Consider the following 144,179-nt stretch of genomic DNA (forward strand, 5'->3'; position numbering starts at 1 on the left):
GGACAAATACCATATGTTCTCCCTGATCGCTGACAACTGACTGAACACCAAAAAGGAAACCTGTTGAAGTGAAATGGACACTATGGGAAACGGTGACTTGATCAGCCAAAGATATTTTCTAATGTATGCTTTGAACTTCCTGTGATCTTTTGCTGTGAGGTTTTCTTCCTTTACCTTCTTTCATATTGATGACCGTGTTTCTGTGTTTCTGTGTGTAACACATCTTTAAGCATCTTTTACAGGGCTGGACGAGTGGCAACAAATTCTTTCAATTTCTGTTTGCTATGAAAAGTCTTTATTTCACCTTCATTCACAAATGATAGCTTTGCAGGATATAATATTCTGGGCTGGCAATTTTTCTCTCTTAGTACCTGGGCTATATCTCACCATTCCCTTCTAGCCTGTAGGATTTCTGATGAGAAGTCTGCTGTGAGTCTAATTGGAGATCCTTGAGAGTAACCTGACGTTTCTCTCTTGCAGATTTTAGAATCTTTTCTTTATGTTTCACTGTGGTGACTTTGATTACAACGTGTCGTGGAGAGGATCTCTTTTGGTCATGTTTACTAGGGGTTCTATGAGCTTCCTGTACTAGGATATCTCTGTCCTTCTCCAAACCTGGGAAGTTCTGTGCTAGTATCTCACTAAAAAGGCCTTCGAATCCTTTCTTCCTCTCCATGCCTTCAGGAACTCCTAGAACCCGAATGTTGTTTTTTTTTTTTTTTTTTTTTTTTTATAGTATGCTGTAGATTCCCAACACTATTTTTTTAGATTTCTAATTTCCTCTTCTTTTCTTTGGTTTGAGTGTATACTTTCCTGTGCTCTGTCTTCTAAGTCCAATATTCTCTCTTCTGTCTCACTGACTCTGTTTTTAAGGCTCTCTAATGTGTTTGTCATTTGATCTATTGAGTTCTTCATTTCATTTTGATGTCTCTTCACTATCACACTTTCCTGTTCTACTGATTCCTCCTTAAGATTTCATTTTCTTGAAGGAGATTTTCTATCCTGTCTAGTAAGGATTGCCATAGCTCGAACATTTGTTTTTGAAAACTTCTTTATGTTCTTATCCTAAATTTTCTGAAATACATATCTTGTATTTCTACTATCTCATCATCTTCATAATCTTGGCTTGGTGTGTCTTGTTCGTTTGGGGGTGTCATAATGTCTTCCTTGTTCTTGTTTCCTTGGTTTCTGCATTTGTTGCTTGGCATTGTGGAGATATTCTTTGGATTCTTCTTCCCTCACTGTGGTGTTTTTTTCTTGTTAAACTATGACTGTATTAAATGGACTGTCTGCTTTTGATTGAGCCTTGGAGGCTTGAGATAGGTGTGGCCTCAGAGCTCTGTTTGGTTCCTCAGGGTTAAGGGTGTGCCAAAGGTGATACTCCCAGGTTAGGCATGGTCAATCTCTCTCTTTCTCTCACTCTCTCTCTCTCTCTCTCTTTCTTTTTTTTTTTTTTTTTTGATTCAGAAGGGAAGTAATTCTGCACAGCTGAGCGGAATTAAAGGTAGTTAGCAGGTGAATGATATACCCACAGGAGCCAGAGAGCTGAAGCTCTTTCCCAAGGACCACACAGGGAATCTGTTCTGCCCTCAGTGTGGTCTCAAATTCTCCTGGAGTTGCTTATGGCACTTATGATGTATGTCCAAAATGGCGCCTGCTCTTTGTCTTGCTCACCTTTGAGAGGTGATCGGAGAGAAACTCATGTCCATACTGGTCACTTTTTTTTCCCCTCTATCTTCTTGTTAGGCTGGTGAACTTTTTCCCATGGGGTTTCATGGCTCGTTCCCTCTAGTCTCCTCTATCCACTTTCCCGCCAGTGTCTCGTGCTATTGAGGTTTGGCTCACCTCGTGTTCCAACGCTGGTGCATTGATTCTGCCGTTGGTGTTCCGAGCCATGGGCTCCCACACCCTCCAGGCAGGTCCACCGTGAATCACTAGTTCCAGAAGAGTTTCCTCTGCTGTTTCTTCCCCTACACTTCCTTGAACCTGCAGTATCTCCACTTTTATTAAGCTGTCTATTCCCAGACTATCAGTGTGCTCCCTTCCTATTCCTCCATCTTGCTTCTCTCCACTTAATTTACTTCTAAGTAAATACATGTAACAAATCTGATTTGAGAAAGGCTGTAACAACTACCACACAGAGGATTTAAGTGCAGAATAAAAAAGGTCATGCCTTCTACCTTTCAAAACAAAGCACTAAGCATGAATACAACTAGTAGAACAAACATCACAAATATTGTTGTCTAACTCTTACTTCCTAAGTATTGATTACTGAAATACTCACTAGTTTAGGAAGAGTTTCCTCTGCTGTTTCTTCCCCTACTCTTCCTTGAACCTACAGTATCTCCACTTTTATTAAACTGTCTCTTCCCGGAGTATCAGTGTGCTCCCTTCCTATTCCACCATCTTGCTCCACTTCTGATCTGGCTCCTCGCTGGTATGCCTGGGAGGGCAACAGAAAATGGCCCAAGTCCTTGGGCCCCTGCACCCATGTAGGGGACCTGGAGGAAGCTCCAGGTTCATGGATTTGGATTGGCCCAGTACCAGTAGCAGACATTTGGGGAGTGAACCAATGGTTAGAAGTTCTCTCTTTCTCTCTCTCTTTCTGTAACTCTGCCACTCAAATAAATAAATAAATCTTAAAAAATATTAATCTACTATAGTTTAAGTGATCTGCGATTACTTTAAAATTCACTGTACATGGGTGAAATGTTCATCTTTACTTTCAATTATTTTCTATAGCCACTGTCAATATCACCACTAAACTAAGGTCTTTTTGCATTTTACTTGTTAAACCTCTTATTCAGTAAACTGTTAAACTGTTTTACTGTTCTGTAAATTTAAAGTATGCTCTCTCAAAAACTAAAAAAAAAAGAAATGGAGAAGGAAAGAGGGTGGCAGAGAGAGAGAGAAAAAGGGAGGAAGCAAGGGAATATCATTATTTTATTAGAATTATACCTACAAAGCACATTGAATCTGTTAAAAATCAAAATTAAAAATTGATGCAGATATTAGAGTAGGAAAATAATAATTGTATATTTAAAGTATGTTTAAAGTATGCTGAGATAGTAGATATCATGTATATATTTTTTTTGACAGGCAGAGTGGACAGTGAGAGAGAGAAACAGAGAGAAAGGTCTTCCTTTTGCCATTGGTTCACCCTCCAATGGCCGCTGTGGCCATCGCGCTGATCTGAAGGCAGGAGCCAGGTGCTTCTCCTGGTTTCCCATGGTGTGCAGGGCCCAAGCACTTGGGCCATCCTCCACTGCACTCCTGGGCCACAGCAGAGAGCTGGCCTGGAAGAGGGGCAACCGGGACAGAATCTGGTGCCCTGACCGGGACTAGAACCCTGTGTGCCGGTGCCGCTGGGCGGAGGATTAGCCTATTGAGCTGCGGCGCTGGCCTCATGTATTCTTTTTTCTTTCAAAGATTTATTTATTTATTTGAAAGCCAGATTTACACAAAGATATGAGAGGCAGAGAGAGAGAGAGAGAGGTCTTCCATCCGATGGTTCACTCTCCAATTGGCTGCAATGGCCAGAGCTGCACCGATTTGAAGACAGGAGCCAGGAACTTCCTCCAGGTCTCCCATTTGGGTGTAGGGGCCCAATGACTTGGGCCATCTTCTACTACTTTCTCATGCCATAGCAGAGAGCTGGATCAGAAGTGGAGCAGCTGGGACTCAAACTGGGATGCTGGCACTGTAGGCGGCGGCTTTACCCACTACGCCACAGCGCCGTTCCCAATCTCATGTATTCTTAACCCCAAAGTCTAATTGTGTTAGTTGTTGGGTGATAATTATGTTGATTGTGCAAATCATTATACACATCATATTTATACCAAAAAAGACATTGCATATCCTAAATAAAACTTTTAATTTTTCAGTCATATCCAAATAAAACTAGATAAAATTTAAAAAGAATATGTTCAAGAAAATGGAAAAATGGATAGGAAGAGAGATAATTTCACCAGAGAATGGAATTCTATGGAGAACAAATGGGTGTTACAATGGAAAACTATACTATTTGAAACTGAGGCTTTAGCTATTTCTTTTTTAAAGATTTGTTTATTCATTTGAGAGGCAGAATTACAGAAAGAGACAGAGAGATAAAGAGGCCTTCTATCCATTGGTTCACTCCCAGATGTTCACAACTAGAGTTGGGCCAATCTGAAGCCAGGAGCCAGGAGCCTCCTCTGGGTCTCCCACCTGGGTGCAGGGGCCCAAGCACTTGGGCCATCTTTCACTGCTTTCTCAGGCCATCAGTAGGGAGCTGGATCAGAAGTGGAGCATCTGGGACTTGAAAAGGAGCCCGTATGGGATGCCAGCACTGCAGGTGGAGGCCTAACCTACTATGCCACAAAGCTGGCCCTGATAAATTGACTTTCAATATTTTTATATTTATGGATAAAATATCACATGATTTGTAAACTTCTAATAAATATTTCTGGAAGTCATGATCTGATGATAATAATGACGGGGTACTAATAGGGAACTTGAAAGGTCATCCTTAAAGTTGAGTTATGATTTTGTGATGTTATATTTTTATTATTGCTCCTCCTGCTTCATGAAGATCTCACACCCCTGTGAAAATCTGGCCAACTATAACTGTTTCAAGCTGCAGCCTCAGATAACACACAGAATATGTTCATAGAATCATGAAGTTAGGCTCTCTTCTTAGCTTTACAAATAACAATGCTAACATATGAATGAAAAATTTTTAAATGGTGAAATGTATTACAAAAAAGAAAGAGAAAAAGTAATTCCTAGCCACTCCCTTAAACATCTCCAGAATTCACTCCCTGTGCTTTCTGTTTACATGAGGGTGCTTACATTGTTGACTTCCTCAGTGACTTCTGTGATAGCGCCAAGGAGGCAACCAGCAAACCTTCTTTTGCAGCCTCTTTGGAGTGTGACATGCAGGTGGTAGAGGGGTCATCGCAGCTTGGCCCCATGGGACAGGGAGCAGAACAGCAGCCACCGGCCATGGTTGCTGCATCCCAAGGGGTGCACTGTGTTCCAATGTGTGCAGGGCTACGTGGTGCTCACAGACTGGGTGCACCTTGCTTGGGACCTATCGCAGTGCCTCGGGTTGGGGTCTTCCCCAGAGTCACAAATAACTTCGATTTGAAAGAGCCCTTCCTAGTTGACATGGACAGTTCTCTCAAATTCAGCTATCTCTTGAAAACACAAGCCATATGAAATTCATCTGAGATAGATACTCACTATGTTCCCTTACCAGAAAAGGCTGCAGAGAGGAAAAAGAAGAGAATGCTAATGAACAGTCACTTATATTCACTAAGAAAGATTCTGAAGGAAGTGGCACCTGACCAGTCCAAGCCAGAAAACTGATCCAAAACCAAGTCTTGAGAATCGGGTTCAGACCTCACTGCCACCTTCAACAACAGGTGCCATCTAGTCATTTCTTTGCAATGACTGGCTTCAAGAATGGGAGAGAATGTGTTTCCTGTTTATCTCTGTGCTGATTGTCCAAGTAACTTGTGAAGCTGCTTTTGGAAGATGAAAAACTAGATGCTTCATTCTATATTCCACAGCCATTTGCCTTAGGAATTTGGTTTAGCTTCCCACCAGTTTCACAATACCTATCTCTGAAAACATCTTTCTCTGTAAATTGAGGGATTAGGAAGCAATGTCCTATGTGTACTCTGATCCAAGAGTACATTGTTGGTCTGAAAACAGAGTCTGTTTCATGTTGACTATTAGTACTCCTGCACAGAGCAGGAGTTGTGAAAGCACTGATAAGGCACTGAACTTTTTAAGACACAGGGACATAACATTCAGTAATATTTAAGTTGACTGGATCATATACAGTTTGTCTCTGGTTGTAACCTGAGAATAACATAGTAATAAAAGTAATAAAACATCAGAAATAAAAGAAGAAAAAGATTTGAATTACAAACTCTATGTATTACATTAGAGAAATGCACATATGAAAACAGGACTTTAGAGAGAGGAAGAGTTCATGGAATAAGTGGTCTTTGATGTTTTGTGAGTGGGTGGAATAAGAAGAGTAAGGAGGAGAGGGATTCTGAAGTGAGAAAAATCACTTAGTCATTTATTCTAGAATGCAAAACAATTTTTTATTGAAAAAAATGAGATGGAGAGAAAGAGAGAGAGAAAGAGCCCACTCACTGGTGCATTCCCTAAGTGTCTTCAAAGACCAAGACTGGACCGCAGAAACAGGAGCTGGAAATTCCATCTGAATCTCCCTGGGTGACAGGAAGCCAATTGATTGAGCCATCACCTGCTGCATCCAGAGCTGTGCGTTAGTAGGAAGCTACAACTAGGAACAGAACACTTCAGTATGGGATATAAGCACTGCAAATGGTGTCTTTTACTCCAAGGAAAACACACTCACCACAAGTCAGTTCTTGACAATGTGATCCAATACACTGATGTTGGAATAAGAGATAGAGACCATTAATTTCTGCACAGGTGTTACCTGCAACGTCAACACAAATTCCCCAAAAGCTAATAAGTAACCACAGTCACCACTACGACTCTCAGAGCAACAGCGCACCGACAAGCAAATGCCAGTGTGTGTGAACGCTGATATGCCCCTGCTCCTGCACCATGTTGTGTTTTCATGTGACAAGAACAGCACCTTAGGATTTGAATTGACCACGGATATGCCTAAGACTGAGGATGGGGCATTTCTGAGAGCGACGGTGGGGAGCGAGGACATTTTTCAGTCACAACACCTTCCCATGCACTTCTTTAGGGCTTCCAACACTTCCTTGTTCCTCAGACTGTAGATGAGGGGGTTCAGCATGGGGGTCACAATGGTGCCAAGCACAGCTCCTATCTGGTCTTGCTTAGGTGTGTGGGAAGAATCTGGTGTCAGGTGGACGAACATGGCCTGACCAAAGAAGAGACTCACCACTGTCAGGTGGGAGCAGCAGGTAGTCAGAGCTTTGTGCCTCCCCTTGGGAGAGTTCATCTTGAGAACAGTGAGGAAGATGAGGATGTAGGAGGCCAGAATGAGGCTAAAGGGGATCAGGAGAAACGTGACCGTTGACACAAATTTCACCATCTCGTAGACTGATGTGTCTATACAAGACATTCTCAATATAGCCAGGATCTCACACAGGTAGTGATTAATCACCCTGGGGCCACAGATAGGAAAACTCATTGGGTACCAAGTGTTGACAAGGGCTCCAAGGGCACCTCCAACCCAGGCTAAGGCAGTCACCTGCAGACAGACCCTGGGCCGCATGAGGACTGCATATCTCAGGGGGCTGCAGACAGCCACGTAACGGTCGTAGGCCATGAAGGTCAGGAGCATGCACTCAGTAAGGCCAAGGGAGAGGAAGAAAAACATCTGAGCAGCACACGCAAAGAAGGAAATGCTCTTACTCCCTGTGCAGTAGTTGGCGACTGTCTTGGGGACTGTGCTGGAGATGAAAATCAAATCAATGACAGACATCTGGCTGAGCAGGAAGTACATGGGGGTGTGGAGGCGGGCGTCCAGGCCAATGAGCAGGATGAGGACAGAGTTTCCTGCCAAGGCAAGGATGTAGAAGACGAGGAGTAGGATGATGAGGAGGTCAGGGTACCTGAACTCAGGAAAGAATCCCAGAAGGATAAAATCAGCTGAGGTTTGATTGTCCTGGTCCATGGTTTCTCGGAAATTTTCTTATTTGACTGAAAATCTACAAAGAGAATAATATCATAGGGAATGTGGTGCTTCACTGAAGTAGCTTTTGTCTCCTGTCCAGCGTCCTCTTCTCCATCACCCATGGCCCATGGCAAGGCTGTGCAACTGAATATTCCAGTAAAGGAGACATTAATAACAACTTCATAACTAGTACTCAAACAGTATTTTTCACTTTATGTTTCTGTGTGGGAGCAAACTGTTGAAATCTTTACTTAATGTATGCTAAACTGATCTTCTGTATATAAAGAGAATAGAAAATGAATCTTGATGTGAATGGAAGGGGAGGGGGAGTGGGAAAGGGGAGGGTTGCGGGTGGGAGGGATGTTATGGGGTGGAAGCCATTGTAATCCATAAGCTGTACTTTGGAAATTTATATTCATTAAATAAAAGTTTTAAAAAGAAGAAATTCATGTCATTAAATTGGAGCACTGAATACACTTCACTGTTGCCAGCATGTGCATATCCTTCTGACATTAGGCCTTATTTCTCAATAATAAAAAAAAAAAGAACGACTCCATCAAATCAAAGTACCCTTATGAGAAATAACCAAAGGCACATCCTACAGTTGGTATGATCTTGGCGAATTGGTGTTGAGTTCCTTTGACTGACAATAACTTCTAAGTCAACAGTTCTTTCCCTTGAATTCTGGAATTTTCCATGTGCTAGACCCTGGTTCCCTCAAGTCTTGGGTGTTCCTGTTGTGAGGATCCTATTCTGCCTCTACTCCAGAGAGCCTCTGCTGAGAGTCCCTTGAGGCCCTTTCACAGAATGAATTGAAAAATTTTCATTATCAGCCAAATTATGGTAGCTGCTTATTCCATTTCACATACTAAGTCCATAATTTTTCGTATTCAGTTTCTCCATGTAGTCTTAAACTTTGTCTTTGCACTTGAAAAAGCTCCTTAATAACACAAAGCAGTGGTCTTGTCCCTTTGTAAATCTTTCAGTTATTTTTTTATTGCAAATACAGTACAATACAATTTTGTTAAAATATTTTCAGGCATCTAAATGACTTTAAGACTCTGGGTTGGCAGCAGTTCTATCCAAGGCCAATATTAGCACCGTATTCTTCCATACCCCAGGAAAGCCCTAAAATCCCTGCGTTGATTTCCCATGGGTATCTTGACAATGCCCTTCATTGTCTTAAGTCACAGCCATCAGGCACTGCTGTTGTTGACCTAAGGTACTAGAGACCCCTTATTATACCCATGAGCCTTCCTTGATTTGAGATAATGGAGCTGAGACATTGCCTTGTGTCTGACAGTCAGTGGGAAAGCAGAGCTCTCAGTGTCACTCTTGCAGCTGAGAGTCACAATGGACTTTGGGCAATGTGTTGTCCCAGGAGAATTTACTTCCTCAAGCAATTCAGAGTCCCTGGGTGCCTCTGATCCTGGGCTGCCTTCCTTGGTGGCCTCTCCCTCATGGTGCACCTCTGGCCTGGGCATTTAAATGCAACCCTTAGTAGAAACTTTTCCTGCTCCGGGGAATGAAATGATGGGTGAAATAGCTTTTTAAATAATGGTCCATGGTCTCAACTCTTCTGTGTAAACCAGACCTTGATGTTCACAGCTTACCATCTGGGAGGCTTAGTAACCACTGCAGAGGTGGTGAATTGTGGACAGACAGTGGGAAATAGAGACAAACACAGGGTAACTGAGTCCTCTGTGAGGGCACAGCATTGAGTACCACGTGTGGCATGCACTCGGTGATTAGCTGTTGACTTTCTGTGCCCACATACAAGCTCTTTGCAATGGTTAAATGATCATGCCATAGGAAATTAGGCACCCAAACGTAATACTTTATGTTCAAAATATTATAAAATTTTATGGGAATAGGTGGTAAACCGTGAGTCAGATGCTAATGTTAGAAACAGCACAGTTTTGTCAACATTTGTGAGCTTGTAGATCAATGATCAGACTCGAGTTTCTTATTTGATCTGTAAGATCGCTGTACATTCTTGCAAGTGTGATGGATCAATATTTACTGATAAACACCCTGTACACATAATTTACAAAATTGTGGTCCAGTAGCAAACTATGCAGTCATTCAGATAAGGACTCAGTTTTGACTAAATAGTGCACAGACAGTATAGTAACACAATTCTTACACAACAGTCACTGCCAAAATGTAAGTCTTTTTCCTCAAAAAATCTACACAAGAACCTCAGTTTTTTCTAGAAATAGAAGAAGAGGTAGTTTAACTCTGTGGGAGGGCTCAGCTAACGGTGGTTATCAACGCAGGGATTTTAGGGCTTTCCTGGGGTATGGAAGAATACGGTGCTAATATTGGCCTTGGATAGAACTGCTGCCAACCCAGAGTCTTAAAGTCATTTAGATGCCTGAAAATATTTTAACAAAATTGTATTGTACTGTATTTGCAATAAAAAAATAACTGAAAGATTTACAAAGGGACAAGACCACTGCTTTGTGTTATTAAGGAGCTTTTTCAAGTGCAAAGACAAAGTTTAAGACTACATGGAGAAACTGAATACGAAAAATTATGGACTTAGTATGTGAAATGGAATAAGCAGCTACCATAATTTGGCTGATAATGAAAATTTTTCAATTCATTCTGTGAAAGGGCCTCAAGGGACTCTCAGCAGAGGCTCTCTGGGGAAAGTCACATTTCCTGTCAATAACTCAGCACACTCCACTTTCTCCACTGCATGGGCTCTGCGATGAAGGGTTTCCAGTCCTGGCAGAAGCATTTCCATGTGATTGACAGGAGGCCCACCCTATAGTGAGTGTGCGCTATCACCCTATAGTGAGGGCCCCCACCCACAAGTCTACCCTCGCCATTTAGCCTTCAACACGTCTTCTGGAAGACAGTGTATAAGAAGAGAAGGCTCCTTTGCGTAGGGGTCAGGGCTGTTCTTCTCCTAAACAGGTACAGCCTAGGACAGCATTGCTGTCTCTGCAGTGCCAGATGGTGGAGAGCATGTTAATGAGAGTGATGGCTCCAGCAGCACTAATGACACTGAGAGAACAGACCAAGAGGCAGAGTGCTCTGCAGGCTTCATCCATGGATCCTGGCCTTGGCCTCTGTGAAATCTTGAGGACCCTGAACAGAGAGGGTCACAATGATGTGCCCTCCCCATGCTCCCTGACAGTGCTGAACAAATACAAATCCTGGGCATGGTCTTCAGAGCCAGCCTCTCTCAGGACCCCACTCTCCCTCCTGGTCTTGTGTGTATTTCTCTGCACCACTGCACATTTCCTTACACTGCCTACCTGTTCCACTTCTCAAAGCAAGGCCCCCTGCCACCATGGCCATCTTTGGGGAGTTCGCTGCCCTTTCATTGGTCCACACTTACCTGCTCCTTCTGTTCAATGAGTTCTGCCACAAGCCAGCAGTTAGAGAACTGGAAGAATGGACAAGGAACTTAAAGCCTGGCTAGGAATTGTTGTATGAAGCCGTCAGGCCCCCTGCTCCCTCTTCTCCCTGAAGGCCCTGTTTTTCTGCTACCTGGTAAGCAACAGGTTGTTGAAACTGTCTGCTCATGTCACATGGTGTTCTAGATTTCATTAGGCAATTTTTGTCTTGAGAAAACTGATTTTCGACATCTCACAGCCGATGCCAAGGATGAACTCCTTTCTGCTCTACTCCCAGTTCAGGTCTGATTTGAACATGGGAGGGCTCCGTGCCCAGTTCTGATCAGAACAGATCCTTCCATAGCCACCATGTGCACAGACCTTGGGAATACTGCAGGGGTGTCTCATGGGAATCCTTCCCCAGGCTTCAATTAGTGTAGACCCAGACATAGCACAGGGAGTTTAGAGACCTCCTCTGAAAAACAGTCACCGCCTAGGGTTATGTTTGCTTGCTGAGTAATTACAGCTACCTTTTAGTGTCTCTATGCATTTAATAGCTAAAGGGCATCAGGCCAGAGGTGCACCATAAGGGAGAGACCCCCAGGGAAGGCAGCCCAGGATCAGAGGCACCCAGGGGCTCTGAATTGCTTGAGGAAGTAAATTCTCCTGGGACAACACATTGCCCAAAGCCCATCGTGACTCTCAGCTGCAAGAGTGACAATCCTCTTGGGAGGCACAAAGCTCTGACTACCTGCTGCTCCCACCTGACAGTGGTGAGTCTCTTCTTTGGTCAGGCCATGTTCGTCCACCTGACACCAGATTCTTCCCACACACCTAAGCAAGACCAGATAGGAGCTGTGCTTGGCACCATTGTGACCCCCATGCTGAACCCCCTCATCTACAGTCTGAGGAACAAGGAAGTGTTGGAAGCCCTAAAGAAGTGCATGGGAAGGTGTTGTGACTGAAAAATGTCCTCGCTCCCCACCGTCGCTCTCAGAAATGCCCCATCCTCAGTCTTAGGCATATCCGTGGTCAATTCAAATCCTAAGGTGCTGTTCTTGTCACATGAAAACACAACATGGTGCAGGAGCAGGGGCATATCAGCGTTCACACACACTGGCATTTGCTTGTCGGTGCGCTGTTGCTCTGAGAGTCGTAGTGGTGACTGTGGTTACTTATTAGCTTTTGGGGAATTTGTGTTGACGTTGCAGGTAACACCTGTGCAGAAATTAATGGTCTCTATCTCTTATTCCAACATCAGTGTATTGGATCACATTGTCAAGAACTGACTTGTGGTGAGTGTGTTTTCCTTGGAGTAAAAGACACCATTTGCAGTGCTTATATCCCATACTGAAGTGTTCTGTTCCTAGTTGTAGCTTCCTACTAACACACAGCTCTGGATGCAGCAGGTGATGGCTCAATCAATTGGCTTCCTGTCACCCAGGGAGATTCAGATGGAATTTCCAGCTCCTGGTTCAGCCTGGCCCTGTCCTGGTCCTTTTGGCACTTTCAGTGGGCCAGTATTTAACCCATAGTATCCACCATTCATGAGCAGGTGGAAACCTCCCTTTTTTCTGTCCAAAGGAGTGGGGAGATGAAGAAAGTGGTGTCATAGGTCAGATACAGTGTCTCCTGTCTCTCTTTTTCCTACAGAAAGAAACCCAGTTAGAGGAAAGAGTGGTAGAAACTTCATGAAGTGAAAACAGACCCAGAGAATTTTGCAGCTAGCAACCCACACCTAGACACAGTTGAGTGTAGAGTGAGGAAACCAGGATTCAGTAGGTATAGAGTGAAGGATCAAGGGCACTGCAGGAGGAAAGTAAGGGATCCAGGATACTGCAGGTATAGAGAACAGGACCCAAGACTGAGCAGGTACAGTATGAAGCAGAAATGGTCCAGCTGGGTATAGAGTACAGGACCCAGGAGAGATCATATGCAGACTCAAGGAGCCATGATAACTGACAGAGGATAAAACTGGTGTAGAATGAAGGACCCAGGATAGAGTAGGTGTAGAGTGCAGGACCCAGGATATATCAGGTCCATACTGAAGGAGCCACGACACATCCAGTTCTGCAGAGTAAGAGACCCAGGAAACAGCTGGTTGTAGAGTGAAGCAAACAGGATACATCAAGTGTAGAGTGCAGGCTGCAGAACAGCAGGTAAAGAGTGAGTGATCCAGAGTACAGCAGGTGTACACGGAGAGACCCAGGAAGCAACTGGTGTAGAATCAAAGACCCATGATACTGCAGGTATAGAATGAGGGACTGAGGATACAGTATGTACAGAATAGTGCATAGACTGAAGGAGCCAGGATACAGCAGGTGTAGAGTTAGTAAGCAGGATGCATTCAGGTGTAGGGTAAGGGACCCAGGACATATCAGGTGTAAAGTGAGTGAACAGGATACAGTAGGTATAGTGTGAGGGGCCCAGGATACAGCAGGTGTAGAGTGAGGATTCAAGGACACAGCAGGTGTAGAGTGAGGGGCCCAGGATTCAGCAGGTGTAGAGTGAGGGGCTCTGGATACAGCAGGTGTAGAGTGAGGGGCCCAGGATACAGCAGGTGTAGAGTGAATGATCAGGATATAGTAGGTGTAAAGTGAGGGAACAGGATACATCATGTGTAGAGTTAGTGACCAGGATACATTCAGGTGTAGAGTGAGGGGCCCAGGTTACAGCAGGCATAGAGTGAGGGGCCCAGGACACAGCAGCTGTAGAGTGAGGGGCCCAGGACACAGCAGATATAGAATAAGGAGCACAGGATACAGCAGGAGTAGAGTGAGGGGCCCTGGACACAGCAGGTGTAGAGTGAGGGGCCCAGGACACAGCAGCTGTAGAGTGAGAGGCCTAGGACACAGCAGATGTAGAATAAGGAGCACAGGATACAGCAGGAGTAGAGTGAGGGACCCAGGATATAGCAGGTATAGAGTGAATGACCAGGATACAGCAGGTGTAGAGTGAATGACCAGGATACATAAGGTGTGGAGTGAGGGGCCCTGAACAAAACAAGTGTAGAGTTAGTGACAAGATACATTCAGGTGTAGGGTGAGGGGCCCAAAACTTAGCAGGTGTAGAGTGAGGGACCATGATACAGCAGGTTCAGAATGAGGGTTCAAGGACACAGCAGGTATAGGGTGAAAGATCCAGGATACAACAGGTCTAGGATGAGGGACCCAGAATATAGACAATGTAGAGAGAATGACCAGGATACAGTAGGTGTCATGAGAGGGGCCCAGGATACAGCAGGTGTAGAGTGAGGGGCTCAGGATACAGCAGGTATAGAGTGAGGGACCCAGGATACAGTAGGTGTAGAGTGAATGACCAGGGTACAGCAGGTGTAGAGTGAGGGGCCCAGGCTACAGCAAGTGTAAAATGAGGTGCCCAGGACACAGCAGGTGTAGAATGAGGGGCCCAGGATACAGCAGGTGTAGAGTGAGGGACCCAGGACACAGCTGGTGTAAAGTGAGGGGCTCAGGACACAGCAGGTGTAGAGGGAGGGACCCAGGATACAGCAGGTGCAGTGTGAGGGACCCAGGATACAGCAGGTGTAGAGTGAGAAGCCCAGGACACAGCAAGTGTAAAGTGAGAGACCCAGGATATAGACATGTCTAGTGAATGATCCAGATACGTCAGGTGTAGATTAAGGGGCTCATAATAGAATCTGTGTTGATTTAAGGATGCAGGACATAGCAGGCTTGAAGTAAGGGATCAAGGAGCTTGGTGTCCACTCTGGAACATGCTGTGTTCACCAGGGTGTTGCCTAGGACTGCTTCCAGGCGGGAGGTGGGCATCCCTGGGACAGATGGCTGGGATCTGTGGCAGCAGGTGAGTGCTCACAGATTTCCCGAGCATCAGAGGACACCAGTGAACTCCACCCAGAAGACTCATCACCAAGCAGTGGACTTGGCTGTGCAGGGTCTCTCTGAAATCCAGGGTCCCTGCTTACGTCAGAAACACCATGTCCCTCTGCACCAACATGAGGTCACTTAGTGTCCCCTAGGCAGCCAGGTGCCATCTGCTGGTGGAGCTCAAGAGAGGCAAGACTTCAGAAGGACACATCCTTTTCCAGAGATGCACAATCAGAGACCATGCTGTCCTGAAATGGAGCTCAGGGACCTTCTTCCTCCCATGGAAGAGTGGCTTGAGTCAGAATGGCCCTCAAGGTGAGCACACCTCTCACCAGTTTCCAGGCAACTGGAAACTATAGGCCGCTTCTGGCAAGAAACTTGCAAAGCCACACACTAGTGCAGTGTTCAGCTTTGAGGAGACACACTGAGCTCCTGGTGTCACATCCAGCACAACAAAGCCTAACAAGGGCACAGCAGGAAGGGGAGATTTTTTAATAATCTCCCTCATGACTGTACATAGAATAGACCTAAAAGATCAAATGTTTTTCATGTGGTGGAATAGGGTGGCTTATCATGCAAATGTAATCAATACTGTTTCTCCGGGGTCAGTGCTGTGGTGCAGCAGGTTAATCCTCTGCCTGCGGCACCTGCATCCCATATTGGTGCTGGTTTTAGTCCCGGCTGCTCCACTTCTGATCCAGCACTCTGCTGTGGCCTGGGAAAAGCAGAAGATGGCCCAGGTGCTTGGGCTCCTGTACCTGTGTGGGAGACCCGGAAGAAGCTCCTGGCTCCTGGCTTCAGATCCGCCCAGCTCCAGCCGTTGTGGCCATGTTTCTCCATGTACTTGCTATTAATTGGAGAGGAAAAATAGTAATGATAAAGTAGGGAAATGTGTATAACCTTAGCCAGGGAATCAGACTTACCACCCACAGGGAGGGAAATAAGATTCAGCTTCCTCCATCTATGATGCCACTGATGGTGCCTTCCGGTCCAACCACAGAGAGGTAATTTAACCAAGAGGAGAATCCATGAAAACTGAGGATTCCAGAAAGCTGTTGACCCCTATTCCTCAAAAATACCAATGTCATGAAAAGCAAACACTTCCAGCCATTTAATTAAAGGATACTGATCCATGAAGCTAAATGCGGTATAAGATCCTGGGCTGAAATCACTTAACGGGAATAAAACTTATATAAAGGGCAATGTTGAGAATTTAACAAAACTGGAATAGAAATTGCAGATTAGTAAAAGTAACATCACAATTTTTTAATTCTGCAAATTTGTTAGCTGTTACATTGTTATCCTCACGGGCTAGCCTTGCTTTTAGGAAATATAAGGATACTCCAAAAAGTTCACGGAAAAAAGAAATTAAAATGGAGGTTTTGGTGAAAACATTTTGAAATCCATGCATAATTTTTCATAATGCATAATTGTAGATTTGAACACACATAACTGTTCTCTCCAAGGGAAGGGTTGCAACTGTGGTGGAATCGATGGTTTAGTGTTAGCCTTCTGAGTGTCCTCTCCCATGCAAACACTATGTGCTTCAACGGGAGAGGGTTGATGAGGGTGGGTGGTTACAAAGGCAGCCAAGGGCTGGAGGCAAGGCTGGGACCTGGGATGGAGCAGTGCTGTCACCCAAGGAGCAGGATGGTTACCTGGAGCTACGTGAGGCCCTTCCTGCTGAGCTGGTGAACACTCTGCTCTCCTGGCTGCTGCCGCTCCACCTGCTCTGGTCACAGGTGGTGACCCAGTGACCCCGACACCTAGAACCAAACGTGCTGCGGAAGCTGCCTTCAGGCTGTGGTGGCTGCAGTCTTGAGCATTGCCTACCACTGCCACAGCTGCCAGACACCATCACCACAAGTGAAAAAAAGACACAATTCCTTTCTTCTTCCCACTGTCCAGTGTCCCTCAGAGCCCTGTGGGAGACCACGTGGCAAAGCAGTGAGGACAAGAGAGCGGTTGCTTCCGTCTGCCTTCCTGTCTGGTCCTAATTGCCTGGTACACTCTGTATGGTCAATAAATATTCGTATGTTGAAGGCACAATATGGTTTCTAGAACTTTTTTTTAACTAGGTGATTGCATTATGGTTTTTTCTTTTTTTCTAACTTCTGTTTTTTTTTTTAAATTTTATTTATTTATTTGAAAGGCAGAGTTGCAGAGAGGGAGAGGCAGAGAGAGAGAAAGGTCTTCCATCCACTGGCTTACTTCCCAGTTGGCCATAACAGCCAGAACTGAGCTGATCCAAAGCCAGGATCCTGGAGATTCTTCCAGGTCTCCCATGTGGGTGCAGGACCCCAAGGACTTGGACCATCTTCCACTGCTTTCCCAAGCCAAGGCAGAGAGATGGATAGAAAGTGGAACAGTTAGGCCTTGAGCCAGCATTCATATGGGATGCCTGCATTGCAGGTGGCAGCTTTACCTGCTACACCACAGCACCAGCCCCTGCATTATGGTTTAAAAATTTTCACTGGATAAGTTTGTACTTTCAAGATTTTTAAAAGTCATTTCATGTCAGTATTTAAAATAAAAACAAATACTTTAAATTTAAAATTAAAGTGACATAGATGGCAAACAAGTGACAGAGAGAAGCAGAGTATAATCGGCAACCTTAAGAGCAAAAAAATGATGGCATGGAGGAGAGGTCCTCAGGTTTCTACTTGACCACGGTACGGACGAGGTGTCTTTGACACATCAGTTGAATGCTGAGATTCAGATTTGGTACTTGTAAAGATAAGAAGTAAAATAACAGGATCTTGTAAAATCTTCTTGAAGATGAAATGAGGCTATTCACATGCACACGTGCATACACACATGCACATACACACATGCACACGGGGAGTATTTCTGTAAAGTACAGCAGGTGAAGGCCATGTGTTAAGGAACTTGCAGATTTCATCAGTCAGACCTTGTTGGTGATGGTGAGATTAGAGATTACTGCTACAATCAGTTAAGACTCTGAGAAAGTGAAGAAAGACAGGGATCTGTGAGCACCACTGGCTCTTCTAATTGCACTGCTCTCCAAAGACCCAGAGGTTGCTTATTAACAGAAAACCTTCATCCACTCCTGCAACGGGCACAAACAAGGTGATGTCACTTTCCCACTTCTGTTGTGCATTTAGTCCAGCCTGGCTCCATGAGGCTGCAGATGAGGCTCAAGACACCCTCTAAGTGAGCTCAACCAGATGGGCAGGCAGTGCTGCAGGAGCAAGGTGTTGCCACTCTTGACTTGCTCCGCATTCTGCTGGCTCTTGATGGTGCTTCCTCGTGTATTCCCTATCACCTGTTTTTGTGGAGTAAAAGCCCTTTCTCATCAACAGTTTATTTTTTGTTTGTTTGTTTTTTTAGGGTTTATTTATTTTTTTGAAAGTCAGAGCTACAAGGAGAGAGAAGGAGAAGCAGAGACACAGAGAGAATGGTCCTCCATCTGCTGGTTCACTCCCCAACAGGCAGCAATGGCCAGAACTGAGTCGACCTGAAGCCAAGAGCCAGGAGCATCCTCTGGGTCTCCCACACCTGTGCAGGGGCCCAAGGACTTTGGCCATCTCCTACTGCCCTCCCAGGCCACAGCAGATAGCCTGATTGGAAGTGGAGCAGCTGGATCTCCAACCATCACCCATATGGGATGTGGGCACCGCAGGTGGCGGATCCACTTGTTTGCTACAGCACTGGGCCCTCCTCAACAGTCTTATAGAGGAATCACTGCAGCACATACATGAGTGCCGGTGATGCCGTGAGTCTCAGATGTGCCAGAGTCCACGCCAAGGCATCAGATTCACTAACAGTGCTGTCTGTGTCACCAGCACTGCAGAACCTGGGGCTGCTATTGTGCTGAACGGAATAATTAGCCCCTGGAATTGGTTATTACAAGAGTTGTTTCTGAAATAAGCTGAATCATAATATGGCTGAGATCTTCCCAGAAAGAGGAGCTACTCAAATTTAACATATACTCTGTCAGAAATGAAAAACTTGAGAAGGTTTTCTCTCCTTAAGAGACACTGTGGAAGAAGTTATGATTGATTCTCTTCAGAACAGCCCAATGCATTATGTGTCCATTGCTATTTTTAAATTCATTTTGTATCTATTTAAAAATTCTACCTTTAATGAGTTTATATAATTTTTCCTGAATAGAATGATGGTGGCCTCCTTCAAAGATATGAGTTTCAGTTTGTCCCAGATCTGTCTTTAGCATCTAACATAGAGGCAGGCACGGGGAGGAGGAGCAGCAAGCCGGGGCTGGAGACGTCCCAGGGTGGTTTGGGTTTCCTCTCTGCATCTCTGCTCCCAGGAGTGATGGGCTGTGGCAGGGATGCGGCAGGTGGCATCTGCAGGCACAGAGTGGTGAGTAGCAGGGACCCTCTAAGTGCTGGCTCTTCCCCCAAGACTCAGTGCAAACGGTCACAGCTCCTGTGAAGAACAAGCACTTGGAAAATTCACTGGAAAATGGAATTTAAAGATGGCTTTATTTCGGTGCAAAGCAGTTTTCCAATGCGTGCTTAGTCTTTCACAACACGCATGTTCCAAGAACTTGTAGAGGACCCCTCATTTGGAAAGAAGAGATGCAATTTTCCATACAATTGGGCTTAGCCAGAGTTAAGCTAGTGATAACGTATTTATAAACAGTTGTATGTGTCCTGGAAACATGCATTTAAAATTTACATTTACATGGAGTAAGTAAATTCACATATATACATAGACACATATTAACAAACCCAAATTCTTTTTTCAAATGTGTTGTATGCTGTATTTATTTATTTGCAGATATTTTCCCATCTTATTTCTGAAAACAAAATCTTATGTGTCCAAGCAGATACTAAAACTGGAGGCTGCAGTGACGTGTCTCACAAGACAACACACTAACTGTCCTCTCAGGTAGGTTCTGTGGTGTAGACAGGCTGCCGTGTAAACAGATGGGGTGTGTGTTAATTACCCATAACCAGCATGATGCTAAGGACTCCCACCACTTAACCTCACTTAATCCTCAGTATACTGAGGTCAGGCATTATGTCTACACCCAGGCAGGGGGTTGGTGGGCTGAGGGCTACCCTGTCCAAGGCTGCCCCTTGTCCCTTGGGTCCTCAGAGTGATTCCAATGTGAGGACTGGCCCAGCTCCTGGTTCCATGAGCCTCACTAGCCACAGCTGCAGAAACTCCCGGGGCTGCCCAGTCCTTTGGACTGAGGAGGCTCCGATGTGGGATCAGGGTTTGCCCGAGATTGTCTCAGTGACTCTGTCAGTCCTTCTTATCTGGAATATATACCTGGGAGATTTTTAGATCCCAGTTCGATCTTTAAACCAGATAGGTTGAATCTTAGTTCAATGGCAAAAACCCTAGGAAAGGGAGTTTGGTTCTGTTTATTCTGTGTTTGTGACAGCACAGGCAGTGGCTCAGCCCACTTTCAGGACCTGCTGGTCACCGACACTGTCTTCTGTTAGCATGCCTGTGACCTAACACTGAGGCAACCTCAGCATAATTCAGGATGCTTCTGGCTCATCATTGTGAGTTGTTACTTTTCTAAAAAGAAACCGTTGAATTACAGGCAGTTTATGTTCTGCAGCTCTACAGGTGTGGAGGAAGTCATCTGGTTAAGTACACTTAGGTTGGTGCCTTCACACCCAGCCATACCCTATGCATTCACTGCAGGGGACTGCATCTCATCAACCCTGAAGCTTTCCCTGGGGTGAGACCTCATGGATAACACCACCTGGATGGCCGCCCACCCAGGGCAGCTGTATTTCATCTTTGTGGGACTCTTCCATCAATCCCAACACCCTGCTCTTCTCTGCATGGTCATTTTTGTGGTTTTCCTGATGGCCTTGTCTGGAAACACTGTGCTCATCCTGCTGATACACTCCAATGCCCACCTTCACACGGCCATGTACTTTTTCATCAGCCAGTTGTCCCTCATGGACACGGTGTACATCTGCGTCACTGTGCCCAGGTTGCTCACGGGCCAGGTCATGGGAATGAACAAGATCTCAGCCCCTGAATGTGGGGTACAGATGTTCCTCTACTTGACTGTAGGTGGTTCAGAATGGTTCCTTCTGGCTGCCATGGCCTACGACCGCTTTGTGGCCATCTGCCATCCTCTCCGGTACCCTGTCCTCATGAACCACAGGGTGTGTCTCCTCCTGGCTTCTGGCTGCTGGTTCCTGGGGTCGGTGGATGGCTTCATGCTCACTCCCATCACCATGACCTTCCCCTTCTGCAGGTCGCATGAGATCCATCACTACTTCTGTGAGGTCCCTGCCGTCATCAAGCTCTCCTGCTCGGACACTTCCCTGTACGAGAGCCTCATGTACCTGTGCTGTGTCCTCATGCTCCTCATCCCTGTGACAATTATTTCAAGCTCTTATTCCTTCATCCTCTTCACCGTCCACAGGATGAACTCAACAGAGGGCAGGAAGAAGGCCTTTGCCACCTGCTCCTCCCATATGACCGTGGTCGTTCTCTTGTACGGGACTGCCATCTATAACTACATGCTCCCCAGCTCCTACCACACCCCCGAGAAGGACATGGCAGTGTCTGTATTTTACACCATAATCACTCCTGTGTTGAACCCTTTAATCTACAGTTTTAGGAACAAAGATGTTACCAGGGCTCTGAGGAAAACGCTGAGTGAGTGCTGTCATGCAGGAAGTAGTTCAGTAGGGAATCGGCACACTAATGGCTTCTTTTCCTTCTCTCCACAAGTGGATGTGTAGCATCCTACTTCTGATGTTATTCCTCTGGATCTTATAGTATCAATTTTCATGTAATTATCACCCATTTTTGAAGAATTGTTTCACTGTTCTGGGCAGCTTTTTATTTATACTCCTTGTGCATTCAAAATTTTCGCATGACTGCATTGTACCAGTGTAGTATTTCCAATCCATTGGGAAGATATTCATATTGTTAGGAAACAAATAATGACCTCTTTAGAAGAGAGATGTCAAGAAATGTGCACCCGGAAAGCAAGACATTCTGGAAAAAAAAAATGAAAGATCTATGTGAGTGCGATCCCAGTGGAAAGAACGAGCCATCAAAGGAGGTACCTTTCTCTGAAGGGTGGAGGGAACTTCCACTTTAACTATTACCTTGTCTAAATAAGATCAGAGTTGGCAAACTCAAAATGCTTCCATAGCCTTGGAAACTCATGACAAGAGCCTAGGGTGATTACTGACGCCATAAACAAGGGTGTCAATTGTTAAGTCAACAACAGGAGTCACTGTGCACATACTTCTCATGTAAGATCTCTGTCCTTAATGTGTTGTACAATGTGAATTAATGCTATAACTAGTACTCAAACAGTACTTTATACTTTGTGTTTTTGTGTGGGTGCAAACTGTTGAAATTTTTACTTAGTATATACTAAATTGATCTTCTGTATATATCAAGATAATTGCAAATTGAATCTTGATGTGAATGGAATGGAAGAGGAAGCGGGAGATGGGAGGGTTACGGGTGGGAGGGAAGTTATGGGGGGGGAAGCTACTGTAATCCAAAAACTGTACTTTGGAAATTTATATTTATTAAATAACAGTTTTAAAAAAAGGCTGGTGCCACGGCTCACTAGGCTAATCCTCTGCCTGCTGCGCCATCACCCAGGGTTCTAGTCCCGGTCAGGGCGCCGGATTCTGTCCCGGTTGCCCCTCTTCCAGTCCAGCTCTCTGCTGTGGCCTGGGAATGCAGTGGAGAATGGCCCAGGTCCTTGGGCCCTGCACCCGCATGGGAGACCAATGTAAGCACCTGGTTCCTGGCTTCGGATTGGCACAGCCCACTGGCCACAATGCGCAGCTGCAGTGGCCACTTGGGGGGTGACATATCTTACTACATTTGCAGCCTTTTCTTTTTAATTTGTGTTCATGACACAGAGAGCGGAGCCTACCTGCATTTTGGGTATGCTCTTCCTCAGCTGGAGTTTTCAGAATATGAAACTTCCTTTGAGGTGCCTCAGAGGCACTTGAAACCTAACAAAGGGTGTAAGCACTCTTATTACTGAAGACCTGCAGCTTTCTACGTTTAATCCAAACTTAATGTCACCTCCGTGTGGTTAAAAATGTTAAAATATTTCTCAAATTTATCTTTCTATGTACACACCAGCAAGGCAATTTTCCTAAGAGAAAATATGTATAAAATATCTCACATAGATATAGGTGTTGATTATTATGTTTTGAAAATGTGGAATCAGAATATTGCCTATATCCAATTGAGTTTTCAAAAGGGACTTGGATATTGAATATCAACTTTTTTAAATTTATATAAGGTGAACAAATTTCATGTATTTCATATATACAGATATATGGGCATAGTGATATTTCCCACCCTACCCTTCCTCCCACCCATGACCCCACACTCCATCCTTCCTCTCTTATTCTTTCTATTTTTGCAATGACATACTTTCAGTTTATTTTATAATCATAAGATTAACCCTCTACTAAGTAAAAATTCAACAAATAGTAGGAAGAAAAAAACTCTGGTCTTCCACAGTAGAGACTATGGTTGTAAACAATAATCAATTCTCAAAATATCGATTTTGCTCATATACATTACATTTTTATGTACTCTATTAATTACCAAAGGTCAGGGAAAACTATGGTAATTGTCTTTTTTGGGAATGGCACATTACACTAAGTATAATGGTTTCTAGTTGCATCCATTTCATTGCAAAAGACAGGATTTCATTCCTTTTTATGGCTGAGTAGTATTCCATAGTGTATATATATATATATATCACATTTTCTTTGTTGAGTAGTTGGTGGATGGGCAACTGGATTGATTCCATATCTTAGCTATTGTAAATTGAGCTGCAATAAACATTGGGGAACAGATAACTCTTTCACATGCTGATTTCATTTCCTTTGGGTAAATTTCCAGGAGTGCAATGGCTGGGTCATATGGTAGGTCTATATTCAGATTTCTGAGGTGTCTCCATACTGTCTTCCACACTGGCTGTACCAGTTTACATTCCCACCAACAGTGGATTAGGGCACCTTTTCCCCCACATTCTTGCCAATGTTTACTGTTTTTTGATTTCTATATGAAAGCCATTTACATGGGGTTGAGGTGAAACCTCATGGTGGTGATGGCAAGTGATCCTGAGCATCTTTTCATGTATCTGTTGACCATTTGAATTTCATCTTTTGAAAAATGCCTGTCGATTTTCTTGGCCTATTTCTTGACTGGATTGTTTATTTTGGTTGTCGTTGAGTTTCCTGAGTTCTTGATATGTTCTGGATATTAACTCTTTATCAGTTGCATAGTTTGTAAACATTTTCTCCCATTCTGTCAGTTGTGTCAAAAGTCAAAGAAATATCTTCAGGAAAGGAATCTCTCAATCTATAAAAATTATCCTTTAAAAGATATAGAAGAGCTGGTGCTGTGGTATAGCGGATTAAGCCACCACCTGCAGTGCCCGCATCCCATATGGGTGCCAGGTTGAGACCCAGCTGCTCCACTTCCAATCCAGCTCTCTTCTATGGCCTGGGAAAGCAGAAGAAGATGGCTCAAGTCCTTGGGCCCCTGCACCTGCATTGGAGACCCAGAAGAAGTTCCTGGCTCCTTGCTTCAGATTGGCACAGCTCTAGCCATAGTGGCCAATTGGGGAGTGTACCAATGGATGTAAGACCTCTCTCTCTCTCTCTCTCTCTCTCTCTCTCTCTCTCTCTCATTCTTTCTGTGTGTAACTCTGACTTTCAATACATAAATAATTTTTTTAAAAAAGATATAGAAAAAACTGATCCCCTGGTTGCACAAAATTCAACAGAGTCACAAAGGAAAGGCAGAGCCATACAATGGCCTAAATAAACAAAATAATGCCTTAGTATCAGATTCTGAAGAAATGGAGACTGACAGAATGCTTGATAAAAAAATCAAAAGAATAATTCTGATGTCACTCAAAGAGATACAAGAGAATGCATACAGACTACTAAATGAAATTAGGAAACTGAGGCATGATAGGAATGAGATTGAGATATTGAAAAAGAACCTAACAGAAATATTAGATATGAAGAACTCCATCAGTCAAATAAAAAAATAGCAGGGTAAGTAAAGCAAAAGAAAAATATCTGAATTTGAAGATGGGTCTGTGAAAATGTCAGTCAGACAAGAAAAATAGGATAAAACAAATGAGAAAGAATGAAAATAGCATTCAATCTCTGGGACACCATTAAATGAGCCAGTATGAAAGTTTGGGAGTCCCTGATGAAACAGAAAAGAGAAGTGGCTTAGAAAATTTATTCAGTTAAATAATAGCTGAATATTTCCTTAATCTTCAGGAATATATGGAAATCTAAAATTAGGAAACCCATAGAATCCCCTCAAAGACAGAAAAGAACACTTCATACAACACATTCTGGTGAAACTTTCCAATTTATAACACACAAAAAAATCTTAAGTTTCCAAGAAGAAAACACCAGGCTACTTGTAAGGGAACTCCCATTGTATGACAGCAGACTTTTTCAACAGAAACCTCAAAGTTCAGGAAGGAATGAAAAAATACATTCCAAGTTTTGAACAACAATAGCAAAAAACTGTTAACCCAGAATACTTGACAAACCCATAGATGAAGTTTCTAAACAAAGCTATCAAGGGAGGGGAAATAAAGACTTCCCAAACAAGCAAAAACTTGTGGAGTTCATCACCATTTGACCAGCCTTACAGATAATACTTAAAGTGGGTTGGGTTCAACTTAAACTTGGAATGCCTGCATACCATGTCAGAGTGATTGGGAAAACCCAGCTTCCTGCTAATGAGCTTGGGAGGCAGCAATTCATGTCCAAAGCACTGGGTATCTGCCGCCCACTGGGAGATCCAGATGGAATTCCTCATTCCTACCTTAAGCCTGGCCCAGCCTCAGATTGTTGTGGGCATTTGGGAAGTGAACCAATAGATAAAAATCTCAATCTCTCTCTCTGTCTCTGTCTCTCTCTCCTTCCCTCCCTCCCTCTTTCCTTCTCTCTGTGTCACTCTACCTTTCAAATAAATAAATATAAGTAAATCTTTAGAAGCAATAAATCTTGGGGCTGGCACTGTGGTGCAGTGGGTTAAGCTACCATCTTCAGTGCCAGCATCACATATGGGTGCTAATTCAATTCCCAGTTGCTCTGCTTTCCAACCTGCTCCCTGCTAATGGAATTGGGAAAGCAACGGAGGCTGACCCAAGTGCTTGGCCCCTGCACCCATGTGAGTCCCGAAGAAGCTTCTGGCTCCTGGCTTCAGACCAACTGAGCTCTGGCCATTACAGCCACCTGGGGAGTGAACCAGTGAACGGAAAATCTCTGTCTCTTTTCTCTCTACATGTAACTCTGCCTTTCAAATAAATAAAGAAATCTTTTAAAAAAGGAATAAGAAACAATAAATCTTTAGAAACAAAGGAAGATAACTTCCATCATTAACATGAGTGAAAATATAAATTACTAGAAAGAATAATGGATATTTATTTTTTTCAACTTTTATTTAATAAATATAAATTTCCAAAGTAAAACTTCTGGATTATAGTGGCTTTTCCCCCCATAACCTCCTCCCAATCACAATCATCCCATCTCCTACTCCCTCTCCCTCTCCCATCTCATTCTTCATTAAGATTCATTTTTAATTATCTTTATATACAGAGGATCAACTCAGTATATATTATGTGACGATTTCAACAGACTGCATCCACAAAGACACACAAAGTATAGAGTACTGTTTGAGTAGTAGTTTTACCATTAATTCACATAGTACAACACATTAAGGACAGAAGTCCTACATGGGGAGCAGGTGCACAGTGACTCCTGTTGCTGATTTAACAACTGACACTCTTGTTTATGATGTCAGTAATCACCTGAGGCTCTTGTCATGAGCTGCTAAGGGTATGAGACCCTCTTGAGTTCACCAACTCTGATTTTACTTAAACAAGGCCATATTCATAGGGGAAGTTCTCTCCTCTGTTCAGAGAATGGTACCTCCTTCATTTATGGCCCGTTCTTTCTGCTGTTATCTCACTCACAGAGATCTTTCATTTAGGTCCTCTTTCTTTTTTTTTTTGCCACAGTGTCTTGGCTTTCCATGCCTGTGCAACTGTCATGGGCTTTTTAGCCAGATCCGAATGCCTTAAGGGTTGATTCTGAGGCCAGAGTGCTGTTTGGGACATCTGCCATTGCCATTCTATGAATCTGCTGTGCATCCTGCTTCCCATGTAGGATCATTCTCTCCTTTTTAATTCTATCAATTATTATTTGCAGACATTGGTCTTACTTATGTAATCCCTACCTTTCTGATCAATTATGAACTTAAACTGATCACTTACTTTAACAAGTAAAATGGCATTGGTACATGCCACCTTGATAGGATTGAATTGGAATCCCCTGGCACGTTTCTAGCTCTCATTAGAAGTAAGTCAGAGTGAGCATGTGCTGAACTGTACATCTATATCCTCTCTTATTCCCACTCTTTTATTTAACAGCGATCACTTTTCAGTTAAATTTAAATGACTGAGAATAATTGTGTGTTAAGTAAAGAGTTCAACCAATGCTATTAAGTAGAACAAAAAAATACTAAAAGGAATAAAATAGTAAGTTGTTCCTCAACAGTCAGGACAAGGGCTGATCAAGTCATTGTTTCTCATAGTGTCCATTTAACTTCTGCAGGTTTCCTTTTAGGTGTTCAGTAAGTTGTCACCGATCAGGGAGAACATATGATATTTGTCCCTTTGGGACTGGCTTGTTTCCCTCAGCATGATGTTTTTCAATTCCTCCATTTTTAAAAACTTTTATTTAATAAATATAAATTTTCAAAGTATAGCTTATGGATTAAAATGGCTTTTCCCACCCATAACTTCCCTCCCACCTGCAATCCTCCCATCTCCTGCTCCCTCTCCCATTCCATTCACATCAAGATTCATTTTCAATTATCTTTATATACAGAAGATCAATTTAGTATAAATTAAGTAAAGATTTCAACATTTTGCATCCACACAGAAACAGAAAGTGTAAAGTACTGTTTGAGTACTAGTTATAGCATTAATTCACATTGAACAACACATTAAGGACAGAGATCCTACATGAGGAATAAGTGCACACTGACTCCTGTTGTTGCCTTAACAAATTGACAATCTTGTTTATGGCGTCAGTATTCTCCCTAGGCTCTAGCCATGAGTTGCCAAGAATATGGAAGCCTCTTGAGTTCATCATCTTCCATTTTGTTTAGACAAGGTCATAGTCAAAATGGAAGTTCTCTCCTCCCTTCAGAGAAAGGTACCCCCTTCTTTGACGGCCCCGTTCTTTCTACTAGGACCTCACTCACAGAGATCTTTCATTTAGGTCCTCTTTTTTTTTTTTTGCCAGAGTGTCTTGGCTTTCCATGCCTAAAATACTCTCATGGGCTCTTCAGCCAGATCCGAGTGCCTTAAGGGCTGATTCTGAGGCCAGAGTGCTGTTTAGGACATTTGCCATTCTATGAGTCTGCTGTGTATCCAGTTCCCATCCCAACAATATTTTTTAGATTTCTAATTTCCTCTTCTTTTCTTTGGTTTGACTGTATACTTTCCTGTGCTCTGTCTTCTATGTCTGATATTCTCTCTTCTGCTTCACTGACTCTGTTTTTAAGTCTCTCTAATGTGTTTGTCATTTCATCTATTGAATTCTTCATTTCATTTTGATTTCACTATCACAATTTCATGTTCTACTACTTTCTGCATTTCATTTTGATTCCTCCTTAAGATTTTATTTTCTTGAAGGAGATTTTGTATCCTGTCTAGTAAGGATTTCCATAGCTCAAGCATTTGTTTTTGAAAACTTTTAAATGTTCTTATCATAAATTTTGTGAAATCCGTGTCTTGCATTTCTTCTATCTCCTCATATTCATAACCTTGGATTGGGGTATCTTGTTCATTTGGGGACATCATAATGTCTTCCTTGTTCTTGTTTCCTTGGTTCCTGCATTTGTTGCTTGGCATTGTGGAGATATTCTTTGGTTTCTTCTTCCCTTGCTGTGGTATTTTTTCTCATTATACTATAACTGTATTAAGTGGACTGTCTGCTTTTGATGGATCCTTAGAGGCTTGTGGTGGGTGTGGCCAGAGAGCTCTGCTTGGTTCTTCAGGGTTAAGGGTGTGCCAAAGTGACACACCCAGGTTAGGCATGGTAAATCTCTCTCTCTCTCTCTCTCTCTCTCTCTCTCTCTCTTAAATTCAGAAGTGAAGTAATTCTGCACAGCTGAGCGGAACTGAAGGCAGTCAGTGTCTGATCTCTGGCTCCTGTGGGTATAATATTCATCTGCTCTGTCCCAAGGACCACACAGGGAATCTGTTCTGTCCTCAGTGTGAGCTCAAATTCCCCTGCAGTCCCCACCAGGTTGCCAAGGTTACTGAGTTTGTAGCGTCTCCGGAGTGTACTAACGTGAACTCCATGAGTTCTCTCACACATCATTTTTTTTTCTATTTTTTTCACAGTCTCAGTTCATTAGCTCCACACCTTCACTAGGTCCTAACCTCCTGTTATTTCACCCCCCGCCCTCATAGTCAGGTTTCTCTGCTTGGCTGATGGTAGACACAACTTTTACATATGTCCAAAATGGCGCCTGCTCTTTGTCTTGCTCGCCTTTGTAAGGTGAGTGGAGAGAGAGACTCGTGTCCATACTGGTCCCTTTTATTTTATTTTCTTTATTTTTTTTCCTCTCTTCTCTAGTTAGTCTGGTGAACTTTCCCACACAGGTCTTCAAGCCTCGTTCGCTCTAGGCTCTTCTTGCTGCTTCCCCGCCAGTGTCTCAGGCTATTGAGGTTTCACCTCACCTCCCTTTCCAGGGCTGGTGCGTAGATTCCGTGGCTGGTGTCCAGAGCCTTGGGCGTCCATGCCCTTTACGTAGGTCCACCATGTCCCACTAGTTTTGGAAGTTTCCTCTGCTGTTTCTTCCCTAACTTTTCCCTGAACCTGCAGTCTCTCCACTTTTATTAAACTGTATTTTTCCGAACTATCAGTGTGCTCCCTCCATATTCCGCCACCTTGCCTCACCCCCAATTCCTCCATTTTGTTGCAAATGACCAGATTTCATTTTTTTTACTGCTGTATAGTATTAGATAGAGTACACATCCCATAATTTCTTTATCCAGTCTTCTGTTGATGGGCATTTGGGTTGATTCCATGTCTTAGCTATTGTGAATTGAGCTGCAATAAACATTGAGGTGCAGACAGCTCTTTTATTTGCCAATTTAATTTCCTTTGGGTAAATTTCAAAGAGTGAGATGGCTGGGTCATGTGGTAGGGCTATATTCAGGTTTCTGAGGAATCCCCAGACTGACTTCCATAGTGGCTTGACCAGTTTCCATTCCCACCAACAGTGGATTAATGTCCCTTTGTCCCTACATCCTCGCCAGCATCTGTTGTTGGTAGATTTCTGTATGTGAGCCATTCTAACCGGGGTTAGGTGAAACCTCATTGATGTGTTGATTTGAAATTCCCTGATGGCTAGGGATCCTGAGCATTTTTTCGTGTGTCTGTTGGCCATTTGGATTTCCTGCTTTGAAAAATGTCTATTGAGGTCCTTGGCCCATCTCTTAAGTGGGTTGTTTAGTTGTTTGAGAATTTCTTGATCTCTTTTTAAATTCTGGTTATTAACCCTTTATCTGTTGCATAGTTTGCAAATATTTTACCCATTCTGTCGGTTGCCTCTTCATTTTCCTGTTTCTTTTGCAGTACAGAAACTTCTCAATTTGATGTAATCCCAATTGTTAATTTTGGCTTTGACTGCCTGTGCCTCCGGGTATTTTCCAAGAAGTCTTTGCCTGTCCCTATATCTTGCAGGGTTTCTCCAATGTTCTCTAATGATTTGATGGTGTCAGGTCATAGATTTAGAGCTTTAATCCATGTTGAGTGGATTTTTGTGTAAGGTAGAGGTCTTGTTTCATGCTTCTGCATGTGGAAATCCAGTTTTCCCAGCGCCATTTGTTGAATAGACTGCCTTTGCTCCCGGAATTGTTTTTAGCTCCTTGATCAAATATAAGTTGGCTGTGGATGTTTGGATTGATTTCTGGTGTTTCTATTCTGTTCCACTGGTCTATCCATCTGTTTCTGTACTGGTACCATGCTGTTTTGATTATAACTGCCCTTTAGTATGTCCAGAAATCTGATATTGTGTTGCCTCCAGCTTTTTTTTTTTTTTTTTTTTTTGCACAAGATTGCTTTAGGTATTCTAAGTCTCCTGTGCCTCTATATAAATTCCAATAAAAACAAATAAACAACAACAATAAACCAATATGCTGCCCATAATAAACTCACTATATAATGATTAAGGGATCAATTTAAAAGAAAATAGGGTCATTGTAAATATTTAAGCATCTAATGCCAGTGCTACCAATTTTAGAACACTGATGTTATTATATCTAAGGGGAGAGAAAAGCTCCAATACATTAATACTGGGGACTTTGGCAGCCCACTTTTATGAATGGCAAAATTATCCAGGCAAAAAAATCAACAAAGAAAAAGCACAGTTAAAGTACACTACCAATGATTTGGTGTACACTACAGACCAAATGGACATAATAGATATTTACTGAACATTCCAGGCACAGAGGCAGAATGCACATTCTTTCTTATAGTGCATAGAACACTCTCTAGGATAGATTGTATACTAGCTCAAAAATCAAGTCTTAACAAGTTAAAAAAATTAAAGTCATAGCATGCATCTTTTCTGATCACAATGGAACAATGGAAATTAACAACAAGAAACTTATACAAATAAAATAAAGTTGTACAAATACATGGAGCTCAAACAACCGGCTCCTGAATGAACAATGAGTCATTGAAAAAAAAATCTGAATTAAATAATTCCTTGAGGGATTGGACTAAGATGGCAAAGTAGGAAAGGAGCTTACTACTCTAGTCTAGGAGGAGATAGTTTAAAAAAAGTGGAGAGAGTGCAGTCTCAGGGAAGTGTTAGGGAGAAAAGGGCAGAGGAAAGCCATGCTAATTAGAGGGACATTGTAGACCTACATGGAGAGTGTAGACATGCATAACTAGGACCCCAGCAGCTGAGAGCCTCCACACAAGCTTTGTAGAGTGAGGTGAGACCAGTCAGCAGCAGCCCAAGCCACTGACGATAGAGCTGCAGGAAGAGCTTGGAAGGAATCCTGCTTGGAGCCCTGTGGGGGATGGTGTGGCTGCCAAACTGGAGGAGAAAAAAGGCACAAGTTTCTCTCTTCCCAATCACCCTGCAATGGTGTCCTGTAACAAGCTAATAGAGAGTGGGCACCATTTTGGACATATGTAACAGCTGCACCAGCTCGTATCCACGTCCAGCAACCAGCAGAACAGAGACTCCTGAGTCTGGCAGGGAGAACTGACAGGGGCCTGGGTGTTTGTGACTGTGGGAGTGAAAACACTGAAGCTGCATGGGAGGGCTCAGGGTGTGGCTGGGACTTTGGGCAGTCACTGTGAGAGTCTCCATATGCACAGAGATCCCTGGTTCCTGGTGAGGGACATTGCTGTGGAATCTGTGCTTATATTGAGGACTACATAGATCTTGTGTGTGTTTCTTATGGCAGCAAAGATGAATATTATACCCACTGGGGCTAGTGCCCAGGCACTGGTCACCTTTGAGGAGAGGAGGTGAGCAGAGTCTACTCCAACAGAGCAGAACAAACCTCCCTTCTGATGAAAAAAAGGAGATTTACAACACCCAACCTAGGTGTCACCTTGGACACTCCCTTCACCCTGGAGCACTGAACAGAGCTCCCTGGCCACATCTGCCATGCCTCTAGGTATTCGCTGAAAGAAGTAGACATTCCACAAGTCCAAAGATAAAAGCTGCCACAGCAAAAAAAAAAAAAACACAAAGAAACCAACAAGTGTTTCCACAAATGCTGAATAATAAATGTACCAATTCAAGAAACAAGAGTAAGGAAGACAACATGATGCCAGCAAAAGGACTCAACACTTCAATCCTGGATTGTGAGGATAAAGAGATTGAAGAAATGCCAGAAATAGAATTCCAAAAATTGATCATAGAACTACTCAGAAATACTCAGAAGCAAATGCACAAACTAATGAAATCCCTACATGACATGAAAGAAAATTTCTCCATTGAAATTGAAGTATTAAAGAGAAACCAAAATGAAATATTGGAAATGAAGAATTAAATAGAACAAATAAAAAATGCAATGGAAAGCCTTAACAACATAATTGGTGAAGCAAAAGAAAGACTATCTGACTTAGAAGACAAATCACAGTAAAGTATACACTCAGACCAAAAACAACAAGAAGAAATTAAAAAACTCAAAAACACTGTTGGTAATCTACAGGATACTATCAAACAAAACAACATAGCGGTTCTAGGAGTTCCTGTAGGCATGGAAAGATAGAAAGGCTTGGCAGGCCTTTTTCATGAAATGATAACAGAACTTCCTTAATTTGGGGAAAGAAAGGAACATCCAAGTACAGGAAGCACATAGAACTCATAATAGACATGATCAGAAAAGATCTTCACCACAACACATTGTAGTCAAACTCTCCACAGTAAAACATAAAGAAAAGATTCTAAAATGTCCATGCGAGAAACACCAGATTACTTTCAGAGGGTCTCCATTAGACTCACAGCAGACTTCTCATCAGAAACCCTATAGGCTAGGAGAAAATGGCGAGATATATTCCAAGTCTTAATTGAAAAAAAAAAAAAAAACTGTCAACTCTGAATACCGTATCCTGCAAAGATCTCATTCATGAATAAAGGTACAATAAATATCTTCCATAACAAACAGAAATTGAAAGGGCTGTTTGTGAACTTTGTGAGACTTGCTTTATGGCCTACCATGTGGTCAGTCCTAGAGAAAATTCCATGCACTTGTAAGAAGAATGTGTATTCCACAAGTGTAGGATGAAAAGTTCTGTAGATATCTGTTAGGTCCACTTGGTTTATAGTGTTAATGAACTCTGCTATTTCCTTGCTGATTTTCTAGAAGTTTTGATGGGAGGAGTTGTCATTATTCATTTTCCCACATCCATCTCACCAACCTCTGCAACTTCTTTTTTATATCATTGTTTACATATTGCTGAGGTTTGTGGCATTTTCAGTATATTTTAAAATATATTTTCATTCTATTTTCCTATGAACTTAAAGAATATTTCTTTGAGAGGAAGAGAGACAACTGGCCCACTCCCCAAATGCCTCCAACAATTGTAACTGGGCCAGGCCAAAGTCAAAAGCTGGAAATGCAATCCAGATCTTCCACAAGGATGTCTGGAACCCAATGACTTGAGCCGCCACTGTTGCCTCCCAGGGTCTACATTACTAGGAGCCTCGGCAGGGTATTGAACTCAGGTACTCTGACATGGGATGAGGGCATCTAAACTGATGTCTTAACTGCTAGGTTAAATATCTTCCCCCTGCATTTCTAGAGAATATTTAGTCACACTGAGGCAGGAGATGGTTAAGTGTTAACTGGGGAAGCTGAGAAAAGCAAATTCCAAAACTCTCTCATAGTCTCAATTTGTTTCTCCATTTCTCTGTCTATGTCTCCCTGTTCTTATCCTCCACCTTGAGGTAGAAGGCAGAGAATAGCTACTTGAAGCTGAGGGGGGAAACTGCAAGTTAAAAAAACTCCTTCACTAAGAAGCTGTATGTAGACATGATCATGGCCAGAGAGCCTCTGTGCCATAGTCTCAGGATGACACTGGAGGCTGCCCTCACCCGAGAGCCAACCCATAAAATAGAGCTTTTATCTGTATCTGGGGCCTCAATTATCAGCCTCAGTCTGTGCCTTCATTCTTGGCCCACTTTCACTCTGCTAAAAAGTGGACTTTCTTTTCCTTTAATAAACCTTTGATGCTATTGTCTGTGTGAGCTTCATTCAAGTTAACACCTGAGGTTCAGAAGAACCCACACCTGATCTGCACATTTCTTCCCTCGACTTCCACAATAAAACCATGATTCATTTAGTCATATGTAGGCACATTTGCTCAAATGTTATTAGTAAATAATTCTAAGTTTCATAACAAACTGTGTCCACAGTTTCTCTTATCACTGCTTGGTAAGCTAAAGTTTGCCTCATCCAGTGTTTGTGATCCAATGAATGCTCTGCTCCCTAAAGCACTACGCACTTGAAGTTCCTGGTCTTCTGCTTCACACTTGATCAGTGGGTTAACTATTAAAAGGTGATTGACTCAAACATTGCTAACATTTCTCTATTTCTCTATCAGTTTACATCAACAAAGAAACTTCAGAGATCAGCTTGTGATCTCCTTGTGTACTGGTGACAGATGTTTGTGTCCAGGTTTTCTAGGATGTTTCAAATTGTTGGTAGTTGAAGGCTCCTTCCACACACACACACACACTTATATATGTTGCTGTGGAATCCTTCTGAGAGGAGGAGCGTGGTGGGGGCAAGAGGCGCGGAGTCACCACACAGACCCCGGGAATCGGGTGAAAGTGGGCCAGAGGCCAGCAGCCCGCAGACTCATTTATTTCAGTTGGTACAACAGCTTAAATAGCCAAGGCAGCCAATCCAGTCAAGGGGTGGTCTATGCCGTAACTAATCACAGCCTGTTGCCAGGCTGTATCTGAAGCCATCCAATCACAGCCGGTTGACAGGCAGGCTCCGTTGCCATGTGGTTTCCAAAGCCATCCAATCACAGCCTGTTACCAGGCAGGCTCCATTGCCAGGTGGGTTTCAAAGCCATTCCTGAGTAACTGATGAGGGCTTGCCAGCAACCATCTTGGCATGGCCTTCTTATTCCACCACATTTCCCTCTTTTCATTTATTTTTGAGCAACAGGAGGCATGATTCTTGGCTATACCACTGTTGACCCCATTCTCATTTCAATGTGGTCTCTGTATGCAGCTGTGCCTGTCTTAGCTTGTCCCCCAGGGGATCTTACCCATCGTTGACTAACCAGCGCTCAAAACAGGAGACCACAGGAGTGTTTGCTCAGATAGGGGTAGGAATGAGGAACAATGGTAATCCAGAATGGCATGACCGCACACAGGCTGTGGGCCATTCAACTGGCTGACCAGAGCTAGCGGGGTATAAATAGCCAAGGCAGCCAATCTGGTCAAGGGGCAGTCTATGCCCTAACCAATCACAGCCTGTTGACAGGCAGTATCCAAAGCCATACAATCACAGCCTGTTTCCAGGCAGGCTCTGTTGCCAGGTGAGTTTCAAAGCCATTCCTGAGTAACTGACACTCACTTGCCAGTGGCATCTTGGCATGGCCTTCTCATTCCACCACATACATAAACATTATATACCACATTAAATGTACATCTGAGTGTGTATTTTCATCCTTATTAATTGGTTATATTTTTCAAACATTGTTTTAGTCCCTATTGTATCTCCAATGACTACTTACGTGTGGAGACAAAACAGGCATTCAATGAACATTTGTGGAGTGAATAAATAAGCCAATGGCTGTAGAAATTTTATTTAATAAACAAATTTCTTAGTCATGTTACTATGGTTAATATCTATTTTTGTAAGGAACTCAAACAACTCAATAACAACAACATCAATATCCAAATTATTTGATTAAAAATGGACAGAAGACCCAAAAAGAAATCTTTCAAAAGAAGTTATGCGGCCGGCGCTGTGAAGCGGTAGGTTAATCCTCCACCTGCAGTGCTAGCATCCCATGTGGGTGCTGGTTCTAGTTCCAGCTGCTTCTCTTCCAATCCAGCTGTTTTCTATGGCCTGGCAAAGCAGTGGAAGATGGCCCAAGTGTTTGGACCCCTGCACCCACGTGGGAGACCCAGAAGAAGCTCCTGGCTCCAGATTGGCACAGCTCTGGCTGTTGTGGCCAATTGGGGAGTGAACCAGTGGAAGGAAGACCTTTCTCTCTTCTTTCCCTCTCACTGTCTGTAACTCTACTTCTCAAATAAATAAAATTAAAAAAAGTAAGTCATACAAATGACCATCAGGTACACAAAAAAATGATCATCAGTAATCATTAGGGAAATGCAAATCAAAACCATTAGGGATTCTCACATCACTATTGCTGGAATAGCTATTATCAAAAAGACATAAAATAATAAATGATGGCAAGAGGACAGAGAAAACAGGACACTTACACACTTTCATTGGGAATGTAAATTAGGATACCATTATGTAAAACAGTATAGTGGAGTAGTTCCCCTGAAACTAAAATCAAACCTACAGTATGACTCAGCAATCCCACTCCTGGGTATGTATCTACAGAAAATGAAATCAGTATGATGATAATCAAAATAACACTATTCACCATAGTCAACAAACAGAATTACTTGTGTGATAACGAAAATGTGGCATATATATACAACAATACACTATTCAATAATAATAAAAAAGCAATACTGTACTTTATGACAATGTGGTTGAACCTGGAGGCATTAATAAAGTAAGTCAGGCACAGGAAAACAAGTACTCCATGATCTCACGTATATCAGGAATTGAAATCATTTGCTCTCATAGAGGTCGAAAACAGAATAGTTGTCACCAGAGGCTGGAGAGGGAGGATCAAATGGGGGGAGGTTGTCCATGAGTGCAATGTTACTGTTAGAAAGGATGAAGAAGCCTGGTGTTCTAGAGCACAGTTGGTGAATATAGTTAATAGTCAGGCATTGTGTATTTCAAAATAGTTACAAGGAAGGATTTTGAATGTTCCCACTCCCTCAAAATGATAAATGTGGAATCAACAGTCAGCTGAAAAGAGTTAAAGTGATGGCTCATTTCGTTTCCTGAAAGTAAGGGAAGCATGTCTCATGTGCTGGGTCTCTGCAGTATTTTGGGACTGGCAGCTGATTACTGTGAAGTCAGCAGTCCCTGGGACCTCCTGGGGATGGCTGGTTGCCTTATGCTCCTTGTGCCCTCCCCTTAGTGGAAATAAAAGGAGAGTCACCTTCTATCCCCCTTCCTAATGACTACACTGCAATCTCTTTCACTGGGGAGCATCCCCAGATTGGCAAGTCTGTGGTAAGATCCCAAGAAGAGGACCATCAGCAGGGAACTCCCAGCTGGGTAGGCTGCCAACGATCTGCTGTCTGTCCACCCCAGGTGAGCTGCTCACATTCTGAGATGGAGAGGGTAGAAAATGAATGAGGGAGGGGCAGACAAGCATGAACATGGGCAGAAGGCATAACATGTCCCTGGACTTGAAGGGGGCTTGTGTGAAATTCTGTCATACCTTGTGAAACAGGATGTGTTTTAAGATGAAAATTATCATCATGCTCTATTCAGTCTCAAGGATCCCGTGTTGTAGATTTATTGTGGAATTTGCATATTACAACACACATAGACATTAATAGCTGTTTTTATGACTTTTGCTGTAGGAATATTACTGCATGTGATTTCATCTCTCATCTCACAGCAGTGAATTTCAGAAACCTCTCCTGATGTATTGGGTAGTGAATTGTTTAACCAACTGCTGTTGTAAAGTGCACCATAGTTTAATTTATTCCACATTTGTGGATACTTCGTGTGTGTGTGTGTGTGTGTAATTAGAATATATAATTAGAATCAGAGTCAATCTTAATGAAATCATGGCCTACTTAGAAATAACATTTATATTATGTACTTATTAATTAAAAAATAAAGACATCAGAAAAGTATCTGGTTCCAGAACCTGATAAAACAGATTGGTAGTTATCCCACAACTACGAAGATGAGGTGTGTGACTCCAGCTATGAGCACAGCAAAGATGATCTGTGATGCCAGGAGCTGAGACAGGCTCCTCTGGTCACAAACACTGGGAATTTAATGGCAAGTAAGTCATGAAGTTTAGATCTCATTTCACCTCAGAATTAATGCTGATGAATGGCTTAGATGTAGGAAATGAAAACATTAAGAAACTACTCAAATGTATCAGTGGACACTTTGTAAACCCTGAGCAACAGCAATGAAGACAGCAACATGAAAAATGAATTGAGATTTGAAAAAAGAACAACATTCTGGAGATGAAGGAGATAAATCACACTTAAATATTTTTGATTTGGGAACTTATGTGGATTACATGATGAGTCAGTTTAAAGGCCAATAATGTGTAACAATCTCTTAACTGTTCATCAGATGGCACAAACAACTTGGTGAGAAAGAATTTGCAAATGTCTTGTAAACACAAGTGACTTGTAAACACAAAAATTAATATGCTCATTTAATTCAATATAGGGGGCCCTTTGGACTTGCAGAATTAGAGAGAGGGAACAGGATGACTCGAGAAGTGTTGTGGACAAAGCGAAGGGCTCCAGAGGTGATGCGGGTCACTATGGGCATCCTCAATGCGGGCAGCCTCAGTGTGGTTCAGAGAGGGACACTTATTTTAGTAAGGAATGTAAGCCCAGAACCAAGGGATTCTTTACACAGATATTCACCCTAGTGTTGTTCTAGATTAATAAATATTTGGAAGACATCTACATTTATAGTAAAAGACAAGATGTAACATAACGTCTGTTTCTAAGGCAGAATACTCTGAAGCTTTAAATTCAAGATTGATATTTCTAAAAGTATTTAACATGTACACAATTCAAATATTTAGTGAAATATGGAGCTGTAAACAGCATGATTTTTCCATATCTTTCATATATTTATATGTAATTCATTAACATATGTTGAAAATAAAAAACAAAAATTTTATAGTAAATAATATTTGAGAGTGGGATTATAAGAGTTTAATTTCTTGTATTTTCATTGTTGTCTTAATTACCTACAGTGTTCATAAAACACATTTAGAGAGCGAAAAAGATAATATTTTACCAAAATCACTAAATATAATTCTAAACAAAAATATCACATATGCCATTGATCTGAATTTACTTTTCCCTTACGTAAGGACAGCTTGAATCTGTGGTATCATCTCAGAACCAAAAGTCAGAGGTGCAATGGCACATTCCTGTCCACATGCCAATCCTGGAGTGTTGCAGAGTGAGCCAGCACAGGTGAACAGGTGAACTGAGTGCTGTGGGGATGCAGGCAACTGAGGAAGAGGCACCGTCTCACAGCACCCAGTGCAGGTTCTGTGGCTGAGGGTGGTGAGCTCCCTCAGGGCTCATGAGAAGGCAGCAGAGGTCCCTGACCACCAGCACCAGTCGTTCTTCCTTTTCCTCTGCCACAATGGACTTAGTGGAGCACATTCACTTCTTCAGCATAAGACTTTGTGCCCTTTGTTTTCCCTGCATCAAATGATCTTCCTGGCTCTTGATTCCTCCATTATGCTACTCAATTACTGTGCCCTGATGGGTTTTAACTTACAGAACCCAGCACCTGAAACTTGAGTCCTTAGGATGCATTTATTTGCTCCTTGTTGACTGGCTCTCTTGTCACCCACAGGCCCATGAGCTCTACAAGGCAGTCAATTCCTCTCTGCTCACTGTGTGTTCTCACATCCTAGCAGAGCACCGCACAGACAGCAGACATGGAATAAACACCTGGGAAGACGCTATTGACTATGACCAGTCTCTCATGTTCTTCTCCAGTTTTTCAGTTTTTCCATTTTCAAAATCTAATAATCACAATATTTAATGTGATCTTCTTTTACCTAATGTTATTGTTTTTTGGTTCTTTGCTTTCATACTTTTGATCTCCTTTGACTTATGCTACAATCCCAAGAAGAAGGAAAATTAGTATTCCAGGAAAATGCACACCAAATCCAATGTTCCAGGTTAGTATTTTCTAGCGAATGACTGTTGGGCACCTTTTCTCCCTATTCATGAAGTAAAGCTTTAAAACAAACACAGATTTCATAATTGTGTCACCCTAATTCATTCTACTTGTCATTATGGTTCTTGGCTGAAATTCATTTACAGAGACAGGCATTTGATGCAGTGGTTAAGATGCTCCTTGGGATGCCTGCATTCCACATTGGAAAACCTTAGTTTCCATCCTAGCTCCGTTCCAATTCCATGCATCCTTGGAGGCAAGGATGATGGCTCAAGTAGTTGTGTCCCTGTCAGCATGTGGGAGGCCTGGATTGATCTCTGAGCGCCCAGCTTCCACCTGGCCCAGCCCTGGCTGCTGCAGGCATTTGGGGAGTGAACAGCAAATAGAAGAAATGTCTCTGTCCATTTATCAGTTTCTGTCTGTCAAATCTTTAAAATAATAAGTAGCTGTAAATTGTGAAAAAGGATCTACTTAGGCTATAATTAAATAAAAAAAATCATTTATTATGCCAAACTGATTACTGATAATTTCAATAGTGGATATTTTGTGGGGCAAGAATTAGGCTTGATTATAGTGTTTTTTCTTTTACTAGCTTTTTTTTAGATTTTTTATTTATTTATTTTTTATCTTTTATTTAATGAATATAAATTTCCAAAGTACGACTTATGGATTACAATGGCTTCCCCCCCATACCGTCCCTCCCACCCACAACCCTCCCCTTTCCCATTCCCTCTCCCATTCCATTCACATCAAGATTTATTTTTGATTATCTTAATATACAGAAGATCAGCTTAGTATGCATTAAGTAAGGATTTCAACAGTTTGCTCCCACACAGAAACATAAAGTGAAAAATAATAGATGATTTTTTTTTAAATGATGATGAAATCAGATCAGACCTATTGTCATGTTTAATCCCAGTGAGAGTCAAGTTGGGAATTGATAATTTCTTTTCTTTTTTTTTTTTTTTTACAGAAGATCAGTTTAGTATACATTAAGTAAAGATTTCAACAGTTGGCACCCCCATAGAAACACAAAGCGAAATATACTGTTTGAGTACTCATTATAGCATTAAGTCTCAATGTACAGCACATTAAGGACAGAGATCCTACATGAGGAGTAAGTGCACAGTGACTCCTGTTGTTGACTTTACAAATTCACACTCCTGTTTATGGCATCAGTAATCTCCCTATGCACCAGTCATGAGTTTCCAAGGCTATGGAAGCCCCTTGAGTTCTCCAACTCTTATCTTGTTTAGACAATGTCATAGTCAAAGTGGAGGTTCTCTCCTTCCTTCAGAGAAAGGTACCTCCTTCTTTGAAGACCTGTTCTTTCCACTGGGATCTCACTCACAAAGATCTTTTGCCAGAGTGTCTTGGCTTTCCATGCCTGAAATACTCTCATGGGCTTTTCAGCCAGATCCGAGTGCCTTTAGGGCTGATTCTGAGGCCAGAGTGCTATTTAGGACATCCGCCATTCTATGAGTCTGCTGAGTATCTCACTTCCCATGTTGGATCACTCTCCCCTTTATTTATTCTATCGGTTAGTGTTAGCAGGTACTAGACTTGTTTATGTGCTCCCTTTGACTCTTAGTCCTTTCATTATGATCAATTGTGAACTGAAATTGATCACTTGGAGTAGTGAGATGGCATTGGCACATGCCACCTTGATGGGATTGAATTGGAATCCCCTGGTATGTTTCCAACTCTACCAATTGGGGCAAGTCAGCTTGAGCATGTCCCAAATTATACATCTCTTCCCTCTCTTATTCCCACTCTTATGTTTAACAGGGATCACATTTCAGTTAATTTTCAACACTTAAGAATAACTGTGTGATAATTACAGAATTAAACCAGTCATATTAAGTAGAACAGACAAAAAAAATACTAAGAGGGATAATGTATTAAGTTGTTCATTAACAGTCAGGGCTATGCTGATCAAGTCACCATTTCTCATAGTGTCCGTTTCACTTCAGGAGGTTTCCTTTTTGGTGTTCAGTCAGTTGTCACCGATCAGGGAGAACACATGGTATTTGTCCCTTTGGGACTGGCTTATTTCACTCAGCATGATGTGTTCCAGATTCCTCCATTTTGTTGCAAATGATTGGATTTCGTTGTTTCTTACTGCAGTATAGTATTCTAAAGAATACATATCCCATAATTTCTTTATCCAGTCTACCGTTGATGGGCATTTAGGTTGGTTCCAGGTCTTGGCTATTGTGAATTGTGCTGCAATAAACATTAGGGTGCAGACCGCTTTTTTGTTTGTCAATTTAAACTCCTTTGGGTAAATTCCAAGGAGTGGGATGGCTGGGTCCAACGGTAGGGTTATATTCAGGTTTCTGAGGAATCTCCAGACTGACTTCCATAGTGGCTTGACCAGTTTGCATTCCCACCAACAGTGGGTTAGTGTCCCTTTTTCCCCACAACCTCGCCAGCATCTGTTGTTGGTAGATTTCTGTATGTGAGCCATTCTAACTGGGGTGAGGTGAAACCTCATTGTGGTTTTGATTTGCATTTCCCTGATTGCTAATGACCTTGAACATTTTTTCATGTGCCTGTTGGCCATTTGGATTTCCTCTTTTGAAAAATGTCTATTGAGGTCCTTGGCCCATCTCTTAAATGGGTTGTTGGTTTAATAGTGTTCTGAGTTTTGTATTAAAAGACAACAGGAACTATTAAACTTTCATTAAGTTTAATTTGTGGTTCATTCTTCTGAGGTGAGAGCTGTAATCATTCCTCAGACAAAAATAGTACTTGGAATTTTTAAGACATTTACTTAAATTAACTTGAATTCATGTATTTATAGCAAATTAACCAGGTATGCAAACTAGATTGCGTCTCCTAGGTCAAGGTGCTTACTTAGACACTCAGAGAGTAATAACATAATTAAGCTCTCATGGTCTAAATTATACATCACCAGTTGGTGAGATAAGAAAGGCCTTGTTTCTGAGACAATCACTATCTCATGTGTTCCTTTTAATATTCTCAAACAATGCAAATAATAACCCACTAATTTAGAAGAATACATATTTAAAATATAACTGTGTTCAACATTCTATTCTAAATTGTATAGAAAGCTTCTATATACATAGCTGAAAGGAAGTGGTGGAGGAAGATTTAAGTAGCTTTTAGTGAATGTGTGGTGGTGTCTATTGGGGATGCTGGATTTCAGACCTTGGAGATGAATTGCAAGTGGTCATATCTTGAAAACATCCACTTGTTGCAAACAATGCAGCCTTGTGGAGAGGAAGAGACTGTATTCTATTGATTTAATATAAAGGAAAGCACCAATATATCCTATTTAAAGGCTCCTAGAAATGTAATATTGTTGTTTTTTTCTAAATAAACAGCAGTAGAGTCTGTCTACAAAATTCATCTATAAAACTTTACTTAACATTCCATCCAAAACCAAATGAAAATGCAACAGAAATGACCAATGAGAGCTTCCCGGTGGGCTTCATCCTTCTTGGATTCTCTGAATGGCCCCAGGTAGAGGTGGTTCTCTTCTGGATTGTGATCATGTTGTACCTCGTGACTATCCTGGGCAACTCAACCATCATCTTGCTCTCATGCATGGACCCTCGTCTCTACACCCCCATGTACTTCTTTCTTAGCAATCTTTCCTTCTTGGATCTCTGCTTGGCCACAGCCTGTGTTCCCCAGATGCTGTCAAACCTGTGGGGGCCAGACAAGAGCATCACCTATGCAGGCTGTGTCATGCAGCTCTGTGTGTTCCTCTGTGTTGGTGCTACAGAGTGCATCTTGCTGGTGACCATGGCCTTTGACCGCTATGTTGCTGTGTGTCAGCCTCTGCGCTATACTACCATTGTGCACCGTCCACTCTGTTGGAAGTTGGCGCTCATGGCCTGGATGTCAGGTCTGACAGAGTCACTTATCTCCTGTTACACTCCAGCTGCCCTTCTGCCCCCATCACCGTCTGGATGACTTTCTGTGTGAGATTCCTGTGCTCATACGCCTGGCCTGTGGTGACACCTCCATCAATGAGTGGCAGTTGACCATCTCTGCTGTCATCTTCACCATGGTGCCTGTGGGGTTGATCCTGACTTCTTATGGCCGTATAGCTCAAGCAGTGGGGAAAATGAAGTCAGAGGAGGGGAGGCAGAAAGTCATTGCCACCTGCTCCTCCCACCTCCTTGTGGTCTTCATGTTTTATGGGACAGTGGCAATGGTGTACACAGACCCTAAGACCAACTTCTCTTCCAAATATGGCAAGTTTTTCACCTTCTTCTACACTGTGGTCACACCCATGCTGAACCCTCTCATCTATACCCTGAGGAACAAAGAGGTGAAGGATGCTCTTCAAAGGATGCTGAGAAAGGGGATCCGCTTAAAGAAATACTGATATTAAATCGTTGAACCAGGAAGGATGCTGTAAGTCATGACATGAACCCACTCTCCTTTTAAGTCTTTGAATCAACAGCAAAAGTTGTGAATTTTGAGCCAGTGTTGTGTCATAGTCAGTTAAGCTACCACTTGTGATGCTGGCATCCCATATGGGTGCCAGTTCATATCCTAGCTGCTCCACTTGTGATCCAGCTCCCTGCTAATGCCCTAGGGAAAGTAAAAGAAGATGGACCAAGTGGTTGTTCCCCAGTACCCACATGGGAGACCAGGGTAATGTTATTGGCTCCTAGCTCTGGCCGTCATCTGTGAAATGGACCAGCAGATGGAAGATTTCTCTCTCTGTCTCTCTCTCTCTCTCTCTCTTTCTCTGTCTTTCAGTATCTCTCTGTAACTCTGAATTTCAAATAAGCAAATAAAAATCTTTTAAAAAGTTGTGAGTTTAATATAAAAATGACTTATCCATTATTTCTATGATGTTACATATCCTTGCTAAACAATTAAGTACAAATCTTGGGACTGCCATTATGGGTTAAACCACCTCTTTCAATGCTCATATCTTATATGAGAGTACTAGTTTGCATCCTGGCTATTCCACTTCCAATTCAGTTCTCTGCTAATGTACCTGGGAAAGCAGCAGAAGATGGCCCAAATATTTGAGCCCCTGCCACCTCTGTGGAGACCCAGAAGGAGTTCTGGGCTCCTGGCTTAGGCCTGGCCCAGCTTCAGCTATTGTGACCATTGGGAGTAAACCAGCAGATGGAAAATTCTTGGTCTCCTTCTCTCTCTGTCCCTCTTACTTTCAAGTAAATAATAAATCTAAAAAATCCCAATCTAGTATTAATTGTTGCCAGAAGATAACTTAAAATTGTATTTGGGGGCTGGTACTGAGGCATAAAGCCACCAACTGTGACACCAGCATCCCGTATGGACAGTGGTTCAAGTTCCTGCTGCTCCATTTCTGATCCTGCTCCCTCCTCATGGCCTGGAAAAAGCAGCAGAAAATGGTTCAAGTTCTTGGGCCCATGCTACCCATGTGGGAGACCCAGGTGAAGCTCCTGGCTTCAGCCTGGCCTGGATGTTGCAGCTATCTACGGAATAAACCAGTGGATGGAAGATCTTTCTGTGTCCCTCTCACTCTCTCTCTGACTTTCAAATAAATAAATAAATCTTAATATATAACATATATATATATATTTGGATGATGAATAATATTAGTTCTACAGTTAATTTTTGAGGAACATAAATTATTTCTGAAGCCACATAACTTCTACAAGCTGAATATTCTCAAATTAGAAAATAGATTATAAATTATCTTTTTTCAATTTTAAAATAAAGAATTGGTACAATTTTATATCATGGATTTTCTTATGCAATTTTCCTGTAGCTTCCCCGGGTACTTAGTACAAACTTGCTCCATTCTTTTTAGTTTGGTCATTTTACCTGCATGCTTTTGTGCCGTAGTCTCTGTGAAGTTTCTAAAGATGAATCCACCACAATGAGGTGTCCCTGAGGTGTTAGGACCCAGAAGAGGTAAAGACACACATTCCTTGAAACAGAGCTCTAAATGTAATGCAAATTTAAATTTAACTTCCATGTTTACACACACACACACACACACACAGAGAGAGACAAACAGAGAGAGAGAAGAAGCAGAGAGAGAGACTCTTTCATGGCTTCTGTTCTTTGTAGTGACATTTTGGAACCACAACTGCATAAATCTAAACCATTTTTTTTGCAATGGATTCAGTTTTGTTTTATTTATTTTTTTTAATTTTTTGACAGGCAGAGTGGACAGTGAGAGAGAGAGACAGAGAGAAAGGTCTTCCTTTTGCCATTCGTTCACCCTCCAATGGCCGCCGCGGCCAGCGCACCGTGCTGATCCGATGGCAGGAGCCAGGTACTTATCCTGGTCTCCCATGGTGTGCAGGGCCCAAGTACTTGGGCCATCCTCCACTGCACTCCCGGGCCATAGCAGAGAGCTGGCCTGGAAGAGGGGCAACTGGGACAGAATCTGGCGACCTGACCGGGACTAGAATCCAGTGTGCCGGCGCCGCTAGGCGGAGGATTAGCCTAGTGATCCATGGCGCCGGCCGGCAATGGATTCAGTTTTAAATGGTGCTTCCAGTGATTTAACACAACTATGAGCTGGAAAGTCCCATTCAGATTTCCTAAGTCTTTTCAAGGCCCTTGATTCTTTTTTTTTTCAAATATCAAAAAATAGCTCATATGTACATAAATTGTAACCATATTCACTCTCCGATTTATCACAAAGTCATTGGGGTAGTTGGCAGATGTAACTATGAATAGTTGGATAAATCAGAGTTCTGGGAGTAACACTGTTGGCAAAATATTTGAAAGACAACAGGTCAGTGCTGGGAGCTAAATTTGATACTGATTAAAAAGACTCCTATAGACCGGTGCCGCGGCTCAATAGGCTAATCCTCTGCCTTGCAGCGCCAGCACACCGGGTTCTAGTCCTGGTCAGGGCGCCGGATTCTGTCCAGGTTGCCCCTCTTCCAGGCCAGCTCTCTGCTATGGCCCGGGAGTGCAGTGGAGGATGGCCCAAGTCATTGGGCCCTGCACCCACATGGGAGACCAGGAGATGCACCTGGCTCCTGGATTCGGATCAGCGTGATGCACAGGCTTCAGTGCGCCAGCCGCGATGGCCATTGGAGGTTGAACCAATGGCAAAAGGAAGACCTTTCTCTCTGTCTCTCTCTCTCTCACTGTCCACTCTGCCTGTCAAAAAAAAAAAAAAAAAAAAAAAAGAGAGAGAGAGAGAGAAAAGAAAAGGAAAAAAGACACCTATAAAGTTTCAGTTTCAGTATATTTTAAGAGGGTACCAGAGTAACAACAGCAAATTTACAAAGCCTTATCAGGTAACACTGGTTTATTTCTTGCATACATAAAGTCTAGTGTGGGTGTACATGAATTCTGTTAGTGGTTCTATATTTGCAGCTTTGGAGACCCAAGTTCATTTGTCCTTAGGGGCGTCTCCAATTCGAGAACACAAGACTGTTGGTCTCAGCTATATTTCCGTCCATTAAGTTACACATGCCATCTCCTCTCATGTTTTCTAGCTCAAAAAAGTCAATTGGCTATACCTAAATTCTTCTGGAAAGAGTTTTGAGATATTCTGACATCTGTCTGTAACTGGAACACAGCCTGTCATTGGCAAATACCATATCAAGGGATGTGAGAAGACTCAGAGAAGGTGCGATGGGAGAGGTAGGTTTTCTTTATGAAGCTGAGGAAAAAAGGAATTCCTTGTTGTGTAGTATTTCTATAAAAATGTATATTTTAGGAGCTTAAGATAATTTCAAATAGAGAACAATGGGAAAAAAATACTACTTGTTGCACTTTCTGCTGACCCATTGAACTGGCAGCTAAGTGTTTATTTGTCTATTTCTCTTCTCATTCCCTTACCATTTTCACTATTGATTTATTCTCCCAAAGTACACTTAATTATTTTTAAAGCCATTTTTCTCATTTATTGCATTTATTTCCATCTTTAGAATGTTTCCTTCTGCAAGAATTGGCCAGTTTCTATCAGTCCTGTGAGCTTTGTTAATTGGTACTTTTTTAAAAATGGCAGCAGTATAGTCTGAAATCAGGTAATACAGTATCTTTAGCTTTGTTCTTTTTGCTCATGATTACTTTTGCAATTTTTTGTGGATTATTTGTGACTTTTAGAATTCTTTTTATGTGAAGAATGACATTGACATTGGATTTTTTCTAGATACTGCATTGAAGCTTTAGTTTGTTTTGCACAGTATAGATATTTTAAGAATCTGATGGAAAACTATATTTACCACAAGGATTACTACAGGAATTTGAAACATATATGGGAACTCTGTTTGAGACTTCATTTGAACATATAATTTCATTTTTAATCTACTTAATTAATGAAAGAATTAATCAAGAGCATAATGTAGAAAAACAGAAAAAAACATACCTTGTATGTCTTCTCATAATGAAAAATTTTAAAATCTTAATCCAAAACTTTACCAACTCAACAATAGTGATTAAAATTTTACAAGTGTTAATCTCTTCTTTGAGGAAAATAATTCATGCTTTCAATTTAGTCTTTAGAAAAAAGGTGGTGCAAGATGGTGAAATAAAGTTCTCTAACAATCATGTTCTCACAGAGATACAAATTTAAACAAATTTTTATGCACAAAAATACTGTCACATAAATTAAGGAAATCAGACCAGAGATTGTAGTACCTAGTTATAACATAATATTCAGAACATAGTGAAGCCCTGTCTTGACTGTGGTATCCAATGCTGACCCTTTTCAGCATGAAGCAGCCAGAGTGGTCATAACTCAGTTCCCCTAACAGAAGTTAGGGTCCATTCTTCTGGGGTGTAAATGTGAGGAGTCAGATGGGTTAAAAGGCAGTCAGGGTGGTCCCAGTGGAAACTGAGGTACAGAGTGCTTGCTTTCCCCTAAAAGTTATCTTCTAGAAAGGTCAAAAGCACTTGCCTTCCCACTTCTTGAAAGCTTCCAATTTTACCATAAGAATAACAAAGGAGTGGAGATTCCAACCTTCTGAGCTCAAGTTCATTGTAAACAAGTTACCTAACCCACCCTTCTGATGGCTCTATGTTTTACCATGAGCAAGCCAAACAGGATAAAAATTTGCAAATCAGTCTTTTGATGGGTTTTGTTCCCACCTTGTAACTGAATGTCAAATTTTTTTCTTCCCCAAAATTGTGCTTAAAAACCCTAGTACTGATGCAGGCATGCAGATAAGATAAAATTGATTAGATCTGTGAGCTGGAAGACCATGACTTCACCATGCCCACTATGTAATCTCATGCCCCTTACCTGACCCCACCTGTATGTCCACCTGCCAATCAGGCTACGTAACCACTCCCCTTTAGAAGTAGGTAAAAGGCCTGGAACACAGTGGGCCCTTCCCCTTTCTCCCTTTTTCACCCTTATTGCCCTTTGCTGCCCTTGCTGCCTGTGCCTTTGGGGCACATGGCCTTTGGGCCACCAACTCCCTGCTTTCCTGCCTACTTGCTTGCTGCACATGGCTCCTGACCTGCTCTCTGCTTGATATGAACTCTAACTTAATTTCTAGACTCTTCTTTCTCCCTTAGATAGAACTCTCACTCTCCTATATATTTCCCACACTGAGCAAAATCCTTAAAATTTACCATGCTGTCTGGACTATTTGAGCCAGTATTCACAATTCTTCTCTGAATTCAAGGCAAGGACCCACACAGCTTATTAATTTCAGAAATATTAATAAGCAAAATGCTTTCAGTACCACCAGCCCTTTTGGGTATTTTCCTCTCTTGGAGCCCCCCTCCATGCCACTCTGGCTGGAGGTCTTTGACTCTAACAAATCTTGCTCTTACATCTCAAAAATAAAGAAAGTAAAAAACATAGTGAAGATGATAAGCAGATGAAGATAAGAACATAGTGAAGATGATAAGATTTGCATTACTTGTGTCATCACTCTCTCAACTTCAGGAAGAGCACAGAAGAATGATTCTATCTGCTATTTGGGAAAGAGGAACTTAAGCATAGCACTTTGTTTTTTCTCTAATACTGAGAATTCACAATAAAACTGATCACAGGACAGCTACCATGGCTGCTGGCTACAGACAACTATCTGTGAACTGAGCCTCCAGGCCTACCCTCACAACAGCTAGGAATATATAACTCCTGTGATGTGGATTTGGTCTCCAGTCCTTGTCATTGACAACTGATCACAGTAGCAATGGACTCTCAACAGCCCTCAGGGACAGGCGAGCCTAGCAGCCCCAGGCTTTTGCCATGTCCCAGTAGTAAATCAGCCCTACTAGTTGGGATTCCTGCCTAGCATTGGACCAGCCATGGCAATTCTGGACTTACAGCACCCCCTAACACTTCCATATTCGCAGAGGTCTCAGGTTCAGGGAACATGCCACGTGGCTTGCTCAGAATCTTTGGCTAAGCTTACAATGAAAGGGTGTTTACAGGGAAATTCAGTCTACCAAGACTGGACTAAGTGCCTACTTCTTCAGTTGGGTAGCTATCAATGCAAAACCACAGAAATCAAGAATGATCAGAAAATGTGCCATCACCAAGTAGACAGAATACAATGCCAGTGACTGAGATAAAGTTTTACAAACTTCCTGATAAATAATTCAAAATAACTATTTCAAGCAAGCTCCAGGAAAACACAGAGAAATAACCCAGAGAACTGACCAAAAAATGTTACCAGAAGGAGCAACTGAACAGAGAGACTGACATAATTTAAATAAAAACAAATCCTGGAGCTGAGAAATATAATGAACCAGAAAATGCACTAGAGAGGACCAACAGCAGAATTTATCAAGTGAGAATTTGGGGAACTCAAAGAACGATTATTTCAAAATATATATTCAGAGGAGAAAAGAGAAAAAGAAGGAAAAAAAGAAAGCTTATGGGAATTATGGAAGAGCATCCAAAGAACAAATATTTAAATCATGAGAATTAAAGAAGAGAATAATGACAAAGGGTCAGAAAGCTTATTTAAAGAAATGATAGCAAGAAACTCTCCAAACATGGAAAACAGATATAAATATAAAGATATTAAAATGTCTACAAACATGTTAAATCCAATTATGGCTACTCCGCAACATTTTACAATGTAACTGTCACAAAGCAAAGACAAAGAAGAGATCCTGAAAGTGCCATTGGAAAAGAAGCAAATGACATATAAGGGAACTGCAGCACACCTAATGGTAGACTTCTCAGCAGAAACCAAATAGGCAGCAAGTGAGTATGCTGATATATTCAAAAGGTGGAAGGAAAAAACTACCAACCAAGAACTATGTGCCCTCAGCTGTCCTTAAAAAGTGAAGGATAACAACTTGCAGATAAACGAAAATCCGAGTGAATTCATCATTACCAGACCTGTCTTCAAAGAAATGCTAAAAGAAGATCTTTGACCTACAAGAAAAGGATGCTAGTAGGTGACATAAAAACACCTGAAAGCATAAAACTAGCTGGCAAAGGAAAGGACAGACTCACAGGTAGAACATTCTAATATTGTAATGGTGGTATGTAAATCATGTATGCATTTAGTAGGAACATACCTAATCATAACAAAGATGCTATTTGACAAATTCATAGCTGATAAGTTTAACAATGAAAAGCTAAAAGCTTTTCTTCTGGGACCTGGGACAAAACAAGGGTTCTAACTTGTATTTCAAATAGTATTAGTAGTCCTAATCAGAGCAGTTAGGCAAGAAATAAAATACACCCAAACTGGATAGGCAGAAGTAAAATTGTTTCTGGTGGCAGATGACATATGTAGAAGACCCTAAACACTACCAAAAAATCTCTTAGAACTAATAAACCAAATTGGTAAAGTTTCAGAAAGTTAACATTAAAAATTGTTATTCTTTACATGCAACAAACAATCTGAAAAAGAAATAAAGAAAAAAACCCTATGTAACTTCAAAACCAAAATATTTTGGAATAAATTTTCACAAGGAGGTGAGTGACCTCTACACTGAAACTATAAAACACAGATGAAAGAAATTGAGTACGACACAAATTAATGGACAGTTATCCTACATTTATGGATAAGAATAGTTAATATGTTAAAAACTTCTATAGTATCAAAAGCAATCTACTTATTCCAAACGATCATTACAAAAATTGGTGGCATCTTTTTACAGACATAGACCATAACCATTCTAGGTAAAAAACCATTTAGACAAAAACCATTCTAGACAGAAACCATTTGAAGTTTGCATGAAACAGAAAATTACACCAAATAGCCAGTAAAGTTGGTGGGGGGGACAAAGCTGGAGGCATTACAGTCTGTGATTTCAAATTATATCACAAAGCTATAATAATGAAAACAGTATGGTACTGGCATGAAAAGATATAGAAGCTAATGGAAAAGAATCAAGAGCCCAGAACAAAACCCACACACATATGGCACTAACACTTTACTAGGATGTGTGCCAAGAATACACATTGGGGAAAGAATAGTTCTTTCAAAAAATGGCATTGTGAAAAATGGATACTGATATGCAAAAGAATAAAATTGAACCTCGTGTATTAGACTTAAGTGTAAGAGCTATTGTAAAATTCCTAGAAGAAAGCATAAGAGAAAAACAACACTTTGATATTGATACAGGCAATAACTTTTTTTTCAGAAATGACATAAAAGCATAAAAAAACAAAAGCAAAAAAATGGCATTACATTAATCTACAAAGCATTTAGAAGGCAAAAGAAGCAACAATAATGAAATGAAAAGACAACCTACAGATTGAGAGAAAATATTTACAAACCATCTATGTGATAAATGATTAACATTTAAAACTATATGAGTGACTCATACAACTCAACAGCAAATTTTTAAAAATATAGGCAAAAAACATGAACAGATTTTTTTTTCCCAAAGAAGACATATGGGGGCTGGTGCCATGGCATAGCTGGTAAAGCCACCGCCTGCAGTGCCAGCATCCCATATGGCTGCCGGTTTGAGTCCCAGCTGCTCCACTTTCCATCCAGCTCTCTGCTATGCCTGGGAAAGCAGTAGAAGATGGCCCAAGTCCTTGGGCCCCTGCACCCACATGTGATCCCTGGAAGAAGCTCCTAGCTCCCTGGCTTTGGACTGGTGCAACTCCTGTAGTTGCGGCCATTTGGGGAGTGAACCAGCTGATGGAAGACCTCTTTCTCTCTCTCTTCCTCTCCGTCTCTCTCTGTGTAACTCTTTCAAATAAATAAAAAAAGGTTTAAAAATAAAGAAGACATACAGATATCTATCTGCTTATGAAAAGGTATTAACATCAATAATCATCTGGGAAATGCAAATTAAAATTGCAGTGAGATATCACATAACACATATTAGAAGGAGAATATAAAAAAAGGCAAGAGAATAGCATCATAAAATGCTGCTGTATGAATGAAAGGAATCCTTGCACATTGTTGGTTGGAATGCAAATTGGTGCAGGCATTACAAGAAGCAGTATAGGATTTTCTTAAAAAATGAGAACTACCAAAAATTCCTAGTTTGGGTATAGCTCTAAAGGGGAAACACAACAGTGTCTCAAAGAGATAGCTGTTCTCCTATCTTCCTTGACTCAATATTCACAAAAGCTAGGACATGGGAACAATCAAGGTGACTACAATCCAGAGTCCTCTCATGGAAGATGGATGAAGAAAATCTCTCTCTTTGCGTGTGTGTTTGTATATATCTATGTATACATATTATATATAGTGTATATAACTCCTTTATTATAAGCCATAAATAATGAGCACAGAAACACACACGCACACAGGTAGTTCAAATATTTATACATAGTTTTCCAATAATGCTTTCTGAAGATGCCTAGTAAAGCCAAAGGAAATTATCTAAAATACAAATTGAATAATAATATTTTAATCTACTGTGACAAATTACACATGAATTTCAAAAACTGTTGACTCCAAAATAAATGATCTTATATATCACATTTTCTTCTGAATTACCAACTTGTCCAGGAGGACAACTTCAGGGGGATTTCACTTGTTTTCTACTAAATTAGTCTTGGTCCATAGATTAGGAAACAAATGTAGATGTTCAGGCAGTTCCCAATCATATCAATCACAAGTCTGCATCCAGTGACCAAAGGAATTATCACTGGTTAGTTGGTAGACTTGAAAGCACAGTGAAATGGTCTGGACCAGGATTCCATTCCTCACTGACCTTCATATGTCTGCCAGCAGGAATCCACGAGTGCCAAGGCTTCACTACCTTACAGGTGCTTGTGAAGACTGCATGGAACATCTCAAAGTTGCATCACCAGTGAAAGAAGCTGAAGACTTTGTCTATCAATCCCAGCCCACACTCACTTGTGGGCTTCTCCTGGTTGTGAGACATGGCCACAGTGCCCCGTGCCTGTGAGGAGCACACGCCTGCAGCCAGATCAAACCCACAAGGGGAGAGTCACAAGCTCCCACAGGAAGGTGTCAGGCACATCCATTGGCTAACAATGGTGCCTGTACACCAACACCAAAACTTCTTTAGCCTCACTAATAGCATCAATTTCACTCATTTTTCACCTTTCCACTTCTCTCTTGTTCCAGTTTAAATTCCATTTTCATTGTTACTTTAACATCATGAATCTTCAAAAAGTTCTCTGAAAATGCATATTATGATGAGGGAGGGGAGGTGTTACAAAGCTTCCTGTTCCACAGTGTAATCTGGCATTGGGATTTCTCAGCTCTGCAGTCTCTGGACACACAGACGGCTCTAATATATCCACTAGCCAGCCTACTGTGTGCTGGGACTGTGCCCGGAGTGACTTTTACAGATGAACAGAGAGCCAGCATTCAGAGTTGGCAGAGGCATGGGTTCTAGCTCCTTCTGACCCCATGCCAGTACCTGTTTTGACTTCATTCCAACTGCTCTGATATCTCACATCTGCAAAATTGGTGAGGGACTGGCCACTAAGTGGCAGTCTAGTTCAAATACTTATTTTAAAGATTACAGTTAGTCAGCCTCCTTTAGCTCCATGCTACATAATTCCAGATGCTGCTCAGGTAAAACCTAAAAGGAAACATCTAAAGGAACTGCACACACAGCACCAAGAAGAAGTGGACCACAGCCCAGTCCTTGTCTCCCGACCCCCAGTTTGTTCTGGAGCACAGGCCCTGTGGTTAATGAACGTGAGGGCATAGCAACAAATTTGTGGAAAATAGAATTAAAAGATTCTATTTTTATGGAAAAATTTTTTTAGAAACCCATGAATAATTTTTATAGCATGCAATTCCCATTAACTTTTTGAAGAATCTTTATTATCAATTTTAAACCTTGGCCAAACACATTTAGGTATTATCACTCAACTCAGATTATGGAGTTAAAATGTTCATATTTTTAAACAAGAATTTGGAGATAAATAGACGATGTATTTTGGATAAAATTCTTGAATAGGAAAATTATGTCTTCAGTCTTAAATTCGTGTCATGAAGGCACTTGGCACTTGAACTCAAGTGTTGCTTTGTTCAGGTACTCTGTCCCAGCTACATTACTCATGCATGCATTATCCTTTCTGTCTGGTTGCTATTTAGCTTTGTATCCATTTGAGCCTCAGACATAGATATGAAAATTGGATCCCAGAACTACAGTGCAGACTCTGAAGCTGCTCTGTGTGATCCACTGTAACTCACGAAGCTTTGAATGCTCTAATTTCTCCTATGTAAAGTGAAGAACTTATTCCAGATGGTTTGAATGTATGAATCCCCAACCCAAGACTCCATGATCCATCATCCAGCTTTCCAGGAAGTCTCCATGTCTTGGATTATTTATCTATGTATAATCTTCACAAAACAATAAAAGTGATAAGCACAAAGAAATTCCATAAATATGTATTGATTTTGTATTTTAAAAACTTTTAAAATCACTTACTTAAACAACTAAATTATATCATGACTGAAGCAATCTACTTGCCAGCATATTGTGCACTGGGACTGTGCACAGAGAATACCTGAAATAATCTCTTTTAAAATATGAGCCGGGGGTTGGCGCTGTGGCATAGACGGTAAAGCTGCCGCCCGCAGTGCCAGTGTCCCATATGGACGCCAGTTCGAGTCCCGGCTGCTCCTCTTGCGATCTAGCTCTCTGCTATGGCCTGGGAAGGCAGTAGAGGATAGCCCAAGTCCTTGGGCCTCTGCACCTACGTGGGAGACCTGGAGGAAGCTCCTGGCTCCTAGTTTCAGATCGGCGCAGCTCCAGCCATTGCGGCCATTTAGGGAGTGAACCAGCAGATGGAAGGCATCTCTCTCTCTCTCTCTCTCTCTCTCTCTCAGCCTCTCCTTCTCTCTGTGTGTAACTCTGACTTTCAAATAAATAAATAAATCTTTAAAAAAATGAGTCAACACGATTTTTGACTTACCTGAATTTTTTCAACTTTATACTTTTTTGTTTTCATGTTATTCTGTTGTAATTTATTATTTTCATGTGCTTAACATATTAATTTCAGTTTTTAATTTCCCATCTCATATAATAGATATATTTTATTACACACTGAAACTACAAGTTCAGGCTTGAAAGAGTCATTGCATATTTCTGCTCATTAGATTTCTGTTGTAAGCATTTAGTCCACTGAAGGGTAAGGCTTTTTCCCCAGAAGTAGTGATCCCAGGATCACAAATCTCTGATTCTCTCAAAATGTAATTGGTGAACTGGGATTGTAGTCCTTGTGGAGTTGACAGGATAAACAAGCCATTCCCTAAATCTAGGCCCTCTATCCCTATTGGGAGCCTTTGTTCTTCTCCATTCCCTCTTGGAACTACTCATTATTTTAGGCTTGGTGTGTGGTCACTCTGTGGGTGTCACTTCTCTGACCCCAGATATGCAACAATACAGAAGAAGCAGGCCATGCACCCTACTTCCTACATATTGGTAAGGGGCTATCTGTTTCTTTTTGCCCCAATTAGATTTTTATATTTTATATTATTTTATATTTTTGCTATTATACCTGAGATTTATCATTGGAAGCACAGAAAAATATTGAACCAGAAAAAGACAATCCAAGAAGAAGCTGGCCTCTCCCACAACATCAGGTATTCTAAAAGATTCTAAAAGCTGTGGCTTGTGGGTTGCAAACATGAATCACAAAGTCTCATGTAGAAATGCCCATAGTTTTGCTAACTTTTAAATTTTTATTTATTTTTAAATGAAATGCAGAAGCAGACAGAGAGATCTCCCACTCACTGGTTCATTCCCCAAATGCCTCAACAGCTTGGGATGGGCCAAACTGAAGCCAGAAGCCTGGAATTCAATCTGAGTCTCCCCATATAGGTGGTAGGGAACAAAATATTAGAACCTGCTGACTCCCAGCATGCATATTAGCAGGAAGTTGGAATTCGTAGCTGAGCTGGGACTCCACCCAAGCACTCTGATATGGGATGCCTGCATCCCAGGCAGAGTCTTAACCACTGCACCAAATGTCCACCCCCATTTTTATTCTCTTTTGTGAGTAAGAGCAACTTAGTGGATGTGAATTTGTTGATTGATTACAGCCAAAAATCATAGCATAAATTAAACATATCCTTATACTTGACCTTTTCCTGTCCAGGTTGTTCCGTGTTTGGGATTATGTAGGTTTGTGAAGGAGTCAGGTGAAATTGCCTGTTCCAAGTCTCAGCCAGCTGCTCAGATGAGGTCAGATCATCAAACAGAATGGACAAAATGACTCCTCACTTTCAAGAGCAGCACCTGGCAAACACTGATAGCAGAAACTGACGGGATTCTTTCCCACTGATAAATTTTACTGGCTACTAGTGTCCTTTGTGAGGGAAGGAAACATAATTTTAAAACATTTCTGCTTGTACCTGCCACATTATACCATGAAGAAGGCTTTGAACTTCTTTTTCAGATGATTGCTGTAGGGAAATATTTTCTCTTTCAGTTTCACTGGTTCTTTTTGTCTAATTTTCATTATAGTATCTCCAAAACTGAATTCATTGCCTGGCTCATGGATTTTTCAACAATTACTTATTATGGTGACTATATTTAACATGAATTTAATATCTTACCTAAATTTCAAGTGCTGAGCCATAACTGTTAAGTGTACAAGGCTTTACAACAGGTCTCTTGGACTTACTCACCTTGCACAAGGACATATTATACTAGTTAGACAGCAGATCAAGTGAACAAGTATGTGATAATGGCACAAGATCTAGAAGTCAGGCAGAGAAAATGAATTTTGGCCTCAGAAAACCTGTTTCTCTTCTGAGTTCAATCTTTATGTTTACCTCCTCTAGCCCACAGTGCTAATCTAGGGAGCTAACAGGCTGCAGCAAACAAAGAATCCCATAAACACACAAACATACTTTATGACTCATGCTGCAGAAAGGGCCATTGATCCACTCATGGATCATGATCACCACTCAGATGAGCTTTGCTTTCTCTCCAGACTGAGAAGTCAGGCTCAAGGGTCTAACAGCCTTTGAGCAGGGGGAAGGAAAATGCAGTGCCAGGAACTTGAGGAAGTAGAAAGATGATTGATAAGTACAGTTATTAAGACCTTGTCCTGAGAAAATGGCATGGGCCTGATATACAAAACATAAAATCAGGGACCAACATTGTAGCACAGCAGGTTAAACTGCTGCTTGCCATGCTGTCATCCCAGAGCACTGGTTTGAGTCCTGGCTGCTCTGATTCCAATTCAGGATCCCTGCTAATGCACCTGGGAAGCAGCAAAAAATGGTCCAAGTACTTGGATCCCTCCCATGTATTCAGAAAGTCACATACAATCTTGTATAAACCACATCTTAGCTCTTTTTTTTTTGAGTTTTGTAACTACTTCGGGAAAATAATAAATCTTCACCTTCCAGTCTCTTTTTTTCAGGCTAAGGAAAGATCGTGTGTGTGTGTGTGTGTGCGCGCACACGCAAGAGAGGGAGAGAAAAAGTGGGAGAGAGACAAGAAGAGAGATACTTTGGAGGGTGTGTGATAGGACGATTCTTTGATTCTCTTACAATGACAGGAGGGGATGAGAAGGATGGGCAGAATGACTGATAGCAGTTTACAGTGAACACGCAGCCAGAATTCCTTAGCAAAATAAAGGAGTTATTTTTAGTCACTTTAAAAAATAATAGATGATTAAATAATACGTATCTTTAAAATTGCTACCTGAATGTTTAATAAATCAGAGAAATGTTTCAATTGCCTGAAAATTAATTTATCTAAAGTTTAAATTTCTGAACAATCATGGGTGAATACATTATTACTCTTTTCAAGCAGACCTTGCATATATTTTAATATTGAAAGTTTTATTTGTATTTATTTATTTTATTTTTATTTATTTACATTCTTTGTTTTGAAAGACAGCATATATACCTTAAATACACAATATCTGTCAGTTACTCGGCATATGTCAAAATAAAATAGCTTCTAAAGTAATTTTCTCTCATCTCTTCTTTTATAATCTAATTTGAGAACTATTTCTATGCCAGTGTTTATTCCTGTATGTTTAAAGATGGTTCATGTTTCACTGGCTGATTTGTTAACTTTAAGTTCTATTTCACTGCCACATGCAAACAAGAAAGTAACAATTCAGTTGATTTTTTTTTTTTCTCATCAGATTCTCTCCTGGCCCTGGTTAACCTCCATTCTAGAGCTGTATGCTGACTACTGCCTCTTCCTGAACTGTTACCAATTCAAAGTTGTGTGTATTTCTGACTCTGGATGTCCTCATTGCTAAATCAGTCTGAATACCATAGGCTGATTCAGCTTTGCTCTCTGGCAACTGTATTTGGAATCATTCATTTATATGCTAAGAAGGTGGCTACTTAGTGGTTTTCATTTTTCTATATTATCCTTGGAAGGATACTGCACCTGCACTTTTTTTTTTGCCACATGAGATTATTTTATTAAAAAACGCAAACGAAGCAGAGTGTGGAGCACTTTCTGTTCACCCCCAGGCTGCCTGCAGGACCCCCTCACACCTGGGTTACTTCGGACTCCAGCTGGGGCTCTGTCAGAAAGTGCAAGGTCTAGGCCATGAGCTGGGGAGGGAGCCTGGTGGCTTGGACCTGGGCACAGAGGGAGGAACAGGGTGGCTGGTACTTATATTGGAAGGTAGAACCATCACGATGCCTTGTTGGAGGAGCCCACACAGGACAGGACTCCTGGGTCCCCTTGGTGGATCTGCTCCTTGGAGAAGGCCGTTGGTTCTTGGTTCCATACTTTAATTTCAGAGTTAATAGAAGGAGGTGGCATCTCTTGCCTGCAGATACGTATTGAGGAAATTCTTCAGGTGCTATAATGTGGCACTGCAAACAGTTGGGGATTGCCAATGTTGAGCTCATGCCCTTATGTCCCTAGGTTATTCATCCTTTTGTAAGCTCAAGCTGTGGAAGATGGAGGAAGCCAACAACAGCTCTGGAAATGGCTTTCTACTTCTGGGGTTTTCAGATCAGCCCCAGCTGGAAAGGTGCCTTTTCATCATCATTTTGCACTTTTACATCTTTAATATTCTGGGGAACACAGCCATCATATTGGTGTCTTGTGTGGATGCCAAACTCCACACACCAATGTACTTCTTCCTCAGCAACCTCTCCTGTGTGGACATCTGTTTCACCACAAGTGTTGCCCCACAGCTGCTGGTTACTATGAGTAAGAAAGACAAGAGCATGAGCTATGGAGGATGTGTGGCTCAGCTCTATGTGGCTATGGGGTTGGGTTCCTCTGAGTGCATTCTCCTGGCGGTCATGGCTTACGACCGCTATGTTGCAGTCTGCCGGCCACTGCACTACGCCACCATCATGCACCCCAAGCTCTGTGTTGCCTTGGCCAGCACAGCATGGCTCAGTGGACTGGTCACCTCTCTCATTCAGTGCTCCCTCACTGTGCAGCTGCCCCTCTGTGGTCATCGGAAACTGGACCACATTTTCTGTGAGGTGCCAGTGCTCATCAAACTGGCCTGTGTGGACACAACTTTCAATGAGGGAGAACTCTTTGTGGCCAGTGTAGTGTTTCTGATTGTCCCTGTGTCACTCATCTTAGTCTCCTATGGCTTCATAACCCAGGCTGTTCTGAGGATCAAATCAGCTGCAGGGCGCAAAAAGGCCTTCGGGACCTGCTCCTCTCACCTGATTGTTGTCATCATTTTCTATGGGACCATCATTTTCATGTACCTGCAACCAGCCAAAAGCAGCTCCAAAAACCAGGGAAAGTTTGTTTCTCTTTTCTACACCATAGTCACTCCACTTCTGAATCCTATTATCTATACTCTGAGAAACAAAGATGTGAAAGGAGCCTTGAGGGCAATGGTAATAGGACATGCTTTGGGGTCAAAAAGGTTATGAGCTGGATATCTGGCACTAGATGGTTTGTACTAAGTACTCCTCTGTTCAGAGCCACAGGTTAGTACAAAATCTGCAGTTCTGCAAGAAGCTGAGGTACTCAAGGGACAAAAATTCTATGCTCTCTACTGAAAACACTCAGCTCTTTCTCAGCTATGCCATCAAATTTCATATACCCATTTTTTCTACCTAGTTTGGCGATCCATCGGTAAATTTCTGTTTATTCATAAAGGCTCAGCTGAAATGTTATCTACAGTTTCCCACTTTTGTGAAACACCATTCTTCTCACTCTCTGGGAAAAACTGTTTCCTAATATATTTTGTATAGCATGTGATACATACTGCAGTTTCCATATGTTCACACATGTTAATATGTATATATTTGCCTATATATACAAATAGACTAAGCAATATGTACATATAATAGATAGGAAGTAATATATAACCATTTTCCCATTAATAAGGGGTACTATAAAAAACTCATGGAAAAAGGCAATTAGAAGCCAAGCTTATTTGGTGCAAAAAATATTTAGAAATCCATGCACTTTTTCATAATACACACTTTTCATGAACTTTTCAAGACCCCTCAGATGACATTTGAAACTGACACATGCCCCACTGCACTGGCTCATTTACAGCAGGAAAAACAAATGTACTTAGAATCATATTGGCACCTTGATTCCACAGAATTGTGGGATGCATATAATGATTATTATTTTATTAAAGGAATCAAATAGGCAAGTTTGCATTAAACAATTCATGGACTTTTTAGATTTATTCTAATTTTTTTCTGAAGTTTTTTAGCACTTTGTAGATAAAAAGTCTACCAAAAAGTAATTTCTTCTGGTCCTAAGAAAGGAGAAAGTGTTTCTTAAGAAGACAGTATTACTTATACAGTTTCATGCTTTAAAATATGAAATATGAGATCCCACACAAGTTCACATTTGTGCTTACAGTCAAATATTTGGCTCCTAAAATTTAAAAAATGGGATATTCAGATACAAATTAATAAGAACTGTATTCTTATATATGGCTACCCTCTTAATTCCACAATACCTGATGCCCCCCACAACCATCTTCATCTCCTTTATTCCAAAAACAGATTTGAACTTCATCAATATGGTAAGCCCAAGTATTTTAAGTGAGTTCTACAATTACAGAAAAAAATTTTTCTATCATATTAATTTTACTCTACATTGTCATTATATACACAGCAGGGAAGAAAGAGCATGAAAGTATGAGTGCAAGGAAAGCAAAAATACAGACAGAGTGGAATCTGGTGAGGTGGCTTTAAACAAGTTAGAATTTTGATGGCAGAAAGGAAAGTGAGGTTCATCTAAAATTCATGTTTGCATCAAGATGTTATAGCCTGTTTACAAATGATAAAATTCAAGTTTGTACCCACTGCCAATGATAATCATAGGTAAAACGGTGCACATAAGAAACACAAAAAAGCCTCAGAGAGTTTACTGAATGATTCAGGGATTCTCCTCCAACCTTATGGTGTCCAATTTACCCCTTTAAACATTTGAAACAAATAAAACAATGGATAGTCTGTTATCCACTCTAACAGAAATGAGAGGGGTATGAACCTGGTTGAGCTTGTCTTGTAGAATATTATTATGTGCATTCTCCCATCAGCTTTGGAACGTGCTAAGGAAAGCATGCTTTCATTTCCAAGGGGAAATAACTTCTACATTTACATAAGGAAACTTCACATTTATAAATACATCAATTCCTTATAATCAGAAAAACACACCATAGGAAAGAATGTGCCTAATTCAGAGTTGAAATCAATTTAAATGGTATATTGCATCTACAACACAAAATGAGACATTTTTAGAAAAATAAAGCTCAAAGTGAAAAGATGACCAGATACGAAGTAATGGTATCAACACAATATATAGAAATAACTATATAGAGAATATATAAAATATATACAGAAATAACAAAGAAAAAACAAAGATAATTTCACAGGCAAAATAAGGTAATAGGAAATGAAATGCCACTGAAAAAAATCAACTACCAAACACAAAAAGTTGCAAAAATAATTCAGAATAGAAGTTTAGATAGAATAAATAAGATAAAGTTGAAAATGTTAGCATTAAAGAGATAATATATGTTTCTTCTGGAAAAAAAAATGAAAGTAATAGAGGATGGGCGGGGCCAGTGTTGTGACACAGAGAGTAAAAAGTGACCACCTCTGATGCCAGCATCACATAACTCCAATGCTCCACTTCCAATCCAGCTCCCTGCTAATGGCCTAGGAGAAGCAGTGCAAGATGGCCCAAGTGCTTCCATTTGTTTCCTTTTTGATAAATAATCACTTTGAGCAACTTTTGACTCCTGTGGTCTATGTTCAGATTATGTATGCATCAGATATTTTCTAAATACAGTCATTAAGCCTAAAGCAGGGACATGTAAGCCAATTTACATCTATTACAGTGTTGTTTGGAGAAGACCTGTGCAATTATGACTCCAAGAAAGGGATAGTCCTGTATTACAATTGTTTTAAAACTACACAGTGAAAATAGTGAAATGTATATGCATGGTTCTGGCAACCCTCCAAACACTATGAAATCTTAAAAGGTGCATTTTTTTGAAGTTGGGGGAAACAAACAGAAAATGATGCCTGCTACACACAAAATTCTGAACATTCATGGAAAACAGAAAGCATCAGATCTCAGAGACAAACCGAGGAAGCCACAGCCCACCCCTAGCCCAGACGACGAGGAACGGAGATGGAAGCACTGCCGGCCTTGCCCCGGATAGACACTGGCCTCACACGTACCTGGGCTCGCTCATGGTGCTCAGAGGAGCAGAGGAGGATGACCCCTACCCCGTACCTGTCAGGACCAACCAGGCTCGGTCACCAGTGGAGGGGCTGAGGAGGAGGCCATGGTCAGTAGGCAGCAGAGGGGCAGAGGAGGGCGATTTCCGTCCGCTGTGTGAGGAGGAGGCCGTGGTCAGTCAGAGGCGGGGCGGAGGACCGCGACTTCTGTCCGCTGTGTGAGGAGGAGGCCGTGGTCAGTCAGAGGCGGGGCTGAGGACGAATACCGTCCGCTGTGTGAGGAGGAGGCCGTGGTCACTCAGAGGCGGAACAAACGAGGACGGCGACTTCCGTCCGCTGTGTGAGGAGGGGGCCTTGGTCAGTCAGAGGCGGGGTCAACAAGCACGGCGACTTCGGTTCCCTGTGTGAGGAGGCGGCCGTGGTCAGTCAAAGGTGGAACCAACCAGGACGGCGACTTCCACCCACACTGTGAGAAGGAGGCCGTGGTCAGAGGCTGTGGTCAGTCAGAGGTGGAGGGGCCGAGGACGGCAACTTCCGTCCGCTGTGTGAGGAGGAGGCCGTGGTCAGTCAGAGGCGGGGCGGAGGACGGCGAATACCGTCCGCTGTGTGAGGAGGGGGCCGTGGTCACTCAGAGGCGGGGTCAACAAGGACGGCGACTTCGGTTCCCTGTGTGAGGAGGCGGCCGTGGTCAGTCGTTGGGCGAGGAGCGGAGCAGCATGACCCCCGTCCTTGGTGCCCATGAGGAGGCAGTAGTTTCCAGTCAGCAGTTGTGTCTACGCAGGGGAAGGCGAGGACACTGAATCCAAAGAGGAGTCAGAAAAAGCATGGCCTTAGGGCTGTGCCGGTGACCCACAGCCATGCCGCCTGCCTCTCAGAGTCGGGTCCACACGTGGCGGTACAATGACGTTAAAGAATAAAAAACAAGAAGGAAAGGAGGGAAAAGAAACGAAAGAATAAATGATGCACAAGACTTCTAAACAAAGTCATGGTAAGAACTTCTAATTTTTTAAGATTTATTTATGTATTTGAAAGGCACAGTTACAGAGAGGCAGAGAGAGAATGAATGAATCTTATATCCACAGGTTCACTCCCCAAATAGTCGCAGAGGTGGGAGCTGGGCCACTCCGAAGCTCTTTCCTGGTCTCCAATGTGGGTGCAGGAACCCGAGCACTGGAGCCATGTTCCACTGCTTTCCAGGCCATAGCAGAGAGTTGGATCGTCAGTGGAGCAGTTGGGTCTCAAAGTGGCTCCATATGGGATGCGGGCACTGCAGGTGGTGGCTTAACCAGCGATGCCACAGCAACAGCCCCTAAGAGTTTTAAAAATAACAGGAAAGATAAAAAAAAAATAGACAACTTAATCACCTTTAGTGAAGTATGATTAGCAAATATATTTGTAGGTGTGTGGGTTATGGAGTATAATGTGTTGGTGTGTGTATACCTTCTAAATTGATTACCAAAATTGAACTAGAAAATGTATCATCTCACAGAGACTGAGTTCAGAAATGTTTTGTAAAAGGAGAAAGATTATGTTTCTGTGTGGGAGCAAACTGTTGAAATCTTTACTTAATGTATGCTAAACTGATGTTCTGTATATAAAGAGAATAGAAAATGAATCTTGATGTGAATGGAAGGGGAGAGGGAGTGGATAAGGGGAGGGTTGCGGGTTGGAAAAAAAAAATCTCTCTTTCTCCCCCAAATTCTAATCCCTTGCTTTCAACTCGTCGCTTCCTACTGATATTTTACACACAGCAGACACCTCAGTCAATCCCAATATGCCATGTTCTCTCCTAACCTATTTCCTTTCTCTGAGATAATTCATTGAGCTGGAATAATGTGATTGCGCACCCATTCATTCATTCATTTTCTCTGTGTGTGTTTCTCTGCCTTTCACGTCGATGCAAATGAATAAATCATCACTGAATCATAAAAAAAAAAGAGAAATGTTTTGGACTTTGGGGAAAAGAAGATGAAAGTGCATGTGCTTTAAAATGTTGATGGAAAATGTCTCCTGGACGTTTTGAATATCCCTCACTCTGTGTGTGTGTTTATTAACACAGGAAAAACACTCAAAGGTGTAGTGGCAATGGTGTGCCGGCTGACCATATTCCCCCCGCCCCCCCCCCCAGGAGCAAACAGAACAGTTTGGGTGGTTTGTAGAGTCTGGTGATTTCTGTAGTGTAATACTACATCCATGACTAAATTCAAGCTCCCAGAGTGATGTCATCAACCCCCGAGCTGGGATGGGTTGCACACAGCCCTTCCCTTGCTTGTTCCCTCTGCCCTGCCCCCAACAGCAGTGCAAGCTTGCTCCAGTGCAGCACTGCATAGTTGAGGCACTGGGTCATACTTCAAGGAGGAGCAAACAAGGAGATGTAAATACTACAAAATGATAGAAAGCAGTTCCCCTGAGTTGAAGAGAGACAGCTGTCCTCAAATTCACGTGGACAGTCTACAATCTGGGCTGGGTGGCATAAACGCCTGAAGCCAGGGGAGAGCCCCAGAAGGAAGAATCTTTTGAGGTTTCAGCCTTCCCGTCCTTGTTTTTGTTCAGATTCTCATCTTCAAGCTGAAAATCGATAAAAGTAAAATAACATTACAGATGATGTGCTACATTGCTAAAAAAAAAAAAAAAAAAAAGGAAAAAGAAAAAAGAAAAAAGAAAAAGCCCTTCATCAGCACACTCTTTCTTCCATACACCTGAACTGTTTTTCTCATTTCATTGCATTGTCCACCCATGTTCTCTTGCATATCTCAGAGTTTCCTTGGGAACCTTATTTTGCATTCCCCTTTCAGGCATTTTATAGAGTTCCTTCATGTTCTGTTTCTGGAGAACTATTGCTTCTCTTTGGAAGTAAATAGTTGTTGCTTTTTCATGCTTCTTGTAACCCCAGGTTGATGTCTGTGCATCTGGTATAATACTTCTTCCAATTGCATGGAGAAAGCTTGATAGGAAGAAACATTTTCTTTTAGATGAGGTGTCAGGAGCCTGTTGGGGAGGTGCATTGTCTTTGTAAAAGTCAGGTAGCCGCTCTGCGATTTCTTCAGCTGTTGTCAGCATTAGTGGTGTCTATCAGGTCTCCATAGTCTGGGCTGCACATGTCTGTGAAGGTGGTGGTGTGACTCTGAAGTGGGTTTGCAGATGTCCATGTTTTCAGGTCCTGCAGAGTTGAGCGTGTACACTGCATGGGTCTTTTTTTTTTTTTTTAAAAAAAGATTATTTATTTACTTGAAAGGCAAAACAACACAGAGAGAGGGACACACACACACAAACACACACACACAGGGTGTATGATGGAGGGAGAGATCTTCCATCTGCTGGTTCATTCCTCAAATGGTTAAAACAACCAGGACTTGGCCAGGTTAATTCCATGGAAGAGGGACTCCATTCTGGTTTACCACATGAGTGGCAGAGGCCCAAACACTCTGCCTATCATCTACTGCCTTCTCAGCCACATTAGCGGCAAGCTGGATCAGGAACAACGCAGCTGGGACTCGAACCTGCACATGGATATGGGATGCCAGCATTGCAAGCAGTGGCTTAACTCACTGTGCTACAATGCCAGCTGTAGCTCCTGGTCTCATTGCAGTGGCAGCCACTGTCCTGAAGCTGCAGGTTGGAGTGGAGCCTGTCCTCAGGCAAGTGGTGCTGGGCTTTTTCAGGTGGCAACTGTTATGCCTGGGCTGCCTCCTGGTTCCTAGGTCAGTCTAGACTTTGCAGTGGCCTTGTCCTGGTGTTGGCCCTATGCTTTAGTAACCTATGTTCTGGGGAATGGGGGGAATCCTTGTGAGCTCCTTCTCTGAAGCAAATGAGTCATGAGTGCCCAATACTGGATTTAAAGTCTTTGAGGATGCGGAGATTCTCTTGTACTCAAGTGTGCCGGTCTGAAGTGATGGTGGCCGTGGCTGGGGCTTTCCTGTTTGCCTTTCCCTGGTATAGCAGAGTCCTCCTGGCTGGCTGGATCCAGGATCACAACTGAACTTGTGCCCTTCTTTCTCCTCCGTGTGTGGCCATCTCCAGTTCCTATGCTATCTACGGTAGCTGTGGCTCTGTGGTGGAGTTCAGAGTTCTCCCTTGGTCACTGTCCTGGAGGTCGGTCCTTCCCTCTCTTCCACTTCCATGTTCATCACAGCGCTGCTCGTTTCAGCCAACAGGTGCAGATGCCATCCACTGAAATATCCATCAATGAATGAATACGAGACTGTGGCATACACACGATGGCATGATTATTCTGCTGCGAAAGAGGATGGAATACTCTAAATTTGCAATAAAATGGATGAATCCAGAAGATGCAATGTGCAGTAAAATTACCCAGGCATAGAAAGACATGTTTTCAGTCATGTGGAATTTTGAAAAACATTGATCTCATAGAAATTGTGACCAGAACACTGGTTATCAGGGGAGGATTTGAGGAAGAGTATAGAGAGAGGTTGTTCAGTAGTTAGAATATTACAGTCATATGGGAGAAACTCTGTAAAGTAAAACATAGGTAGAATAACTTTAGTCAGCAATAATGCATTGTAAATTTCAGTGCAGCTAGAAAGAAGATTTTGAATGCTCTCATCTCAAATAAATAAATAAATGCTTATGGTGGTGGATATGCCAATTATTAGATTTGATCATTATACAATATACCTCAATCATACATCCCATTGTACCCCACAAATATGTACAACTATTATTTGCAAGTCAAAGATTAAAAATGAGTGTGAATACAAAAATTATGTTAAAATAACTTAAAATGGATCACAGAAATAAATGTAAAACTTGAAACTGTTAGACTCCTAGAAGTAAACAGGAAAAGGTCTAGATGACCCCTAGATTTGGCAATGACTTTTAAAATCCAACAGTAAATACATTCCATGAAAGAAAAAATTGATAAATTGGATTTCATTAAAATCATTTTTTACTCTGAAAGACTTCACTAGACTAGAAGAAAATATTTGCAAGAGATTTAGTTTACACAGGAATATTTTACAAAATACAGAAGTACTCCTAAACTCAACAATAAGAAAACAACTGAATTTTACAAAATGGATGAAAACCCTCGACATACATTTTACCATAAATATTATACAGAATGCAAATTAACACATGAAAAGATACTCAGCATAATAAGTAACCAGGGAGTAAAGATTAAAACAATGAGCTACTATTATACATATTTTAGAATAGCCAAACTTTGTAACATTGACAACATCAAATGCTGGTGAGAATCCAAAGCAACAGGAACTCTCATTTGTTGCTGCTGTGAATGCAAAATACTGCAACCATTTTGCAAGGCAGTTCGATAGTTTCAATGACATAATCTTACCATATGCTCCAATAATTATGCCCCTTAGTATTTATCTAAAGGATTTGAAATGCTACATCCACTCAGATACCTGATATGAATATTTCTGGGAGTCCTATTTTTTTTAAAGATTTATTTATTTTATTTGAAAGACAGGGTTACAGAAGAGGAGAGGCAGAGAGAGAGAGAGAGAGAGAGAGAGAGAGAATCTTCCATCCACTGGCTTACTCTCCAGATGGCTGCAATGGCCAGAGCTGTGCCGATCCAAAGCCAGGAGTCAGGAGCTTCTTTTGGGTCTCCCATGGATGTACAGGTGCCCAAGGACATGGGTCATCCTCTACTGCTTTCCCAGGCCATAGCAGAGAGATGGATTGGTAGTGGAGCAGCCAGGTCTTGAACTGGTGTCCATCTGGGATGCCGGCACTGCAGGCAGTGGCTTTACCTGGTAATGCCACAGAGCCTGCCCTGCAGTCTTATTTTTAATTGTCAAAACTTGGACACAATCAGGTGGTTGTTCAGTTGGTGAATGGATAAATAAATTGTGGTGCATCTGGACAGTGAAAGGTTATTCAGTGCTAAAGAAATGAGCTGTTGGTGCTGGTGCTGTGGCATAGTGCTTGTTAGTTCCTGAAATGCTCTTAAAGTCCAGGACTAGGCCAGCTCAAAGTCAGGAACCAAGAACTCAATACAGGCCTTGTAGATGGTTGGCAGGAACTCCACTACTTGAGCCATTTCTGCTGCCTCCAGTCTTCTCTAGTGGAAACTAAGTCCGCAGCCAGAGCTGGCAATTGAACCCAGACACTCTAATGCAGGTTGTGGTATCTTCACTGCTAGTGTAAATGTAAACTCCCAGTATTTTCAAAAGGCTATGATAACTACCTTACAGCATTATTGTCAGAATCAGCTACTCAGACTCTGAGAAAGCAGAGTTATGAGCTTGGAAGACTCAGGTATAATCTTGTATGTCATTTTTATACATGTTCTTTAAAAATTGTGTTAACTTATTCTATTTATTTGAAAGGGAGAGTAACAGAGAACAAGAGAGAAATAGAGGGAGAGCCAGAGAGAGAGGTCTTCCATCTGCTGGTTCACTCCCCAAATGACTGCATTGGCAGGGGATGGGCCAGGATGAAGCCAGCAGCTTCTTCTAGGTCTCCCATGAGGGTCAGGGTCCCTAGCACTTGGGTTACCCTCCACTGTTTCCTTGCGCATTAGCAGGGAACTGGATAGGAAGTGGAGTAGCCAAGACTAGAAACTGCCATGGTGTCAGTTTAACCCACTATACCACGGCACCGGTCACTATATATGTTCTTGAGTACTTTACTCTTATTTCTGCAAACCCCACCTTTCTTCACTGTGTCGTATGTGGCAGAGATTTTTTGGTTAAGATCAAATGACTGAGAAATGGCATGTGTCCATTACCCTCACAGACTGGGCCAGAACTACTCTCATGGCCCTGCTTGACCAGGGCATGGGTGAGCATTCAAACTCTTTCATGTGAGAAGGGACTCTCAGGCAGCTGTTAAAGGGCAGAGATGGGGCACTGTGTCACTATATGGAGGCCAGTTCCCTCAGAAAAGCTGCTGTGAGAATTTGAGTGAGCAGGAGATAAATCCTTGTGGTTTCTAAGTCATGGAGAAGTTGGGATCGCCTTTTCTGCAGGTTAATCCTAGCCTATGCTAAATGAACAGTTCCCCCTAAAGTCTTTTCTGGTGGTTCATATCCCCACTGGACTTGGAATGAGAAAAATGAAGTTCTCTTCTTTGCTCCACCTCTTATTCAACTGAATCTACCTTCTCATGGGTTCAAATAAGATCTCATATGTGAAGCAGCTTTGCAAACCAACAGGTCCTGTAGTGATGGAAGGGAGTGAATAGTTTGAATGGTAGAATCACTTGATATGTACAACAATCATGATATTCATATTTTGGGAAATGTTGCTATTTACAAAAACAGTTTTCCTTATAAATAAATCAAATGTATGAAAGTGCATTACAATATCATTCGGGGATTGATTTTTTCATATATTATTTTATTTATTTGAAGGGCAGAGAGAGGATAGAAAGACATACAGACACACAGTCTGGGATCTTCCATCCACACCCCAGTTGCCCACAACAGCTGGGTCTGGGCCAGGTCAAAGCCAGGAGCCCAGAACTCCATCTGAATTTCCTATGTGGGTAGCAAGAACCCAACTGTTTGAGTCATCATCTCCTGCCTTTCAGGGCTGCAGGAACCTAGAATCGGGAATGGAGCTGGGACTTAACCCAGACACTCCATTTGGGATGCAGCCTGGCCCATCCGTAGCTGTTAAGAAGAAAGCAAAGGATGGGAGATCCATGTCTGTGGGTCTCTGTCTCTATTTCTCAGGCTTTCAAATTAAAATAAATAAATAAATAAAAAATATAGGTGTTGGAGCCGGCACTGTGGCACAGTTGGTTGAAGCCCCAGCCCGCAGCACCAGCATCCCATATGGATGCTAGTTCGAGTCCAGGCTGCTCCACTTTCAATCCAGCTCTCTTCTATGTGCTGGGAAAGCAGTAGAAGATGGCCCAAGTCCTTGGGCCCCTGCACCCACATGGGAGACACGGAAGGAGCTCCTGGCCCCTGGCTTCACATCAGCTCAGTTCTGGCCACTGCAGTCATTTGGGGAGTGAACCAGTAGATGGAAGGCTTCTTTCCCTCTCTCTGGCTCTACCTCTATCTGTAACTCTGTCTTTCAAATAAATAAAAATAAATCTTAAAAAAAGGTGTTAAACTACAACAATTATTAATACAGAGACTTTAAAAAATGTGTGGTAGTTACTCAATTTATGTTTTTAACATATGTGATTCTTATAATGTCCCTAATGAACATCTTAAAAATGGAGGCTTAGAGAGTAAAATAGAAAACAATTTTCCAAATCCTCAAAACTGCGGAGGGACAGCTGGGGTTTGAATGTAGAAATGGCTACTAGACATCATACTGTTAATCTCAGTGTTGTAGTGGCCCATGATATATGGCAGTTGTTCATACCCTGCCTGTCTGATGAATATATTTATGTATCTTAAAGTTTTCATAGGAATGATTTCCATCCATTCCTCTGACTTTCTCTCAGAGCTGAACACAGCAGTGTGTATGTGTGTGTCATCAACAAAGAGAATGGGGTTGCTTAAAATAGAGGACAATGTCTCTGAGGTCTGCACAGATGCCCCCAATATTTCAAATGACAAATATGTATTTACGTTCTCTAGTTTTTCTAGTTCATTAGCTTAATAACCATTTACACATATTCACTGGTAACACCACCTCTAGCTGTTCAGTCCTTGTGTCCATTATCAAATTTTAATTGGCTCCATTTCACCTGTGCTCTGGAGATAGTTTCCTGTCTGAAATCTCCGTTGGGCAGCCTGCTGTTACTGCATGGGAAGGACTGTTTTCCCAAGGGCTTTGCTGGAGGTGCACAGGAAATCACAGCTGCCCCACTTATAAAAGGTGAGTGTCCTTGATTCTTCTGAAAGCATTCTCAAATGCTGTAAGCATGGACAATCTGGGGAGCTGGCTTTGAGTCCTTGACTAGAAGTTAACAAGAGAAACCTTAATTCGCATCTCTAGGACAATCACAGACAATACCTAAGGGTGAGAACACTGTGATTCCTGTTGACAGTGTCCTCCTTTGATAGTTCCCTCTCATTCACACTTAGATTTCCTGGAGATTTTTTTTTTTGTTTCACTTTGCAATATTGTTTTCTCTTTAGAAATAGAAATGGAATTCCAGTTAAAAGTACAGTTGGAGAGGGTCAGTGCAGAAACCCAACTTATGGTTTCATGTGAAACAATTAGTAATTTCCTTAAAGGAACAGAAATCTTGCTACTTATTTTATAGTAGTTGCTGTCATTTCAGATGTCCACAATGATATTAGAGAATGTGACAGATTCATGTCCGACATATGGAACCTACCTATAGCTTATCATTTTATCTTTATGCCATCTTCACTGATTCAAAATTTTTGAACCTTTGTTTACCATTTGCTTACAAGACGTTCAGAGACTATGTGTACAGGAGTTCCAGAAAAGACTGAAGATATCAATAGTAAAACAACAACATGCAAGTAGTTGATATATGTGTATATATATATATATATATATGTATAAATGCATGTATGTGTGTGTACACATATATAAAGTTTTTTAAAGATATTACTTTGGACACAATTTTATGGGATTGCATTCGTTTTTGCCAGTAGTTATATATGGACTTTATTCCTAGCTGAATCTTCAAGGCTTGTTTTCATATCTTTTTGATATTTTTTTGTTATAGTCAAAATACATGTTTGAAAATCATTGAATGCATACAGTGCTCATTCCAAAAAAGAGATATGTGATGAAGGCTAAATGATCACTTAGCTAAAAATGAGAATACAAATTTTATATTTTTAAAACTTGTTCCTTTGAATTCTGTCACTATATTTGACCATCACCAGAAAACTAATGCTAAAAGCCTTTAAGTTGGTTTTGTTGCAAAATCAAAATAAAGGGATTCATAGTGCCTTTGTTTGCTTATTTCAACTTAAGAGATCCTGATAGTTTCATCCCTAATGGGATATTGGTTTTTTTATTTATATTTAATTTATTTAATGAACATAAATTTCCAAAGTACAGCTTATGGATTACAATAGCTTCCCCCCCCCCATAACTTCCCTCCCACCCACAACACTCCCCTCTCCCACTCCCTCTCCCCTTCTGTTCACATCAAGATTAATTTTCAATTATCTGTATATACAGAAGATCAATTTAGCAAATATTAAGTAAATATTTCAACAGTTTGCACCCACACAGAAACACAAAGTGTAAAATACTATTTGAGTACTATAGCATTAATTAAACACCTAAGAGTAACTGTGTATTAATTACAGAGTTCAACCAATAGTTTTAAGTAGAACATAAAAAATACTAAAATGGTAAAGTATTAAGTTCTTTTTTTTTCTTTTTCTTTTTTTTGTTTGTTATATAGTTTTTTTTTATTTAATAAATGTGAATTTACAAACTGCAACTTTTGTATTGTTGTGGCTCCCCCCCAACCTCCCTCCCTCCTGTGGCCCTCCCCTCTCCCACTCCCTCTCCTATCCCGCCCTTCATCGAGTTTCACCTAATGGGGTATTAAGAGCAGATGTGTACTCTAATTCTTAAAATCAGCTCAAGTACACAAGAACCCAAATGTTCTAATTACATTTAAAATAAACTATGGATCTTATTATAAACATAAATAGATCATATTGTCTAGGCTGGACACACATTAGAATTTACAGCTTTCTGTCCTATGTTTAGATGTTTAATCTATTTCACGTTGAGTGTGTGTGCGTGTAAGGGTTCAATCTCATTCTTCTATGTGTGCATACTGAGTTTTCCCAACATCATTAATTGATGATATGTCCTTCCACCAGTGTGTGCTCTCAGCACCTTTGTGGAAGATCAGTTAGCCACATAGATGTGGATTTATTTCTGGACACACTATTTATTCTGTTGGTCCAGATGCTTGTTTTTTAAGACAGTATCATATTTTTATGACTGTGGCTTCATCACTCAAAAAATTTTATTAGGGAAATATAGTGCTTCCAGTTTAATTCTTCTTGCTGAAAATTTCTGTCAAGATTTTTTGGGTTCCATATTAACTCTAGGTTTTATTTCTATTTGTATAAAAAATGTTGGGTTAATATTTTTAGGGACTGCCTTGTGTGTAGCTTTTTAAACTGGTCATTGTAACAAATTATTACTTGCTTCTATAAACAAGGGATGCCTTTCCCTATATTTGTGTGTTTTTATTCACTTATTGGTATTTACACTTATCAGTGCAGAACTACTTCAGCTGGTTAAGTTTATTTTTAGTGATTTATTATGTTTGATGCTTTTGGAAAAGTGGTTGTTTTCCTGACTTCCTTTTTGAACATTTTGTTGTTCATATACAGAAATGCAATATATATGTGTATATATATATATATAAATTTTGTATCTCACAGTTTTTCTGAGTTCATTTTTCTCAAAGCAGTTTTTTTGTGTCTGTTAAGTCTTCAGAGTTTTCCACATTTGCTCATATAACTTTATTTTTTCCTTTCCACTTTGACACCTTTCATTTGTTTCTCATGTCTAATTGCTCTGGAATGGACTTCTAGTATTACTTTGAATAAAAGTGGTGAGAATATGTATCCTTGCCAAATTTTAGAGAGAAGTTTTCATTTTTTCATTATTGAGTATGATGTTAGTTGTGAGCTTTTCTTAAATGATCTTTATTGTGGGGGACAAAGATTCTTCTATACATAATTTGTTAACAAAATTTTATTATGAAAAGTTAAATTTTATGAAATGTGTTTCAGCATTTATTCAGGTTATTGTGTGACTTTTATCCTTCAATCTGATAATGTTGTGAATCACACCGATTGGCTTGCTTATGTTGAAACTTCCTTTCAAGCCAGGGGCTTTTGTATGAATGTCTCTCAAGGATATTCATCTGTGTTTTGTTTTGTTGTGCTGCCTTTGTCTGGCTTTGACACTGCATGATGCTGGTGTCATTAAAGTGAGTTTCAAAGTATTCCCTCTTTTATGTTCTTTGGAAGAGTCTTTAAAAGACTGGCATTAATTCTTCCTTCAATGTTTATTGGAATTTATCCACGAGACCATCTGATCTTAGGATTTTCTTTGTGGGGATGTTTATATTTTCAAATTCAATCTCATTATTTGTTCTTGGTCTGTTCTGGTTTCCTATTTTTTCTTGATTCAGTGTAGGTAGATGGTACATTTCTAGAAATGTTTCACTTCTTCTGATTATCCAATTTGTTGGCACATAATTGTTCATATAGCCTCTTACGATCCTTTAATCTTTGTGGCATCCATTGTAAAACCTCCTCTTCTTTTCAGATTTTATTTATGCACATTTTCTCTTGTCTTCTTAGTTTTTCTTTAGGAGGGTTTGTGGATTTGTTTACATGTATGTTTAATAGCCTGCTTTTTGCTATTGTTTTTCCATTCTCAAGTTCACTTTTCCTCTGCAGATTCCAGACTTACCAGCTGCAGGCAAATTCCTTAAACTACTGTTCTCCACATATATGGATATATTGACTTGTATATTACAAACACCATGAGCATATTTATAGTACATAGATGCATATGTATTCACACTTATAAGTAAATACCTATATGTGATGATAAGTACACCCACACTCAAGGCAGGACACAGCCATAAACACAGCGTTCCCTGGAGAGTCCTGACTTACGCACATGTTTTCCTCAGAGGAACATGCCAGTAGTAACCAGTTCACCCTTTATTAAAACAGTGAAAATTATGGGTTGGTTGTTAGTGTGGAAACTGAGTAGCAGGGCTGGGCCTCACTCCTATATAATCGGATTGGAGTACCCCATCCTTTTTAGCACCTTTAAATGATAACTACTTCAGAGTGGTAAGAATGTAGGCAGATTTAAAAGGTGAAAAAATGGACTTGTTAGTTGTATTACATAGGTTAGGTACATTAAATAGAAGTAAACATTATCAAGGAGAGTGTTTAGGTCACTTTGTTGATTAGCTGATAATTATTATTTAGCTATGGTTCCCATCTTTTGTGACCTTTTTTTTTTTTTTTTTTTTTCCAGATCAACCAGGCTTTCCAGAAAATGGCCAATTCCACTGTGGTGACTGTGTTTCTCCTTGAGGGCTTTGCTGACACACGAGAGATTCAGATCCTGCTCACCATGTTATTCCTACTAACATACTTGGGCACCCTGCTGGGGAACCTGCTCATTGTCACCGTCACCACTGTGGACTGGAGCCTTCACACCCCCATGTACTTCTTCCTCAGGAACCTCTCCATCTTGGACATGTGTTACATTTCTGTCACTGTCCCCAATGCCTGTGTCAACTCCCTCACTGACAACAGGGCCATTTCAGTGGCTGGGTGTGCAACTCAGATATTCTTGGTCATCTACTGTGCATATGTGGAGGTGCTGTTTCTCACCACCATGGCCTGGGACCGCTATGTGGCCATCTGCCAGCCTCTTCACTACTCCACTACCGTGAATGACCAATTCTGTGTACAGATGACCCTGGCTTCCCTACTCAGTGGCCTCATCTATGCAGACGTGCACACTGGCTACACGTTCCAGCTGCCCTTCTGTGAGTCCCACGTGGTCCGTCAGTTCTTCTGTGACATCCCCTCTCTGCTCAGCCTCTCCTGCTCTGACACCTTCAGCAGTGAGCTCTTACTCTTGCTCTCTGTCGTGCTGGTTGTTGGTGGCTGCTTCATCTTCATCACCATGTCATATGTTCGTATATTCTCCACCGTGCTCAAGTTTCCAGCCCGAGAGCAAGGAAAGGCCTCTTCCACCTGTGTCCCACACATCCTTGTGGTGTTTGTCTTCCTGAGCTCTGGCGCCTGTGTATATCTGAGGCCCTCTGTGACCTCTGAAATGGTTCAGGGCACAATTCTTTCCGTATTCTACACTGTTGTTCCTCCATTCTTGAATCCTGTCATCTACAGTCTTAGAAACCAACAGATAAAGGGAGCTATAAGGAAAAGAATACTACGGAAGTTTTATTTTAGAAAATTATAGGGATCTACTTTAGATTTATACTGGGAAGTCACTGAGATTCAAACTTATATGTATCTATATCTATGTCTCTCTATGGGAGTTTGGTGGATCAGTTAAGCTGCCATTTGGGATGCCCACATCCCACGTTGGAGTGTCTAGGTTCAAGTCCTAGCTCTGCTTCAATTCCAGTTTCTGATAATTGTCTGTCCGTTTCTGTGTCTCTGCCTTTCAAATAAATAAACACTCCTGGTCTGGTTTCTGTGTGCTGTATTGCCCACACCCAGTTATTCCACTGAAACCAGAGTGATCATTCTTGTAATTATGAGTGTATTGCCTAACCTTTCCATTGCTCTTCCAGGAATTATAGCATTTTGTAGCATTTGCACATGTTAATGGATGGATATGAAACAATATATTGATTCCAAGTAATTTTGGAATAGGTACACCTATGATTCATCAAATATTTAGTAATTTTTATAATTTCTCAAAAGAAAACTTAATAAAGGAATGACTTCACAGGCATAAAATCTGGTTTATTCAATATAGTGTAACTTTAAAAATAACATGATACTCAGTCAAAGTAATTTAAGTGTTTAAATCCAAAAGAATTGAAACCTAAAATATAATTTAAAGTAATACTGTAATCTGTTGTGAAAAATCATACATGATTTTCAAAATTTTTCAGCCCAAAATAAACTTTATCTTTCAGTTCCCTGTTTTCATGAACATTTTGAAGCCCTCTCGTGAATCCCAAGTCCATGGTTACCATCTTACTCAAATGTGAAAAGTCGAAGCTTTTCCTCTCATATCAGGAACAAGTTGAGGATGCCCCTTTTGCCACTGCTATTCAACATGGCAGCAACAGACCCAGGTAGAGCAATTAGATAAGAGAAATAAATAAGAGACATTAAATAATCTCTGTTGGGAAACAATATAATTTTTTGTAAAGATTTATTTTTTATTTATTTGAAAGAGTTGCACAGAGAGAGAAGAGGCAGAGAGAGACAGAGAGAGACAGAGAGAGAGAGAGGTCTTCCATCCGATGGTTCACTCCCCAGTTGGCCGCAGTGGCCAGAGATGCACTGATCCGAAGCCAGGAGCCAGGAGCCTCCCCTCGGTCTCCTACATGGCTACAGGGGCCGAAGGACTTGTGCCATCTTCTACTTCTTTCCCAGGCCATAGCAGAGAGCTGGATAGGAAGCAGAGCATCTGGGACTCAAACCAGCACCCATATGGGATGCAGGTGCTTCAGGCCAGGGCATTAAACTGCTGCGCTACAGTGCTGGCCCCACAATATAATTTTATATATAGAAATTCCTGAAGATTCTGCCAAAATGTTAATTTTATAAATGAATTCAGTAATATTGCAGGACACAAAATCAGCATACAAATATCACTAGTTTTTCTACACATTAGCACTATATTATCCAAAAAAGAAATCAAACATTATCTTATAATAGCTTCAAAATTATAATATTGGAAATAACTTTAACCAAGGTGATGGATGAATCTATAAGCTAAAAACTGTAAGAACTCAAGCAATTCAACAGTAAGTATTTAATTCATTCAAATGGACCAATGATCTGAGTATACACTTCCCAAAAAAGACATGTCAATAATTAATAGATGCATGGAAACAAAATCTGTCAACATCATTAGTCATCAAGGAAATGCATATCAGAACCACAGTCATTCCAATTAGACAGATGAATGTGTTCTGGGACTGTATGTGCAACATGGTAACAGCAGTTATCAGTGTACCAAATACTTGAAAGCTGATAATAGAGATCTTCAAGTTCTGTCCCCCCATAACAAGTACATGAGTTAATGGATATTTTAAGTATCCTGATGTAATAATCTGTAGTGGGTCGATGTGTCAAAGCATCAAATTGTACAGTGTAAATATATACAGCTCATATTTGTTAACTACACTGAAGTTTTGAGTGTAAGTAAATAAATTTAAAACAAATACATTGTAGTTTTACATTTTTGCCTATTTGAAAACGAAGTGAGATATTAAAAGACAATATTTAGAAAATATTGATCAATGAATTATCAAAGCATAATTATAAATTATTAGAAATGAAATTGTGCACATAACCTTGGATTCTTTTACATTGGAAATTCAGAATAAAATGGATGATTTTCTGTTAATTTAGCAATTTTCCAAATTGGAATCAGCAGCTTTTTCATCATTTGTCATCATGTATTTAGGCTCGTTACGTCTTTTATCATAAACCTTCTACAGCAAAGACCAGAAGTCCTACTATGGCAGAGGGTGTATCTTCCAAAATTGCCGCCACAGTGCTGTTTTTATCTCCTTATTTCTGAAACTGTATATGATGGGATTCAGAACAGGAGGCAGAACTGTGTATGCCAGAGCAATTCCCAGGTCTTGAAAGGATGAAGATTTGGCAACTGGCCCTAAGGCAGCAAAGAGCCCGGTGCTGAGGAAGAGCACGGTGACAGCCAGCTGTGGGGAGCAAGTGGAGAAGGCTTTTGCTCGACCCTCTCCTGAAGGGATTCTGAGCACCGTGGAGAAGATGTGGAAGTAAGAGGTGATCATGAGACCAAAGCAGCCCATCACCAAGAACGAGCTGAGAGCTAGTGCAACAAACTCTGCAAAGAAAACCTCACAGGACACCAGGGCCAGCACGTGAGGGATGTCACAGAAGAACTGGTGGATGCTGTTGGATCTGGAAATAGGCTCCTGAAACATGTTTCCAGTGTGCACTGCTGCATAGGAAAAGCAGCTGAGCCAGGCAGTCGCTGCCATCTGGCAGCATTTCCCTGCCGTCATCACAGCTCCATACTGGAGGGGGCGGCAAATGGCAAGGTAGCGGTCATAGGACATGACAGTGAGAAAGGCCAGCTCAGCAGAGGCAAAGGCAAAGAAAAAATAGACTTGAGCCATGCAGCCAAGATAAGAGATGGAGCTGCTATGCATCAGGGAGCTGTGGACAGACTTGGGCACGGTGACTGAGATGTAGCACAAATCCAGAAAGGAGAGGTTCTTCAGGAAGAAGTACATGGGCGTGTGCAGATAGTGATCCAGCGTGATGACTGTCACAATGAGTAGGTTCCCCACCAGTGCTGCCAGATAAAGCAGCAGAAACAGCCCCGCGTGCAGAATCTGTAGGGCCCAGACTTCAGAAAAGCCCATGAGCAGGAATTCTGCCACATCCGTGAGATTGTCCATCTGGCAGGGGGACTCGTGTTCTGATTGTTGAGAAGAAAGCATGACCATTTTAAATGAGACAAAGAAAAACCAAGTCAACAAATCAAATCTGTTGGGCATCTTCCATACTCCTAAAGCAAGTGGGATGTTGGCAGATTGTTTTATAAGCTTTGTAAGGTTTAGAGAGCTAAAGACTAAGAATCGAGTAACTAATCTTTAAAAGCTGTCATTTAGTGTCAGTGATCTGCTATGCAGTGCTTTTCAAACACAAGCTAAGAAATTCCTCCATCCAATCAACTAGGATGTTTGTATAAAAAAAAGTAGGTTCTCGGGTTCCATTGCCAATAAACCAAATAAGAATTTGTGGGAGATACTCAATAATCTGCCTTTTGTACAAGTTTCTGAGTGATGTTTTAGTGCAAAAGGTGTAGTTGTAGCTGTAACTACACATCCTGGGCAGTCGGTGAGCTCTAGGTGTTTGTTGAATAACCTCAGCAGCATGTCGCTTTGCAATGAGATTTATGATTCAAGGCAAGGAAAGAATACCAAATGTGACCTTAAGCCATATTGCTAATAGTTCTGTTTTGGAGAGAGTCAAATGGATTTTGTGTCCATGCACTAGACACAACAATAGTAATAGTTATGATGCCATAACTCTTGTGTAGAACCTTCTGCATGCCAGATGCTACTATCTGTACTGTGCATACATTAAACTCAAGTAATATTCACAATGGCACAAGGAATTGAGATTATTATTCTCATTCAGCAGGAGAAACAGAGGCATAGCAGAAACAATGAACTTGGGGCAAAGGTCAGTTGCAGCAGTCAAGGAACTACTTGGGGCACCTCCATCCCATATTAGAGTGTCTGGGTTTGAGTCTCAGCTCATCTGCCAATTCCACCTTCCTGCAGTGTGCACCCTGGGGGGTAACATGTGATGGCTCAAGTACATGGGTCCCCTGATTGATACCTGGGATCCTGGCTTCAACTTGCTTCATTTTGGGCCGTGTCAGGTATTTGGGGAGTGAACCAGCAGATAGCAGATCAATAACCAATTAAAATGTATGTCCAACCTTAGTAGGTAGGGAAATCAAAATCAAAACTTTAAAGCATGCTGTTTTGTACTCACTGTTTTATATAATAAAAAAGTTTATGGAAAACCTAATTTAAAAAGTATGACTTTACCTTAGTGTAAAGACACCTGTGTTCCACATCAGAGAACCTGGGTTCAATTCCTGGTTCCCACTCCTGGCTCCACCTTCCTGGAAATGCAGGCCTTGGAAGGTGGCAGTGTTAGCTCAGGCTATTGGGTTCCTGATACCCCTTGGGAAACCCAGATTGAGTTCCCAGCTCTAGCATTGCACCTGGACCAGTTCAGGCCCTGGTGGTCATTTGTTTAGTGAGTCAGCAGAGAGAAGCACTTGCTCTCTCTCTCTCTCTCATTTTAATGATTCAAAAAAAGAAATAATTTTTTTTGGTGGCAACCGCGGCAGGACACAAACCTGCAATCTTCTGATATGAAAGAAAGAAATAATTTTTTTAAGATTTTATTTTTTGAGAAGTAGAGTTACAGACAGTGAGAGGGCGAGACAGAGAAAGGTCTTCCTTTTGTTGGTTCACTCCCTAAATGGCCACAATGGTTGGAGCTGCACCAATCTGAAGCCACTAGCCAGGTACTTATTCCTGGTCTTCCACATGGGTGCAGGGGCCCAAGGACTTCCACTGCCTTTCCAGGCCATAGCAGAGAGATGGATGGGAAGAAGAGCAGCCAGGACTAGAACCAGCACCCACATGGGATGCCGGCACCATAGGCAGAGGATTAAACTACTGTGCCACAGCCCCAGCCCCAGAAAGAAATAATTTTTTAAGGGAGAATTTGTTTTGATGTAAGAAAATTTTTCATTATACACGTTTTGTGGCTCCTTTAATAAATATATACTCAAGTGTAAAGGTTACCAAATTGAGGGCTGTGTGCTGCCCTCATGAGGAGAAGGGATCCAAAGCCCTGTTTTATATAAGAACAGGTCCCTGTACAGCAGCCATGCTGAGTGTGGCAGCACCACATACACCAGTACAGAAAATTCCATACAGCATGTTCTCCGTCATGTGAGTTTCAACATTCAGAACACGAGATATTAGTTATGGATGCACACAGATAAGAGATGGTATAGGGAATGCATGGTCCCAATTAGTGAACGCGGGACAGAGGAGGGAAACCATGAGAAACAGGTGGAAAACTGAACATTAACTATTCTGTAATATCTCAACATTTACAATATTAAATCAAGCACAAAAAGATGAATAAATGGTTAATTAATTAACAATAATTTTTACTCATCCCACATTTGTGGCATTTCACATTTTAATATTATGCATATTAGTATCAAGAAGCAGTTGGAATACTGTTGTGTGTCATAAACCGGATGTCATTTTAACTCACTTATAAAATTTAGTGAAAATAAATAAGACTTTTTTTGGCTTCATGAATCTATGTAACACCTCACCAATTAAAATGATAAATTCAGAAAACATGATTAAGCATGACAGAGGTTGTTGATGCAAGATTTGCTTCATCATTCTTACTACTTTCTTCATGTTTTTCTACCCAGTGTATTGTTTGACAATGTGTAATAGTAAAAACAGCATTTTTGTCCTGCCATTTACTTATTAATAGAATTTAGTGAAACAAGTAGTACTATGCACGTTGTTACTAATTTGGTTTTGGTTTGTCCTCAGAGTCCTAACCAAACAATCCAGACTTGTAGCCCTAGCCCCCCCTCCCTCACCAACATTAGGGTAGGTGGTCACACAGCTTCCAGACTCAGTCAGCAACAGGGCCCCACACCCTGGTTAGCTTGGGGCAGTTCTCATGCTTAGTCACCTAGAGAATGGAAATCATGCCACTGCTTCAACTCCATCACCTCCTGCTTCCAGAAGGGAAAACTACCCCATAATTTTATGTAGTTTCTATATAGTTACTGTTATTTATTGAAATTATCATGCAATCAATAACTTCTTGGAAGTGTGTGCTGTTTAGAATTGAGAATATGCAGGATTGGTTTTTAGAGAAACAAGTAGAAATATTTTATATATAGTATACATTCATACAACACATCTATGGAAAATACTGGGAAAAATCATTGATAATATTCATTAACAAATACTTGATAGTCAACCATATATTAAAAAGGCATAGTACCTTTCAGCACACATACATACATACATCACTGTCAGATTTAATGTAAACTTTGTATTACTTCTAACTGCAAAGTGCATGGAATTACACATTTATCAACATTTCCTGCATCCCAGTCTCTTTGAGGAACAAATAAGTGACTGTGGAATTCTTTTCATGTCAGGAGCAAAAATGAGTGGTAGCATATATAATCACGTCCACTTAGTTGGGATAAATGTACCTCAGTCACTCTGCTGCAAACAGTGTCAGGGTAGAGGAAGCCGGGAATGCACACGTGAAGACATGCATGGTGTGGGCTGGGGGATGGGGAGGGCACCCGGCTCAGCTCTACACCTGCTTCAACATGCAGGTAACACAGATGCACTGACAGGGAGCCCCCTGTTCTAACCTGCTCCCAAGTCCTTACTTCCTCTCTGAAAGGGACCCCAGCACAGACTCGGGCTGAAAAGCAGCCTCAACAGCAGCCCTGGACTCTTCGACTCACCTGGGGTCATTTCCCTCCCCTGGCTCCACTGTCTACAATTTGACTACCTAAGAATATCCAGACTCCACGTTCACCTGCCCTATGGGCTCTTTCACTCCAAGAGCTGTAAATCAAGACCACGCAGCTGGTGGAGCACACCAGCATCTGACGAATGCTGGGACTGATGGAGACCTGCATTCTAGCTGTGTTAGCTTACAGGGAGCTGATTTAAATGGGGATGCTACAAATAAATTTCACTTTCAGTGGCCCCCAAAAGTAAAAGGCACTGACCGGATGACCTCTGCTGCCATGCCAGCACTGAGGGCATTTATGTCAACTGCACTTGAGCCTCCTTGCACACTCGTGTCACTGTTGTTCTGATCCTCAAGAATCACCCATCACTGCCAGTTTCAAGGGCTGTGGGCATGGGCCTGCCCCACAAGCTGTGTGCTGAACAGTCCCAAGCTGGCCATAGAGGCCCCAACACTGATTACAATGATAAAAATCAAAGTGAACTGAATGTACCACACTATTCTGTTGCTTGCTTCATTGAACAAGTGTGGAACATGACTAAGAGAACAATCAAATTGCTCTAATCAAACATCAGGCATGATGTTTTCATTGCTAGAAGTTTGAAATGATCACTTGCACAAGCCTTGTGCAGTTACATGCAGTTCCCCTACTGCATGAAACTCTGAGAAACAGAAGAACAGAAATACCTTTCTGAAAGAACATGCGGCTCTTGACGTATGAGTACTTTCTGCAGTGGTGGGGTCAAAGGGGTGATTCTGGTATCTTCCTCCGTTCACCATGAGACGAAACGACTGCGTTTAATAAGCAAGCTCAGAGGTGGAAGCTACCTGTTGCACACTACGTCAAGGAGAGAATCTTCTCTGTGAGCTTCCCAGGGAGTGGGTCCCCAGAGTCTGGAGTGGATCACCCCAGAGAGAAGCCTGGGGCATTGGCCTCAGAGGGAGGCAGACCTTCACCTTGTCAAGTGGTAATTGGATGTGATAATTGAGCTGAAAGTATGGGGCAGCACAGAGAGAGAGAGAGAGAGGCAGAAATTTTCATCAAAGAAAGATTTCTCTTCATTTGACTGAATAGAGGCTTAATCAATTTTATTATCTTTTCAAAGACAGATTTTTGTTACATTGATTTTTCGTTCTGTTTTTCAATTTTCAAGTTCAATGGGTTTTTATTATGTATTTTCTTCTGCTTACTTGGAATTCAATTGACTCTCCTTTCTCTCATTTCCTAATGTTGAAATGTACACTATTGATTTTAGATCTTAGTAATTTTCTAGTATGTGTGTTCAATGTTGTAAACTTTCCTCTTAGTTTCACCTGTGCCACACTACAACTCTGATGAGTTTTGTCTTCATTTTCATGTCTATAAATAGACAGATATAGATATAGATATAATGTATGATCTCATCAGATTTCTTTGTTGAATCACATGGAATTTTGAAGCTTGTAGTATTTGGGAATTGTCTAATTTTGTTGCCGGAGAAGCAAAGGGTCCTTGTCTTCGCACAAAAAAGAATTCAGCTGTGAGACAGAGAGTAGTGGAAAGCAAAATAGCAAGGTTTATTAGGGTAGGGACATCTGTAAGTTGTCCTGGAGGTAAGATATCTGTAAGAGGTGCCTGGATGGGCACCTCTCCAGACAGACCCTGAGAGAGAGTGCTCAGTTCACATTTAGGCTGGGGTTTTTAAGGGGGTGGGTCTTGCCTTCCTTCCCCATCTCCTTCTTTTACTCCCGGACCCAAGGACTTGTTGGGTGTAAATATGAAAAATTCCTTTCTGAGTTCTTCCCACTGAAGTTATCAGACAGGGGAAGCCTGGCTGGCCTCGCCCCTTCTTAGAGGAAGGATGTTTATCAGGCCAGGGAGAAGGGGCAGGACCCCTGGAAGGTCATCAGGATCTGGGCAGGACTTTTGAAGTGCAGATACTAGGCTGCACCTGGAAGGTTATCGGGGTGACTTTGAGATGAGGATACTGGACCACTGTAGATGTCAGTTCCTTAGGCCTTTGTCACACACACATAAGCTCATTTCTGATTTCCATCAGATGAACGGACAAAGAAAGGCAACATAGATGAGGGTCGTTCAAAGTTCATGGAAAATGAAATTGAAAGATGTATATGTTGGTGGAAAAAAAGCTTTGTAATCTGTGTATCATTTTTTCATAATTTGCATTTTCCTTGAACATCTGAAAATTTTTCATATACTTAGGTTTAGGTTTTTTTTGGTACCAAAAAAGCATCTTTTGGCTGGCACCGTGGCTCAATAGGCTAATCCTCTGCCTGCAGCACTGGCACACCGGGTTCTAGTCCCGGGCGGGGCGCTGGATTCTGTCCTGGTTGCCCCTCTTCCAGGCCAGCTCTCTGCTATGGCCCAGGAGTGCAGTGGAGGATGGCCCATGTGCTTGGGCCCTGCACCTGCATGGGAGACCAGGAGAAGCACCTGGTTCCTAGCTTTGGATCAGTGCAGTGTGCCGGCTGCAGCGCGCCGGCCACAGTAGCCATTGGGTGGTGATCCAACGGAAAAGGAAGACCTTTCTCTCTGTCTCTTTCTCACTGTCCACTCTGCCTGTCAAAAAAAATAATAAGCAATTTTTAGCTCACTTTTCCACTAACTTTGTGAAGTATCCTCATATAGACAATGGAATGTTATTCATCCTTTACAATAAAAAAAAATCTGTCATTTCCAACATAACCTGGAGGATCTTTTACTCAGTGAAATAAGCCTGGCACAGAAGGACAAACACTGAATGATTTCAATTATGTGTGGTATCCAGAAACATAAAGAAATAGAATAGTATATAGGATTCTGGGTTAAGGGAGTGGATGGTATAAGGGGACAAATTAATCAGACCGAGCGTTAGAGGTTATTGTGAGATTGGTGACCGTTAACAATCATGCATCTTACATTCCAGAGTTCTTAAAAGAGTTCAAATGTTTTCAACTCAAAAATGGCATATGAGGTGATGTTTTCATTAAATAGCTTATTTTATGTCCTTTGGTTATTTTTAGCTGTATCATAGCACATGCAGTTTATGTGAGGTGGATGAAAACCAGCATCATTGTTTTTCTCTGACTTTTCCCGTCCTTAAGGAATCTCCAGTGTAGCTCAAACATGGGCACATCACAGACATCACTGAGTGTTTATGGAGGAAATGAACAAGCCAGCAACTGTCAAAACATAATAAGTCAATTGTTTATTAAATTAATGGGGAATCCACTTAGAGCAGATATAAAGGTAGCTTTTTTAACTTATTAAAGATAAGGGAAGGATATTTTCATCCTCAGTGTATTTACAATATTCTGGGACTGAGAGTGAATTTCCTGCAAGGACGGAAGCCCCAGGGGACCCCTGGGAAGCCAGGGTTTCCTCTAGGCTCCTGTGCTCTTTGCCACAATGGAAATAAAAAGAGGTTCAGCTTCTCTCCCCACTCCTAATGTCTGGCGCTCAGTGCCTTGTGTTTAACTGGGGAGCCATCTCGAAGTCCGAGATGGGAGAACATCTGCTGGGACTGCTGGGCAGTGTGACGCTCTCTCTGACTCACCCACAACCTCCTGTCCAGCCCAGGTGAGCTGCTCTCATTCCGAGATTGAAGGGGTGAGTAAGGGGAGGATTAGATGGGTGTAACTTCAGGACATGTAGATGCTCTGGACACCAGATTTGTGGATTCCAGGGGACTGGTGCACATCTCAAATGATTGTTGTCCACCATTTGGCCTCACAGATTCTGGGCTGTGAAATTACTGGGGAGTGTGCATACTCAGATGCACACAGAGGCACATACAAACCTGCAGCCTTTTATATACTGCATTGCTGTACCATGTGCAGTTGCGTTTCTCACATACACACAGACTTTTCAAATACCTCATATTGAAAGGAGAGAAGAGTCAGTGGATTGCTTCACTGTTATTTTTAAGTGAACAATAGTGGTTAATTATTCCAAACATTTGGTATTTTATGAATGCTGACGAGCAACAGGATCATCTTTAATGAAACTAAGGCCTATTAATAACTAAAATCTGCACCTCCCTTACAAAATACCACTTAATTAAATTATGGATCATTTTTATTATCACAATCTGAGGAGGATAATTGGCAGAGAGAGAAAGAGAGAGTGAGTTTCCCTTTAACATATTCCTCATTTGGAGCCATAAAGACAAGATTGGAATGTGTCGTCCCTCAAGGCTTTTAGTAGAAAATAAAAGCAAACTGATCATGGTTTCCAATAATATACTGTGGAAATGTATTTTATTAAAAGTATATTTATTTGAAACCCAGAAATATAGATAGATGGATAGATAGATATAGATTGATGGATATATTACCAGAGAAGCAAAGGGTCCTTGTCTTTGCACAAGACAGAATTCAGGCGTGAGACAGAGAGCAATGGAAAGCAACATAGCAAGGTTTATTAGGGTAGAGACATATGTAAGAACCGATAGGCACCTCTCCAGACAGAACCTGAGAGAGAGTTCTCAGTTCACATTTAGGCTGGGGCTTTTAAGGGGATGGGTCTTGCCTTCCCACCTTTTATCTCCCCCTCTCCTTCTTCTCCCAGAACCAAGGACTTGTTGGGTGTAAATACAAAAAATTCCGTTCTGAGTTCTTCCCACTGAAGTTATCAGACAGGGGAAGCCTGGCTGGCCTCGCCCCTTCTTAGAGGAAGGGTGTTTATCAGACCAGGGTGAAGGGGCAGGACCCCTGGAAGGTCATCAGGATCCTGGGGGGACTTTGAAGTGTAAGATGCTGGGCTTCTGGAGCTTCCGCAGTGGGTGCAGATCTTCAGGCCTTTCTCATACACACATAGGCTCAATTTCTGACTTCCTACCTAAAGATAGTCAGAGTAAGAACTCCCAGTTGCTCGTTCATGCCTGAAATGCCCACAATAGCTGGGGCTTGGGCTGGAGACAAAGCTGGGAGTGGAAATCTGAATTACTTGGGTTATCACCAGCTCTTCCCAGGGTCTGTGTTTGCCTAGAACTGGGAATGAAACCCAGGTACTCTAATGCAGGACATAGGAGTTTTAGCTGCTAGGTTCAACACCCACTCCTCTATCTTCACTTAAATCTGTTTTTTGGAAAATGTATAATTAAATTAGGAGCCGGCGCTGTGGCACAATAGGCTAATCATCTGCCTGTGGCGCCGGCACACGGTGTTCTAACCCTGTCGGAGCACCGGATTCTGTCCCGGTTGCCCCTCTTCCAGGCCAGCTCTCTGCTGTGGCCCAGGAAAGCAGTGGAGAATGGCCCAGGTCCTTGGGCCCTGCACCCACATGGGAGACCAGGAGAAACACCTTACTCCTGGCTTCAGATCAGTGCAGTGTGCCAGTCACAGTGTGCTGGCTGCAGCGGCCATTGGAGGGTGAACCAACGGTAAAGGAAGACCTTTCTCTCTGTCTCTCTCTCACTGTCCACTCTGCCTGTCAAAAAAAAATTAGGAATAACTTTGAGACCTGAATTTCACATTGAAATATCAAATTCACTGAGGGCGAGATGTAGAAAATGAAACTTTATAACTGCTACACACATGCATGGTGAAGAGTTGCTTAAGCTACACAGAAAGGCAATAAAGAAAATCCATTCTTTATCATCTCAGAACTTGGTAAAGGAAAAGGCCTCTGAGGATAGTAAAGAGATGAACCATCTCAGCACATTTAATATGGGGAGTTTACCTGCATTTTCTGACAAACTGAAGGCTGCACATCAGTAGTGTTTAACAACCACATCACCCGAAGAGGGTAGGCAGATAAATTTAAAATGACACAACAAACATTTATTAAAGAAGGTTCTGCACATGGCTTGGAAATACAGAAAAAAATGTATTCTTGGTATTCATGGTAAACACACTGGAGTGTCCCCCCTTGCGTTTGCTGAGTTGAACAGGGGAAGGTGTGAGGCTTCCCTACAGCCAGTAAGGGAAGAACAGGTGCTCTCCCCGCGGTGTGTGTGGTGTGATCCGTGCTGGGTAGAAAACTGTGTAGACAAAAATGAAAGGGATACCAGTTCTGAAACATAACCAAGAGAGGATAAAGGAATGCACTACGTCATTTTAGATTAACAAAAATTTTGAAGAAATCTTCATTTACTGTGAGAGCAACACTGTCACATAAATTCTGTTCCTAAGATATACTAATAAAAAATATGAATAAAAAAGACATATTTATAGTATTTCCACAGACATTGAGTGATACACAGCATGATTCTGTTCTTATATGTATATATATCTGTGCTTCTGCCTGCATTATTAATTAAAATGTAATGCTCCTACCATATAAAAATGACAGATATTTGAAAGGATGGATATGTTAATTGGCCCAGTTTGTTCACTCTGCTGAGTAAGCACGGAAACCTGCTGTGGTACTCTGTAAATGTATGCAACAGTTATTTGTCAATTCAAAAATTATACTAAAAACAAGATTTTATAATAAATATTGTATTTGACATTGAGGCTAGAGAACTCTTTATTTCTTATTTTAGTTTCATCTATGTCTTTGTTTAAAGTGCTAACAAAACATACTTCAGGAATAAAAGTTACACTTTACAGAACATAATTCAATGTTGTTTTAGTCATGAATGACACATGATGCCACAGAACAGAATTTCTTTCTTCCCTACATAAGGGAAACAGAGAACTCCGGATACCATTTCGAAGACAGAAAGCAGAGGAAGAAGTTGATGTGGAGCCAGGGTCAGGCACCTCGCTCTCTGAGTCAGGTGTGCTTCCTGAAGTCAATCCGGGTGGCTGGCATGGGGGAGACCAAGTGGGTTATGGGGGGACTTGGGGCAAAGTGGGTGGGCCCACCTCCCTGGGCACGACTTGGTGTTCTCCGCATTTCCCCTGCAGGAGGGAACCGCTTCTGGTTCTCCATCCTCCTCTGACTCCTGATGTTCATACCCCGTGTTTTGGTTTGTTCCTTTGCATGTTTATAGAACCCGCTGGTGAAGGACCTGAATCCTTATGATTTACTTGTTGGTTTCCTGAGCAGCTCTCTGTCTCAGATGGGCCTCAGGGCTCTGGGAAGGCAGGGATTTTACCTCTTTTCTCCAGAGTAGCTGTCCTCAGCCCTCAAGTCAGAAAGTCACAGCCCCTAACAGGGCAGCTCAGAGTTCTTGCACTGCTGGTGTACCTTCAAAACCCACTTTTCACACTCAGCATCTTGGTTTTCATCACCTAACACTGCAGAGCGCGTCCCTGTAACTAAGGTGCCTGTTGTCCTCTGAAACATTGCACAGCTTCTATAAGACAGGAAATTGGCCTTCAAGGTAAGTTTCCCCAGAATCGGATGCCCAATCTTTTTTTTATTTTATTTTATTTTTTATTTTTGACAGAGTGGACAGTGAGAGAGAGAGACAGAGAGAAAGGTCTTCCTTTTGCCGTTGGCTCACCCTCCAATGGCTGCTGCGGCCGGCGCATTGCGCTGATCCGAAGCCAGGAGCCTGGTGCTTTTCCTGGTCTCCCATGTGGGTGCAGGGCCCAAGGACTTGGGCCATCCTCCACTGCACTCCCGGGCTATAGCAGAGAGCTGCGGATGCCCAATCTTGATCTGATTCAGTCAGATACTTTAGGGATCTCCCCTCTCTATAAAGCAAGGCTGCAGAATCATCACACATTTCATAACTTTCTTAATTTGATTCATTTATGCTTTTAACTTATGATTGTGGCTGGAAATCATCTATTATGCCTGAGTGATTGCTGTGGATGACAATACAGACATTTTTGTGGCTGGAATTAAAGAGCAATTACAATGCTGTCTCCTCGCCAGTGCCGACATGCTGGGTGCTCTGGGCCAACCGCAGCAGGCATCATTACAACAGGATCCTTCAGATTTGAACCTGAATTTTCTGAGGTGGGGATTAGTATAATCATTTGCAGATGAAAACAGTATTCTAGCATTTTTAAGTTGTTTATATAAAGTAAATAAGTCAGTTTACTGAGAGTGGAAGAGCCAGGAATTTGTCCTTGCCAACTGTATGTCTCCTCTACCAAGGTACTTGCTAAGGTGTCAGAACCATGCTGGGGCCAGGATCTCACAGCTTTGAGTCTGCTTGGAGGATACAAGGGCTTGTTTCTGGGACCATTGCCATTTCATGTGTTCCTGGTAATATCCCCAGACAATGCAGAATATTACTCTGCTACTTAGGCTACCCATGGAGAGAAAAGAGAGATGCTTGCTGTGTTCAGTATGTCACTCCAAATGTTTCCTTGAGCCAGTCCCTACACAGCTGAAGGATACTCTGGCGAGGGGGATGTGCTTATGTGCAGGTCCCCAGAGAGTGTTGTGATTACAAAATTTGGAGAGTAGTTACAAGGAGTAGCACCTTAAAATATCCCTTCTGGTCCTAAGAATGCACTGTACAGATGCAGGTTTGTAGCTTATTGTGGCCTAGGAAGAAAAGACCCTGGAAGTCTATTAATGTGTGGCAGTCTCTGGATAAATGTAGTGGAATTCTACAGTCTGTTTATAAAATATTTCTCATCACCCCTCCCTACCACCCAGTGCAAAAACATCGGGAATGACAAACAAGAGCTTCCCGGTGGGTTTCATCCTTCTTGGATTCTCTGGATGGCCCCAGGTAGAGTTGGTTCTCTTCTGGGTTGTGATCATCCTGTATCCTGTGACCGTTCTCAGCAACTCAACCATCATCTTGCTCTCACGCATGGACCCTCGTCTCTACATCCCCATGTACTTCTTTCTTAGCAATCTTTCCTTCTTGGATCTCTGCTTGGCCACAGCCTGTGTTCCCCAGATGCTGTCAAACCTATGGGGGCCAGACAAGAGCATCACCTATGCAGGCTGTGTCATTCAGTTCTGTGTGTTCCTCTGTGTTGGTGCCACAGAAGGCATCCTTCTGGTGGTCATGGCCTTTGACTGCTACATTGCTGTGTGTCAGTGTCTGCCGTTACACCACCATCATGCACTGTCCACTCTGTTGGAAGCTGCTTTTCATGGCCTGGCTGTCTTGCCTGACAGAGTCTTTAGTCCAATCTCCTATCACCTTCCAGCTGCCCTTCTGCACTCACCACCACCTGGATGACTTTCTGTGTCAGGTTCCTGCTCTCATAAGCCTGGCCTGTGGTGACACTTCCATCAACGAGTGGCAAATGACCATCTCTGTTGTCATCTTCACCATGGTGCCTGTGGGGATGATCCTGACTACTTATGGCCATATAGCTCAAGCAGTGGGGAAAATGAAGTCAGAGGCAGGGAGGCAGAAAGTCATTGCTACCTGCTCCTCCCACCTCCTTGTGGTCTTCATGTTTTATGGGACAGTGGCAATGGTGTACACAGACCCTAAGTCCAACTTCTCTTCCAAACATGGCAAGTTCTTCACCTTCTTCTACACTGTGGTCACACCCATGCTGAACCCTCTCATCTATACCCTGAGGAACAAAGAGGTGAAGGATGCTCTTCAAAGGATGCTGAGAAACTGGATCTGCATAAGTAGATCATGAGTAGATCCCTGAGCTTTTGGACCAGAAAGAACATTCTCACACTCTCCATACGACTATCTCTCAAAAAAAAAAAAAAAAAAAAAAAAAAAAAACTCTAAGTAAAGAATGAGTTAAGTTAAGATGAAAATTTATGGCATTATTTGCTATGATTTTATATCATTCATTCATTCTTGAAAAAAAAAAACAAAAAATATAATACCATGTTTGGCAAATCATCACTATTTAAAGTATTTCTAGCCATAGAATGATGTTAGTTGCAAAGTTAACTTTTGATGAACATGATTTATTATTTCTTAAGTAATGCAGCCTCAGTAAGTGAATATTGAAAAATTAGAAGAGGACATAAGTTAATATTTGAATATTAAAGTGAAAAAAGCAGAGAACTGTCCTTTGTGACATCTTCTACGTAAGCTTGAAGGGAGGAATTAGTGTGTAGAGTTTCCGAGGTGGTTTTCTCATATTCAGCCTTTCTTTTTGACTAGTCTATGAGTATAAAAACTAGGGTGACACATGGGGATTCTATCTGGTTTCTTGTGCTGTCCACCATTCAGAGGGATGCAGAAGTGTCTTCCTCCAATGGAAAGAGATCTCACTTTAATTCAAATTTAATTTATTCTCAAAGTGATTATTGCTATGTTCAGTACTTGGTCAATTCTGTTTTTCTATCTGCATAAAAGTCATTAAATATGAAATAAGTGTACAAAACCGACCTGCTTCATGTGCTTTTGTGTTGATTCCTTTGTTGCAAAGTTATAGAATCACAGCTCTGCCTGAATTCAAATGAGTTTTTGCAAATGGGATGCTGATGTTAAAGCAATTTTAAACAAAAATTGAGTTAGAAGTTTCTGCTGAGGTTTACTGAACCTCATGGATATAGCTGAATAATGAGATACTTGGCATGTGGGCAAAATATAGAAAAGGGCTCAGATGACCCTATTCCCTGGAGAAGGGAAGAGAAAGCTACATTGTGTGTGTGTGTGTGTGTGTGTGTGTTAACCTGAAGAAGAAGAAGGAAAGCCTTCTACAGAGCTGTTTTTTTTTTGAAAAAAAAAAAAAATTAAACAACATTGGCCCAACTAACTAAAAAAAGGAGAGAAAAGACCCAATTCTGTAAAATCAGACAACGAAAAAGGGAAAGTAACAACAGACACCACAGAAATAAAAAGAGTCATCAGAAATTACTGAAAAGAGTTGTATGCCAGCAAACAGGGAAATCTAGCAGAAATTGATAGATTCCTGGACACATACAACCTACCTAAATTGAATCATGAAGATAGAGAAAACCTAAACAGACCCATAACTGAGACAGAATTTGAATCAGTAATAAAGCCCCACCTAACAAAGAAAAGCCCAGGACCAGATGGATTCACTGCTGAATTCTAGCAGACATTTAAAGAAGAACTAACTCCAATTCTTCTCAAACTATTAAGAACAATTGAAAGAGAGGGAATCCTCCCAAATTCTTCATATGAATCCAGCATCACCTTAATCTCTAACCTGAAAAAGATGCAACAGAGAAAGAGAATTACAGACCAATTTCCCTGAGGAACATAGACGCAAAAATCCTCAATAAAATTCTAGCCAACAGAATGCAAAAACACATCCACCTAGACCTAGTGGGATTTATCCTTGGTATGCAGGGATGGTTCAACATTCGCAGATCAATCAATGTGACACACCATATTAACAAACTGCAGAAGAAAAACCATATGATTAGCTCAATAGATGCAGAGAAAGCATTTGATAAAATACAATACCCTTTCATGATGAAAACTCTAAGCAAATTGAGTATAGAAGGAACATTCCTCAACACAATCAAGGCAATTTATGAAAAACCCACGGCCAGTATCCTACTGAATGGAGAAAAGTTGGAAGCATTTCCACTGAGATCCAGTACCAGACATGGATGCCCACTCTCACCATTGCTATTCAATACAGTACTGGAAATTTTAGCCAGAACCATTAGGCAAGAAAAAGAAATCAGAGGGACACAAATTGGGAAGGAAGAAGTCAAACTATCCCTATTTGCAGATGATATCACTCTTTAGTTAGAGGATCCAGAGAACTCTACTAAGACTATTGGACTCATAGAAGAATTTGGCAAAGTAGCAGGATATAATATCAATGCACAAAAAATCAACAGCCTTTGTATATAGACAATGCCACAGCTGAGAAAGAACGTCTAAAATCAATCCCATTCACAATAGCTACAAAAACAATCAAATACCTTGGAAAAAAACTTAACTAAGGATGTCAAAGATCTCTATGATGAGAATTACAAAATCTTAAAGAAAGGGAGGAGGATACCAAGAAATGGAAAAAATCTTCCATGCTCATGGATTGGAAGAATCAATGTCATCAAAATGCCCATTCTTCCAAAAGCAATTTATAGATTCAATGCAATACCAATTAAAATACCACAGACATTCTTCTCAGATCTGGAAAAAATGATGCTGAAATTCATATGGAGGCACAGGAGACCTCGAATAGCTAAATAATCTTATGCAACAAAAAGAAACCCAGAGGCACCACAATACCAGATTTAAACATATACAACACGGCAGTTATAATCAAAACAGCATAGTACTGGTACAGAAGCAGATGGATAGACCAATGGAACAGAATAGAAATACCAGAAATCAATCCAAACATCTATAGCCAACTTATATTTGATCAAGGAGCTAACGCCAATTCCTGGAGCAAGGACAGTCTATTCAACAAATGGTGCTGGGAAAGCTGGATTTACACATGCAGAAGCATGAAGCAAGACCCTTACCTTATACCTTACACAAAAATCCACTCAACATGGATTATAGATCTAAATCTACGACCTGACACCATCAAGTTACTAGAGAACATTGGAGAAACCCTGAAAAATACAGGCACAGGCAAAGACTTCTTGGAAAATACCCCAGAGGCACCGGCAATCAAAGCCAGAATTAAAAATTGGGATTACACAGTCATTTGCAACAAAATGGAGGAATCTGGAACACATCATGCTGAGTGAAATAAGCCAGTCCCAAAGGGACAAATACCATATGTTCTCCCTGATCGGTGACAACTGACTGAACACCAAAAAGAAAACCCCCTGAAGTGAAATGGACACTATGGGAAACGGTGACTTGATCAACATAGCCCTGCCTGTTAATGAACAACTTAATACATTATCCCTCTTAGTAGTTTTTTTTTCTGTTCTACTTAATATGACTGGTTTAATTCTGTAATTAATACACAGTTATTCTTAAGTGTTAAAAATTAACTGAAATGTGATCCCTGTTAAACATAAGAGTGGGAATAAGAGAGGGCAGAGATGTATAATTTGGGACATGCTCAAGCTGACTTGCCCAAAATGGTAGAGTTAGAAACATACCAGGGGATTCCAATTCAATCCCATCAAGGTGGCATGTACCAATGCCATCTCACTATTCCAAGTGATCAATTTCAGTTCACAATTGATCATAATGAAAGGACTAAGAGTCAAAGGAAGCACATAAACAAGTCTAGTACCTGCTAACACTAACTGATGGAATAAATAAAGGGGAGAGTGATCCAACATGGGAAGTGAGATACTCAGCAGACTCATAGAATGGCAGATGTCCTAGATAGCACTCTGGCCTCAGAATCAGCCCTAAAGGCATTCCAATCTGGCTGAAAAGCCCGTGAGAGTATTTCAGGCATGGAAAGCCAAGACACTCTGGCAAAAGATCTCTGTGAGTGAGATCCCAGTGGGAAGAACAGGTCTTCAAAGAAGGAGGTACCTTTCTCTGAAGGGAGGAGAGAACCTCCACTTTGACTATGACCGTGTCTAAACAAGATAAGAGTCGGAGAACTCAGAGGGCTTCCATAGCCTTGGAAACTCATGACTGGTGCATAGGGAGATTACTGATGCCATAGCCAGGAATGTCAATTAGTAAAGTCAACAACAGGAGTCACTGTGCACTTACTCCTCATGTAGGATCTCTGTCCTTAATGTGCTGTACATTGAGGCTTACTGCTATAACGAGTACTCAAACAGTATATTTCACTTTGTGTTTCTATGGGGGTGCAAACTGTTGAAATCTTTACTTAATGTATACTAAACTGATCTTCTGTAAAAAAAAAAAAAAAAGAAAGAAATTATCAATTCCCAACTTGACTCTCACTGGGATTAAACATGACAATAGGTCTGATCTGATTTCATCATCACTTAAAAAAAATCATCTATTATTCTTCACTTTATGTTTCTGTGTGCAAGCAAACTATTGAAATCCTTACTTAATGTATACTAAGCTGATCTTCTGTATATTAAGAGAATCGAAAATGAATCATGTGAATGGAAGGGGAGAGGGAGTGGGAAAGGGGAGGGTTGTGGGTGGGAGGGACGGTATGGGGGGAAGCCATTGTAATCCATAAGTCGTACTTTGGAAATTTATATTCATTAAATAAAAGTTAAAAAAAAAAAGAAAAAAAATTGGGATTACATCCATTTGAGAAGTTTCTGTTCTGCAAAAGAAACAGTCAGGAAAGTGAAGAGGCAACCGACAGAATGGGTAAAATATTTGCAAATTATGCAACTGATAAAGGTTTAATAACCAGAATCTACAAAGAGATCAAGAAACTCCACAACAACAAAACAAACAACCCACTTAAGAGATGGGCCAAGGACCTAAATAGTCATTTTACAAAAGAGGAACTCCAAATGTCCAACAGACACATGAAAAAATGTTCAAGATCACTAGCAATCAGGGAAATATAAATCAATCAAAACCACAATGAGTTTTCAACTCACCCCAGTTAGAATGCTTACATATAGAAATCAACTAACAACAGATGCTGGCGAGGATGTGGGGAAAAAGGGACACTAACCCACTGTTGGTGGGAATGCACACTGGTTAAGCCACTATGGAAGTCAGTCTGGAGATTCCTCAGAAACCTGAATATAACCCTACCATACAACCCAGTCATCCCACTCCTTGGAATTTGCCCAAAGGAAATTAAACTGGTAAATAAAAGAGCTGTCTGTATCTCAATGTTTATTGCAGCTCAATTCACAATAGCTAAGACCTGGAATCAACCCATCAACAGAAGACTGGATAAAGAAATTTTGGGATATTTACTCTATAGAATACTATCCAGCAGTTAAAAAAAAATGAAATTGGTCATTTGCAACAAAATGGAGGAATCTGGAAAACATCACGCTGAATGAATTAACCCAGCGCCAAAGGGACAAATATGTTTTCTCCCTGATCTGTGGCAACTAACTGAGCACCTAAAAGGAAACCTGTAGAAGTGAAATTGACACTATGAGAAACAATGACTTGATCAGTCCTTGTCCTGACTGTTGAAGAACAACTTACTATTTTATTCCTTTTAGTATTTTTTTTGTTCTACTTAATACCGTTGTTTGAACTCTTCAATTCAATTAACACACAATTATTCTTAGGCATTTAATTTTTTTTCTTTTTTCTTTTCTTTCTTTCTTTCTTTTTTTTTTTTTTTTTGACAGTCAGAGTGGACAGTGAGAGAGACAGGGAGAATGGTCTTTCTTTACCATTGGTTCACCCTCCAATGGCCACTGCAGCCAGCACACTGCGGCCCGCACACCACACTGATCCAAAGCCAGAAGCCAGGTGCTTCTCCTGGTCTCGTCTGTGGGTGCAGGGCCCAAGGACCTGGGCCACCCTCCACTGCACTCCTGGGCCACAGCAGAGAGCTGGCCTGGAAGAGGGGCAACCAGGACAGAATCCAGCGCCCCGACCGGGACTAGAACCCGGTGTGCCAGCGCTGCAGACAGGGGGTTAGCCTATTGAGCCATGGCACCAGCCTATTTTTTTTGACAGGCAGAGTGGACAGTGAGAGGGAGAGAGACAGAGAGAAAGGTCTTCCTTTACCGTTGGTTCATGCTCCAATGACCACTGCATCTGGCATGCTGTGCCAGCACACCATGCTGATCCGAAGCCAGGAACCAGGTGCTTCTCCTGGTCTCCCATGCGGGTGCAGGGCCTAAGGACCTGGGCCATCCTCCACTGCACTCCGGGCCACAGCAGAGAGCTGGCCTGGAAGAGGGGCAACCAGGACAGAATCCGGCGCCCCGACCGGGACTAGAACCCTGTGTGCCAGCGCCACAGGCAGAGGATTAGCCTATTGAGCTGCGGCGCCGGCCATAGGCATTTAAATTTAACTGAAAAGTGAGTAATATAATATAATATATATATAAGAGTGGGAATAAGAGAAGGAGGAGATGTTTAGCTCAGCACATGCTCACTCAGACTTACTGCTAATGGTAGAGCTAGAAATGTGCCAGGGGATTCCAATTCAATCCCATTAAGGTGGCATGTACCAATGCCATCTCTCTAGTCAAAATGATCAGTTTCAGTTCATAATTGATCATAATGATAGAATTAGTGTCAAAGGGATCACATATACAAGGCTAGTGTCTGCTAATACTAACTGATAGAATTAAAAAGGAGAGAACTATCCAACATGGGAAGTGTATATACAGCAGACTCATAGAATGGCAGATGTCCTAAACAGCATTCTGGCCTCAGAATCAGCCCTTAAGACATTCAGATCTGGCTAAAAATCCATGAGAGTTTCTCAGGAATGGAAAGCCAAGACCTGTGGCAAAAAAAAAAAAAAAAAAAAAAAAAGATTTAAATGAAATATCTCGGTGGGTGAGATCCCAGCAGAAAGAACGGGCCAGCAAAGAAGGAGGTACCTTACTCTGAAGGGCGTAGAGAACTTCCACTTTAACTATGGCCTTGTCTAAATAAGATGGGAGATGATGAACTCAAGAGGCTTCCACCTAGTTCATCTCTGGCAAACTAAGGGTGCTGGGAGATGTTAGCTAAAGAGGAGTGGGTGTCCCTCAAAGACTTTTAGACACTAGGGAACAAAATGAAGTCAGAAGGAGCCAAAGTAGGAATGTAAGGTGGATGCCTGATGTCCCACTGAGAGCCATTAGACTTGTCCTGGTTTGATGAGGGAAATGAGCAGGGGCACTGTCACGGTGCTGGACGACTCTCAGGGAGAGCTTTCCTTGGGGATTTTCCACGGAATCTTTGACTCAGTGTCTCAAAACACCCCCACAATTAACAGACATTTCGTTCTTTGACCCTGCAGAAACTCAACCAACGTCTCCAACAGACTGTTGCTGTGACCTTTGCTCTTGACCTATCTTCTTTTGCTCTGCCTGGACCACTTCCCCTTAGTAGCCATGGCTTTCTTGTGGCTCTTGCTGCTAAGGCCATGTTTTGTCTCCTGCTTCAACATCTTGATCCCACTTGTATATGAGATTTCTGCTGGAAGCTCAGCTTTTGTTTGCAGGTGATCTGACACAACAAGACAAGTGTGGGTACCCGTTGAGCCGAAGCTTTGCTCCACTTTCATGGTACAGACAGGATTATGTTAGCTGCACTGAAGGAGATGTCTGTTGGGCTGGCTGTTCATTGCGGTTCCTCTGTACTGCCCAGAATGAGATTAGCTTTTTCCTCACAAAGGGGTATGCATGGTGTGCTACTGAGGGCTTCACTTCATCTCATCCCACCCCTTAAAATGAGTCAGCCATTTGCCTTCTGTGATATCGTTGGAATGCTGTCCCTAAAACTTTTTTGTAAAGCATCAGTGATGTCACCATCCCTCCCACTGAGTTCCACCATGGATTTGATTTGTGTTCTCTCCATTTGAATAGAGTTCAGGTTGCTCTTTGGGGCTGTTTTCAAACTTATGTCTATCCTTCACAGTGCCTCAAGAAGGGCCCTGTTCCTACACTTAAAAAGCTAGCACAATTTTATTTTGGTGCAGAACAGTTTCTGAACCCCACCCAGAATTGTGAATAATGCCTCTTTCCAGGAAAGTTTTGGCGATCCCTTGGATGCTTTTTTCTCCTGTTTACTTCTTTTCACCCCCTTATGATTAGTCTCATTCTGGTTTTATCATACCCAGTTAGCTGTTCCTCAAATTTATTTTAGATTATTCCACTTTCCTCATCCTTCTGTAATAATTGGCAGGCACTACCAGAACTGTTAGTTGTGTTACTTGGAACGCCCAGGTGGACTTTTGCCAGAGGCCTGCTCTGGCAGGTCCAGGAGTTCCCGAATGTGTGGGAGGCGTCGGTGTGGGGAGAAATGAGAGACACACTCACAGCAAGGCTGATGGCATGGCTCCGATGAGAGAGCAACAGACTTTATTTTTATACCCTAAGTTACATCCGCTGTTGATTTTACACATTCTTTACTGTCCTCATAAATTTTGCAAATGCCCACTCATAAATGATCCTTACAGAGTTAATGATGTTTCCTTATGATAACAAAGTCTGTTTCCCATCCACTTCAAACCATTGACCTCCTATTACGTGTAACCCCTCCCTAATCTTGATTTCCATAGCCATGTAACAATTTCTTTGATTTTAAAGATTTAATTTATATTTGAGATACAATAGAACAGAGACTCAAAGTGATGCTAAATTATACAATAATCGAATACAAAAAACACTATTTTTTTTTTGCAAAGAATTGGAACATCTACTTACAACAATTGATTATGAAGATTGGAACATTTACCTTTTAGTTTAACTCCATTAGTAACCGTTAACACCCAGCTCAAACAAACCCATTCATTACACATGTCCTTTCCATAACCCTTCACTACTATTTAGTTTTAGTAGTTCATTTAAGATTCGCTCACTGATTTGGTAATTACTTTATGTTCTTTCCATCAGGCTACACAGACTAAGGTATTTACAAGTCATTCGTCTATGAGAAGACATAATCTCAAGTGGATTATAGCAGGAGACTGAAGACCTTCTCCAAGGCCCTTCTTATCCCTGAATCAGGTCTAACTGCATACCGTATACCTTACAGTTTGGAGTTCCGTCTAGGCTTTTATTGCAGATAACTGATGCATCAGAAGGGATTGAATTAGTCTAGGAGGATCTAGACATCAAACAGTTCAACCATCAGTGAGGTCATTTTGAGCAGAGGTCATTTATCACAGATTTCCAAGAATATAGCAATCGCCAGCCACCAGCGGGACCACCAGGAAACTGGCTTTTTTGTATCAATAAATCTAAAACCACCACAGATACCCATCTTGTCAGACTCACGCCCTGAGGAGACAGACCTCCTGCTGTGACCTTGTCAGACAGCCAAGTTGCCTTGGCCTCTTCAGACTTACCAAAAACCACCCACACACTGAGTCAACACCAATAAGCTCAAAGGGCCGATAGGGGCCAGAGTGGTTGAACAGATACAATTTTGATTATTATTGCTTTCTTTAGACTGGGCCCAGTTTGAAGGGTGCATGCAGCTGGTTTGTGCTAATTGACACCAGCCTTTGATTACCAAAAAACTCCAGAGTAAAAATCAGGTGAGACTGAGAAAAGTCAGGCATTGTCCCCCTCAGATTCAGGATGGAGACAGATGCACACAGAACATTTTACCAACCAGCAACAGAAGACACATTTTGCCATCCATCCAGATAAAACCAACCTCACTGTAGACAAAAGATTAACATCATGCAGAGTGCATTCTCTGGCAACAAGAGAATCTCATTGAGATTCAGCAACACAGAAACCTCAAGTTATTTTAGAAAAATCTGTAAATATGTTAGGTGAAACAGCGTATTTCCAGATAATCAATTTGTCAGAGAGGAAGTGTCAGAGGAAAAGAGTGAGAGAATAAAACTCTCGATCCTGAATTCTGAACACACCAATACTATCATTCAAAATAAGCTAGACAGGAGGAATAAGTTCTACCATATTGACAAGAATATACAAACAAAAATAATAAAATATATTTAAATTTTTCAAAGCTGACACAGTCTTAGAAATCAAGTGTTCAGAAAACTTTCATAAAACCCTCACCATATGTCTATTACATAAAAACTGATTGATCATTACAAAGTTGCTTTGGGGATGCATGGGTATTTTCTATTCTCAGTAGAACACAAATATCACACTAAGTTTTGATATCCAGGTAAATGTGTATTAAAGATACTGTTTTCCCACTCTGTGCGCTGTAGTCTTTCCCCTTAGATTTCTATGGCTTTTCAGAGTATATAGACTTAAGTGGTCACTTCTGATCTCTGACTGTCCCTTAGGTGGTACAGACATCACCCAGCCTCCTCCTCCACCATGGGGAGGATAAGGACGCTTTCATTTGAGCAAGATGGTGGCCTGAGCTCCTGCCATCGTGTGTACAATCTAGCAAGCTGGAAGAGAAATAGGCAAATAAGCATTTCACAAAGCCACATTTTTCAGTGTTATTTATATTCAGATCTAAATAGTATCTGTACATATTAGGGAATTTTCATTAAGGAAGAGAGAGAGGGTGGGCCCCATCCTGCTATGGCTCATCTCACACCTCACGCACATGCACTGCCTTGATTTCACCCAATGGACCTCAGATAATACTCGCTGCTTCTCCTCGCTGCACACAAGTGCTTGTATGTGCTCGCACATGGCAACTATACAAGAGTGTTTATTAAGCTAGCACATATACCTTGTAATAAATACTCATTCCTTTTATATAGTGTGTTAATTGAAATATAAAATGCATACTGGGAGATGTACAAATGCCAGCCACACATAAATCAGCACACAGTAAACATTTATTTATCACTTGGGATAAATAAAATTAACAATACATTTATTTGAGTACATGTCACAAATTATCAGACAGACATGTTCATAAAATTCATAAACCCAATCCTGGGCGGTGCTAAGGATGCCCTTCAGTCCTTCTGTCTCTGCCCTGCTCGCTCACCTACCCCCTCTGCAGGATGACTTTAGTCACTCCGAAACTTTGAACAAGAGCCCCTGCTCTCTGCTCATGAAGCTGGGCTTGACTCCAGTTCCTCTGAGAAGGAGATGAAAGCTGTCAGATAGCCCTCTCACATGTCCTGTGCTCTGCCTTCCCTACTGCTGTAGGCAGTGACCTGACCGTGAATACACACACACACATGCACACACATATGTGCATGCATACATGCATGCGTACACACACGGGCACACAAGTGCACACGCATGCATTCACACATGTCAACCTCTCTGCTCTGTGCTGACATCTGTGCTCAGAGAACATCCCCCTGAAGCTTGCTCCATGTCTCATCCATCACTGTTTTATTTCGCTGAACTGGCTAATTCTTTTGAAACCATAGACAGCTGTGGCAGCAGACAACAAGCACATTGGTATCTCATGCCCTTCTACATGTGTTCCATGTCTCTCCTCTCCTTTCCAAACAGAAACAAAAAAGAAACCCAATATCAACACTACTTATACTGCCCTCATCCAATCCACGCTCTGGAGTCCTGTCCAGGTGGGATGTCCCCCAGGAAGCTGCTCCTGGGAATGTCCCAGGGTGTTCCATGTTGCCCCACAGTCTTCCTCCAGCTATAGTGTGCACTTGTTGCAGGTGATCCTAGCCTCTTTCTTCAAATGCTTTCTTTACCCTTGCCTCAGATGTTGTTTCTTCTTACTTCACAAGACCTTATTGCCTCTCTCATTCACTTCTCATTTAGACTTGAGCCTCAGGTCTAAATCTCAAATCCATTCTCTTAGGTAGAGTGACCTCAACTAGCCCTGAATTCAGAATCAAATCTGAATTCCAGTTGAATTGCTGTATGCCTTTGACATCTGAGACATTTCAAAAATTCTTGATTTCTCCTAACTGCCACTGTGGAAGTCTTCCTAAGCTCAGTCAGTAAGTAACAATTCTGTTCACCCATCTTTCTGCTCAAACCAGTGAGCTGTCCTTCATTCCACATTGGTTTCCAACACACACAGAATCCAGGAGTTCTTGGGTCTCCGTTCTGCTCCAGCCATGTTGTTCTTCCTCTTTGAAACTGCACGAGTTTTCTCCCTACATCTGCATTTTCTCCCTGCTCTGTTTCACGCACTGTGGACACTGAGATCTTACCGTGCCAGACCATGACAGAGAACTCTCCAGGTGTCTGCAGCTCAGAATCAAGGCCCAGATGCCTCCAAGCATTGTTGTTGAATGCACGGAACTGGGGAATTTGCAGCTTTGGACTAAGGAGGTGACCGAGCCCAGTGTGCTGTTATTACCCTCATAAGGATGAAGCACAGCAGTGTTCTTCAGTGGCAAACACCAGAGTCTGCTCCCTCTAGTAGCTGTGTGGCACTCTGCTGTTCATGCCTCAACACAGGTTCTGTTCAGTTCATCAGAGTGGCCAAGTATTTGGGAGCTCTGACATCAGCACAACAGAGGCAAGGATGATCCGAGCTCTCAAGGTTGTGGTATCAATCTCATGATAAAAAACATGAGTGAATTGTGTGGTTCATCATCTTTGTCACTGCTTTGTAGATTGGCATTCTTTTACATTGTTGCTTTAGAAATCATCATGCAATTTGCTGCACAAAATTAGGTAGCTTTTTAGGGCTTTGGTTTGGTTTGACCAGGAAATAGGTTGTGAAGAAGGCCAAGTTCAACACAAAACAGTTACTATGAATATTTGAATTCTTTCCCTAAACAAACAAAAAAACAAAGACACAATGAATTCCTGGGCTTACTTAATAATCATTTCTTTTATAATATTTTGCCAAAAGGTCCCTACATCCCCCACTTCCCTCAGGAGCAGGAGTCCTGACAGACTGAAGCATCCTAATCCCCAACAGGAGGCACACTTTGAGGGAACAGGGCACATGGAGGTGGTTCTTAGAAGCCCTGTCCTCCTGTCGCTGTTGCTGAATGCCTAGGTGTCACTTGTCACTACTTTCTGAGCAGATGAACAACGTGTCAGCATCCTTTTAAATGCCCCCATCACATCCCTGTTCCTGAGGCTGTAGATGAGGGGGTTCAGCATGGGTGTGACGATGGTGTAGAAGGCCGACACCACCTTGTCCTGTTCGGGGGTGTGGAAGGACTGGGGCAGCACGTAGGTGTAGAAGGCAGCCCCGTAGAAAATGCTGACCACGGTCAAGTGGGAAGAGCAGGTGGTAAAAGCCTTTTTGCGGCCCTCTGCGGAGTGCATGCGGTGGACGGTGACCAGGATGAGGGAGTAGGAGGTGGAGATGATAGAGATGGGGATGAGCAGCATGAGAACGCAGCAGATGTACATCAGGGTTTCGTACAGGGATGTGTCTGCACAGGCCAGCCTAAGAACGGCCGGGATCTCACAGAAGAAGTGGTCGATGGTGTGGGAGCCACAATATGGGACATTCATGGTAATGGGGGTGAGCAGAAAGCCATCCAGGGAGCCGCCCAGCCAGGCTCCAGCAGCCAGCAGAAGACACACCTTGCGGTTCATGAGAACAGAGTACCTGAGGGGGTTACACACGGCCACATAGCGGTCGTAGGCCATGAGGCCCAAGAGGAAGAACTCTGAGCCGATCATGGTCAAGTAGAGGAAGATCTGAATGCCACAGGCCACAAAGGAAATGGTCTTCTCCTTGGAAACCATGTCCACCAGGAGTTTGGGTACTGTGGTGCAGATGAAGAGGGTGTCCATGACGGACAGCTGGCTGAGCAGGAAGTACATGGGCGTGTGGAGGTGGGAGTCGGCCTGGATCAGGACTATCATGAGCACATTTGCCATGACAGCCACCACGAAGATTGCAAAGATGACTGTAAATACCACCCCTGTGGCCTCGCTGCTCACCAGAAGGCCCAGGAGCACAAAGTCAGAGGACGAGGTTCTGTTTCTCGCCAGCATTGCCTGTGGCAGCTCCCAGGAGCAGGGAGACCCAAAGACCTGGAGGGAAACAAGACCCAACACACTCCACATGGGAAAGAGGCAGTGGAGACGACACTTTGGGGTGGGGTGGGGTAAGGTGGGGGTCTGGCTAGGATGAGATTTCCCAGGCCACAATCCAGGAGCAGGGAATTGGCAGCAGGAGCCATTGTGCTCTTCATCTAGGAGAATGTCCCTGTTTATTTGAGTCTCTGTTCCAGCTACTGAATAGGCCATGGGGACTGGGTGACATCGTGGCTGTCTGCCACGCCTGGGGAGGGCTCTCACCTTACCTGTCCTGCTCTTCCTGTAGTGCCTGCATCCAGGAAGTCACCCAGTGTGTGGTTGGTCTCAGTAAGTGACTCTTGGAAAGGTGGAATGGCTAAAGTGAGCAATGAGGAACAGAGGGTGGGGGCCGGGTGTTTACAGGGTCTCTGCTCTTTCTTGCTACTGGAAACCAGCGCTGGGGGTCCTCACTGTTGCTCAGACTGCTTGGTGTTGCCCTAGAGGGCCTTTCTCCAAATAGCCTTTGCTCTCTCACTTATTGGCAATCCCCTTTCAGAATTAAATTCTTCACAAGCAGTCTCTGTTACACCCTGCATGGCTCCCCATTGCTACTCTGGGTTTGGGAAACAGAGGATGGGGATTCACAATTAAGTGGCGGCTGCTTGAAGCTATGTCCCCAACAGTCCTGTAAGGAACAGGATGTTAGCTAGGCTGCCCTCTGCCAGTGTTTACCCAGAGGCCATAGCTGCACTTGGTTACAAGCTATATGCGAGGTGTGAGAACCACAGGGCACAGTTTCAGAACAGATTTTTATCTTTACTGTCGGTGGGTTAAAGACTGATTCTACAAGAGTCACCCCTGCAGTAAAGTGCTCTCCTCCCAAATGTTGGCTTTGGTGGTGTGAGCACCCAGCACCCTTGTACTTGGACCTGAGGGCCAGGACATGCTCTCTGTGGCCTCACAGTCTCAGTCCTGCAGGCTCAGCCATGTGACTTCCAGAGAAGCATCAAGGATGTCTTGTAGTTCTTGTTTCTGATAGACTCACACTGGGAAGATTCACTATCTGAAATTCAAATTTAGCTGGTTTTTCTTCAGCAGGCCTGAGCCACACCTGCTTCCCAAAGGAATTTTTGACAGGGCATGTGGGCAGTAGAATCCAGTACAAAGCAGAGGAGATCCTAGCAGGATGATGGCCCCTGCTCTCTGCACTTTCCCTGGGGTTAGTAACAGCAGCGCATGCCAACAGCAGGTCTAGGTCAGGTGGTCTGGATACCCTGACCACTCATTTAAGGCCCATTCCATTGCTCAGAGAAATTGAAGCGAAGCATTGCCTAAAGCCATTTTTAGTTCATTTAAAGTTCATTGATAAAAGAGTAGTCATACTTTAGGCTCCAGAGTCTTAACAGAGCTGTCCACCCCCGGGGCAAGAATGCACTTCTGATGGCTCACAACTCACTCCCCTATGGCTCACAACCAGCTCACGTGGCTGAGGCTAGGGGATGTCAGCATAGCTGGCTGCCAGGGCAGCACTCACTCACCAGTCCTCTGTCTTCTGCAGCTGTCCTTGCTGTGACACCGGTCAGTCAGCTCCGTCCATGTATTACAAAAGAGCTAACTGTAGCTTCAAGTGTTATGATTCATCCAGAGACCACCTGGTAGGTGTTAATAGAACAGTCTGAATCTACTCTCTGTGAAACAGACAGACAGGAAATCATCACCCATTAATTGTTCTCTGCATTTGCTTCTTGTTACCAGGAAATTTTTCCTAAAAATATCATAGGACTTACCATTAACTTTCTACTTCACTAAATGCAATGAAGCTGTGATAGCCTTGCCTGAGTGTTAAATAAACCAGCAGCTCCCCCAGAGCTCCCTGCCTGGTCCCCCGCACCTGTGGCTCTGCCTTCTGTGGTACAAAGGACTCTGGCTGCAGGCCCCACAGAAGGACTCTGACATGAGGAGATTGATCTGGGCTGTTCTGCACTTGGAGGCCCTGCAGGACAGTCAAGGGAGACCTGGTATCGAAGCAGAGGTCAGAGTGGTTCAGCCCCTGGTTCTGCAGACAGGAAGTGTGGTGAGCCCAGGAACTGGGGTGGTTGCTGGACACCAGAAGAGGCCAAGCGATGGATTCTGTCCTCACCCTCCAAGCAGGAGTGCCATTCTCCCAGCAACCTGACCCCAGCCCGGTGTGACCAGTGCCAGGCTTCTGACCTTCAGAACTGCGATATTATAAACTGAGTTTGTGGGCGTTCAAATTCCCTCAGCTGTGGGAAAGTACCATGCTACTGCAGAGCACCCTGCATGGTGAGGGGGAGGGGGAGGGGGTGGCAGAGCTCCCTCAAAATAAATGACTCTGAGGACACAACCATTACGATACACACATGGAAACCGTTTTAAAATGTGCGAGCCCAGGTTCAATCCTTATGCAGTAAATTGTGACATTACTGCAGTAATTCTGTGAATGCTTACAGAGCTAAATCCACGTGGTAAACAATGGTGAGATTTTGCATACTTGTCCCTGAGAATTTCCCGGGTACAGGTCCCACAAATGGGGATTAAAGAGCTATTTTATTTTTAAAAACATTTGGTTACTTATTGTATTTTTTATTCAAAAGACAGAGAGTAGAGAGAGGGAGATAGACCAACAGAGAGAAGGAGAGAACTCATCTGCTGGTTCACTCCCTAAATACCTGCAGCAGGCAAAACCAGCAGTCTGTAACTCCATCTGGGTTTCCCACATGAGTGACAGGGACCCAAGCACTTGAACCACCACCACTGCCTCCCAGGTGTGACTTAGCAGGAAACTAGAGTCGGGAGCAGTGCAGCAGTCAAACCTCCACACCTCCACATGGGATGTGAACATCCCAAGTAGTGTCAAATGCCTACCTGGACATTTTCCTTTTAAACAGTATTGTAAAACAGACTTCATGTCAAATGCCAACTCTGTCATCAGAATTCAAATTCCCATGCTGTGTTTAGCTGGCCTGTTGGGGCAGTTGTGTCACTTTTAGGCAGGCACTTCTGCGAAGGCAGACCAGCATTGCTGGTCACAGGGCAGCCCCTTGGGGAGGCCATCACAGGGCCAGTCATTCTCAGCATGGCCGTTCACTGCTGGGGCCAGGTCAGACTCTCCGGTTAGTTACCCAACTAAGCATCCCTGGAAAAGCAAAGGCAGTCTCGACCTCCTGGGTGGCATCACAAAAACTGCTCCCACCACTGAGTGCTCCCCTTACTAAGTGTGTTGCTGAACGCTTGGTGCTGCTGCCTCTTGCTTATGTGCCACGTGAGGAGGTAGAATATGAGCACGCCAACCCTGCTCACCCTGGCAAGGGGGTGTCCCAGGCAGAGGATTGGAACTGACGTTCCAAAGGGGTAGATGCTGCAGAACCTGGCCACTATTTCTGACACCAAATGCCAAGTGCAGACCATGGTGTAGAGGCAGGATTTCTTCACAGGAGCCAGCGCTGTGGCACAATAGGCTAAACCTCCACCTGCAGTGCCAGCAAACCATATGGGAGCCACTTCTACTCCCGGCTGCTCCACTTCCTATCCAGCTCTTTGCTATGGCCTGGGAAAGCAGTAGAAGATGGCTGAGGTGCTTGGGTCCCTGCACCCATGTGGGAGACCCAGAAGAAGCTCCTGCTGCTAGCTTTGGATCCACCCAACTGCAGCCATTGTGGCCATTTGGGGAGTGAACCAACAGATGGAAGACCTCTCTGTCTCTCCCTCTCTGTGTTTGTAACTCTACCTCTCAATAAATTAATAAAATTTTAAAAAACAATAGGGGAATTTGGAAAGAATTTGATGACAGTTGTTTTGCTCCCAGCTTTACCCTCAGCATACAATTCTACCTGGTCTGCAAAAGTCTCCTGATTCCACTGACCTTGTTTCCACTGCCATTCTTCACACCTGAGATGCCCAGGGACAAGATTAGAAGAATCAGGCTTGTGCTTTAGAGTGTGAAGCCCCTGAGATGAAATGGCCTTCACTGGTCCATTACAGTGGTATTGGTGGAGAGCACACTTCTCTGACACAGCAGGGACTGTTCTGTGTGCCTGGGTCTTTCACCGAGCAAGAGAAAGATCCTTGGTTTTGCTTATGTGAGGAGTAAAATTTGATAAAATCAAATAAGCTTCAAGGGCTGATGGAAGAAAAGAAACAACATTGGATAGTCAGAGCTGATGTTGCAGGCATTTGTTCATCACTTGGACGTTCTCAGCTAATGTGAGGGATGTGATGGAAACAGAACCTGTACACCTTCACCTGACCTCTGAGTCTCTGACAGTTTGAAGGAAGCTCCCCTGCAAATGTTTGGGGAATGTGTGACCTGACCTTAGTTGTCCTTCAGATTTGCTCCCAGTACTAACCTGCCTGAAAGGGTCTGTTTCAGCTTATTTAACTGTGACTTACCCTGTTGTTTAGCTAAATAACCCATGGATGTCAAGTAGTTACCTGTTGTTCCAGTGTTCCCTCCTCCTGCGTGTGTCTGAAGCATTTTGCTTTCATGTCCCTCCCTTTAGAGGAGGGACTCCACTTGGCGGGGAGGCACTGTCATCTTCTGGGCGACACAGGTCTCCATTCTCTCCCCAGGCTGAATAATCGCCCAAGTATTTTCAGTTACCTGAAATCTTCCTGGTTAATTAAGAAAATGTTTATTGGTAGATTTTATCTTTCCTGTCATTCTAATTTCATGCTGTGTACATATAAATGCTTCTTCCTTAAACAAATAAAACAAACACTTAAAAGCAAAGGTTCCGTGAATTTCACATCTAAGCCCCTCACCTGCAGGAGCAGCCTCACTGGGGTCTTCAGGCCCTGGGTAGACCAGTGCACTGGCATCCAACAGTGACCAGGTGTGGCTTTTATCCCCACGTTGCTCCTTGAGGGCATTATTAGGATTAACAAGCTGGCAGTCACACGTTATACCAGGAGCTTCTCCTTTAGACATTGCCTGTCAATTAGCGCCTAAGTCTGGCACCACATCACCAGACCAGAAGTCAGAAGGCAGGGTTCTTTCTTGCTTAAATGAAGCAATAATTTGCTCTGAACATTAGTTTCTCCTTTCCCCATGGGGCTCATCTCCTGTGTGTTCTACTTCATAGATCTTTGTGAGGACCAGAATCAGAATCAGATAAGGCAGCTGAATACGTTTTGGAAATGGGGAATATTCTCTCTCCCTCCTTTCCTCATGCTTGAGAACAATGCATGTCATGTGAATGTCAAGTTGCAAATGTAGAATGTGATAATACTGAAAACAAATTGTAAGCAAATGTAATTATCTCACTCTTTCCCAAGGGAATGTATGAGTTTTTAGAAAGATGAAACGCTGGTGACCTTAAGTCAACTTGGACAAGAATTTGGTGAGATGACCCGGGGAAAATGTCCTTGTCACTCCTTATTAGGATGGGGTTAGTGCTATATGTGAGCAAAGTAGGCACCCACCATGTATATGGTGAGATTTCACAGTTTTAAAAGATCACATTTAGGTGGAATATGCACATTCTTAGTGGTGGGAATGATTGACCCTGCCAAAGGGAGCACAAACATGTAACCACAAGCGATCCCATTGACTGGACTCTGAGCAGCATTGCAGAAGTCCCTCCTCCTGTGTCCCAGACACCAATGCACATCTCCAGGAAATTTTAACAACCTTCCTCACGCGGTGTTTTGAAATAGCTGCCAGTGTATGAGTTACATGCACTGTTAAACTCGCAAGCATCAGTCTCGGATGTGTAAGAACAGAAGTCTTTCTAGATAATAATCCAGAGAGGCCCGGGAGCAGGTCGGCCCCTGTGGAGAAGGGAATGAAGACATGGGTAGGAGTGAAGTGAACTGGTTTTATATAGGGAGGACCATGATGGTGCTAGGTGGGGATAGAGGAAGGAGAAAGAAGATGGTGTCAGTGCAGGGATCTAGGATGGATCCTGTAGTGAGAGTGTTTCACGATTTCATTCACAAGTAATCCTGGCCTCCATCTACAGGTGAAGAGATCCATCCCTCCAGGATACTCTGTTTAACGCCAGGAAAAGATCAAACCAGTAGGAACTTTCTGAGGCAAAACCAACCTGGCGCTTAGCACACTGAAGGAAACTTAGAGGAGCAAGTGCTTTCCCTGTCTCTCTGTTGACACAGAATAGCATAGGATTGAGTGACCTGTGCTGTGTCATTGTCAACCATGTAACCAGGCAGATACTTGTAAGGTGTTTTCTAAGTCTTTTACTGTTAGAGAAAAGCAACTCCAGGTGAATCAATGTCACTTTGTATTTCTCATATTTTAGGACCTATACCCAGGAAGAAGTCAGTTACATAAATGGATGGGTAGAAGACTCAGTGTGATCCTTGTTTAGTCAATGCCCTATCAAAGTTGCACACCTATCAAAACACCACACCTAACTCCAATCAATTAAGAAAGGAAATCTTTGTCCCTTTGCATAACAATGGAGAGACTGTCAATAGGGAAATTGAGAAACTTGACCACAGGGAGTTAAGTCAGCACATGAAATATCTTGATTCATTGTTCAATGTATATGCACTTTATTCAAGTATAGATGTATTTTTGTAGGTTTGTAGTAACATTGCAAACTTAATGGTAAAGTCAATTTTTTTAAAAAAATCAATCAATGAAGCAATCAATAAATGCTATTAACTTCCAGGGATATTTTAGTCTATGTGAATAAAGGCAGAGTAAGTGTCCACAGTATAAGTCTTTAGGTCAGAAGATAATGACATTGCTAAAATGTGACTATAAATACAGAACCCAAAATACAATCATATAAACTACACAAAAGTTTTCTAAGGAAAGTGCTAAGTTATTATATTACCATTAGAAAACATTTCACTTGTTTTGGATATTTGCTGTTAAATTATCAAGGACATGTAAAATTCTGCTGTAATTTCTGTGCAGAAGTTGGTCATCAATACAGACTGAAAGCACCCACTTGTGATGTATAAAATGCACCTGGGAAAACAACAGAAGGTGACCCATGTACTTGGGTACCTGCACCCACATGGGAGACCTGGGTGAAACTCCTGGTCCTTGGCTTTGGCCCAGACTAACCCCGGCCATGGTGACCATTTGAGGAATGAATCAATGGATGAAATATCTTCCTCTCTCTAAATAAATCGCAAAAATATATCAAAAATGACTGCTGATGATACTCAGAAGGGGTGCTTGCCTGCTGGGATGATTGGTGGTGCTGATGGACTAAGCATGTATTTGAGCAAGTTAACCATGATGAGGTGCTTGCTGCTTTTGTCTACTTTTCTTAACTGGTGCTTGCAGTGCAATGACTTTTCTCAGTGGGTGATTTTGAGTTGTGAAAATGACAGGGCATGCTTTTCAGAATCAAGGCAGTACTTTCTGGAATGACTGTGTCATTGGCCATAGCAACAAGGAGACTTGCTTCATCACCCACTCCTAGTATTTCCTGGGCACTCCCCCTGCTCTGATTCTCCGGGAGGCAGCACACCTCCCCAGGGCTTTCCTAAGAGCCTCTTCCACATCCTTGTTTCTCAGGCTGTAGATGAGGGGGTTCAGCATGGGGGTGAGGATGGTGTAGAATGCGGACACAACCTTATCTTTCTCTGGCGTGTGGTAGGAATGGGGCAGCACATTGGTGTAGAAGGCTGCCCCATAGAAGATGATCACCACCATTATATGGGAGGAACACGTTGTGAAGGCTTTGTGCCAGCCCTTGGCAGAGTTCATCCTGTGGACCGTGATGAGGATGTGTGTGTAGGAGACAGAAATGACAGACAAAGGGATGAGCAGCATCAGCACACAGCAGGCATACATCAGGGTCTCGTAGAGAGACGTGTCTGTGCATGACAGCTTCAGCACCGCTGGGATCTCACAGAAGAAGTGGTTGATCTCTCGAGGCCCACAGTAGGGGAAGCTCATGGTGACAGGACTTAGCATGAATCCATCCAAGGATCCGCCTACCCAGGAGCTCACCACCATGAATAAGCAAACCCTGCGGTTCATGAGGAGAGGGTACTGCAAGGGCCTGCACACAGCCACATATCTGTCATAGGCCATGAAGCCCAGCAGGAAGAATTCACCTCCAATAAGGGTCAGGTAGAAGAAGATCTGAAATGCACAGCCCAGGAAGGAAATGGTCTTTTCCTTGGACAGCAGGTCTTGGAGTGTCTTCGGGACAGTGACACAGATGTAGACAGTATCCATAAAGGAGAGCTGGCTGAGCAAGAAGTACATGGGCGTGTGGAGGTGTGGGTCCCTGTGGATGAGCAGGATCATGGCCACGTTGGCTGTGACAGCCACCACAAAGATGGAGAAGATGACTGCAAAGATGAGGCCAGGGCACGTGGGGTGGGTGATGAGACCCAGGAGGATGAAGTCTGTGGAGTTGTGCAGAATCTCCATGTCCACGTGGCCTGGCAGCCCCCGAGGCTGCAGAGTTAAGAAGTCTGTGGGTTACTCAATCATCGTATTATGGAAGAGGTCACCACCCATGGCATGGCAGAAACAATGGGAGTAAAGGAAGGACATGGACTTCAGAATCACTTTAAATCCAGGTTTCATACTAACTATCTTTATGCCACTGATTAACCTCTAAACTCACACAAAGTCATCATCTGTTTAGGGCCACCACAAGTCCATCCTCTGTAAGCTACATATGAAGTGCAGAAGTAATAACCCACACAGTACCTCTGTAGTATATGTTTTATTTTTACATGGAGCCAACTTCTATATATGTTTTACAATCCCTTCACTTTATGCGGAAAACTTCATCAAGTTCATAGCTGTCCTATTCTCCATATTGTCTTGTAATCAGTAATTCATAGGTTCATAGAAATTGAGTTGTCCTATATGATTAGTATTACTACGTTGTTAAGATCTTAAACAAGCATCCATTTGTGACTTAAGAAATTGGCAGGGGCCAGTGCTGTGGAGTAGTACATAAAGCTGCGGAGTTCAACCCTGGCATGCTATATGGGTACCAGGTCTTCTCCTACCTGCTCCATTTCCGATCCAGCTCCCTGCTAATGGCTTGGGAAACAGCAGAAGATGGTCCAAGTGGTTGGACCCCTGCTCCCATATGGGAGACTCTGGTTTCAGCCTAGCCCAACACTGGCTGTCATGGCCAGCTAGGGAGTGAACCAGTGATGGAAGTGTCTGTGTGACTGTGCATCTCTGTGATGTGTTGAGGGATATTGAGAAATGAACTGTCAGTTTTCATTTTTATTGACTTCGAACATTATACTTAATTAATTTTTAAGACTATTATTATACAAGGGTACTTCACTAAGTTCATGGAAATGAAATTAAAATATAGATTTATTTTTATACAGAGATTTTTTATGATACACACACTTTTTTCATATTTTGCAGTTTCACAAACCTTTAAAGACCCCTCACATCACAATAGGCCTCTCCTCATCTCAGTGATGGGTTCCTGAAGAAACATTTTTATCAAATGTGTTGATTGACAACACTGTAAACACACATGCATCTTTTGTTCCACAGTGGTTACAGGTGCAGTCTCAGAAGCATCTGGAAAGAATGAGCCACCCCCCCCCCCCGCTTTGTAGTAAAAATTATAAGAGAAATAGATGCTTTTCCTTCTTGGTCATCAAAGATGAATAAGTAGGACTTTACAGGAGAAAATGAAAAGCAATTTTACATTAGTTTGTACTAAAATTTAAATTTGTCACACCTTATCTGTATGGGAGAAGAAAAACAAATCCCTGAGCATCAGATGGTAACTGAACAGCTGGGTGAACGTTAGCCTCCTTTGCCTGTTTTAATGAGTGAAGCCACAGCTCAGAGTCACAGCCTAGAGGCTGTCTTTGGAGACACCCTACACCTGAAATTTCATTCACACCGGAAATCCAACTGCAAAAACTGCTTGGAAAACAAAATATCCATGTAGGCAGACAGTAGCACCATTTTGAGCATCAATCTTCTTTTCTATTTACACAATTATAGATTTTATATATTAATTACTTATAAAATTATATCATCTTCTTATCATCCCTTTAAAATTATACCTGGAGAAACTGCAATTCCCAGACTGACACAATGAATCAATTTGCGAATTACCAAAGAAAATGAGTGAATACTTTTGAGTCAAAAATGGAGTGAAAATAAATTCTAGATTGCACTTTACACAATCTTCAAAAGACCCAGGATCCTCCTAGGACCATCTTTGGGTAGATCCTAGAACACAGAATAGAAAGCTGGCAGTGGAAAGACACAACTTATGCCACGTTTCAATGTTTAATCAATCAGGAGCCAAGATGGCGGAATAGTGAGGGCGCGCACCGATAGTCCAGGAAAATTTAGTTTAATAAAAGGGGAGTTACGGTAGCCGCAGAAAAAAGAACCAGGAAAAAATTGCACGGGAATCGTGAATCGGAGGACCTACTGGGAGAACAAGGTCGCCCACCGCGCAGAAGCCAAGTCACGGGACCGAGCCGCAGAAGCCCCAGTGCTCCAAGGGGAGTGCATGCCACACAGACAACAGCGGGGAGACTTGGGACGCTCAGGGCTCCGAGTCCACACATCGGCGCTGGAAGGGGAGGTGAGCTCAATAACCCGAGACATTGGTGGGGAAACGGGGGTCAGAATCTAGAGGGGGGCCGGAAAGTGCAGCAAACTCACTACCGGAAAGAAGGAAAAAAAAAAGCTTCGGGGTTTCTCTTCCCCCTAACCTTGCAAAGGTTACAAGGCTGCAAGGCTAGAAAAATTCCCAAGAGACAAAGAGCAGGCCTGCTCTCTGGATTTACATATCAATGGGGGAGAGCTAAGGAACTGAGTCACTACAATTCAGTAGCCTAGGCAACCCAGTGGGAGTCCAGAGGAGCCAAAGACTGGAAGCTAAATACCATCAATTCTGCACAGCGGTGCCCTGCGGTGTTACTTACCCCCTGAATAAATAAAATAAATAAATAAATAAAAAGAGAGAGATTTACCAAGTATAACCTGAGGGTGTCACCTTTGCACACCCTTAACCTGGAAGAACCAGGCAGAGCTCTCAGGCCGCACCCATCTCAAGCCTCCAAGGCTCCTCCAACAGCAGGCAGTCCACTTAACACGGACACAGTATAAAAAAAAAAAAAAAGAAAAAAAAAACGCACAGTGACGCAAGAAGAATTAACTATGCCGAGTAACAAACACAGAAATAGAGGGAGCAAGATCAACAATGACACTATGATGCCTCCAAATAAGCAAAACACCCCAAGCCAAGAGTATGAAGATGATGAGATAGAAGAAATGCAAGATACGGATTTCAAAAAATTTATGATAAGAACATTTAGAAGTTTTCAAAAGCAAATCCTTGAACTACAGAAATCCTTAATGGACAAGATTGAAAATCTCTCTCGTGAAAACGAAATTTTAAGGAAGAGTCAAAATGAAACTCAGAAACTAGTAGAACAGGAAAGTGTTATAGTGAAGAGAAATCAAAATGAAATGAAGAGCTCAATAGATCAAATGACAAACACATTAGAAAGCCTTAAAAACAGAATGGGTGAAGCAGAAGAGAGAATATTGGACTTAGAAGATAGAGCACAGGAAAACATACAGTCAAACCAAAGAAAAGAAGAGGAAATTAGAAACCTAAAAAATATTGTTGGGAATCTACAGGATACTATTAAAAAAACCAACATTCGAGTTCTAGGAGTTCCTGAAGGCATGGAGAGAGAGAAAGGATTGGAAGGCCTTTTTAGTGAGATACTAGCAGAGAACTTTCCAGGTTTGGAGAAGGACAGAGATATCCTAGTACAGGAAGCTCATAGAACCCCCAATAAACATGACCAAAAGAGATCCTCACCACGACATGTGGTAATTAAACTTACCACGGTGAAACATAAAGAAAAGATCCTAAAATGTGCAAGAGAGAAACGTCAGATTACTCTCAGAGGATCTCCAATCAGACTCACAGCTGACTTCTCATCAGAAACCCTACAAGCTAGGAGGGAATGGCGAGACATAGCACAGGTGCTAAGAGAGAAAAATTGCCAGCCCAGAATATTATATCCTGCCAAGCTCTCATTTGTGAATGAAGGTGAAATAAAGACCTTTCATAGCAAACAGAAATTGAAAGACTTTGTGGCCACTCGTCCGGCCCTGCAAAAGATACTTCAAGATGTGCTACACTCAGAAACACAGAAACACGGCCATCAATATGAAAGAAGGGAAAGGAAGAACACCTACCAGTAAAAGAGCATGGGAAGCTCAAAGCATATACTAGAAAATATTTCCGGGAAAATGGCAGGGCAAAGTCACTACGTATCAATAGTCACATTGAACATTAATGGTCTGAATTCTTCAGTTAAAAGACACCGTTTAGCTGACTGGCTCACAGAACACAACCCAACTATTTGTTGCCTACAAGAAACACATCTCTCTAACAAAGAGGCATGCAGACTGAAAGTGAAAGGTTGGAAAAAGATATTCCATGCCAACAGAAACCAAAAAAAAGCAGGTGTAGCCATATTAATATCAGACAAAATAAACTTTAATACAAAAACTGTTAAGAGAGACAAAGAGGGACACTATATAATGATTAAGGGTTCAATTCAACAGGAAGATGTAACTATTATAAATGTATATGCACCTAATTACAGGGCACCGGTCTATTTAAAAGATATGTTAAGGGACTTAAAGGGAGATTTAGATTCCAATACAATAGTACTGGGGGACTTCAATACTCCACTCTCAGAAATAGACAGATCATCCGGACAGAAGATCAACAAGGAAACAGCAGATTTAATTGACACTATTGCCCAAATGGATCTAACAGATATCTACAGAACTTTCAACCCTACATCTACAGACTTCACATTATTCTCAGCAGCGCATGGAACCTTCTCTAGGATTGACCACATACTAGGCCATAAAGCAAGTCTCAGCAAATTTAAAAGAATTAGAATCATACCATGCAGCTTCTCAGACCACAGCGGGATGAAGCTGGAAATTAGCAACTCAGGAAACCCCAGAAAGTATGCAAACACATGGAGACTGAACAACATGCTCCTGAACGAACACTGGGTCATTCAAGAAATCAAAAGAGAAATCAAAAACTTTCTGGAAGTAAATGAAGACAACAACACAACATATCAAAACTTATGGGATACAGCAAAAGCAGTATTGAGAGGCAAATTTATAGCAATAGGTGCCTATACCAAGAAATTGGAAAGGTACCAAATAAATGAGCTTTCAGCGCACCTCAAGGACCTAGAAAAACTGCAGCAAACCAAACCCAAATCTAGTAGGAGAAGAGAAATAATTAAAACCAGAGAAGAAATCAACAGGATTGAATCCAAAAAAACATTACAAAAAATCAGCCAAGCGAGAAGCTGGTTTTTTGAAAAAATAAACAAAATTGACACCCCATTGGCCCAACTAACTAAAAAAAGAAGAGAAAAGACCCAAATCAATAAAATCAGAGATGAAAAAGGAAATGTAACAACAGACACCACAGAAATAAAAAGAATCATCAGAAATTACTACAAGGACCTGTATGCCAGCAAACAGGGAAACCTATCAGAAATGGATAGATTCCTGGACACATGCAATCTACCAAAATTGAACCATGAAGACATCGAAAACCTAAATAGACCCATAACTGAAACAGAAATTGAAACAGTAATAAAGGCCCTCCCAACAAAGAAAAGCCCAGGACCAGATGGATTCACTGCTGAATTCTACCAGACATTTAAAGAAGAACTAATCCCATTTCTTCTCAAACTATTCAGAACAATCGAAAAAGAGGGAATCCTCCCAAATTCTTTCTATGAAGCCAGCATCACCTTAATCCCTAAGCCAGAGAAAGATGCAGCACTGAAAGAAAATTACAGACCAATATCCCTGATGAACATAGACGCAAAAATCCTCAATAAAATTCTGGCCAATAGAATACAACAACACATCAGGAAAATCATCCACCCAGACCAAGTGGGATTCATCCCTGGTATGCAGGGATGGTTCAACATTCGCAAATCAATCAATGTGATTCACCACATTAACAGACTGCAGAAGAAAAACCATATGATTATCTCAATTGATGCAGAGAAAGCATTTGATAAAATTCAACACCCTTTCATGATGAAAACTCTAAGCAAATTGGGTATAGAAGGAACATTCCTCAATATAATCAAAGCAATTTATAAAAAACCCACAGCCAGCATCCTATTGAATGGGGAAAAGTTGGAAGCATTTCCACTGAAATCTGGCACCAGGCAGGGATGCCCACTCTCACCACTGCTATTTAACATAGTTCTGGAAGTTTTAGCCAGAGCCATCAGACAAGAAAAAGAAATCAAAGGAATACAAATCAAGAAGGAAGAAGTCAAACTATCCCTCTTTGCAGACGATATGATTCTGTACTTAGAGGATCCAAAGAACTCTACTAAGAGACTATTGGAACTCATAGAGGAGTTTGGCAAAGTGGCAGGATATAAAATCAATGCACAAAAATCAACAGCCTTTGTATACACAAGCAATGCCATGACTGAGAAAGAGCTGCTAAGATCAATCCCATTCACAATAGCTACAAAAACAATCAAATACCTTGGAATAAACTTAACCAAGGACGTTAAAGATCTCTACGATGAAAATTACAAAACCTTAAAGAAAGAAATAGAAGAGGATACCAAAAAATGGAAAAATCTTCCATGCTCATGGATTGGAAGAATCAACATCATCAAAATGTCCATTCTCCCAAAAGCAATTTATAGATTCAATGCAATGCCAATCAAGATACCAAAGACATTCTTCGCAGATCTAGAAAAAATGATGCTGAAATTCATATGGAGGCACAAGAGACCTCGAATAGCTAAAGCAATCTTGTACAACAAAAACAAAGCCGGAGGCATCACAATACCAGACTTCAGGACATACTACAGGGCAGTTGTAATCAAAACAGCATGGTACTGGTACAGAAACAGATGGATAGACCAATGGAACAGAATTGAAACACCAGAAATCAACCCAAACATCTACAGCCAACTTATATTTGATCAAGGATCTAAAACTAATTCCTGGAGCAAGGACAGTCTATTCAATAAATGGTGCTGGGAAAACTGGATTTCCACGTGCAGAAGCATGAAGCAAGACCCCTACCTTACACCTTACACAAAAATCCACTCAACGTGGATTAAAGACCTAAATCTACGTCCTGACACCATTAAGTTATTAGAGAACATTGGAGAAACCCTTCAAGATATTGGCACAGGCAAAGAATTTCTGGAAAAGACCCGGGAGGCACAGACAGTCAAAGCCAAAATCAACTATTGGGATTGCATCAAATTGAGAAGTTTCTGTACTGCAAAAGAACCAGTCAGGAGAGTGAAGAGACAACCGACAGAATGGGAAAAAATATTTGCAAACTATGCAACAGATAAAGGGTTAATAACCAGAATCTACAAAGAGATCAAGAAACTCCACAAAAACAAAACCAACAACCCACTTAAGAGATGGGCCAAGGACCTCAATAGACATTTTTCAAAAGAGGAAATCCAAATGGCCAACAGGCACATGAAAAAATGTTCAAGGTCACTAGCAATCAGGGAAATGCAAATCAAAACCACAATGAGGTTTCACCTCACCCCGGTTAGAATGGCTCACATACAGAAATCTACCAACAACAGATGCTGGCGAGGATGTGGGGAAAAAGGGACACTAACCCACTGTTGGTGGCAATGCAAACTGGTCAAGCCACTATGGAAATCAGTCTGGAGATTCCTCAGAAACCTGAATATAACCCTACCATTCGACCCAGCCATCCCACTCCTTGGAATTTACCCAAAGGAGTTCAAATTGATAAACAAAAAAGTGGTCTGCACCCTAATGTTTATTGCAGCACAATTCACAATAGCCAAGACCTGGAACCAACCTAAATGCCCATCAACAGTAGACTGGATAAAGAAATTATGGGATATGTATTCTTTAGAGTACTATACCGCAGTAAGAAACAACGAAATCCAGTCATTTGCAACAAAATGGAGGAATCTGGAACACATCATGCTGAGTGAAGTAAGCCAGTCCCAAAGGGACAAATACCATATGTTCTCCCTGATCGGTGACAACTGACTGAACACCAAAAAGGAAACCTCCTGAAGTGAAATGGACACTATGAGAAATGGTGACTTGATCAGCATAGCCCTGACTGCTAATGGACAACTTAATACATTATCCCTCATAGTATTTTTTTTTCTGTCTGTTCTACTTAATATGACTGGTTTAATTCTGTAATTATCACACAGTTATTCTTAAGTGTTGAAAATTAACTGAAATGTGATCCCTGTTAAACATAAGAGTGGGAATAAGAGAGGGAAGAGATGTATAATTTGGGGCATGCTCGGGCTGACTTGCCCCAATTGGTAGAGTTGGAAACATACCAGGGGATTCCAATTCAATCCCATCAAGGTGGCATGTGCCAATGCCATCTCACTACTCCAAGTGATCAATTTCAGTTCACAATTGATCATAATGAAAGGACTAAGAGTCAAAGGGAGCACATAAACAAGTCTAGTATCTGCTAACACCAACCGATAGAATAAATAAAGGGGAGAGTGATCCAACATGGGAAGTGAGATACTCAGCAGACTCATAGAATGGCGGATGTCCTAAATAGCACTCTGGCCTCAGAATCAGCCCTAAAGGCACTCGGATCTGGCTGAAAAGCCCATGAGAGTATTTCAGGCATGGAAAGCCAAGACACTCTGGCAAAAAGATCTCTGTGAGTGAGATCCCAGTGGAAAGAACAGGTCTTCAAAGAGGGAGGTACCTTTCTCTGAAGGGAGGAGAGAACCTCCACTTTGACTATGACCGTGTCTAAATAAGATAAGAGTCGGAGAACTCAAGGGGCTTCCATAGCCTTGGAAACTCATAACTGGTGCATAGGGAGATTACTGATGCCATAAACAGGAGTGTCAATTTGTAAAGTCAACAACAGGAGTCACTGTGCACTTACTCCTCATGTAGGATCTCTGTCCTTAACGTGCTGTACACTGAGGCTTAATGCTATAACGAGTACTCAAACAGTATATTTCACTTTGTGTTTCTATGGGGGTGCAAACGACTGAAATCTTTACTTAATGTACACTAAACTGATCTTCTGTAAAAAAAAAAAAAAAGAAAGAAAGAAATTATCAATTCCCAACTTGACTCTCACTGGGCTTAAACATGACAATAGGTCTGATCTGATTTCATCATCATTTAAAAAAAAATCATCTATTATTTTTCACTTTATGTTTCTGTGTGGGAGCAAACTGTTGAAATACTTACTTAAGGTATACTAAGCTGAGCTTCTGTATATTAAGATAATCGAAAATGAATCTTGATGTGAATGGAAGGGGAGAGGGAGTGGGAAAGGGGAGGGTTGTGGGTGGGAGGGACGGTATGTGGGGGGAAGCCATTGTAACCCATGAGTCGTACTTTGGAAATTTATATTCATTAAATAAAAGATAAAAAAAAATGTTTAATCAATCAGAGACTCAGGAAGTAAAACCTACAACTTGGATGCAAGTTGCCAGTGACTGTGTGTTGAGTGTGTGTGTGGCATGCACTTGTGAGCATGAACAGGTTTTTGAGTGTGTATGTGATATGTGTACATGTGAGTGAGTTCTGTATTGTATGTGTATGTGGAGTGATTTAGTATGTCTGGGGCATGTATGTATATATGTTGAATGTGTGTGGCATGCACATGTGTCGTGAGTATGTTTTTGCTTGTGCAAGTGATATGTGCACAAGTGAGTGAGTTCTACTGTATGTGTGTGTGTGTGTGTGTGTGTTTGGAGCATGCAAGTGTATATATTGTTGAGTGTATGCAGGGAGGGCCTTCCAGGGCATTGCTTGGGAGAAGCTGTACATTTTAGGACTTCAAGCCAGCATTGTTCTGAGACAGGCCCAGATCCAGGCAATGCTGGTGACCCTCACAGAAGCTTGTGAGAGGAACCCTCCACATGAGGCCAGACAGTATTTCACCAGGGAGGAGAATTTGGCCAGTCCATTCCAACACGTCTGCATGAATCCAGCTCAGCAAGAGCCCTGAGATGTCAGCTGACAGAGCCCTCTCTGTGAACCAACCAGAGTGGTCTCTGCCACCTGTCTCCCTGGTCCTGGGATGTTTCATGGGGGTTTCCTGTGCCACTCTGAGACAGGAAGACTCAGGTGCACAGCAAACAGGCAGAGGGAGACTGAGCAATGTCAGCCCAGGTTTGCCAGAGGAACCATCAGCATGTGGGGTGGGGAAGCCAGGGTTCAGCACCATGGAGAGCTCCCCTGGGCCAGGGAATAGAGGCTGAGGACTTTGGCTCAAGGTATCTAGGAAAATAGGGTGTAGTGCCAGATTCCTTTTAGTAAGAAAGTTACAGGATGAAATGGGTGTTTAAGAAAGATACAAATTCTACAGTTCTACAATGTTGAAAGTAATATGAATAATATTAACTGTCACAAAGATGATTAATATTAATTATTAATAATAAGCTTTTGGTAACTATAATTAGCTGTGATCACTGAACTATAACCTTTTTCTGCAATCAGAAATTAGGAAACACTTTGGAAATACTTTAGATGTTAAATAATCAGAGTTTACGATTTCTGGCAATTTCATATCCAGAGGTAACAACTTGTCTTTTTCCTTTGCCTGATATCTAATTCTAATGATCATATATTTTTGTAGATATCCTCTTTACCTGCACTGTTCTTTAAATGGTAACGGATTTGATCAGCAAAAAAAATCAACCAGTACTCTAGTTTCCCTCTTCATCACCACAGCCAATTTAGCATTAAAAAAAAGAAGAAGAACCTTCCCTTGCCTAAAAGAAATTAGCATGATGATGCCACATAGGCATATTTATTGCATATTGACTGCCAGGAATGAGTGCAGCAGGGAGAGTGTAACGTACCTAGAAAATGTCACCAAGGCTACCAGCAATGGAGCAGAAAGTAGAGAGCAGCAAGGTTCTTGGGGTACCTGGTGGATGATCTACAAGCCGAGCTGCCAGCTGCCAGCTGCCAGCTGCCAGGAGGCTCCTATTATCACCCACAGAGACAGGCTTCTGAACAGGGTGTCAGTTTGCCTGCTGGGAAACAGAAGTGAGGACATTGTGTCTGGGCCATGGAGTCCACCCTACTAATGCTGCAGAGAAGGAAATGGGGGCAGGAGAGAGGGGCTTCCCATGGCCCTCAGTGGGTGGGTGGCCGAGAGGCAGAGAGCTGCAAGTCTGATCACTGGGAGTTTGCCACTGCACCTAACAGTCCCCCAGCTCACCACATCTCTGTCCCCATCTGCCTCAATCATACAGCCACCAGCTAGGATGGCTTTGAGGGGATTTCTTTACAGAGCATTATCTTTATTTAAAAATACTATATCTTATGTTTCATGGAGTGAGATGGGTGGTAGCTGTCTTCAAAAAGGAAAAAGAAAACATTCAGCATTTTATTTTTCTCCCAAATATGCAGAACATCTTCACCCACACGTAAGAACATACAAAGAGGGTGTCCTTTGCCTCCCAATCTGTCATCCCCTCAATCACACACACCCTTGCCACCTGCCCACACTTGCCTGATATGCCTCCTCATGAACAGGAAGCTCTCTTTCCACCATCACTGTGCCACCCTCTCCCTATTCACTAGATCCATGCATGCCCCTACACCATTGGCCTAATGCTTGTCCATTAGTCTGCTTGCCTGAGTCTGGGCATGCATTCGTCCACCTCTCTCTGTGTTATCAGCAGATAAGGTCACAGCACAGCCAGCTGCTATTGGTTGCAGAACAATTCCCCCCCACACACAAAAAAATAAACACTGCAGTATTGGGGTAACTTTCTCTGTGCTTCCCATGAAAACCCAAATCCCACCTCAGATGGGCTGAGTCCAGCGTAGGATGTCAGCTGTGGAGTGACCGACTTACTGAGGCACAGAGGTGAGGCTGGGCCAAGAGAAGGGTGTTCATTAATAATAGAGTTCCACCCCCCAGGGGAGTCCAGAATTGATGCCTGCATCAGTTAGCAACACTCAGTACACTGGAGGAAGACTAGCGCCTCTTGTCACAGGCTGCATTCTTCTCCCAAGTGAAAACCTGCAACACTACCTGACATTTAATTATAGAACACCTTGTCTAGTCCTAGCATTGCCCCTGGATCCCTGATCCAGGGATATGGGGAGACCCAGGCTAACCCTAAATGTAAAGGTGAGATTTGACATTTCTCAAAGGTGCTGTGGCATAACAAAAACCACTTCTTTCCAAATCATTGGCTTGTTTTCTTTGGGAAATTATATTTAGTTATAGACATCTGACACAGAGGGCAAATGTTTCTCAGAATTATTCATCTTAGGGGTAGAGTGGAAGGATATCAAATGGTGCAGGAAAAAGGGACAACAGGAAGAGAAAGAAGAAAGCAGGAAAGGCTGCCAGAGTGGAGACCAAGGAGTCGTGGAGGTCACACAGGGCCCTGCAGACACAAATAAAATAGAAATTTTGACATGTGAATTATTTATTTCTTTGGAGAAGAAAATAAACAAGAAGGTGGTCTCGTCTGGAAAGTAGAACAACTTGTTGTAAGCATGCCAACACCACACAACCACATTTTCCTGTTTTACATCACAGCTATTCTGGGGTTATGTTAACCAAACATTGTGTGGAAACAAATGAAGGCAGGTGCCAATGTTCTGGTTTCCTCCCAAATTTGACACATATGTTTGTGTCTCCATTCTACAATAACAGAATTCATTTGAACGATTGTTTCATAGGGTGAAAGCATGTTTTCCAACCAATAATGAAGCATTAATTGAGTTACACATGTTCTGTGAGTGACCAAAAAGTAACCTGTAGAAAAATCAGACCTTGCAATAATACTTGAAATAAGATATAAAGTTAGCACTTCACAACTCAATTGCACATAAAATGATTTGTTAAAGCACCCAAAGAGTGAGGGTGAGAAGTCAGAACAGCAGTGAGCTGTGAGTGTTTCCTTTGCACACTGTGTGTCGCCAGAGCAGGCAGTGGCACCATTTCCAGTGGGATTGTTATGAGCAGAAAGGCTACCACTGAAACCTAAGCTTTGTCCCCACCAGACCCAAAATTCTCCTTTGCTCAGAACCCTCAGACTGCTCATAAAATGAACAAATTCTCAAGATCTCAGCCTTTCTACCCCAGTGTGCTACAGCAGGGCGAGCTGTTGAGGAGGATGGACTCTTCCCATTCAAAGGTGAGGGGGAGTACCGCCCACCTTCAGAATGCGGCCACCCTCCCTGAGCACAGGCCCCGCCCCAGAGCCTTCTGCAATGCTGTGGTGACGTCCTTGTTCCTGAGGCTGTAGATGAGTGGGTTCAGAAGTGGGGTGAGGATGGTGTAGAAGGCAGACACGGCCTTGTCCTTCTCGGGGGTGTGGTAAGAGTGAGGCAGCACATAGGTGTACATGGCAGCCCCGTAGAAGAGGCTGACAACCACCATGTGCGAGGAGCAGGTGGCCACAGCCTTCCGCCGCCCCTCTGCCTCACTCATCCTGTACACAGTGAGCAGAATCCTGGTGTAAGAGGCAGAGATGACAGAGAAGGGGATGAGCAGCATCAGGATGCAGCACACGTACATGGCCGTCTCGTAGGCTGAGGTGTCCGAGCAGGAGAGTTTCAGAAGGGCAGGCACCTCGCAGAAAAAGTGGTCGATTTCCCGGGAGCCGCAGAAGGGGAACTGCATCGTGACTGGGGTGAGCAGGAAACCATCCACAGACCCTCCTAGCCAGGCCGCAGCCACGATCAGCAAGCAGACCCTGCGGCTCATCAGGACAGGGTATCGCAGAGGGTTGCAGATGGCTACGTAGCGGTCATAGGACATGAGTCCCAGGAGGAAGAACTCGGCCCCTGCCAAGGTCAAGTACAGGAAGTGCTGAGCAGTGCACCCCGCAAAGGAAATGGCCCTCTGGCTCGTCACCTGGTCCACCAGCATCTTGGGCACAATGGTGGAGATGTACAGGATGTCCATGACGGACAGCTGGCTGAGCAGGAAGTACATGGGCGTGTGCAGGCGCGCGTCCGTGTGGATGAGCAGGATCATGACGGTGTTGCTGGCTATGGAGATGACGAAGACCAGGAGAATGAGGGCAAAGAGAAGCCAGGGGAAGCGCGTGTTGCTGAACAGCCCCAGGAGGACGAAGTCGGCGTACATGGAGTAATTTCCCCACTCCATGTCTCTGCAAGCACACACAGGGGAGAGCACTGGGGTGAGGGGCAGTGTTGGGAAATGCATCTGGTTTGCATAAAACGCTGCAATGCGGTCATGGACACATCGGAATCAAGTTTGTCTCAGGAAACCCAAGACTTAACTTCCCTAGACCAGGCTGTGTCATGTTTTGCCATGATTCACTCAAGGTACACAATGGCACCTGGGAGACTTAAAGCCCAAGAGTGACAATGGCCCCCAGATCCCCCCCACCCCCAGGGCACAGGTGTCCACATCCCTGATCACGAAGGCTCCTGCCACTGAAACCCATGGCTGAGACCCTGGAGGTCTCCCCAGCATGTCTCACAAAGGGAAAGGGAGGTGTGAGAGGCTCCGCAGTCCTTTGATTTAAAGAGCATCTTCCTCCCACACAGCAGAACTGTGCGTTGACATTGCAAGGCAGCACAGCAGAGTTGAGGGGTCTTTGGAGAGAACAGGAGAGGGGTCTCCATGTTCGCTGATGCATCTATGCTTCCCTTTGAACGTAAGCTTTCTTTCAGTCTTACGTGTACTCTCTAGTACCTCCCGTGTACACCTGCTCTCTTTACCCAGGGTGTGCTATGCTGAGTGGTGTGGCTTGCATGTAATTGCTCCTCAGTGGGCTGACACTCTCACTACCTCCAGCCAGGTTCACTACAATGTGTGATATTGTGGGGTTCATTCTCCAGGAAGGTCCACTGAAAACGAGCTTTTGAAACCTGTCACCGCACTGTTAGGCAGAGTGCTGATCAGCAGTGGACCACATTGGGCTGTGCTCACCCAGTGCTTAGCATCCAAATGCACATTACTGAGCAGTTTTTGATCACCAAGAAGCTTCAACAAGTTATGGGTGCATGCTGTGTTCCTATACTGGGGATTTCTTAGTATGCTTACTAAAGAATAATGATGTTCTTTTCTGTAACTTTGATTGCAACTATTTTCCTCACACTCTCACTTATAATTCTCACTTTATTTGATTTTTAGGCCAAAAGTTTTAAATATATATATATATATAGTTTTAAATATGTATATAGTATTCTGAGTTTATTTTGAAAAACTGTTCTCTATATAGATGTGTGATTAGTGTGCAGTTCTCTTTTAATTCCATTACTTCAAGAAGGTGCTACATTTTTAATACATGTAGAATTCATTTTGATCTTTGTTGGAAACCATGAGTTTCTCAATAATGTTAAGCACGAGCCCTAATTTCTAGTTCTTCAAATAAGCAGAAGAGATCAGGGGTGAGTGAGGGGTAGGAGTGGCTACCCCTCACTGAGTGCTACCACTTCCTGTTGATAGGGGAACACGCTGCCCAGGGTGACATCAGGCGTCCACCCCTGGTGCAGGCGTAAGCTGTGGGACTGAAGAATGGGCGCTCAGTGGTGGGAAGGGAAAGAGAAGCAGCAGCCACTGCTTCCAGACTCTCAGTCCTTTATCTTTCTTCCCAGTAACAGCAAATCCAACAGCAGGCAGCCAGATTTCCTCTCCTTTACCTTTTCTGACATTTCTGTTTCCCTGTCAAGTTCTGCAGGTGATTAATACTTGTAGAATAAAATACATTCTCTAGGATAAAATCATTTGCTGCATCTTTACAATGGCAGAGACATTTTTATAAGGATCAAAGCCAAGGGACTGTCATTCACTCTGAAAGCAGCACAAGGCCTGATCACAGCCCAGCTCCATATGAGGAGAGGCTGAAGAGATACCTTCCCTGCCTGCTGCTGCCCTGGACAACTATGCATCCTTGGCCCTTGGTTTGGTGCCATGGACATGAAAGGTTTGGGGTGAGACCCTGAGTCTCACACCCTACCTCACTCTCTACCATCTATGGTCATATTACTGGATGTCTGACCATCCACTCAGACGTCCTCTGTGCCTCCAGTAACTTATAAACATCAGAGGAGAATGTGTGGTGTGTGCTTCCTGGAGCAGGTGTGGAGGATTTCATAGCAAAAGATTCAGTGGAGATACTGTGAGATGTGAGCCTGAATCAAGGTGTAACTATTTTAAATTAGGCCTCCATCTTGTAACTTGGGCCCGACCAGGCCCTGAACCCTAAGCCAGAAGCTCCTAAAAGTAAATAAATGAACTCCCCTTGCGATAAACTCTCCTAGCAACAGCCTATTAGCAGATAACAGAGAAATACCTAGAGTTTCTGGTGTCTTCTCAGGGCAGATAAGGTCATTAATAGCTTCTTGAGACCCTCAGTTTGGCACATATACCCCAGCAGCTTGGACCCTTATGCTTCGGCCAATCAATTTAAAAGGCATCCACCCCAAAGCCATCCAACCACTTTTAGTAGGTGTGTTCCTGCCACTGGATGAACTAATCAATTCTAGGAGATGTCCTTTGAATTTCCCATGGGATGAGATGATTTGCTAAATGGTACCATGATATATAGAATGTCTCTGAAAACCCTATAAAAACCCTGTTAACTGAAGGGTCGGGGCTCTCGATTCAGACCCGCTGCGTTGGTGTTGATTGAAAGTCCAGGCCTGGACCTACAATAAAACTCTCTGTGCTTTACAATGGTATTGGCTCCTTGGTGGTCATTGGGGACAACTGAACTGCGCATAACAATACCTGTGAGTTACCCAAGGAGATGGAACAGCATAAACAAGTGAGACAAACTCCTTCCCATTTCAACAGTTCAAAATCTCCCGAGTGAATACTCCATTCTAACAGTGAACACTCGGCTGAGTCCTCACATTGAACCAAAACTGCACCAGGTTCTCCTGGGTGGAGAAGTCAGCTGTGTCCTGGTGCATGCAGCCCCTCCCAGAGCCTTCACAGCAGCTGAGAGGACAATGATAAACATTGCTTGAGTAGCACCGAGTTTCAAATACCCCACTTAGAGTGCTGAGACACAAGAACCTCATGTTACCCAGTATTTCTCTCATTTGCAGAAAGGTTCGGGAAGCCCAGTATCTGCTATTTTGAAGACCTGGTAACTGAGTGATACACACTTCTCAAAATTACTCACCTTACACAGTGGCTTCCTCAAATCTGATGATGTAAATGTCAACCAGCTCCTAGTCAGAGAAAAACCTTACAGAACTAAACTAGTCAATGTGGTCATTCAGCCTGTCTTGTAGCTGGGGTGCATGGGCATCTCAGGGCATGAAAGCCAAATCTTCCTGAAGACGTTGTATGCCCTGGAGTGAAGCAGGGCCAGAGGAGAGAGGGAAAGAGGCCAGGAGTGGGCACGTTTTCCGTGAAACCAGAGGAGCAGGTGTAGGCAGGAGTGTGGAGTTACATCTTGTCTGCATGAGGCTGAGGGCCAGTCCCTAACAAATAGGGGACCCCTTAAAATAGATGAAGGCAGACAGCTTGAGGAGCTAGAGACAAAGCAGCCTGGGTCCTTAACTGCTCAGTGAAGATGGTGCAGAGGAAGCTGACTGAAGCTAAACACAAGGAGACCCAGCCACAAATAGAGAGCTTGCATCATGTTGGAGGACCAGTATTCCCACCTGGAAGGGCATTCAATGCCAGAACACTCCTCCCTGGGGCATCTTTGTCCCTAGCCTGCAATTACACAGCTCCTGGAAATATGACAAACTCCTTTCTCTGACTGGATCTGTAACTCAGTCCTTCAGCATACAAAGAGTTGGAATAATGAAACTGCCCCAGGTAAATCAGGTTGCAGGCACCTGCAGTGCCATTGAAATCTTCTCCTGCTTGGTTCTCAGCATTGCTTGGGAAACATCTTTCCTTCCTTTACACTTCCAATTCTTATGCATTCTTGTCTTCAAAGAATAAAGAAAACAAGTCCAAGCTTCTTAAGAAGCATGTCTTGAGGAAAACACTACAGGAGGGGCCCTGTGCCATCACTGGCCTGTGCAGTGGGGATGGAATCCTCTTCCTTTAGCCCTTGATGCATTAGAAGAGAACTCTGTGCATCACAAAGCACATAAGGTATAAAGTGAAACAACCAGGAGCAGCAGGAAAATCAAATTTCTGGGTAAATGGCCATGGCAAACCCTCCTCTCCATTTCTCAATATTCCTGCGGGTATCACCCCCCACCCTGGGTTCTGCCACATGATCCACGTTTGCCTCATTGGTGCCAGATTGGAGTTCAGGGATCCTTTCTAACACTCTGACCCAGGCTGGAATCCATGAGAATCTCCTAGGAGGTCTTCCTGCTGTTACTGGAGGAATGGCCCTGGGGTTCTTGTCTTCATGCAAGACAGAATTCAGGCATGAGACAGAGAGCAGAGTGATAAGGCTTTATTAGGTACACAGCATCTATCAGAACAGAAGGGACAGAGAGTGCCCATTCTCTCGAATGGGGGGTGGGGTGGGCAGTGCGAGGTTACATGGTTGAGTGGAGAGAATACACCTGGGCAGGCCAGGCAGATGGCTCAGCAGAAAGGAAAGAGCTAAGCTCCCTGTCTGTTTGGACTCCCCGGGTTTTTAAGGGAGTCTGTTTACCCACCCCCCTCCCTTCAGGACAAAGGATGGGGAGTCCTGGCAGAAGAGTTTGTTGGGTGAAAGTTAGCAAATTCCTCCCCAGATCTGCTGGCTCCTGGGCAGAGTAGGGGGGCTTCCCTTAGGGCATCTGAGAAGGTTTTATTGCCCCATGTTATCAGGTCAGGTAAGGCCTTTGGTCCTGAGGAGAGAATTCTCCTGGGAGCTTTCCTTGGGGAAGGGCTGGGACCACTTGGGAGGTTATCAGGTTCTGAGCAGGACTTTGAAGTGCAAGATGCTGGGCTTCTGGGGCTTCCTCAGTAGTTGCTGGTCTTCAGGCCTGTCTCCACACACAGGTTCAATTTCTGACTTGCTACCTAACACTGCTGCAGTTTTTCTCCCTACAGCCCACCCTCTGCTAGAACACACTCTCTGCTTGCAGGTCATGATCTGTCTTTCCTTTGCTTAGAACTTCAGCAGCTGCTCTCTGCAGTTTGGGTGAAGGTCCAGCATTGGCACACAGCATCCTGACCTGGCCCCCTGAGTTTTCATTCTTGCCTTCTCTGCCCATCACGAACACTCCCAGCCTTCTGAACTCACTGCTCCTGTTCTGTCCAGTGGTGTCTGCTCTTCTTCCTATCTGGAAGGCTCCCCACATGGATTTTTCTATGTCTAAATCATACTTTTGCTCAAATGGAACCTCCCAGAGGTTGAATGCTGTGGGGAGCAACTGGGAGCAACTCAGACTAGACTAAGTTACTGGAATTAAGACTTATTCTATGCATCTGCTCTCCCACAATATGGCGCTGGGAGAGGAGGAAACAGCTTCTACACAGCTGCCTCCAGTTCAACCAACAAGCTGCAGGACCTGCTCCTGATTGGAGGAGAGCAGCGTACTCGGCGTGTGGGTAGCAGAGTTGGGATTGGTGGAAGAGGACTATAAAGGAGGAGAGAGACAACATGCACCAGGAACATCTAAAGGGAACACCTGAGCAGCCCCCAAGAGAGCCGGCCGGTGGTGTGCCGCTCCCCCGCGGAAGTGGGGAAAGTGGCAGGGGGAACCGCCCTTCCACGGAGGTGGAAGGGACGGTAGCCAACCTGGGAAGAACCAGCAGCAAACCCGGGGAGGGCCGAGCAGACGAAAGAACAACGCAGGGTCCTGTGTCGTTCCTCCACGAAGACAGGGAGCGACATAATGGTGCCGTGACTCGGATAGGAAACCTAGGAGGGAAGAAACGGGAAGAAGTGGGAAAATACCAGAGAGAGAGACTAGCAAAGAGCCTAGGGAAAAGCCGGATGGAAAAGGTTCCGGAAGAAGCTATTGAAAGCCTAGGCATAGACTCAGATATGGACTGTGGGAAAGAAGTTAGGATTGGACGTTAGGGTTGAAAGTGAAAGTGAAACCTAGAAGAAACTTAGACTCAGATACAGACTGTGGGGAGAAGTCAGGAGAAATGAGGGAGGAATATTGTTGGAAGAAAAGTTAGGAAACATACCGGGTAGAGAAAAATGTTAGGGAAATAAAAATGAAGCCGCCGCGGGGCAAGGTGCCGAGAAGCTGCCTCGGGGCGGGCGCCGGGAAGCCGCGGGGATAAGAGAAATAGAAGTTTAGAAGTAAAATGAGAGAAATAGGAATGCTGGTAGATAGAAGTAAAATAGGAGAAATAGGAATGCCTGGAGATAGAGAAATAGAGAAAAACAAGGCCTCCCCACACCATGGCAATGAGAGAGCTTGGATTCGGTCTGCCTGATTAGTAAGACGATAAGCACCTGTGGGCGGCTGCAGGTCACCGAAGACAGGCACGTTATCAACATCAATAAGTCTCCCCACAATATGGCAATGAGAAGGCTTGGATTCGGTTTGCCTGATTGGTAGGGCTTGTAAGCACCTGCAGGCAGTTCTAGCAGAGCAGAGCATGCGCTGCAGGGCACTGAACACAGGCATGCATCAGCACCTAAAAACCTCCTCACAACATGGCGAAGAGAGGACCCGGATTCGGTTTGCCTGATTGGAAGGGCTTGTAAGCACCTGTGGGCAACTCTAGCAAGCAGAGCAGAGTGTGTGCCGCGGGACACCGAAGACAGGAGCGTATCAATGCCAAAAATAAAAAGAAAGGGGGATCTGTGGGGAGCAACTGGGAGCAACTCAGACTAGACTAAGTTACTGGAATTAAGACTTATTCTATGCATCTGCTCTCCCACAATATGGCGCTGGGAGAGGAGGAAACAGCTTCTACACAGCTGCCTCCAGTTCAACCAACAAGCTGCAGGACCTGCTCCTGATTGGAGGAGAGCAGCGTACTCGGCGTGTGGGTAGCAGAGTTGGGATTGGTGGAAGAGGACTATAAAGGAGGAGAGAGACAACATGCACCAGGAACATCTAAAGGGAACACCTGAGCAGCCCCCAAGAGAGCCGGCCGGTGGTGTGCCGCTCCCCCGCGGAAGTGGGGAAAGTGGCAGGGGGAACCGCCCTTCCACGGAGGTGGAAGGGACGGTAGCCAACCTGGGAAGAACCAGCAGCAAACCCGGGGAGGGCCGAGCAGACGAAAGAACAACACAGGGTCCTGTGTCGTTCCTCCACGAAGACGGGGAGCGACAGAATGCCACAGCAAGTGTAGCCATACTCTTTCTTTCTTTCTTTCTTTCTTTCTTTCTTTCTTTCTTTCTTTCTTTCTTTCTTTCTTTCTTTCTTTCTTTCTTCCTTCCTTCCTTCCTTCCTTCCTTCCTTCCTTCCCTCCCTCCCTCCCTCCCTCCCTCCCTCCCTCCCTCCCTCCCTTCTTTCTTTCTTTCTTTCTTTCTTTCTTTCTTTCTTTCTTTCTTTCTTTCTTTCTTTTTAAGATTTATGTATTTCTTTGAAAGGCAGAGTTACAGCGAAGCTGAGCCAATTCAAAGCCAGGATCCAGGAGCTTCTTCCAGGTCTCCCATGTGTGTGCAGGGTCACAAGGACTTGGGCCAACTTCTGCTGCTTTCCCAGGCCACAGCAGTGAGCTGGATGGGAAGTGGAGCAGCCAGTCCTTGAACCAGTGCCCATATGGGATGCCAGGACCACAGGCAGCAGCTTTACCAGCTGCGCTAGAGCGCTGGCCCCCATAAACCTATTTCCAATGTTCTGCTATGTTGTTGTATGTGTTGTATATTTCACAATAAATTATGAACTACAGGTTTTTTATTGAAGTAAAGTCTACATAAAAAAAGTACTACATATCCAAAAACCTTGAATTTCATGAGTTTTCTCAAGCTCAGCACTGGGTGTGCAATCAGCATTCACATCAGGAAAGAGAAAACTGAGAGCTCCTGAAACCTGCTCACACATCCTCCAGCCGCCGGCCCCCCCAGGCACAGGGTAGCTCTGTTGGATCTGCACTGTTTTCTCAGTGCAGCAGTGGGTTGTGGTCAATCCATGTTGTTGCCAGTAGCATCAGAAATCCAGCTTTTCTGAGATCATACAGCACAGCTCAGGGACTCCCTTCACCATCAGCACATTTGTGCATTTCACCTGCCACCACACCTATTTTGGTTGACATTATACATGGATGGTCTTGCCCAAGGATGACTTGCAGGGCTCTGGATACAGAGATGCCCAGCTGTGGTCACTGCTGCAACACTCAGTGTGTGGGGGATTTATGTGTTTTTTATCTGCTTTCTTTCCTCACTGGAATGCAAATTGTTTGAGTGCAAGGGCATTGTCAGTCTTGCTCACAGGTATGAAGAATTGGTGTACACACCAGTGAGTGCATGAATGAGGATGCTGAAGGGCAAAGGGTCCAATCAACTGTGTCCTCGAAACCATGCAGTCTGGTGCACTCACTCACAAATGTGCTGCTAGTGAAGTCATCAGGGCACTACTTCACATTGCTGGCCTCTGGAAGTCCTCGCATCTCTGAAGCCCACTGCCCTCACCCCTGAACTGGAACTCACGATGAGTGGAGACTGTGGGAGGATGAACAGGCACTACCAAGGCTTTGAGAGATTGATTAGTCTACTTATGTCATGACCATGGTTGTGTCTGGTGCCTGCATGAGCTCCTCACATATCAATCAAGAAGACCGACATGGTCTGTTCCTTCTTGTCCCCTATCAGTTCATGGACTGACAGCGGCATCCCCTGGCCAGTGCAGCCTCCGTTTTGAAGGCATTGGACATGTTTGAAAAGCATTTCACTGTTCCCACCCTAAGGCCCTGCAGGTTTCTCCAAAGAGCTAGAAACACCTGCTCACCCCCGCCATGGCATACCACACTCTCACATTGGTTTCTCTTGGCCATGCTCCTTGCTCTCATACATCATTTTTTACTTATCTGACAAATAGTTTTCACTCACACATTGCAAACAAAACTCAGATGCCCTTTTTGACTGAAAGCAACAAGCACAGAATGGTTTTACTGACTCCGATGGCTGTTTGAGAGAACTGTGCCTAGTGACTCTGCGCCTACCACGCTGGCAGAGCATGGGAAGCAACACAACCCTCTCCCATTGAGGTTGGGCCAAAGACGGAAACAGTGGTCTTCGCTTGACCACAGAGGAGGAGCCAGGCTTCTGGAGTAGTGACCCAAGTCCCCACACAGCTATCCTCCCTCCTGCACGTCTTGATGCCGTCCATGCCACTGAAACTTCCGTGAGACTTCCTGTCCTCCAGGAGGTAGAGTTCTAGAACAAAACTTTCTAATCCTTTTTTTTTTTCTGGAAATCAGCAGGCATTCATTTTGGAGATGTATGAATGAGGCAATGAAAGGAAAGGGATAAGAAACAAAGTAGAGAGGGAGAGATGTCACGAGGACAGTTTTTTTAGTGTTAACTTTTACCCCGTCCCTTGTTGAACTCTTCCTTCCTGTTTCCACGTTTGATGCTAGTGTGGTTGCTGGGACAGTGGTCCTAGTTGCTGTCTGCATGGGCAGGGGTGGGCATCAGAAGTTGCCTCCTGCCACTCTTTGAGAGCCTTTGATTCTACCCAGTGCCCGCTGCAGGGCTCCCATCACGTCCTTGTTCCGCAGGCTGTAGATGAGGGGGTTCAGCAGCGGGGTGAGGATGGTGTAGAAGGCAGACAGCACCTTGTCCTGGGCCGGGGTGTGGTAAGAACGAGGCAGCATGTAGGTGTACATGGCGGCCCCGTAGAACAGTGTGACCACCATCATGTGGGACGAACAGGTGGCAAACGCCTTCTTCCTCCCCTCTACCGAGCTCATGCGGTGTACCGTAGTCAGTATGCGGGCATAGGAAGCAATCACCACAGAGAACGGGATCAGCAGCATCAAAACGCAGCAGGCGTACATGACGGTTTCATAGAGGGCTGTGTCTGCGCATACCAGCTTCAGGACTGCAGGCGCCTCACAGAAGAAATGATTGATCTCCCGGGATCTGCAGAAGGGAAAGCTCATGGTGATAGGCGTGAGGAGGAAGCCATCCAGGGAGCCCCCAAACCAGGAGCCCGCTATGATCATCCAGCAGACCCGGCGGCTCAGGAGGACAGGGTATCTCAGCGGGTTGCAGATGGCGACATAGCGGTCATAGGCCATGAGCCCCAGGAGGAAGAACTCGGCCCCGACAAGGGTGAGGTAGAGGAAGTGCTGGGCTGTGCACCCCACAAAGGAGATGGCCCTCTGGCCACGCAGGTGGTCTACCAGCATCTTTGGCACAATAGTGGAGATGTACATCATGTCAATGAAGGACAGGTGGCTGAGCAGGAAGTACATGGGGGTGTGGAGGCGGGGGTCAGTGTGGATCAGGAGGATCATGATCCCATTGGCTGTCAGTGCGGAGAGGAAAATGATGGAGATGATGGTGAAGAGCAGGCCTGAGGTTTCCTCACTGCCGAATAGCCCCACAAAGGTGAAGTCTGTGGAAGTCATGTTGGACCCGTCCATGACTCACAGCGGTGCTGAGGGAGTCCAGAATTTTCCAAATGACATAGTAGCATTCCAGGGAATCAGAATGACAACACAGAGATTAATGTCAGGCAGCAAACTTCTAAAAGTTAAAAGAGAACATTTAAAAATATTTTCTTGGTACATGGGACCTGATACCTAGCAACTAGTCTATGCCACATTTTTTTAGTAAATAGGCCATTATTAGCTGATACTTCTTTCCACACATTGGACAAGATGTCAGCTGCTGTGCTACAATGATGCTTGTGACAACACCTGAGCAAGTGCACACGGGAGTCGGTGGTTTGTCAGTGTGTATGTGCATGTGTGTGCTACCTTAAATGCATACATGCGTACACATGCATGTGCCACATTGGATGCATCTGCATGCATTTCTTTGTGTCAGCATCACCATCACCTTCAAAGCTCCCTTAATTTTGACTGTGGGCAGTCTCTCTGCCATGAGCCCAGTGCATGAGTAACCTTCCCCTTGGGCCTTGAGTTGCTGTCTCTATCACAAGATTTTGCTTGGTGTTAGTTCATCTCTATTGCAGACAGAATGGATGGCATGAAATGAGCTGAGCAATGGAGGCTACTCTTACAAATTCATCTATACGAGGCATTCACAGTTCTAGAATTTATGATGTTTATTTTTATTCATTTGAAAGGCAGAGAGAAAGATGGATGAGAGAGAGAAGACACACCCATCTGCCAGTTCACTCCTGTAATGGCCAAAATGGCTAGGACCTGGCCAGGCTGAAGCCAGGGACAAAGAATCAGTCCAAGTCTCTCTTATATGAGGAAGAACCTAATTACCTGAGTCATCACTTCCACCTCCCAGTGTCTACATTAGCAGGAAGCTGGAGGTGGAACTTGAACTTAGACGCTCTGATAGAGGATGCAGGGTGAAGCTTCTGGCGTCTCAACCACTAGACCAAATACCCACCCCATCCAAGAATTTACTTTATTTTTAATAAGGAAAGTTCAATTTTAGGATATAGAGAGTTAGCATTAGAATTATGATTAGCATTGCAGTTAGCATGATTAGCAATTGGAATACAGAGGAAATCGAGAGGTATACACATGTTGAGCTGTAACCCACCTGTCAGTTTTGGAAATTGGTGCTTCATGATTAAGAAAAGAGGAGTGACTGTGGTTCATGTAACTTAAAGTCATGGTAAAGAAAAAAAATATCCATAGGAAACTTTCTGAAAGTAAAGGATGATGTCTTATATGTTTAGATACTAAATGTGCTCACTAGGAAATATTTAATTATGTTGGGAGCTAAACTGATCAAACAAATCTAATGATCCTCTTATGTATTTGAAAAATGTGGGCATTATTTAGAATAATGGTTTTAACATTGCACAAAGCTTGCAGGAAAGGAATTTACAGGGAAGCTGGGACGTGGGTACTCGCATGCTGCAGAACTGGCAGTGATGTGTCTGTGCTGTGTGGCCCATGAGCAGGAGCAGGGTTTGGACCAGGCAGGATCAGTCCATCCTGTGCACCTTGCACAGCCCAGGCCTCCATGGTGGCTTCCACACAAATGCACCTGCCATGGGATTGTGGCCAGCTTTCAGCTCCATGCAGTCTTCAGTGAGATTACTGGACGTTAGTCCTGACGGGGAGTGGATCCCATAAGCTATAATCATCAGGGCTATGGAATTTTGGAGTGTAAACTGTCTTCTTGATTTCTTTTTTCCCTAGCTCTGAATGTTTTGTGCTAGGTTTCATGGATTTTCTTGACAACAATTCTATCATCATTTACAATGTGCCTTGTTTCCTTACCCTTGTGAGTTTTCATTCATGGATTGCAGTAAGACCTATGGGGAAACCCACCCAGCTGCAGCGATCCTACTGCTTGCCCCTTCCTGCATTCCAGGTTCAACTTTGATCATCTCTCAAGAGTCCAGACATGGACTGTCTCACACCACCAGAGTCTTCTCTGCTCTTGGCCCATGCTCAAGCCCTGGTCTTCCTCTGCTTGCCTTTTCTGTGGCCAGTGTCAACACTGGCGCTAATCCAGAGGACTCCTCTGCCTTGCAGTTTGCCTGCCTTGAAATGATCAGTGACACCTACTGCGGGCTCCCTGGCTGTGGAGTGGTGCGGTGAGAGGGCCTGCAGTGCTGAGTCTCCCCTGGGTGCACATTGCTCACCTTGCTCTGGTTTAGTCCACGTGAAAACAGCCAGGGAATGTTCCAAACAATTCTGTGCCTGTATTCAAGAAGCTGCTTCTGAAACGCTATGATAGGCGCACAGTGAAATAAATGTAGAATCAGATGAACCGAGTTCTCCTGGTTGTGACGGTGATCAATTCTTTAGCACTGGACTCCCTGCAGACTCTCTGAGCCTCAGCATCTGTTTCTGTTAGGTTGAGACAATAACACATTCAGAGCTGAGCTAAGGATTAAATAAGAAATGTGTAGTACAGGTGAAATATTTGTTTCATATTATACATATTTATAATACAAAGTAAAATGGTGGTGTTATATAATCACATGTAAATTATCTCAAAACTATTGGTAAATGTGTGAGAATTCCCAGCCTTTCACTTAAGGAAGCCACACTTCTCCTGAAGTGTGTGGAGTTGAGATGTAAGTGTCTCCCGCTCAGCAGGCCTGTGAGCCCAGTGAAGCCCCATGAAGCTACAGCAGCTGGGCTCTGCACTTCCCTCCTTGACCTGCAGCAAATGGCATTTAGTGGAAATTCTCAGAAAAATGTCTGTCTTGCAACTAAACTTGTAGAAACTCCAAATGTCTCTGAGGAACACAGATTTGCTTGCTCTGCAAATGGTGAGGACATAGAAAAGAAAAGGCTATTGGGTAAAATAGCCATGGGTTTTAAAGCTAGCCTGCCTGCCTTCCTTCCTTCCTTCCTTCCTTCCTTTCAATTTATTTATTTGAAAGGCAGAGTTACAGAGAGGCAGAGACAGAGAGAGGTCTTCCATCTGCTGGTTCACTGCCCTGATAGCTACAATTGATGGAGCTGGGCCGACTGAAGCCAGGAGCCAGGAGTTTCTTCCAGGTCTCCCACACAGGTGCAGGAGCCATCTTCCACTGCTTTCCCAGGCCATAGCAGAGAGCTGGATAGGAAGTGGAGCAACAAGGACTCGAACCGGCACCCGTATGGGATGGCAGCACTGCAGGCAGTGGCTTTACCCACTATGCCACAGCGTCAGCCCCTAGAGCTGTCCTTCAGGCTTACTTAAATTGCTCATTGTTTCCTAAGACTGCGCGTCCACAGGAAGCAGCACATGGATACCACCCTGACCTGCACAACTTTCTCTCCTGTTCTGCCCAAGGAGCAGGTTGGGTTAGATCAGGATGGCGCCCATTTCTTCCTCCCACTCACTACAGTCTGAAGTCAGGACACTGTCCCTGCACAGGACGGTGATGATCCCTGACGCTGTCCCTAAATGAAGTGACAGGTGTGAGGGCAGCTGTCACCTGCCTCTGCGTGGCCCAGTGCTGCCTGCACTAGTAGCTGCTCATGCACCTTGCTCCTGGCCCTGCCCATCTGCTCAGGAGCAATTTTCTTCCCGTTAAACGTCC

The 144,179-nt window shown here is 42.8% G+C and overlaps 9 protein-coding genes, 1 long non-coding RNA gene and 2 pseudogenes across 11 annotated transcripts; 6 read left to right on the plus strand and 6 right to left on the minus strand.

Annotated features, from left to right (window-relative positions):
* Positions 1-6,028: 6,028 nt before the first annotated feature.
* LOC100347877 (olfactory receptor 2T27-like) lies at positions 6,029-7,949 on the minus strand. The gene has a single exon (XM_017340133.3). It carries the CDS (start codon positions 7,634-7,636, stop codon positions 6,707-6,709), a length of 930 nt encoding a protein of 309 aa, XP_017195622.1. The 5' UTR covers positions 7,637-7,949; the 3' UTR covers positions 6,029-6,706.
* A 12,423-nt stretch (positions 7,950-20,372) lies between these two features.
* LOC100348375 (olfactory receptor 2T29-like) lies at positions 20,373-21,587 on the plus strand. Its single transcript, XM_002724006.3, is given in 2 exon segments — positions 20,373-21,450; positions 21,452-21,587. Coding segments are annotated over 2 exon segments (960 nt in total). The 5' UTR covers positions 20,373-20,524; the 3' UTR covers positions 21,486-21,587.
* A 21,785-nt stretch (positions 21,588-43,372) lies between these two features.
* LOC127486243 (olfactory receptor 2H1-like) lies at positions 43,373-44,808 on the plus strand (annotated as a pseudogene).
* Positions 44,809-60,337: 15,529 nt separating this feature from the next.
* LOC127488914 (olfactory receptor 2G6) lies at positions 60,338-61,788 on the plus strand. Its single transcript, XM_051839609.2, has one exon. The coding sequence runs from the start codon at positions 60,573-60,575 to the stop codon at positions 61,563-61,565; it is 993 nt and encodes a 330-aa protein (XP_051695569.2). The 5' UTR covers positions 60,338-60,572; the 3' UTR covers positions 61,566-61,788.
* Positions 61,789-64,205: 2,417 nt separating this feature from the next.
* Positions 64,206-103,576, plus strand: LOC127488918 (uncharacterized). 2 transcript variants are annotated; one of them, XR_007916787.2, is made up of 4 exons: positions 64,206-65,340; positions 73,007-73,120; positions 78,912-79,073; positions 103,214-103,576. It is a non-coding gene; the product is annotated as an uncharacterized lncRNA (long non-coding RNA). The 2 variants fall into 2 exon arrangements; XR_007916788.2 differs by lacking the exon at positions 73,007-73,120 and having other exon boundaries at positions 64,210-65,340.
* On the plus strand, positions 76,533-78,715 carry LOC127488917 (olfactory receptor 14C36-like). The gene has a single exon (XM_070075950.1). The coding sequence runs from the start codon at positions 77,288-77,290 to the stop codon at positions 78,221-78,223; it is 936 nt and encodes a 311-aa protein (XP_069932051.1). The 5' UTR covers positions 76,533-77,287; the 3' UTR covers positions 78,224-78,715.
* Positions 80,469-81,401, minus strand: LOC127488930 (olfactory receptor 14I1-like). The gene has a single exon (XM_070075721.1). The coding sequence runs from the start codon at positions 81,399-81,401 to the stop codon at positions 80,469-80,471; it is 933 nt and encodes a 310-aa protein (XP_069931822.1).
* Positions 93,030-94,556, plus strand: LOC100340306 (olfactory receptor 2H1-like; annotated as a pseudogene).
* Positions 103,577-107,170: 3,594 nt separating the features above from the next.
* On the minus strand, positions 107,171-108,166 carry LOC100338371 (olfactory receptor 2T11). The gene has a single exon (XM_008251815.3). It carries the CDS (start codon positions 108,164-108,166, stop codon positions 107,207-107,209), a length of 960 nt encoding a protein of 319 aa, XP_008250037.3. The 3' UTR covers positions 107,171-107,206.
* Positions 108,167-115,607: 7,441 nt separating this feature from the next.
* Positions 115,608-116,573, minus strand: LOC100338621 (olfactory receptor 2T2). Its single transcript, XM_002723416.3, has one exon. The coding sequence runs from the start codon at positions 116,571-116,573 to the stop codon at positions 115,608-115,610; it is 966 nt and encodes a 321-aa protein (XP_002723462.3).
* A 12,820-nt stretch (positions 116,574-129,393) lies between these two features.
* Positions 129,394-130,347, minus strand: LOC127489557 (olfactory receptor 2T27). The gene has a single exon (XM_051841115.2). The coding sequence runs from the start codon at positions 130,345-130,347 to the stop codon at positions 129,394-129,396; it is 954 nt and encodes a 317-aa protein (XP_051697075.2).
* Positions 130,348-139,668: 9,321 nt separating this feature from the next.
* Positions 139,669-140,750, minus strand: LOC100339703 (olfactory receptor 2T1). Its single transcript, XM_070075707.1, has one exon. The coding sequence runs from the start codon at positions 140,623-140,625 to the stop codon at positions 139,669-139,671; it is 957 nt and encodes a 318-aa protein (XP_069931808.1). The 5' UTR covers positions 140,626-140,750.
* Between the last annotated feature and the right edge of the window lie 3,429 nt (positions 140,751-144,179).

This window comes from Oryctolagus cuniculus, chromosome 6, assembly GCF_964237555.1.
Source record: "Oryctolagus cuniculus chromosome 6, mOryCun1.1, whole genome shotgun sequence".
In the NCBI taxonomy this organism is placed as follows: domain Eukaryota; kingdom Metazoa; phylum Chordata; class Mammalia; order Lagomorpha; family Leporidae; genus Oryctolagus; species Oryctolagus cuniculus.

Coding starts and splice junctions, on each gene's coding strand:
- LOC127488917 (XM_070075950.1), top strand. CDS start 77,288: ATGGCCAATTCCACTGTGGTGACTGTGTTTCTCCTTGAGGGCTTTGCT.
- LOC127488930 (XM_070075721.1), bottom strand. CDS start 81,401: ATGGACAATCTCACGGATGTGGCAGAATTCCTGCTCATGGGCTTTTCT.
- LOC100338621 (XM_002723416.3), bottom strand. CDS start 116,573: ATGGAGATTCTGCACAACTCCACAGACTTCATCCTCCTGGGTCTCATC.
- LOC100347877 (XM_017340133.3), bottom strand. CDS start 7,636: ATGGACCAGGACAATCAAACCTCAGCTGATTTTATCCTTCTGGGATTC.
- LOC100339703 (XM_070075707.1), bottom strand. CDS start 140,625: ATGGACGGGTCCAACATGACTTCCACAGACTTCACCTTTGTGGGGCTA.
- LOC127489557 (XM_051841115.2), bottom strand. CDS start 130,347: ATGGAGTGGGGAAATTACTCCATGTACGCCGACTTCGTCCTCCTGGGG.
- LOC100338371 (XM_008251815.3), bottom strand. CDS start 108,166: ATGCTGGCGAGAAACAGAACCTCGTCCTCTGACTTTGTGCTCCTGGGC.
- LOC127488914 (XM_051839609.2), top strand. CDS start 60,573: ATGTCCCTAGGTTATTCATCCTTTTGTAAGCTCAAGCTGTGGAAGATG.